This window comes from Pseudophryne corroboree, chromosome 7, assembly GCF_028390025.1.
Source record: "Pseudophryne corroboree isolate aPseCor3 chromosome 7, aPseCor3.hap2, whole genome shotgun sequence".
Classification (NCBI taxonomy): domain Eukaryota; kingdom Metazoa; phylum Chordata; class Amphibia; order Anura; family Myobatrachidae; genus Pseudophryne; species Pseudophryne corroboree.
This window is the reverse complement of record NC_086450.1, coordinates 441,098,705-441,242,883: the sequence shown is the minus strand read 5'-3', so window position 1 is coordinate 441,242,883 and position 144,179 is coordinate 441,098,705. Positions and strand designations below refer to the sequence as shown.

Sequence of the window (144,179 nt, the reverse complement as noted above, 5' to 3'; positions counted from 1 at the left end):
ACACACATTGCATGTTTTGCAGGTAACCCAGCAAGTGCACAGGTGTATTCATTATTCACTGACACATTTTAAAAGGTCCACAGGTGCAGCAAATTATTTCACTTGTGATTCTGTGAGATTACCTGCAAAACATGCACCGTGTGGGGTCCTGAGGACCGAGTTTGAGAACCTGTGCTATAGGCCATTCCCTGATTCAGATCTATACAGGAGAAAAGGAAAAGCGTGCAGTGATTGTTACCTGCTCCGATGGCTCACTGTGTAGAGGCTGCTCTGCAGCGGCAGCACCAGATACCGCCCAGGCAGTGGCATTGCCATGTGGCATAAGAAGCCCTTTGGCAGGTAAGTGACATTGCCAATGTGGCAAGATATTGGGACTTCAATCTGCGAACCTTGGGCCTGATTCAGACACGCTCGCTAATGCAATAGCAACTGCAATTTCATTACTCAGCTTATGTGTGAAGATATACCGCTGCTGCCGCTGTCTGGGAATGTATGGAGACCCCCACAGTAGGCTTAGTAAATATCAGCATCTGTGTACACACATTGAGCAGCGTTTACATATTCTCTTATAATTGATCTGCATTGTGCAGAAGAGCCACGGGAACTGAGATGCTGGCGCCATGTTTTTTGCCCGCATACGGGGGTCGCAGATGTTGGTTAAAAAACACCACCGAAAATTGTCGAGACTAGGCTGCGTCACAGATTGGTTGGTGGGCAAGCAGGGGTATGTGAGTGTCATAAATAGGAATTTATTCCTATCAAGTGGCAGAGTCTAATGGCTGAATTCAATTAGCCATGATAGCCTATTTCCATGGGTTAATGTAGTTCAACACGTCCGGGTGTGAATATTGGGGGGCATTCTGACCTGATCGCACGCAGTTGTTCGCAGCGCAGCGATCGGGTCGAAACTGCGCCGGCGCCGCAGGGCGGGAGGGGGCAGCACGGCGGCGTTTTTGACCCCCACTGGCCGTGCACATTCACCAACATTAACTCTCCATAGGAATTATAAGAATTAACACAGATTTTTGTTTGCACCCCCTGGGCATGTAGAAAGTTAGGGAAAATTCCTAATGTAAGGTGAAAATGTTGTGATTTGGTTCAGAAACCCCCTCCCCCCCAAAAAGAAACAATAAAAAGAAAACCCTAACTATCTACACATATAATAAATCTGTAAGGGTTCTGTCTGTAAGAGCAATATTTTAGAGAAATACACTACTAGGGACTGTTATGAAGTGTGGAGAAGACGGAAACATTTTTTTTAATGTCTGTCTGTTCATTCCGGCATCCTGAAAAAATACTAGATGCATTTGGATGGCGTTTTCATTATTGCATAGCTTAGTGACCTAGAAAGAAAATGAGGTATGTATGATCTCGATGTGACATCAGACAGAGGAGCAATAAAGGATAAAACAGCTGCTAGATTTCCAGCACACAGCATTACACTGACAATTGGTCTTCCGGTCATGTTTCTTGATGAACCTGACTGCGCTCTTCGTTTTTTATTTTTAATAAATTAGCAAAATCTCAAAAAAAAACTTTTTTCACATTGTCATTATGGGATATTGGCCCTCATTCCGAGTTGATCGATCGCTAGCTGCTTTTAGCAGCAGTGCACACGCTAGGCCGCCGCCCTCTGGGAGTGTATCTTAGCTTAGCAGAAGTGCGAACGAAAGATTAGCAGAACTGCTAGAAAATCTTTTCATGCAGTTTCTGAGTAGCTCCAGACCTACTCCTATCTTGCCATCAGCTCAGTCAGTTTAGTTCCAGCTATGACGTCACAAACACGCCCTGCATTCGGCCAGCCACTCCCCCGTTTCCCCAGGCACGCCTGTGTTTTTACCTGACACGCCTGTGTTTTTTAGCACACTCCCGGAAAACGCCAAGTTACCACCCAGAAACACCCCTTTCCTGTCACTCACTCACCGATCAGCAATGCGACTGAAAAGCGTCGCTCGGCCTTGTGTAAAACTGCATAGTTTTATGTGAAAGTACGTCACGTGCGTACTGCGGCCCGTACGCATGCGCAGAAATGCCGCTTTTTCACCTAATCGCCGCGCTGCGACCGAAAGCAGCTAGCGATCAACTCGGAATGAGGGCCATTGTGTGTAGAATTATGAGGGGGAAAAAATGAATTTATTCCGTTTTGGAATAAGGCTGTAACATAACAAAATGTGGAAAAAGTGAAGCGCTGTGAATACGGAAAGTATGCACTGTATGCAACGGAACACAGTAACTGCTCTGCAGGAGACCCTAATTGAGGCAGAGATCATAATGGTATCTGGTGGAGGTGATACTGTGTTTTATACTATGTCACAGGGGCAAATGCTCAGGGCTGCAGGCGTACAGCTCAGGACCAGCTGCTTCATCCACGAGCAGCTTTACGTGGCTTGCAGGAAAAACTGCAAATATTGTTTACAAATACATTTTGGGATCAGTGTGTACAATATACAATATACATCACAATGGCCCTCATTCCGAGTTGTTCGCTCGCAAGCTGCTTTTAGCAGCTTTGCACACGCTAAGCCGCCGCCTACTGGGAGTGACTCTTAGCATAGTAAAATTGCGAACGAAAGATTAGCAGAATTGCGAATAGACACTTCTTAGCAGTTTCTGAGTAGCTCCAGACTTACTCGGCATCTGCGATCAGTTCAGTCAGTTTCGTTCCTGGTTTGACGTCACAAACACTCCCAGCGTTCGCCCAGACACTCCCCCGTTTTTTCAGCCACTCCCGCATTTTTCCCAGAAACGGCAGCGTTTTTTCACACACACCCATAAAACGGCCTGTTTCCGCCCAGAAACACCCACTTCCTGTCAATCACATTACGATCACCAGAACGAAGAAAAAAACTCGTAATGCCGTGAGTAAAATTCCTAACTGCATAGCAAATTTACTTGGCGCAGTCGCAGTGCGAACATTGCGCATGCGCAATTAGTGGAAAATCGCTGCGATGCGAAGAAAATTACCGAGCGAACAACTCGGAATGACCACCCATATTAGATGGCACTACTGTCTTTGTAAAATGAGTTCCGCTGAGCAATAACAGACATCCATGTGAGCGAAGCCGCGGGCAAACGCTACTGAGTAATAAGGTACATAGGGTTCTAGTTACTAAGCCTTGGATGGGGATAAAGTACCAGCCAATCGACTCCTAACTGTCATGTCACAGGCTGGGTTTGAAAAATGACAGGAGCCGATTGGCTGGTACTTTATCTTCATCGGATTTATCTCCATCCAAGGCTTAGTAAATAGACCCCTTATTAGGTAATTTGTGAGAGAAAAAATAAGCACTTCCCAGCAATGACAGACTGGTTCCCCTTTCTGCTGTCGTCTCATATGCAAATGAATGCAGTGAATGAGGCGATGAGAGTTCGGGTAACATCTGATGCCGGGATGGAAGAAAGAAGTGCGAGTTGCTTCTGCTGTCCCGAAAGGAACCCCTACTTCCCTGTTATGCTTATTTTTTCTCTCACAAATTACCTACATGATTTAGCAGCTCACTGCATTGTAACAAGGTACACCACATTATGATACATTGTTGTCATCGTCAGACACAATATATATATTTTTTCGTTTCATGCAAAATACTGCTACATGTGGGTTCTAAATATGAGACAGCTATCGGCCTGATGGTCCTCCCCTATATATAATGTTACAATGGTAGATGAAATGGTTATGGGATTGTGACCTTGAAATTTAATTAAGTAATTTACATGTGCATGTCATCATGGGATACTATTGCATTTTATGAATTTCATGTCTCTGTCTTCTGCTATGTCAATTGTCGGTTGCCTGAAAAGGAACATGTTTATGAATATGAGCTGCTATTTTTCATGAAGGGGAAAGGCCAATGTTGTTGTTTTTCCACTGATGAACGTCTGATACATTAGGTGCGACTTATCAGACTATCCAACCAATCAGGATACGGATCGTTATTTGAGTATCCACTGACTATCTTTTGATGCACTAGATGTGATTCTAAATGCTACAGGATTTTGAAGTGTGTACCTATACCATTCCTGCCATTTTGGAGGACTATTATCTCCTCCCACTAAAGGGGATATACGACAGTAGATTTAACAGTTACCGCTTATCGGGTATATGCTTTCAGAGTGAGATTCCATTATTCATTGAGAGAAATCTCCAGACACATTATGGCTACCCGTACTAATTATCAAATCAATATTTTCACTTTTTGTTTCATATCTCTCTAATCATTGCATGCCAGAAGTAACCTTGGATGGGTTGCTCCTGCTAGTCAATGATAATTTGTCTATGTTATGAAATTATCCCAAGAAATCTTTGATTTGATTTTATTTTTGTCACATTAGCAGATACGTGGCTATGTTATGAATCTATCTACCGTAAGACCGCATTTACTTACATGATATGATGAATACGTACCGCGTTAAAGCCATGTTATGACTCAGTGTCACATAAAGTTAATTTTGACTGACCTGTTTTGTTTGTATATTTATTTGACCCCTTATCTTAAATAAACACAATAAATGCTAAGTTTTAATCTCATAATACAGGTTGAGTATCCCTTATCCAAAATGTTTGGGACCAGAAGTATTTTGGATATGGGATTTTTACGTATTTTGGAATAATTGCATACCATAATGAGATATCATGGTGATGGGACCCAAGTCTAAGCACAGAATGCATTTATGTTTCATATACACCTTATACACACAGCCTGAAGGTAATTTTAGCCAATAGTTTTTATAACTTTGTGCATTAAACAAAGTGTGTCTACATTCACACAGTTCATTTATGTTTCATATACACCTTATACACACAGCCTGAAGGTCATTTAATACAATATTTTTAATAACTTTGAGTATTAAACAAAGTTTGTGTACATTGAGCCATCAAAAAACAATGGTTTCACTATGTCACTCTCACTCAAAAAAGTCCGTATTTCGGAATATTCCATATTTCGGAATATTTGGATATGGGATACTCAACCTGTATTTCAAATTCATATACAAAAAAGAGTGCGCCACCAAGTAAAACTTTATCAATTTTACCAATAGTGACATGTCATTTTTAGGTGATATTCTCCAAAATGCTGAAAAATGGGTTAAATGGTGTGGGACAGGTATATCGGGGTGTTGTATGGATTTAACACATGTTTTTGAGTGCACAGTTGGGAGTGTTTTTAACACATTTTTCAAAGCGGGTTAAAATTGCTAAATAACACTGGGGGTTATTCCGACCCGTTCGCACGCAGCGGTTTATCGCTGCGGTGCGAATGGGTACGGAATGCGCATGTGCGGCGGCCGCAGTGCACGTGCGCAATGTTGCCCGGCGACAGGGGTCACCGGGTTACTTCGCGTCTACCGAAGGAAGCGGTCGCAGAGCTGACCGCAAAGAAGATTGACAGGAAGAAGGCGTTCCAGGGCAGATCCGGACTGTTGGCTGCCATTTTCGGGGAGTGGATTGGAAAACGCAGGTGTGCCCAGAAGAACGGTGGGCGGATGTCTTACGCCAGAGGCAGCTTCAGCATCGCAAGGATCGTCGCACAGGGTAAGTAGCTGGTCAACTTCTGCTTGAAAATTTTTTAGCTTAGCAGGGCTGCACAAGCGATCGCAGCCCTGCTAAGCTAAAATACACTCCCCCATAGGCGCGGACTAGTTGCTGGCTGCGATCAACTTGGAATGACCACCTCTGTTCGTAAAAAAAAAATTGTGAAAATCAGCCACTTGACACCTTTTAAAAGCCCTGAATACTTTGCTTATCATAGCCTTTTATCTAGTAATCCAATGTAATTTGCCACTCTTATGGGGGGGGTGCAGAGTGATATTCCATGTTATAACCAGTAGTGATGTGCACCGGAAATTTTTCGGGTTTTGGTTTTGGGTTCGGTTCCGCGGCCGTGTTTTGGGTTCGACCGCGTTTTGGCAAAACCTAACCGAATTTTTTTTGTCGGATTCGGGTGTGTTTTGGATTCGGGTGTTTTTTTCAAAAAACCCTAAAAAACAGCTTAAATCATAGAATTTGGGGGTCATTTTGATCCCAAAGTATTATTAACCTCAAAAACCATAATTTACACTCATTTTCAGTCTATTCTGAATACCTCACACCTCACAATATTATTTTTAGTCCTAAAATTTGCACCTAGGTCGCTGGATGACTAAGCTAAGCGACCCTAGTGGCCGACACAAACACCGGGCCCATCTAGGAGTGGCACTGCAGTGTCACGCAGGATGTCCCTTCCAAAAAACCCTCCCCAAACAGCACATGACGCAAAGAAAAAAAGAGGTGCAATGAGGTAGCTGTGTGAGTAAGATAAGCGACCCTAGTGGCCGACACAAACACCGGGCCCATCTAGGAGTGGCACTGCAGTGTCACGCAGGATGTCCCTTCCAAAAAACCCTCCCCAAACAGCACATGACGCAAAGAAAAAAAGAGGCGCAATGAGGTAGCTGTGTGAGTAAGATAAGCGACCCTAGTGGCCGACACAAACACCGGGCCCATCTAGGAGTGGCACTGCAGTGTCACGCAGGATGTCCCTTCCAAAAAACCCTCCCCAAACAGCACATGACGCAAAGAAAAAAAGAGGCGCAATGAGGTAGCTGTGTGAGTAAGATAAGCGACCCTAGTGGCCGACACAAACACCGGGCCCATCTAGGAGTGGCACTGCAGTGTCACGCAGGATGGCCCTTCCAAAAAACATTCCACAAACAGCACATGACGCAAAGAAAAATTAAAGAAAAAAGAGGTGCAAGATGGAATTGTCCTTGGGCCCTCCCACCCACCCTTATGTTGTATAAACAGGACATGCACACTTTAACCAACCCATCATTTCAGTGAGAGGGTCTGCCACACGACTGTGACTGAAATGACGGGTTGGTTTGGACCCCCACCAAAAAAGAAGCAATTAATCTCTCCTTGCACAAACTGGCTCTACAGAGGCAAGATGTCCACCTCATCATCATCCTCCGATATATCACCGTGTACATCCCCCTCCTCACAGATTATCAATTCGTCCCCACTGGAATCCACCATCTCAGCTCCCTGTGTACTTTGTGGAGGCAATTGCTGCTGGTCAATGTCTCCACGGAGGAATTGATTATAATTCATTTTAATGAACATCATCTTCTCCACATTTTCTGGATGTAACCTCGTACGCCGATTGCTGACAAGGTGAGCGGCGGCACTAAACACTCTTTCGGAGTACACACTTGTGGGAGGGCAACTTAGGTAGAATAAAGCCAGTTTGTGCAAGGGCCTCCAAATTGCCTCTTTTTCCTGCCAGTATAAGTACGGACTGTGTGACGTGCCTACTTGGATGCGGTCACTCATATAATCCTCCACCATTCTTTCAATGGTGAGAGAATCATATGCAGTGACAGTAGACGACATGTCCGTAATCGTTGTCAGGTCCTTCAGTCCGGACCAGATGTCAGCATCAGCAGTCGCTCCAGACTGCCCTGCATCACCGCCAGCGGGTGGGCTCGGAATTCTGAGCCTTTTCCTCGCACCCCCAGTTGCGGGAGAATGTGAAGGAGGAGATGTTGACAGGTCGCGTTCCGCTTGACTTGACAATTTTCTCACCAGCAGGTCTTTCAACCCCAGCAGACTTGTGTCTGCCGGAAAGAGAGATCCAAGGTAGGCTTTAAATCTAGGATCGAGCACGGTGGCCAAAATGTAGTGCTCTGATTTCAACAGATTGACCACCCGTGAATCCTTGTTAAGCGAATTAAGGGCTCCATCCACAAGTCCCACATGCCTAGCGGAATCGCTCCGTGTTAGCTCCTCCTTCAATGTCTCCAGCTTCTTCTGCAAAAGCCTGATGAGGGGAATGACCTGACTCAGGCTGGCAGTGTCTGAACTGACTTCACGTGTGGCAAGTTCAAAGGGCATCAGAACCTTGCACAACGTTGAAATCATTCTCCACTGCACTTGAGACAGGTGCATTCCACCTCCTATATCGTGCTCAATTGTATAGGCTTGAATGGCCTTTTGCTGCTCCTCCAACCTCTGAAGCATATAGAGGGTTGAATTCCACCTCGTTACCACTTCTTGCTTCAGATGATGGCAGGGCAGGTTCAGTAGTTTTTGGTGGTGCTCCAGTCTTCTGTACGTGGTGCCTGTACGCCGAAAGTGTCCCGCAATTCTTCTGGCCACCGACAGCATCTCTTGCACGCCCCTGTCGTTTTTTAAAAAATTCTGCACCACCAAATTCAAGGTATGTGCAAAACATGGGACGTGCTGGAATTTGCCCATATTTAATGCACACACAATATTGCTGGCGTTGTCCGATGCCACAAATCCACAGGAGAGTCCAATTGGGGTAAGCCATTCCGCGATGATCTTCCTCAGTTGCCGTAAGAGGTTTTCAGCTGTGTGCGTATTCTGGAAAGCGGTGATACAAAGCGTAGCCTGCCTAGGAAAGAGTTGGCGTTTGCGAGATGCTGCTACTGGTGCCGCCGCTGCTGTTCTTGCGGCGGGAGTCCATACATCTACCCAGTGGGCTGTCACAGTCATATAGTCCTGACCCTGCCCTGCTCCACTTGTCCACATGTCCGTGGTTAAGTGGACATTGGGTACAGCTGCATTTTTTAGGACACTGGTGAGTCTTTTTCTGAGGTCTGTGTACATTTTCGGTATCGCCTGCCTAGAGAAGTGGAACCTAGATGGTATTTGGTAACGGGGGCACACTACCTCAAGAAATTGTCTAGTTCCCTGTGAACTAACGGCGGATACCGGACGCACGTCTAACACCAACATAGTTGTCAAGGCCTCAGTTATCCGCTTTGCAGCAGGATGACTGCTGTGATATTTCATCTTCCTCGCAAAGGACTGTTGGACAGTCAATTGCTTACTGGAAGTAGTACAAGTGGTCTTCCGACTTCCCCTCTGGGATGACCATCGACTCCCAGCAGCAACAACAGCAGCGCCAGCAGCAGTAGGCGTTACACGCAAGGATGCATCGGAGGAATCCCAGGCAGGAGAGGACTCGTCAGAATTGCCAGTGACATGGCCTGCAGGACTATTGGCATTCCTGGGGAAGGAGGAAATTGACACTGAGGGAGTTGGTGGGGTGGTTTGCGTGAGCTTGGTTACAAGAGGAAGGGATTTACTGGTCAGTGGACTGCTTCCGCTGTCACCCAAAGTTTTTGAACTTGTCACTGACTTATTATGAATGCGCTGCAGGTGACGTATAAGGGAGGATGTTCCGAGGTGGTTAACGTCCTTACCCCTACTTATTACAGCTTGACAAAGGCAACACACGGCTTGACACCTGTTGTCCGCATTTCTGTTGAAATACCTCCACACTGAAGAGCTGATTTTTTTGGTATTTTCACCAGGCATGTCAACGGCCATATTCCTCCCACGGACAACAGGTGTCTCCCCGGGTGCCTGACTTAAACAAACCACCTCACCATCAGAATCCTCCTGGTCAATTTCCTCCCCAGCGCCAGCAACACCCATATCCTCCTCATCCTGGTGTACTTCAACACTGACATCTTCAATCTGACTATCAGGAACTGGACTGCGGGTGCTCCTTCCAGCACTTGCAGGGGGCGTGCAAATGGTGGAAGGCGCATGCTCTTCACGTCCAGTGTTGGGAAGGTCAGGCATCGCAACCGACACAATTGGACTCTCCTTGTGGATTTGGGATTTCGAAGAACGCACAGTTCTTTGCGGTGCTTTTGCCAGCTTGAGTCTTTTCAGTTTTCTAGCGAGAGGCTGAGTGCTTCCATCCTCATGTGAAGCTGAACCACTAGCCATGAACATAGGCCAGGGCCTCAGCCGTTCCTTGCCACTCCGTGTGGTAAATGGCATATTGGCAAGTTTACGCTTCTCCTCCGACAATTTTATTTTAGGTTTTGGAGTCCTTTTTTTACTGATATTTGGTGTTTTGGATTTGACATGCTCTGTACTATGACATTGGGCATCGGCCTTGGCAGACGACGTTGCTGGCATTTCATCGTCTCGGCCATGACTAGTGGCAGCAGCTTCAGCACGAGGTGGAAGTGGATCTTGATCTTTCCCTAATTTTGGAACCTCAACATTTTTGTTCTCCATATTTTAATAGGCACAACTAAAAGGCACCTCAGGTAAACAATGGAGATGGATGGATACTAGTATACTTATGGATGGACTGCCGAGTGCCGACACAGAGGTAGCTACAGCCGTGGACTACCGTACTGTGTCTGCTGCTAATATAGACTGGATGATAATGAGATGAAATCAATATATATATGTATGTATATATAATATCACTAGTACTGCAGCCGGACAGGTAGATAATATATTTATTAGGTAATGATGACTGATGACAGACCTGCTGGACACTGTCAGCTCAGCAGCACCGCAGACTGCTACAGTAAGCTACTATACTATAGTAGTATGTACAAAGAAGAAAGAAAAAAAAAACCACGGGTAGGTGGTATACAATTATGGATGGACTGCCGAGTGCCGACACAGAGGTAGCTACAGCCGTGGACTACCGTACTGTGTCTGCTGCTAATATAGACTGGATGATAATGAGATGAAATCAATATATATATGTATGTATATATAATATCACTAGTACTGCAGCCGGACAGGTAGATAATATATTTATTAGGTAATGATGACTGATGACGGACCTGCTGGACACTGTCAGCTCAGCAGCACCGCAGACTGCTACAGTAAGCTACTATACTATAGTAGTATGTACAAAGAAGAAAGAAAAAAAAAAACCACGGGTAGGTGGTATACAATTATGGATGGACTGCCGAGTGCCGACACAGAGGTAGCTACAGCCGTGGACTACCGTACTGTGTCTGCTGCTAATATAGACTGGATGATAATGAGATGAAATCAATATATATATGTATGTATATATAATATCACTAGTACTGCAGCCGGACAGGTAGATAATATATTTATTAGGTAATGATGACTGATGACGGACCTGCTGGACACTGTCAGCTCAGCAGCACCGCAGACTGCTACAGTAAGCTACTATACTATAGTAGTATGTACAAAGAAGAAAGAAAAAAAAAAACCACGGGTAGGTGGTATACAATTATGGATGGACTGCCGAGTGCCGACACAGAGGTAGCTACAGCCGTGGACTACCGTACTGTGTCTGCTGCTAATATAGACTGGATGATAATGAGATGAAATCAATATATATATGTATGTATATATAATATCACTAGTACTGCAGCCGGACAGGTAGATAATATATTTATTAGGTAATGATGACTGATGACGGACCTGCTGGACACTGTCAGCTCAGCAGCACCGCAGACTGCTACAGTAAGCTACTATACTATAGTAGTATGTACAAAGAAGAAAAGAAAAAAAAACACGGGTAGGTGGTATACAATTATGGATGGACTGCCGAGTGCCGACACAGAGGTAGCTACAGCCGTGGACTACCGTACTGTGTCTGCTGCTAATATAGACTGGATGATAATGAGATGAAATCAATATATATATGTATATATAATATCACTAGTACTGCAGCCGGACAGGTAGATCATATATTTATTAGGTAATGATGACTGATGACGGACCTGCTGGACACTGTCAGCTCAGCAGCACCGCAGACTGCTACAGTAAGCTACTATACTATAGTAGTATGTACAAAGAAGAAAGAAAAAAAAAAAACACGGGTAGGTGGTATACAATTATGGATGGACTGCCGAGTGCCGACACAGAGGTAGCTACAGCCGTGGACTAACGTACTGTGTCTGCTGCTAATATAGACTGGATGATTGATAATGAGATGAAATCAATATATATATGTATGTATATATAATATCACTAGTACTGCAGCCGGACAGGTAGATAATATATTTATTAGGTAATGATGACTGATGACGGACCTGCTGGACACTGTCAGCTCAGCAGCACCGCAGACTGCTACAGTAAGCTACTATACTATAGTAGTATGTACAAAGAAGAAAGAAAAAAAAAAACCACGGGTAGGTGGTATACAATTATGGATGGACTGCCGAGTGCCGACACAGAGGTAGCTACAGCCGTGGACTACCGTACTGTGTCTGCTGCTAATATAGACTGGATGATAATGAGATGAAATCAATATATATATGTATGTATATATAATATCACTAGTACTGCAGCCGGACAGGTAGATAATATATTTATTAGGTAATGATGACTGATGACGGACCTGCTGGACACTGTCAGCTCAGCAGCACCGCAGACTGCTACAGTAAGCTACTATACTATAGTAGTATGTACAAAGAAGAAAGAAAAAAAAAAACCACGGGTAGGTGGTATACAATTATGGATGGACTGCCGAGTGCCGACACAGAGGTAGCTACAGCCGTGGACTACCGTACTGTGTCTGCTGCTAATATAGACTGGATGATAATGAGATGAAATCAATATATATATGTATGTATATATAATATCACTAGTACTGCAGCCGGACAGGTAGATAATATATTTATTAGGTAATGATGACTGATGACGGACCTGCTGGACACTGTCAGCTCAGCAGCACCGCAGACTGCTACAGTAAGCTACTATACTATAGTAGTATGTACAAAGAAGAAAAAAAAAAAAAAACACGGGTAGGTGGTATACAATTATGGATGGACTGCCGAGTGCCGACACAGAGGTAGCTACAGCCGTGGACTACCGTACTGTGTCTGCTGCTAATATAAACTGGATGATAATGAGATGAAATCAATATATATATGTATGTATATATAATATCACTAGTACTGCAGCCGGACAGGTAGATCATATATTTATTAGGTAATGATGACTGATGACGGACCTGCTGGACACTGTCAGCTCAGCAGCACCGCAGACTGCTACAGTAAGCTACTATACTATAGTAGTATGTACAAAGAAGAAAGAAAAAAAAAAAACCACGGGTAGGTGGTATACAATTATGGATGGACTGCCGAGTGCCGACACAGAGGTAGCTACAGCCGTGGACTAACGTACTGTGTCTGCTGCTAATATAGACTGGATGATTGATAATGAGATGAAATCAATATATATATATGTATGTATATATAATATCACTAGTACTGCAGCCGGACAGGTAGATAATATATTTATTAGGTAATGATGACTGATGACGGACCTGCTGGACACTGTCAGCTCAGCAGCACCGCAGACTGCTACAGTAAGCTACTATACTATAGTAGTATGTACAAAGAAGAAAGAAAAAAAAAAACCACGGGTAGGTGGTATACAATTATGGATGGACTGCCGAGTGCCGACACAGAGGTAGCTACAGCCGTGGACTAACGTACTGTGTCTGCTGCTAATATAGACTGGATGATTGATAATGAGATGAAATCAATATATATATGTATGTATATATAATATCACTAGTACTGCAGCCGGACAGGTAGATAATATATTTATTAGGTAATGATGACTGATGACGGACCTGCTGGACACTGTCAGCTCAGCAGCACCGCAGACTGCTACAGTAAGCTACTATACTATAGTAGTATGTACAAAGAAGAAAGAAAAAAAAAAAAACAGGGGTAGGTGGTATACAATTATGGATGGACTGCCGAGTGCCGACACAGAGGTAGCTACAGCCGTGGACTACCGTACTGTGTCTGCTGCTAATATAGACTGGATGATAATGAGATGAAATCAATATATATATGTATGTATATATAATATCACTAGTACTGCAGCCGGACAGGTAGATAATATATTTATTAGGTAATGATGACTGATGACGGACCTGCTGGACACTGTCAGCTCAGCAGCACCGCAGACTGCTACAGTAAGCTACTATACTATAGTAGTATGTACAAAGAAGAAAGAAAAAAAAAAACCACGGGTAGGTGGTATACAATTATGGATGGACTGCCGAGTGCCGACACAGAGGTAGCTACAGCCGTGGACTACCGTACTGTGTCTGCTGCTAATATAGACTGGATGATAATGAGATGAAATCAATATATATATGTATGTATATATAATATCACTAGTACTGCAGCCGGACAGGTAGATAATATATTTATTAGGTAATGATGACTGATGACGGACCTGCTGGACACTGTCAGCTCAGCAGCACCGCAGACTGCTACAGTAAGCTACTATACTATAGTAGTATGTACAAAGAAGAAAGAAAAAAAAAACCACGGGTAGGTGGTATACAATTATGGATGGACTGCCGAGTGCCGACACAGAGGTAGCTACAGCCGTGGACTACCGTACTGTGTCTGCTGCTAATATAGACTGGATGATAATGAGATGAAATCAATATATATATGTATGTATATATAATATCACTAGTACTGCAGCCGGACAGGTAGATAATATATTTATTAGGTAATGATGACTGATGACGGACCTGCTGGACACTGTCAGCTCAGCAGCACCGCAGACTGCTACAGTAAGCTACTATACTATAGTAGTATGTACAAAGAAGAAAGAAAAAAAAAAACACGGGTAGGTGGTATACAATTATGGATGGACTGCCGAGTGCCGACACAGAGGTAGCTACAGCCGTGGACTACCGTACTGTGTCTGCTGCTAATATAGACTGGATGATAATGAGATGAAATCAATATATATATGTATGTATATATAATATCACTAGTACTGCAGCCGGACAGGTAGATCATATATTTATTAGGTAATGATGACTGATGACGGACCTGCTGGACACTGTCAGCTCAGCAGCACCGCAGACTGCTACAGTAAGCTACTATACTATAGTAGTATGTACAAAGAAGAAAGAAAAAAGAACCACAGGTAGGTGGTATACAATTATGGATGGACTGCCGAGTGCCGACACAGAGGTAGCTACAGCCGTGGACTAACGTACTGTGTCTGCTGCTAATATAGACTGGATGATTGATAATGAGATGAAATCAATATATATATGTATGTATATATAATATCACTAGTACTGCAGCCGGACAGGTAGATAATATATTTATTAGGTAATGATGACTGATGACGGACCTGCTGGACACTGTCAGCTCAGCAGCACCGCAGACTGCTACAGTAAGCTACTATACTATAGTAGTATGTACAAAGAAGAAAGAAAAAAAAAAAACCACGGGTAGGTGGTATACAATTATGGATGGACTGCCGAGTGCCGACACAGAGGTAGCTACAGCCGTGGACTAACGTACTGTGTCTGCTGCTAATATAGACTGGATGATTGATAATGAGATGAAATCAATATATATATGTATGTATATATAATATCACTAGTACTGCAGCCGGACAGGTAGATAATATATTTATTAGGTAATGATGACTGATGACGGACCTGCTGGACACTGTCAGCTCAGCAGCACCGCAGACTGCTACAGTAAGCTACTATACTATAGTAGTATGTACAAAGAAGAAAGAAAAAAAAAACCACGGGTAGGTGGTATACAATTATGGATGGACTGCCGAGTGCCGACACAGAGGTAGCTACAGCCGTGGACTAACGTACTGTGTCTGCTGCTAATATAGACTGGATGATTGATAATGAGATGAAATCAATATATATATGTATGTATATATAATATCACTAGTACTGCAGCCGGACAGGTAGATAATATATTTATTAGGTAATGATGACTGATGACGGACCTGCTGGACACTGTCAGCTCAGCAGCACCGCAGACTGCTACAGTAAGCTACTATACTATAGTAGTATGTACAAAGAAGAAAGAAAAAAAAAAAACAGGGGTAGGTGGTATACAATTATGGATGGACTGCCGAGTGCCGACACAAAGGTAGCTACAGCCGTGGACTAACGTACTGTGTCTGCTGCTAATATAGAGTCTAGACTGGATGATAAATTATTGATAATGAGATGAAATCAATATAATATCACTAGTACTGCAGCCGGACAGGTACTATATATATTTATTATGTAATGACTGATGACGGACCTGCTGGACACTGTCAGGTCAGCAGCACCGCAGACTGCTACAGTAAGCTACTATAGTAGTATGTATAAAGAAGAATGAAAAAAAAAAAAACCACGGGTAGGTGGTATACAATATTATATATATATATATTATATACAATTATATATATATATATATATATATATATATATATATTAAACTGGTGGTGATTGATTATTAAACTGGTGGTCAGGTCACGTTGCAACTTGCAACTAGTACTCCGAGTCCTAAGCAGACAATCACAAAATATATTATTATACTGGTGGTCAGTGTGGTCACAACAATGGCAGTATGGCACTGACTCTGGCAGCAAAAGTGTGCACTGTACGTTATATGTACTCCTGAGTCCTGCTCTCAGACTCTAACTGCTCCCCACTGTCAGTGTCTCCCCCACAAGTCAGATAATTAATACAATACACAGTCACACTATCTAATCTATATCACTTCAGCAAGTAGTATAGTAGTATAGTAGTACTCCTCCTAATAGTAATAATGCTCCCCAAAATACTGTGTCTCTCTCGTCTCTACTGTGTCTCTCTCTTCTCTAAACGGAGAGGACGCCAGCCACGTCCTCTCCCTATGACTCTCAATGCACGTGTGAAAATGGCGGCGACGCGCGTCTCCTTATATAGAATCCGAGTCTCGCGAGAATCCGACAGCGGGATGATGACGTTCGGGCGCGCTCGGGTTAACCGAGCAAGGCGGGAAGATCCGAGTCGCTCGGACCCGTGAAGAAAAAACTGAAGTTCGGGCGGGTTCGGATTCAGAGGAACCGAACCCGCTTATCACTAATAACCAGACAGAAAGACTGAACTGGGCCTAACCATCAAGATGAACAGGGAACTGTGGGGGCAGAGCACCAGGACCAGGATCAGCAGGGACATCCCCATTGCGTCTGAGTATGCCCCCCCTCATTCTCCTACCCACCCGAACTAAGATCTGATCAAAATGTTATCCCACTCCTACTTCTGCCACTAGTTACCTGCTATTATGTTTTTTTTTTTTTTTTTCTTTCCATTGCTCGCTTCACCCCACCATGTGTTTTTCCTGTAATGTTTACCTCCACTGATTGCACACTTTGCCATTGTGCCCTACATGCAGGGTACATCATACTACTACATAAGCATCAGTTTTCCCATATATGAACTTGGCCCTTGTATGGCTCACCTCCCACAGTGTAACCTTCAAAGTGCGCCCAACATGGCTGCCCCATATGGTACACTTGTGGATGGGATGAAAAATACATGGACCTTGTGGTTTTGTTGGAACCCTACTCTAAACTGTAGGACTCTGAAATCACCCCCATTTTGTGTCATCTCTTCTAGGGGTGGACTATTCCACCCTGGGTAATCCTACGCTTAGCGCCCAAGACGGCTGCTGCACTTGGTACCTATAAGGGTGGAATACACAACCCTTGGAAGTTATTACCCAAAATGCCTGCACCAATCCTGCGTTATGCTTTCTGTGGGCTTAAGGTTTTCTTTTATGTCTGTGTTGCTTGTCTATTGTTGTATTACTCAAATCCTCTGTATTATGTGCATTGGTTTTGATGTCTGTAAAGCGCCTTGAGTCCTGTTGGAGAAAGAGCGCTATATAAATAAAAATTATTATTATTATAATAGTGCCACTAGCAGGAGTGATAAGCGCGTTAGGTTTTACCGTGGCTGAGTGAATTCGGCCCTAAGTGTGACAGAGCCGAGTGGATGCCACAGTGGAACCTGCTGCCCTTGATCCTCCACATTGGATGATAGTGGGGAGCAGAGAGTGCCCCCTGTAGGTGCTGTTCACAGAGATTCCTGCTGTCCTCTCATGTCATTTAGCCATTGCTGTGTGTTTATATACTGACGTACACTTGTGTGTAATACACATGACTAATGTGTCTTCAGACATCCGCTGTGTCAGTGCTGAAGTGTAACCCGTGCCTGTATGATAGGTCATTACAAGTGGTGTAATGTAATGTTCAGTCCTTTGGTCCTCATTCCGAGTTGATCGCTCGCTAGCTATTTTTTGCAGCGCTGCGGTCAGATAGTCGCTGCCTATGGGGGAGTGTATTTTCGCTTTGCAAGTGTGCGATCTCATGTGCAGCCGAGCGGGACGAAAAAGTTTTTTGCAGTTTTTGAGTAGGTCTGAACTTACTCAGCCGCTGCAATCACTTCAGCCTGTCCGGGACCGGAATTGACGTCACGCACCCGCCCTGCAAACGCTTAGACACGCCTGCGTTTTCCCAAACACTCCCAGAAAACGGTCAGTTGCCACCCACAAACGCCCTCTTCCTGTCAATCACCTTGCGATCGGCTGTGCGAATGGATTCTTCGTTACAGTAAATCCATCGCCCAGCTACGATCCGCCAGGGCCGTAACTACGTGTGTGCCAAGTGGGCTTGGCACACAGCGCAGTTGCCCTGAGGGCGCACGGCCAGCGGCATGTAATGAGTCAAATTGACTCATTACATGCCGCCTCTAAGTCTCTGCGCCGTGCGCCGCGCTGTGAAGATAGAAGACATCAGTGCCGGGCAGCGGAGAAGGAGGAGGGAGGGGGAGCAGGGAGCCGCAGCAGCGCTATGTTATTGGTAGTAAGCGCCGCTGCAGCATCCCCCTCTCCTTCCGTATTGGATGCCGGGCAGCCAATACGGAAGGAGAGGGGGATGCTGCAGCGGCGCTTACTACCAATAACATAGCGCTGCTGCGGCTCCCTGCTCCCCCTCCCTCCTCCTTCTTCTCACCTCACTGCCTGCACCGAGGGAGCTGCACGAGGAGCCTGTCAGCGGGGAGAAAGGTAAGTATATCCCCCCCCCCCCCCTCTCTCTCTCTCTCTCTCTCTCTCTCTCGGACACCGCCTGCCGCAATGTGTAAAAAATGGGACTGGCTGCTGCAATGTGTAAAATGGGACTGGCTGCCGCAATGTGTAAAAAATGGGACTGGCTGCCGCAATGTGTAAAAAATGGGACTGGCTGCCGCAATGTATAAAATGGGACTGGCTGCCGCAATGTGTAAAAAATGGGACTGGCTGCCGCAATGTGTAAAAAATGGGACTGGCTGCCGCAATGTGTAAAAAATGGGACTGGCTGCCGCAATGTGTAAAAAATGGGACTGGCTGCCGCAATGTGTAAAATGGGACTGGCTGCCGCAATGTGTAAAAAATGGGACTGGCTGCCGCAATGTGTAAAATGGGACTGGCTGCCGCAATGTGTAAAATGGGACTGGTTGCCGCAATGTGTAAAAAATGGGACTGGCTGCCGCAATGTGTAAAATGGGACTGGCTGCCGCAATGTGTAAAATGGGACTGGCTGCCGCAATGTGTAAAAAATGGGACTGGCTGCTGCAATGCGTAAGAAATGGGACTGGCTGCCGCAATGTGTAAAATGGGACTGGCTGCCGCAATGTGTAAAATGGGACTGGTTGCCGCAATGTGTAAAAAATGGGACTGGCTGCCGCAATGTGTAAAATGGGACTGGCTGCCGCAATGTGTAAAATGGGACTGGCTGCCGCAATGTGTAAAAAATGGGACTGGCTGCTGCAATGCGTAAGAAATGGGACTGGCTGCTGCAATGTGTAAAAAGGGGGACTGGCTGCCGCAATGTGTAAAAAGGGGTCCTGGCTGCTGTAATGTGTAAAAAGGGGGACTGGCTGCCGCAATGTGTAAAAAGGGTCTATCTGCCGCAATGTGTAAAAAGGGGGCCTGGCTGCCGCAATGTGTAAGAAGGGGTCCTGGCTGCCACAATGTGTAAAAAGGGAGACTGGCTGCCGCAATGTGTAAGAAGGGGGCCTGGCTGCCACAATGTGTAAAAAGGGGGACTGGCTGCCGCAATGTGTAAGAAGGGGTCCTGGCTGCCACAATGTGTAAAAAGGGAGACTGGCTGCCGCAATGTGTAAGAAGGGGGCCTGGCTGCCACAATGTGTAAAAAGGGGGACTGGCTGCCGCAATGTGTAAGAAGGGGTCCTGGCTGCCACAATGTGTAAAAAGGGGGCCTGGCTGCCACAATGTGTAAAAAGGGGGACTGGCTGCCGCAATGTGTAAGAAGGGGGCCTGGCTGCCGCAATGTGTAAGAAGGGAGACTGGCTGCCGCAGTGTGTAAAAAGGGGGACGCTGTCTGCTGTAATGTATAAAAGGGGCTCTACCTGGTGTAGTGGCGCTACTGTGCACCGTAGTATGAATTGCTATTATTTTGTGACCACGCCCCTTCCCCGTGAAGCCACGCCTCTAGAAATTTTTTGCGCGCCGCAGGCGCGCACTGCCCCAATCTTACATGGGGGGGGCGCCACTGTCGTTTCTTGCACACAGCGCTAAAATGCCTAGTTACGGCACAGCGATCCGCTTTGTACCCGTACGACGCGCCTGCGCATTGCGGTGCATACGCATGTGCAGTAGTGACTTGATCGCTGCTCTGTGAAAATCGGCAGCGAGCGATCAACTCGGAATGACCCCCTTTGTGTGATCCTGTGCACCTGTGCTTGTGTCCCTACTGTATCTTACATACTCTGTTCTCTTCCTTATACTACTATAATAGAGCACAGGGCAGTGTACTATATGTGTGCTGTAATATGTATGTTGCCTGCAGCTAGATCAGCGGTGGGGAACCTTCGGCCCGCGGGCCATATAAGGCCCGCAAAGCCGTTTGGTCCGGCCCACCCGCTCCTCTCAGTGAGACACGCCACCGCACAGTCCGGCGGCAGCGTGTCTCAGCTGTCACCACACGGAGGAGAGCGCGGCTATTGTCGGGCGGCGGCAGCGTGTCTCAGCTGTCACCACACGGAGGAGAGCGCGGCTATTGTCGGGCGGCGGCAGCGGCGTGTAGGACTTGAAATCAGCTGCCGGTTCGTGAGCCAATCAGAGCTCGCGGACCGGCAGCCAATCAGGAGCCGCGGCTGCCGGTCCAACATAGCCGCGCTCTCCTCCGTGTCCCTGCCGAAAGGAGCGGTAAGCGTGATGGGGGGACGGGGATGGAGGGGCATCTGTATACCTGGCACTGTGGGGAGGCATCTGTATACCTGGCACTGTGAGGGGCATTTGTATACCTGGCACTGTGGGGGCATCTGTATACCTGGCACTGTGGGGGCATCTGTATACCTGGCACTGTGGGGGCATTTGTATACCTGGCACTGTGGGGGCATCTGTATACCTGGCACTGTGGGGACATCTGTATACCTGGCACTGTGGGGACATCTGTATACCTGGCACTGTGAGGGGCATTTGTATACCTGGCACTGTGGGGACATCTGTATACCTGGCACTGTGAGGGGCATTTGTATACCTGGCACTGTGGGGGCAATTGTGGATCTGGCACTGCACTAATGGGGGCATATGTGTATCACGTCCCATTTTAACTGGCCACACCCATTTTTTTGGCGCGCGCGGGGGCAGACTTGTATGGCCCCCGAAGGATTTTATAAATATACAAATGGCCCTCGGTAGAAAAAAGGTTCCCCACCCCTGAGCTAGATGAAGTCATTCATGAGTGTGGGCAGAGTGAGATTGTGGTGTCCTCTCCCACACGTCTGCTGCACTGTCTGAGGTGTCTGCTTGCAGCTGGGGAGGCCCTTTCAATCAGTGCCCCAGCATAAGGACATGGAGAGGGGTGTGGTATGGTATGCCGGCGGCCGGGCTCCCGACGACCAGCATACCGGTGCCCGAAGCCCGACCGCCGGCATACCAACAGCATGGCGAGCGCAGATGAGCCCCTTGCGGGCTCGCTGCGCTCACCACGCTGCGGGCACGGTGGCGCGCTACTATTTATTCTCCCTCCAGGGGGGTCGTGTACCCCCACGAGGGAGAAAAACTGTTGGTATGCCGGCTGTCGGGATTACGGTGCCGGTATACTGTGCTCCGGGATCCCGACAGTCGGCAACCTGAAGACCACCCCATGGGGAGAAGGCTGAGATGCTGTCCTTGCTCGTTGTGCGGACTGCAGGGACTGTGAGGAAGTACGCTGCTCTGTAATGCAGGCCAGTGCGGAATCTTGTGTGCGCATCACTGCTGTAGGGGGTGGGAGAATGAGACGCAATCCACGCCGTCTGCTGGCTGACCACAAACCCTCCACAGGCTGGTTATGCCCACTTCGCTTTGTGCCAGGTGGATGTATGCATATAGTTTGCCTAATGGTAGCGTAGAGATGTGGCTTAAGGGGTGGTTGAAGAGCGGAGCGTGCCAGTGTGCAGTATCCATGTGGGCTCTTTCCCCTCTCTCCTTGGCACATGCGCTGATTAGGCTCTGGGACTGTGCGCAGAACTTCAGGTTTCGCAGTGGCTTTCTCTACTGCGCGTGCACAGCCAATCAGGAGCAGCAATCTTGAGGTACGCCTTCTAAGAGGGATATTTTTCTATGTCTAATTATGTCACACTTGCACCTACTTATATGACACTTATCTGGAGACTGGATTGGAAGGTGAGGGGGCAGATCAAGGTTGGTATTGTGGGAGAACTGTCTATAATGTGCAGGTTGTTTCTGTGTAGCGATAGTGGAGGCGTCTAAAGTACATGTATAATTCCTAACACAGGCGTAAGCTGGAGCCGGACCCTAACACTGACAGCCTGCCAGGAGTATCCAGCCAGCCCAGCTCTCTGACAATTTCAGTGGAGTTTGCGGTCCACTAGAAATGCCCTTTCTACAGCCTTGGGACTAGCAGGGCCCCCTGGGACTCACAGGGCCCTAAGCAGCCTTTTTGGTTGCCTTGTGGTAAATCCTCTACTGGCTTCCCCTCACCGCCATTAAACTGCGCCTCATATCAGTCATACTGTCCCAACATCAGGTGTAAGATGGCGGGGCTGGCGGAACCATGGTCACACATTGAGGTGCGCAGTGTGATCAGATATCTGCATTTAAGGGCACATCGGCAGCTGACTTTCATCGCTAACTTGGCGAGGTGTACGGTGATAACGCCATGTCACAGAGACAGGTTTGGGTTTGGTGCACTGCATTTGATAGCAGCAGGACAGACATGCAAGATGAGCAGATGTCGCATTGAAGGCCTGATTCAGGAGCAGCATTATCACTGACTGGAATGTGTCTGTCCTCCTGAACCAGACCTTCAGTGCGGCACAAATTGTCATCTGTGTTGGATGTTTTTGCCTGGCTGGATCACTGCTCATCTTGAGAGTTTGAGAACCACTGAATTATACTATAGTGAAGTTGATAAACAGATACTGTTTCACAGCTATTATTCATCAGAGAACAATGATTATTAAATAAAAATATAATCATCCTGACAACAATTGAGTTAGGGATCTCTGAAGCAAAATTCTACTTTGAACATCTAAATAAAAATAAAACGGGAAGTAAAAGCATTGATAGTATAATCAGTTATTGTCACATGTATCTGAAAGAGGAACTGAAAAGATAAACAATAGGAATCAGTATTCAGTATGTGATTCCAGCACTGCAGGTGGGGCAGATGTAACATGTGCAGAGAGAGTTAGATTTGGGTGGGGTGTGTTCAAGCTGTAATCTAATTTGCAGTGTAAAAATAAAGCAGCCAGTATTTACCCTACACAGAAACAAAATAGCCCACCCAAATCTAACTCTCTCTGCACATGTTATATCTGCCCCACCTGCAGTGCACATGGTTTTGCCCATCTGCAAACAAATTTGCTGCTGCAATCAGGTCTGAATTAGGCCAATTGACCAGAATAGAGAAGACAGCAGAGCTTATGGGGTTTCTTGAAGTATGTGGCCAATGGAAGCGCTTGCAGATTTGTCAGAAGAAACAGGGAAGGGGTGTTGCAGGGATGAAACTACTAGAGGGCAAGAAAATGACAGTACAATTCAACCTCTCTGCTACTGCCAGTATATCTATCTGTCCGGTGGCGTAACTAGAAATTTTTCTCCTCCAAGCCAAAAAATTCTCTGCAGCCCCCCCCCCACCCAATATTTGGCACTAGTAAAGAGATGAATCTGCGCGCGCCTTCGGCGCGCATCGCAAAAGGGGTGTGGCCTGGCTGAAATGGGTGTGGCTTTGCATAAAGGGGCGTGGTATTGCAGGAAAAGACTACCTTATACCCCAGTTTTGCAACCTGCACGCCCAGACATTGGCCACCACAGGAAAAAAAATAATCCTGATTCATGCCCCTTACATTATTTGTCATTTTTCATCCATATAGTAATGCCCAGTATACATTATGCCACATACTGCAATGGCCCTTAGACATTATGCCACACACAATAATGCCCATGACACAATATGCCACACACAATAATGCCCATGACACAATATGCCACACACCGTAATGCCTGTGACACATTATGACAGGAATCGCAATGCCCGTTATACATTATGCTACACACTGCAATGCCCCTGATACATTATAGCACATACAATGCCTGTGACACATTATGACACACACCGCAATGTCCGTGATACATTATGCCACACACTGCAATGACCCTGAGACATTATACCACATACCACAATGCCCGTTATATAGTATACCACACACTGTAATGCCTGTGACACATACCGCAATGCCTGTTATACCTTATGCCACACACCGCAATGCCCGTTATACATTATGCCACACACTGCAATGACCCTGAGACATTATACCACATACCACAATGCCCGTTATATAGTATACCACACACTGTAATGCCTGTGACACATACCGCAATGCCTGTTATACCTTATGCCACACACCGCAATGCCCATTATACATTATACCACACACTGCAATGCCCCTGAGACATTATACCACAATGCCCGTGATATAGTATGCCACATACCATAATGCCTGTGACACATTATGACACACACCGCAATGTCCGTGATATATTATGCCACACTTCGCAATGCCCATTACACATTAAGTCCTACAGTAAGGCTTCTAATTACTTTTCTCATACGTCCTAGAGGATGCTGGGGTCACATTTAGAACCATGGGGTATAGACGGGATCCGCAGGAGACATGGGCACTTTAAGACTTTCAAAGGGTGTGAACTGGCTCCTCCCTCTATGCCCCTCCTCCAGACCTCAGTTATAGGAACTGTGCCCAGGCAGACTGGATGCACACTGAGGAGCTCTACTGAGTTTCTCTGAAAAGACTTATGTTAGGTTTTTTATGTTCAGGGAGGCTGCTGGCAACAGTCTCCCTGCTTCGTGGGTCTTAGGGGAGAGAAGTATGACCAACTTCTAGTGAGTTCAATGGCTCTGCTTCTGGCTGAGGGTGCTGATCGCTGGGTACGTCTAGATGCTCACTCCCGCAGCCTGCCGTCACCCCCTTACAGAGCCAGAAGTCAGAAGACAGGTGAGTAGCAGAAGAACAGAAGACTTCTTCTCCAGTGACTGCTTTCCTGCTTTCTGAGGTACCGCGCAGCGAACAGAACACTGCACGCCATGCTCCCACACACATAACAGGCACTGCAGGGCGCGGGGGGTGGGGGGGGGTTGCCCTGGGCAGCATAAAATCCTCTTTTAACACTGGCACATAAGGGCATATAGGGGGTAATTCCAAGTTGATCGCAGCAGGAAATTTTTTAGCAGTTGGGCAAAACCATGTGCACTGCAGGGGGGGCAGATATAACATGTGCAGAGAGAGTTAGATTTGGGTGTGGTGAATTCAATCTGCAATCTAATTTGCAGTGTAAAAATAAAGCAGCCAGTATTTACCCTGCACGGAAATAAAATAACCCACCCAAATCTAACTCTCTCTGCAAATGTTACATCTGCCCCCCCTGCAGTGCACATGGTTTTGCCCAACTGCTAAAAATATTCCTGCTGCGATCAACTTGGAATTACCCCCATAGTGCGGTGGCACTGTCCTAGCCTCTGCCAGTATAAATATTTAGTAATCCGCACTGAGGAGAAGCGCGCCATTGCGGGGGCGGGACTTCTTCCTCAGTCAGCCAGCGCACTACTCCATACCTCCCAACTTTTGGTTTGTCGATAGCGGGACTCTGGCGCGGCAAAGCCGCGCGTCGGTTCAAAAAGGAGTGTGACCTCGACCGTGATGGGCGGGGCCTCGCTCGAGTGGGCGTGGCCTCGCCAAACGGTTTGGCGTTTTTTTTTCCTTTTGGGGGCTTGCCCAGCGCTCTCCCAGCAGCTGGGCAGCTCCCCTCCTAGCTCTGAATACATGCCGTGCGCGTGCGCACAGCATGTATTCAGTGATCACCGGCTGCTTTGCAGAGCAGAGCAGCGGGTGATCAAAGCCTCCCCTAACTGCCCCCCCACCCGCGGGACACTGCTGCTCGCGGGTGGGACAGCGGGACAGGATCCGAATAGCGGGACTGTCCCGCTGAAAGCGGGACAGTTGGGAGGTATGCTACTCGGCTCCATTTTTCCCTCCTTCCATGCAAGGACGCTGATCCTTCCTTCACCACTATATCAGGGTACAAAACAGGGGGTGCGAAATTAAATCAGTGCTGTGTATATTTATGTATATACTGATATATGAATAAAAGGGCGCTGCAGGTCTGTGGGCAAACTTGTTGCACAGTTTTCTGCTGCTGACGCTGGGTTGTGAGCTGACAAAATCCTGTGTCCCTTGACAGATTTTACAGATCTGTCCCCTATAAGCCCCGGAGTGTCTGTGGGGTGTTTGCACACGTGTGTAGCATGTCTGACAGGGTGGTCTTTCCCTGAGGAAATTTTAGTAGGGGCACAGATGTGTGTGTGTATATATATATATATATATATATATATATATATATGTATGCAGAGGCGGAACTACCGCCAGTGCAACCAGTGCGCCACTGTCTAGGGGCCCAAAGCAGCACGGCATGTAATGAGTCAAACTGACTCATTACATGCCGCTGTGTGCTGTGGGCAACCGCTGCCCGCAGCACACAGCCGTCGCCGAGGACAGGAGAGGAGCAGCGGCTACGGGGGTGAAGGAGGAGAAGGGAGGTGGAGGAGGGAGCGGCGGAGGACAGCCAATGGGGAAGGAAAGGGATAGCAGCAGCAGCGCCTCCACCAATAACACAGCGCTGCTGCGGCTCCCTCCTCCACCTTCTCTCCTGCCCGGGATCATCATCTGCCAGAAGCTGCACGAGGAGCCTGAGCCAGCGGAGACTGTAAGTATAATTCTCTTTCTTTCTTTCTTTCTTTCTTTCTTTCTTTCTTTCTTTTCTGTCTGCCGTAATGTGTAAAAAGGGGACGCTGTCTTCCGTACTGTGTAAAAAGGGGGTCACTGTCTGCCGTTATGTGTAAAAAAAGGGACGCTGTCTGCCGTACTGTGTAAAAAGAGGACGCTCTCTGCCGTAATGTGTAAAAAAAGGGACGCTGTCTGCCGTAATGTGTAAAAAAGGGGACGCTGTCTTCCGTAATGTGTAAAAAGGGGACGCTGTCTTCCGTAATGTGTAGAAAGGGGACGCTGTCTGCCGTACTGTGTAAAAATCGGGACACTGTCTGCCGTACTGTGTAAAAAATGGGACGCTGTCTTCCGTAATGTGTAAAAAGGGGACGCTGTCTGCCGTACTGTGTAAAAAACGGGACACTGTCTTCCGTAATGTGTAAAAAGGGGACGCTGTCTGCCGTACTGTGTAAAAAACGGGACACTGTCTGCCGTACTGTGTAAAAAGCGGGACACTGTCTGCCGTACTTTGTAAATAGAGGACGCTCTCTGCCGGAATGCGTAAAAAATGGGACGCTGTCTGCCGTACTGTGTAAAAAGGGGACGCTGTCTTCCGTAATGTGTAAAAAATGGAACGCTGTCTGCCGTAATGTGTAAAAAAATGGGACGCTGTCTCCCATAATGTGTAAAAAGGGGACGCTGTCTTCCGTAATGTGTAAAAAATGGGACGCTGTCTGCCGTAATGTGTAAAAAGGGGACACTGTGGTACTATTTTGTGGCCACACCCCTTCCCCACAAAGCCATGCCCCTATATTTTTTTGCACGCCTACGCCGCGCACTGCCCCTGTTTTACCTGGAGGGGGAGACTCCGATGCCGTTTCTTGCACACAGTGACGGCACTGTTGCTAGATATCCATTTCTCTGGCCCTGAGCAGGTCCCCCTCACTAGATCCTCTCCAGGGGTGAGGGGGTGGACTTGGATGGGATGGGGATGCCCAAGGCATTTTGACGCACCTGGGCCCACCGCTCGCTAGTTCCGCCACTGTATGGATGTGTGTATATATATATATATATATATATATGTGTGTATATATATATATATATGTATATATATGTATATATATATATATATTTATATATGTAATGTGGTGGTCCTTCCGGCACCACTAAAAACGTGTATGGGTGAAAAAAAAAATTGTGTGATAATATAAGCATATGTCTGAGTCTCAGGCACAGCCCCGGAGACAGTCTGTGGAAGAGGTGTTTTTCCAAAGTTCTGTGTTTTCATCCTCACCAGGCCCCTCGGGGTCTCCTAACATTCTCTATGTAATGCACACTGATACCGACACGGACTCTGAATACTAGTTTTCCAGAATGATTCCGAAATTAACTTGGAATATTCAGTACATCGTTGTTGCTATAAGGGTTGTCTTAGACATTACGGAGTACCCTTCTGTACCAACAGAAGAAGGTTTACCTATATAAAGAAAGAAAAGAAGGAAACTTTTTCCTTCCTCTCGTGATTCCCAAGGGAATTCAGGTTACCTAGCCATTCCCGGCAGTTGACAGGGGGAGTCACCTCCCGTTTTAAGAAGCTCTGCCTGCTTCTGGGACATCTGTCCTTAAGGAGCCGGCAGCCCGCACGTTGCAGTATACATTAATATTTAATTATACAACCCATGAGACATTTCTCAGGACTACATTGCATGTGCGTGGGTGAGTGGTGCTGTTGAATAGTGGTCTGATAAATTTATCATCAAGTATTGACACTAGCTATGGATGAGATTCTCCTGACGTTAGATCATATACAGTATGCTACGGCATCCATGCGTGGAGCCGGGACAGAGAATTCACCAGTGAAAGGCACATCCTACTTCCAAAATAGATTATGGAGTCTCTCCTGTAATCAAGGGGAGACCTTGTTTGGTAGTGACCTGGATGATTTGGTGGGCAGCTACCGCAGGTAAGTCGTTTTTCTGCCGTGTGTCCCTCCACAGACAAAAAAGTTGCATCGCTCCAAGTTGCGGTCCTTTCGGCCCATGAGGTACGAACGAAAAAAAAAAGTTTCCCTTTCTTTGCATATAGAGGTAGGGGAAGATAAAGTGGTCCGCCTCTTCGGGATCACAGGAGCAGAAATCATCTCCTGCTTCTGCCAAATCTACTGCATGACTCTGAGACTCCCTTGCGAGAGTCCGCCCCAGTGGGGGCGTGCCTGACACTTTTCAGTCAGTTCTGGGTTCATTCTGGCCTGGACCCGGGGTTTTTACAAATAGTGTCCCACGGATGCGAACTGGAGTTCAAGGCGGTTCCCCACACCGATTTCAAATCGGCCTTACCAGTTCTCTCCCTGACAGGGAGGTAGTGAGCACAGCCATTCAAAATTGAGTCAGGATCAGGTCATTACCCTGATTCCCCTGTTCCAACAAGGAGGGTTTTTTTTTTTATTAAAGCCTCTTTGTGGCTCCAAAGCCGGACGGCTCAGTCAAACCGATCCTAAATCAGTAATATTTCAAATTCTACCTGAAGTAATTCATATTCAGGATGGAATCTCTCAGGGCAGTAATCTCCAGTCTGGAGGAAGGAGATTTCATGGTTTCAGTAGACATAATGGATGCCTACAAACATGTTCCCATTTATCCTCCACGTCAGTATTGCCTGAGATTTACAATTCAGGATTGTCATTACCAATTTCAGACGTTGCCGTTTGGTCTATCCACGGCTCCAAGGATTCTCACCAAGGTAATGGCGAAAATGATGGTTCTCCTTCACAGGCGAGGAGTCACTAGTATCCCGTACTTGGAAGATCTCCTAATAAAGAAGTGTTTCAAGGCCAGGTTGGTGCAGAACATTGCACTATTCCTGACAGTTCTTCAACAACAGGGTTGGGTCATCAACTTCCCAAAGTCATACTTGATACCGACTACAAGATTGCCATTTCTGAAAATGATACTGGACACATAACTACAGAGTTTTTCTTCAAGTGGAAAGGGCTCTGGAGATCCAGAGACTAGTCCAATAAATTCGGAAACCAGCAAGTGTGTCTATCCATCTATGCATACGGTTGCTGGGGATGATGGTTGTGGCCTACGAGGTCATACAGTTTGGCAGGTTACAGGCCAGAGTATTCCAGTGGGACCTGTTAGAGTCCGGATCCCACCTACACATGCTCCGGAGGATAATCCTGTCTTCCAAGACCAGAATCTCACTCCTGTGGTGGCTGCACAACTCTCCCCTCCTAGTGAGGCGCAGGTTCGGGATCCAGGACTGGACCCTAGTGACCACGGATGCAAGCCTCCGAGGCTGGAGAGCAGACACACAGGGGGGGAAACTTCCAAGGAAAGGTCAAGTCAGGAAACTTGTCTCCACATAAACATTCTGGAGTTAAGAGCCATTTACAACGGGCTTCTACAAGCGGAACATCTTCTTCAAGATCTACCCGTACTGATCCAGTCGGACGATGTAACAGCAGTAGCGTGTAGTAACCGTCAGGACGGAACGAATCGCAGAGCGGCGGTGGCAGAAGCCACACAGATTCTCCGCTGGGAGGAAAAGCATACAGGCGCTCTGTCAGCGATCTTCTTTCCAGGAGTAGACATCTGGGAAGCAGATTTCCTCAGCAAACACGATCTCCATCCAGGAGAGTGGGGCCTCCACCAAGAAGTCTTCACAGAGGTGACAAGTCGTTGGGGAGTTCCTCAAGTAGACATGATGGCATCTCGTCTCAACAAGAAGTTTCGGGGATATTTTTCCAGGTCGAGGGACCTTCATGAAATAGCAGTAGATGCGCTGGTGACACCGTGGGTGTTTCGGTCGGTATATGTATTCCCTTCATTCCCTCTCATTCCAAAAGTTCTAAAGATCATAAGAAGAACAAGGATTTGAGTGACCCTCGTTGTCCCAGACTGGCCAAGGAGGGCTTGATACACTCATAGGTGTTCCCTGGCCTATTCCCCTGCGTGATGACAATGCTAAATTCCTTGTCGTATAAACAACCCTTTATGAAGCTAAGAACACTGTACGCTGTTTACTTAAGAAGTACCGTAATGGTACGCTATTGGCGTAGCGATCGCTCAGCCGTAGGCGAGACGCTCAAGCGTCACGTTCGCTCACGGCCCAGTGATCACAGGACACGTTATTGGCTATGTCTAGGGGAATGATTCGCTATGGCGTAGCATACGCTCGAGACCACGAGGAGGTCACCAGCGGTGCAGACGCTCACAACACTATACCTTTATGTTAAAACCTTATACCATTGAAATACACTGAATACCTTAATGTGAGTACAGGGTGTAAGTGCAACCTTGTGTAACCTGGCTAACTACAAAGCTGCTTGAGCGTCACCGACGCTCAAGTGAACACTTAACACTATAGAAAATACACAGATACCGGTTTAGGTTCCAAAGCCTATTAACTGTATTATATCTAATATACTTGTAAAAGGGGATAACAGTACAAATGATACACTACAATATAACAGAGACTTCCTAACCACAGAACTAAACAATAAATACAAAAAGACAATACTACACTGACCTAAATGCAATACAGTACAATACTATAATACTATGAGAGATATAAGAGAAAAGAGGAGAGAGAGAGAGAGAGAGAGAGAGAGAGAGAGATGGAGAGAAATTGGCTCACAGAAAGACAATGATTACGGAGAGAAACTTACGCACAAAGGGTATGATCGCCTGCGCCTCGATATCCAGCTCCCGGCTATCAGCAGATAACCGTTGATGAGAGAGTGAGAGCTGGATGTGGTCGGCCTGCCTATTTATGCCCCACACACAATGCAATCTCCTGGTCCTACAATCCCATTGTCCATTGGCCGAAGGAATTCGGCCCTGCATCATAACAAAAGGTCATAGGGTGATTCATACAGGTGGGCTGTGACGATTTCCAACAGCTCAGGTGGGTGGGAAACTGGGTTTCCCGCCGCATACCTGAGTATGGGTAAATAATAGAAATGGACATAAACTTCTTATGTCCATAACTATTCGCACGAGCGATTAATACGCTCCAAACCAACACCGGAATATTGCTAATTAAATACTCTTCCGATGGGTACCAAACACTGCTGTATGATTCCTGTTAGACCCTTCGTACGATATAAAGAGGGATTCCTCAGCTCTGGGACATTGTATTTTAACCAAACTTTCAGAATCTATCAAAGGGACCATGATCTATAAACTACATTAATTGTGAAAATATGTAACGAATGAGTCGCACGCTACGACCACATAAACTCTACCGTAAATACGCATACCGCGCCTGCGTGTGCACGCTATTGCGGGTATGCGCTTCCACGGGAGAGCGTACGCACGCGCAGCGCGGACCAGTGTGCGGTGCAAATATGGCAACGTGCATTGAGACATTTTTCTGACTTTGACAGTCCACCCTTTGGCAGTCAATAATAACTGCCACAAAACATTTAAGGAGAAAAATGTAAGTCAGGGGTTAATTGATTTCCATGGTTGGGTAGGGGAGAAGAGTGGAGTAGGTGTGAAGAGGGTATGACCTAGTGAGAAAGTAGAAGCATGTGTGTATGAGTCCATGTTTGGAGGGTCATGTATCATCGTGCCGTACGTGTGGTAAATCAAGCTTCGAGGTATTGCGAAGTATACATTTGAATTCCTTCTTGTCCTGTGGTACAGGTCTGTGGATGGGCTGTCAAACTCTACCGAGCTCATTTCGGCTGTGGTTGTAACAAAATGGGGATGCACATTTTAGTTGATGATACATGAATGGGGGAGGTATGTGGTTGCTGCTATCTGTGCCTGTATTCCCTATCGTCTATGTGTGTCGTTACCTGGGGGTTGCAGAGATGAAGATAAAGAACACTTACGAAAAATGCAATGATATTCTATGTCAGGGAAATGTACATCTGTCGTCGAAGTTGTTTTCGGTATCTGTTGAGAGTCGTCTTCTTTGCGCTGTATTGCTCCTTGGGCATGAGCAAATAGCTTTGTCTGAGCCATCAGATTTACAAAAAATGTTGGGCTAGCGTGAGTTTTAAAAGTACTAGGGAAACTGGGGATCCATGGCAAAGTTCATCAAGTGTCCATATTTAAAGTTGTCAAATCTTCTTCTTTGGTGCTTGTCTGTTGTCTGTATACATCTCGTCTCGTCAGCTTCCTCGTCCAAGGGGGTCTTTGTATCTTGGAGAAAAGCAGAAAAACAGGTGAAAGAAACGGACCGTATAATCGCATTTTCATCACATTCTGGTTTCTATCATTGGGTCATAAATCAAATCCAGGTTAATTACGGTTTCCTCACTCCTCAAGCTCATCACTTTTGTACTTTGTTTGCACCTCATTAAAGCCTGCCCGCATCTAAATATCAATCCAATCGATATAACGACACCCAAGATACATAGTAGAAACTTTCCAACATCCATTATGACTCCTTGAGCCCAGTCTCCTAAACCGGAGAACCAATTTCGCGGGTTCAACCATGACACCCAACTAGTCAGCTCATTACCTACAGCAGCAAGGGTGAGATTGTGTTTTCGACGAAATTCCCACTTTAATTGCAGAATATCGTCCATCTTTTGGTCTATGACCTCTACCGGATCCTCGGTGCTATTTGTGATATACGTGCAACACTTTATGCCGTACTGTGTTGCCAATGTAACACAATATCCGCCTGTTACTGCTGTAAGATAATTAAGAACCATCCTATGCTGAACTAGTTCTGTTTTGTAAGCTTGAAGTTCTCTTCCAGTGTATCTAAACGTGTCATCATACATTTCAGTGATATTATCTAACAAATTGGCGAGTGCGGAAATGTATCTATAATTCATCACACCTCGAGCGGTGCGAGTGAAATCTAACGCTACCAGAACCTGAATCCCGGTGGATTCATGGATAAGATCAGAGGCCGGATGCTCTAACCTTTCTGACAGTTGTCTTTTAACTCGGTGCTCGTAATGAGTGTGAGTATAAGGAGCTTGGGCACCACGGTGTATGTCCTTCATTTTGTCATGTGTAACAGTCATCACTTCAGGCAATACTTTTCCAATATAACACAATCCTTCAGAGTTTGGGGCAAGCCACTTGTACGCCTTTCTCCCGCATATGAAATATGCATCATCGGGGAGAACATATGGGACGGAGAAGGACATGACCATGTTACAAACCTTCCAGGTGAAATCTCCTGACCCTAATTCTTCCATCTGCCTAATGCACGTATCGGTTTGTACGATATGTGCACAGTATCCTGGTGATACCTCTCCAACTCTAGTAATCCTATTTCCTAAGGTATATCGATACCGAAAAGATTTTCCTCTACTGGCTATGTGGCGTACGAGCTCTGTATCTGTAGGCATTCTATCTGCTCTATGTGAAAAGGTCATGGTAAGGTTGCTCCATGACACTTCCCAATTTCCCGGTTTTCTGGGATTGGAGATGTTAAAACATATGAGGGACCTATCCACATGGTATTGGTGGAGCTTCAAACTAGGAGGGCTGGAGATGTTAAACCTCCGGTCCACCGGTCTCCCACCACTTAGCTCAAGTACCTCCCCTAACGTTAAAGGAAATGGTACTAGCCCTGATTTACTGTGACCCTGAGGTACTTGAGAGCATACCCAACAATCTGTTTGGTTTAACACGTTACCCACTAGAGAGTGATAGTCACTCAATGGATGCCGGTCCATATGGATATTAAAACTAGATTGGCATTTCTTTATGCATCCATCTTCAACCAGATTATCACAGAGCCTACAGATACAATTTTCTTCAGCTAACAATCCATCACAATTTCTTCTATCGGATCGTTTTCTGATACTCGCCTTTGCTTGTTGGTTTGGTTGATCTTGGAAAACTACGCCTCCATCATCATAATCGGAACCCATTCCAGAACCTCTCTCGACCTCTATGGTACTCTCGCCGGAACAGACTGCTCTGGTCAACATCATGGTTAACATCAAAATCCGGATCACAGTCTCTTGGGGCAAGTCCATCTTTGAGGAGGAAATAGAGAAGAATGAGAAGGGGGAAAAAGAAATTTTTTTAAGGAAGAGGGGCTGGGAAGTGGAGAAAAACAATAAAAGGGAGAGGGGAGTCGACAGCTGCTTTCGATCTTCAAGGCTCAGGTGCCGCCTCAGTCCTCCTGGAACAGACACTCTAGTGATACAACCTCTACCGTCTGTTCCTTATCACGGGACTTCTCTGGATCAGCAACCTTTTTGCAGTGGGATGAATGGACCCAAGTCTCTCTCTCAGCAACCTTCAATGCTGTGGTGCTGGTCAATAAGACCTGGTATGGTCCTTCCCATCTATCAATAAGACAACCTGAGCGTAGAAAATTTCGTATCATTACATAATCCCCAGGTTCAATGTCATGACAATTACTATCTGGTAAATCAGGAATCACCAACTTCAGATTATCATTTTGATTCCTCAACTGTTTACTCATGTTAATCAAGTACTTTACAGTTACTTCATTGTTACATTTCAAATCATCCTGAGGGTTAATCATGACATGCGGTTGTCGACCAAACAAGATTTCAAAAGGAGACAGATTAAGAGGGGACCTGGGAGTGGTTCTGATGCTATACAAAACAATGGGTAAAGCTTCTGGCCACGTCAATCCTGTCTCTGCCATTACTTTACTCAATTTATTTTTAATAGTGCTGTTCACTCTTTCGACCTTCGCACTCGCCTGTGGACGGTACGGAGTGTGCAGCTTGCTATCAATTCCCATCAACTTACACATTCCTTGAAAGACATCACCTGTAAAATGGGTACCCCTATCACTTTCAATGATTCTAGGGATACCATATCTACATACAAATTCCTGCACAATTTTCTTAGCTGTAAACATAGCGGTATTTGTAGCTGCTGGAAAAGCTTCGACCCAATTCGAGAAAACATCTATACAAACGAGTACATACTTCAAATTTCTACATGGGGGTAATTAAATGAAGTCAATTTGTATTACTTGGAAAGGGCCGCCGGCAGGTGGGATATGGGATGGTTCTGTAGGTATTGCCTTTCCAATATTCTTTCTCAGACAGGTAAGGCATGACATTGCTCTTTTACCCGCATGAGAGGAGAATCCTGGGGCGCACCAGTATGCTCTTACCAATTTGCACATCCCCTCCTTGCCTAGATGAGTCAGCCCGTGAGCTGCTTCAGCCAGACATGGAAGGTATGCCCTGGGGGCCACCGGTTTACCATGTCCATCCGTCCAGAGCCCTGAGGACTCCTGGCCATATCCCTTTGCCTTCCAGACTGCTCTTTCCTGTGTGGAACACAAATTCTGCATCTCACACAACTTCTGTGTGTTGATGGTATTAAATACCATCAACTGTGTGGTGTCTGTCCGTGTGGGGGTAGCAGCTGCAAGCTTTGCGGCTTCGTCTGCTCGGCTGTTACCAAGGGATACTGGGTCTTGACTATATGTATGTGCTTTACATTTGATAACAGCCACTCTGTCGGGTTCCTGTATCGCTGTTAGAAGCCTTTTTATGTGAGCTGCATGCGCTATCGGTGTACCAGCCGCCGTCATGAAATTTCTGAGCCGCCATAGGGCTCCGAAATCATGTACTACCCCGAACGCGTATCTAGAATCGGTGTAGATATTGGCAGACTTACCCTTAGCCAATTCACATGCTCTGGTTAGGGCGACCAGTTCAGCAACCTGGGCTGAGTGAGGTGGGCCTAGCGGTTCCGCTTCTATGGTGTCTTGGTCATCTACGACTGCGTATCCAGTACACAAGTCTCCCGAGTCTGACTGTCTGTGACAACTACCGTCCGTGTAGAACGTGAGTTCTGCATCTTCTAGTGGATTGTCACTGATGTCAGGCCTTGCGGTAAAATTTTGGGTCAAATATTCCATACAATCATGTGCATCTTCCTTTGCATTAAATCCTCCTTCCCCATCACTCTCACCTCCCACCCTTTGTGCCTGACCAGGCACAACTGGGAGAAATGTCGCAGGGTTTAATGCACTGCATCTCCTTATGGTGATGTTTACGGGGGCCATTAATGCCAATTCCCATCTTGTAAACCTTGCTGATGAGACGTGTCTGGTTTGGGCAGAATTCAATAAGGCAGATACCGCATGCGGTGTATGGATTGTGAGGTTGTGGCCTAGCACGACATCTTCGCTTTTCGTCACTAGCAATGCTATCGCCGCAACGCTACGCAAGCATGTGGGGAGGGATCGCGCTACCGTGTCTAGCTGAGCGCTGTAGTATGCAATTGGCCTGCTGGCATCACCGTTTTTTTGTGTTAGTACACCTGCTGCGCACCCAGCACTTTCTGTTCCGTATAGTTCAAAGGGTTTCCCATAGTCTGGCATACCTAGTGCTGGTGCCTGCGTTAGGCACTGTTTGAGTCTCTCAAATGCTGTTTCAGATTCGTCTGTATGCGAAATCCGATCAGGTTTGTTTGAAGAGACCATTTCCTGCAAAGGTAGCGCCAATATGGAAAACCCTGGGATCCAATTACGGCAATACCCACACATTCCTAAAAACGTCCTGATCTGTTGCTGGGTTTGTGGCAGTGTCATGTCTCTAATGGCTTGGATTCTATCAGCGGTCAGGTGTCTCAGTCCTTGTGTTAGACAGTGTCCCAAGTATTTTACCTTAGCTTGGCATAATTGCAACTTGTCTTTGGAGACCTTGTGACCTGTGTCTGAAAGATGAAACAGGAGCTGTTTCGTATCCTTCAGGGATGCCTCCAATGAATCAGAACACAGTAGTAGATCATCCACGTACTGTATCAACACTGATCCACTTTCCGGTTGGAAAGACTGTAAACAATCATGCAAAGCCTGAGAAAATATACTTGGACTATCTATGAAACCTTGGGGTAACCGAGTCCACGTGTATTGGACTCCTCTGTATGTGAATGCAAACAAATATTGGCTGTCAGGGTGCAGAGGTACCGAAAAGAAAGCGGAGCAGAGGTCAATAACAGTGAAAAATTTGGCAGTGGGAGGAATTTGCATTAGGATGACAGCTGGATTAGGCACTACGGGGAACTGACTCTCAACTATTTTGTTAATCCCCCTTAGATCCTGCACTAGCCTGTAACCCCTCCCCCCACTCTTTTTAACAGGGAAGATGGGACTATTTGCTGTGCTGGACGTTCTTACTAGAATGCCCTGTTGTAGCAAGCGCTCTATTACGGGAAAAACTCCTAACTCCACCTCTGGCTTCAGAGGATACTGTGGGATTTTTGGAGCTATCCTACCATCTTTTACTTGCACAACTACTGGAGCTACATTTGCCATTAATCCAGTGTCCTGTCCATCTTTTGTCCAAAGCGACTCTGGTATCTGAGATGTCATCTCTTCTACTTGGGATGGATTCCTATTTGTCATAATGGAATGTGACATTAATTTTGATGGGGAGTCTAACATGTCTCGTACTTCCTGAGCGTGATTCTCAGGGATGTCCAAGAATACACCTTCAGGAGTACAATAAATGACGCAACCCATTTTACATAGTAAGTCTCTACCCAGGAGATTAGTTGGTGCAGATGCAGCCAGCAAAAAGGAATGCTTGGTATGCAAAGGCCCTATTGTAATCTCGGCTGGTTTGCTAACAGGGTAGTGCTGGACTACTCCTGTTACTCCCATGGCTGGAATTGTCCTACCAGTGGTTCTCATGCCCACTGTCGAATTTATCACTGACTTGGCCGCCCCTGTGTCTACAAGAAAGTTTAAAGTTTTACCAGCTACATTGATTGCAATCTCTGGTTCGCTTCCAAGACTGGCAATCAACTTAACTGGCTGCAGATTACAGGTATGGCCACACCCCTATTGGGTATGCTGACCTCCCTGAATCCCATTGGCAGCAACTACTTGTGGGGGAGTTAGCTGGGAACTACCAGAGGCATGCCAATCTCTGTTCGGGGGGTATCTTTTTGTTTCCCCTGTATGTGGCTCAAAACTCCGCCTCTGTGGACCCTGCTCCCAATGTCGTGTGTTGTGTTGTTGTCTAGGGGGTTGAAAAGATCTTTGTACATTCTTTGTTCTACATTCTCGTGCATAGTGTCCCGGTCTGTTACAAGAAAAACATGTTATTACACTTGCCTTACCCACAGGATTCGGTGGTACATACGCAGGCTGCCTTGTGGTCAGCGCCTGTATACTTACGGACATCAACTTATCACTTTGCGACTCCCTGTGCCTAGTGATATTTCTGTCGTGATCAATAGCAGCCTCTCTCAAGGTGGACACTGACAGACCTCGCCAACATGGCTGCGTGGTCTGTACCCTAGCTTTTAATGTTTCTTTCAAACCATCCATCAGTACAGATACTGCTACTTCTCGATGGTTTGGGTTGGTCTTAATGTCTTCTATACCAGTGTACTTTGCCATTTCTAATAGTGCCCGGTGAAAATATTCTATTGCCGTTTCGGACTCCTTTTGCTTAATGGAAAATATTTTATTCCATTTAACAACGGCTGGGAAATACTCTTTTAGCTGTAAATTTATCCTTTTTACATTATCCTTGTTGTACACGTCTGTAAGCGGTACATCTTTATCCAATGCACAATCAGCTAAAAACTGAGTTGCATCAACATTGGAAGGTAAACAAGCTCTTAGCAGTATCTGCCAATCCTTGTTGTTGGGTTCTACCGTGTTACCTAAATCCCTGATGTATTTTTGGCTAGCAACTAAATCCTTCCTGGGGTCAGGAAATTCGGACACTATTGTTCTTAATTCCATTCTGGAAAATGGAGTGTACATGGCAATGTTCCTTATGGGAGTGGCTCCAGACACATCTGTTTTTCCATTGGGAACTGCTATTACCCTTACAGGAGCAATTCTAACAGCCTCTTCCTGTGTAGATTCTACTGCTTGTTGTGGTACAATTGTTTCAGTGTAGTGCATGGTGCCGTACTTACCCGTTGACACGACCTCACCTATCCCTCCGCTAGGGGCTTTCACTAATCTCGTGGGTGTCGCTGTGCCTACTGTGGTCTCTGCTATGGTGGCCGCAAGAGAGAGAGCTGAAATTGTTGCTGAATCGTCTTCTTGATCACACTCCTGAGGAAGGTTCACAACAGGGTACAACTTGCACGGGTTAATACTTGCATGAGTTATTTGGTTAACATCATTAACATTTACAGTGTTACTAAGAGTTTGTGTTTTACAACCCAGTGCGTTTCTCTCCGCAATCAACTTCTCTCCTGCAATGTATGGTGGGGGAGGAGCTGTGGCAATCAACTTCCTGACTGCCCCAGATCCTGCCGCCAGAGCCAACCCTCTCTGTATCTCACCTTCCTGGTGCCATAACTGTAAATAATCATGATGCTGAATTCGTCTCTTTGCTGATTTTACGAGACATATCCTCCTCCTTAAATTTTGTAACACTTCTGGACTGAAGCTACCTATTCTTGGGAATTTGTCCCTGTCTTGTACTGTCATTCTCTCCCATTCATCACATAAAACCTCTGTGTGACTACCGTATTTTTCACACATTACATATCGTGCCGACCCAACTGGTCGGTTCTCTGAATCAACCCGAACCGAGGTTGATCGCCCCCTACCGGAACAAATGGCCCCCATAATCTGCAGGCGTTGCTTATTCCTCCTTGGATCTTTATCTCAAGGTTTTCAGCGAACCCTTACAAACAAACCAAGATGTCCTTGGGCAGGCCGGCGGTGGTGGTTTATCAAGTACCCCACTTACTTCTCGCCCACGTTGGCCAGTACTGCAATCACTGTAACCAGAGCTGCGGTACCCAACCCAGGGCCCCTGTGAACCTTTATTTACTGGGGCGCGTTCCCCAGCAAGTATCGGTTGTTGGATAGTTCCTGAGTGACCAGCGAACTTCCCTTCCAAAAATAAAAAATTACACAAATCACGTCAGAATGTACAAATAGCGTTTGTGACCACTTTACTCTAATGGTATTAGGTCAGATTACTAACTACTGCACACAATTACGTGCGGTCCAATCGTTCAGTACACGAGCACTACTTGTCATGTACTGAAAGACCAATGGAATCGATGTTTCCGGCCGCGATTCCTTCAGCAAGAGCTTATGGCCTATATGGGTTCTGCACCAACACCCCAGGCGTTGTGCCACTGGACTTTTATAGCGGACCTTTTACCTTACGACCTCCTGGTCTTGTTCCTTATGACCTCCTGGTCTTGTTACCTTATGACCTCCTGGTCTTGTTACCTTATGGTCCGCTATACTCTAATGCTCAAATATTATTTAACCAGGGATGCCTCCCTAGCCACCGTATATGTCACTTACACGTATGTCCCTTGACGAGTACCCGGCTTTCCTTTTGGTTCCACCTTAAAGTTATATAAACTTTTGTATACAAAACACACTCACTCAACACATGTACACTTTGTTTCTATATCTATTTCTGCGCAGAAATTGTCTTTAGGCCAAAAGTGTTACCAATTAGGAGCAGGATCTGTTAAACTAAATTTCAGATTTTTCCAAAAATAGATTTGCGTTATTTACCGCGTCGCGTTATCTACCGCTGTGCGTTAATTATCGCCTTTGCGTTACTTCACTTTATCACAACTTGAGCTACGTGGGCGTAACCGGACGCTACGTTGCGTAATGTACGCTGCGTGCGTCTGCCTTTGGATTGCGTACGCTAGTCTTTGTTAGCGACACGTGTACGCAATGCAAAGATCCACCGTAACACAATATATTTTTATCAATGTAAATGATCCCTGATCATCTACAGCAATCCACACTGACTGCCTTGTATCTCAGACAAACCGTGTGTTTGTTCTATATTTTAACTATTACCTCTACTATGAAATAACAGCAAATCTCTTTTTAGCACTTTCTATCAACTATAAAATTGGCAAACAGGAATAGTGATATACGAAAATGAAACAGAAATGCAGATATATGCGTGCGTACGCAAGACAAAAGAAAAATAAACAGTTTTAAAAAGACACAAGCGTTTTGTTCTTACTTCCGGTTACCGGGTTCCTTCAGCACTCTTTATCTAAGCGAAGCAGACGCTTATCCCGTCAGCAACTGCGAGACAACCTCCCACCCTTTGCTGGGGGATAATGTCTGCTGATCTACCTAGTGCAGATGTGAGAAGTATAGGACGAGTCCCCAATTGACAATGCTAAATTCCTTGTCGTATAAACAACCCTTTATGAAGCTAAGAACACTGTACGCTGTTTACTTAAGAAGTACCGTAATGGTACGCTATTGGCGTAGCGATCGCTCAGCCGTAGGCGAGACGCTCAAGCGTCACGTTCGCTCACGGCCCAGTGATCACAGGACACGTTATTGGCTATGTCTAGGGGAATGATTCGCTATGGCGTAGCATACGCTCGAGACCACGAGGAGGTCACCAGCGGTGCAGACGCTCACAACACTATACCTTTATGTTAAAACCTTATACCATTGAAATACACTGAATACCTTAATGTGAGTACAGGGTGTAAGTGCAACCTTGTGTAACCTGGCTAACTACAAAGCTGCTTGAGCGTCACCGACGCTCAAGTGAACACTTAACACTATAGAAAATACACAGATACCGGTTTAGGTTCCAAAGCCTATTAACTGTATTATATCTAATATACTTGTAAAAGGGGATAACAGTACAAATGATACACTACAATTTAACAGAGACTTCCTAACCACAGAACTAAACAATAAATACAAAAAGACAATACTACACTGACCTAAATGCAATACAGTACAATACTATAATACTATGAGAGATATAAGAGAAAAGAGGAGAGAGAGAGAGAGAGAGAGAGAGAGAGAGAGATGGAGAGAAATTGGCTCACAGAAAGACAATGATTACGGAGAGAAACTTACGCACAAAGGGTATGATCGCCTGCGCCTCGATATCCAGCTCCCGGCTATCAGCAGATAACCGTTGATGAGAGAGTGAGAGCTGGATGTGGTCGGCCTGCCTATTTATGCCCCACACACAATGCAATCTCCTGGTCCTACAATCCCATTGTCCATTGGCCGAAGGAATTCGGCCCTGCATCATAACAAAAGGTCATAGGGTGATTCATACAGGTGGGCTGTGACGATTTCCAACAGCTCAGGTGGGTGGGAAACTGGGTTTCCCGCCGCATACCTGAGTATGGGTAAATAATAGAAATGGACATAAACTTCTTATGTCCATAACTATTCGCACGAGCGATTAATACGCTCCAAACCAACACCGGAATATTGCTAATTAAATACTCTTCCGATGGGTACCAAACACTGCTGTATGATTCCTGTTAGACCCTTCGTACGATATAAAGAGGGATTCCTCAGCTCTGGGACATTGTATTTTAACCAAACTTTCAGAATCTATCAAAGGGACCATGATCTATAAACTACATTAATTGTGAAAATATGTAACGAATGAGTCGCACGCTACGACCACATAAACTCTACCGTAAATACGCATACCGCGCCTGCGTGTGCACGCTATTGCGGGTATGCGCTTCCACGGGAGAGCGTACGCACGCGCAGCGCGGACCAGTGTGCGGTGCAAATATGGCAACGTGCATTGAGACATTTTTCTGACTTTGACAGTGAGGACCTGTTACAGCAGAAGCCGTACGTATATCAATCCTTACCGCGGATCCGTTTGATGGCATGACGGTTGAACGCCTAATCCTAGCCGTAAGGGTATTTCCAGTGAAGTCATTCCCACACTTTTTCTGGCCAGAAAAAGGGTAATGTCTAAACATTACCACCGTATTTGGAGAAAATATGTTTCTTGATGTGAATCCATGAAGGCTCCTGCGGAAGGTTTTCAGCTAGTACGTTTTCTCCATTTTCAATAAGCAGGTGTGGATGCGGGTCTAAAATTGGGCTCAATTAAGGTACAGTTTCAGCCTTAGCAGTTTTCTTTCAGAAACAATTGGCCTCCATTCCAGAAGTTCAGACTTTCGTGGAAGGCGTGTTGCCCATCCAACCTCCATTGTGCCTCCAGTGGCACCATGGGATCTTAATGTGGTGTTGCAGTTCATTCAATCACATTGATTTGAACCTTTTCATAAGCTGGAGTTGTAGTTCCTCACTTGGAAAGTGGTCATCCTGTTGGCCTTGGCATCTGCAAGGCGGAGGTCTGAGTTAGCGGCCTTGTCTCACAAGAGCCCTTGCTTGTTCATCCATGAAGATAGTGCAGAATTGAGAACAAGTCAACATTTTCTGCCGAAGGGGTTTCCTCTTTCCACATAAACCAACCTATTGTGGTGCTTGTGGCCACTGACGCCTTCGTTGGATGTGGTCAGAACTTTGAAGTTTTATGTCGCCTGAACGGCTCCGATTGGGAAAACAGAGACTCTGTTTGTTCTGTATGCTCCCAACAAGTTGGGTGGCCTGCTTCCAAGCAGACCATTGCGCGCTGGATCTGTGGTACGATTCAGCATGCTCATTACACGGCAGGATTGTCGTTACTGAAATCGGTGAAGGCCCATTCTACTAGAAAGGTGGGCTCGTCCTGGGCGGCTGCCCGGGGGGTCTCGGCATTGCAACTTTGCCGAGCAGCTACTTGGCAAACACTTTTGCTAAGTTTTACAAGTTTGATACCTTGGCCGATGACCTCAAGTTTGGTCATTCGGTGCTGCAGAGTCGTCCGCACTCTCCCGCCCGTTCTAAAGCTTTGGTATAACCCCATGGTTCTAAATGTGACCCCAGCATCCTCTAGGACGTATGAGAAAATAGGGTTTTAATACCTACCGGTAAATCCTTTTCTCTTAGTCCGTAGAGGATGCTGAGTGCTCGTCCCAGTGTGTACTGTATCTGCAGCATAAATTGTGGTTACACACATGTTGTGTTACGGTTCTTGTCAGCATGTTGCTGCAATTGTTCATGCCGTTGGCTTGTGTTCTGTTGAATGCCACGTTCTGCGGCATGCTTAAGGTGTGAGCTGGTAAGATGCTCACCTTGGTTTAACAATAAATAATTTCCTCGAAATGTCCGTCTCCCTGGGCACAGTTCCTATAACTGGAGTCTGGAGGAGGGGCATAGAGGGAGGAGCCAGTTCACACCCTTTGAAAGTCTTAAAGTGCCCATGTCTCCTGCGGATCCCGTCTATACCCCATGGTTCTAAATGTGACCCCAGCATCCTCTACGGACTAAGAGAAAAGGATTTACCGGTAGGCATTAAAATCCTATTTTAAATTACCTGCTCGTTGCCAGGGGTTTCATGCTCTTGGTTCCATGCACGGTGCCAGGGGTTTTCATGCTCAGGGTGTCATGCTCATTGCCAGGGGTTTCATGCGGTAGGTGTTATGCTTGTTGCCAGAGGTATCATGTGCTGGGTTTCAAGCTTGTTGCCAGGGGGTAATATTCGTTGCCAGGGGTTTCATGCACTGGGTGTCATGCTCGTTGCTAGGGGGTAATGCTTGTTGCCAGGGATTTCATGAGCTGGGTGTTGTGCTTGTAACCAGGGGGTAATGCTTGTTGCTAGGGCTGTGCTCCCAGTGCCACATATGTCCCCAGTGCCAGATATTCCCCCCCAGTGCCAGGTACACATATACCCCCCAGTGCCAAACATGCTTCCCCGGTGCCAGTTATGCCCCCTCAGTGCCAAATATGCCCTTCCCCAGTGCCAAATATGCCCCTCCCCCAGTGCTAAATATGCTCCCCCAGTGCCAGGTACACCCCCCCCCCCTTCCTCCCGGGCTCCCCCACTGCTGTGCGATTCTAGAAGGAGGGCACAGCGCGCGCCTCTCCTGTGTGTCCCTCCTGCGTCTCCGGCGGCAGCAGCGTGTCTGTTTAAGTGCCTGGCACTTCATTTAACAGCCACGCCGCTGCCATCGGAGCCCCAGGAGGGACACACAGGAGAGGCGCTCGCTGTGCCCTTCGTGTCCCTCCTTCCCAGTAAAAAGCGCTGCGGGCCCCTTGTTACGCCACTTTATCTGTCTCTCAATCAGATCTGATCCTGTATATAAGCACCTCCTCTGCATATAAACACTAGCGTCTTTCCTGCACAAAAAATAATATCATTCTTGCATAAAATACTACCACTGTGCAGAAATTTGACAGCTGTATATAAGCTACTGACACTGCATATATAAATATATAAATCAGTCCCCTATATATTAATACTGTGCGCATATTATAAAACCCCTTACAAATTGAAACTCCTAAATGGAGCATCATGACCCCCCCCCCCCCCCTTCCACATGCAGCCAGTATTTACCCCCTCCCAATGTGTCGTGAGAGAGTTGGTGGGGATGGAACGCAGGGACGTGCGGTGAGCTAAATGGCTCAGGAGGCACTGGCTAACCCCAGAGCCAGATTTACATGCAATATATGAGCCAAAGCGTACATCTGGGCATTATACACAGGTGCAGCAGTATAAACTCCTGGAAATCTGGTGAGTTTTGATCAGAGATGTGTGGAAAGGATACACAGGTGAGGCACTGCCTCACCTGCCATAGACTTTTTACTCCAGAGTTTGGGCCATAAAAATTATTAGAATAATGCAAAGAAGATATTTCAAACAAATTATCAGTATTTTTTCATATATTTTATTCAGTCAAAACTCTGGTTTAAACGTAAGTATGACAGGAAAGGCTCTGCCTCACCTGCCTCACCCCACCACATGTCACTGGACCGTCATGGAAGGGACAGGTGGTAGTGTACTTGTGTAGGCCACAATCAGAGGAGAGAGCGGAACATGAATGCATACCGTGCAGACTCTGCCAGGAGGGGTGTAACTTGCGGATGCTCAACTCCTTTGGCATAAAAACGCACTGATGATGACAGTGATGATGATGATATTGACAGCTGCTTCTGATTGGCTGAGTGCATCTTGATCCCTCCCTCTAATACTATAAGGGGTAATAGGCGCTACACACTGGGCGATAATACTGAAAGATATGAACGATCTCGTTCATTAATGAACAAAATCCCATTCATATCTTTCAGTGTGGCGTCACCAGCGATGAACGATGCGCGGCCCCACGCTCGTTCATCGCTGGTGCCCCGTCGCCTGTGCATGCAGGCCAATATGGACGATCTCGTCCATATTTGCCTGCACTTCTATGGAGCCGGGTGACGGGGGGAGTGAAAAAACTTCACTCCCCCCTGTCGCTGCCCCCCGCCGCCGGGTCGCCTGTTGGCCGTATCCGCCGTCAGGCAGCTCGGCGGCGGGTCGCTCAATGTGTAGGGCCCTTAAATTTACTAAGATGGGAGTTCTATTTAAGATGGGATATTACAACCAATCAGATTCCAGGTATTATCTTCTAGAGGGTGCCAGATAAATGAGAAGTAGAATCTGATTGGTTGCTATGGGCAACATCCCATCTTAAATAGAACTCCCATCTTAGTAAATTTACCCCTTAGTGTTGTAGTCTATTTGCTTTATGTTATTGATGTTTGCATTCAGTCCGCAGCTGGAGAGAAGATCTATGTTAGTTATTTCAAGGGAATGACAACGCATGTTTGTATTTATTTAAAATTAATTAGTGCTACGGTAATGCAATTTTATTAATTATTAATAACACTGTCCTGTCACAAACAGACTTATGTATATGACACTTTGGGGGTAACTCAGACCTGATCGCTGCTGTACGTTTTCGCACAGCAGTCGATCAGATCCAAACTGCGCATGCGTATGCACCGCAATGCGTAGGCGCGACGGACGGCTGCAAAGCGAATCACCGGTCAGCGATGGGTTTGTGCGAAGGATCTATTCGCACGAGCGTTCGCAAGGAGATTGACAGGAAGAAGGCATTTGTGGGTGGCAACTGACCGTTTTCAGGGAGTGGTTGGAAAAACGCAGGCGTGTCCAAGCGTTTGCAGGGAGGGTTCCTGACGTCAGTTCCGGTCCCGGACAGGCTGATGTGTTCGCAGCGGCGGAGTAAGTCCTGGGCTGCTCAGAGACTGCACAAGATCAGTTTGTACAGCTCTGCTACACATGCGAACGTACACCTGCACAACTGTAGGCGGCGACTATCTGATTGCAGGGCTGCAAAAATCGCTGCCTAGCGATCAGGTTTGAATTACCCCCTTTATTACATTCTTTACAAACTAGGTACTGTAACTTAAGCATTTACTATTAACATTTTCAAGATACATCTCCTGGCTTTAACCCGGTGCATATGGCGCTGTATTATCCTTGAGTCAACCTGGTGCATATACCAATATTTTCTACAGGTTCTCCATAAACCAGGTACAAGTGCTCAGGGACAGACTGGGGCTGTATAACAGTCCTGGAATTTTATTGTGCACGTGCACATGAAAAAGGGGGAGTGGTCATGACTCATGGGGGAGTGTCACAAGTCACGGGGGCCTGGCCTCACAGCACGCCCCTGTCTCTCTCTGCTGGGAGGCCGAGCAGAGCGTCAGGAGGTGGAGCTGCTCGGCCAACACCAACCTCTCTGTGTGGCCAGATCAGCCCATTGGCCCTTCTGGTATTTGTGGATGGGGAAGGGGCTTGATGGAGCAATTCGCTATGAAATCGCATCACCGCTGCCCAGCCCTGAGTCATAATGCTGCAAATGTCACGAGGGATGGGCCCGTGATTACTCGAGCCACAGTGTCCCGCCCCTCCCAACTGGACCACTTCCTCGATGGTTCTCCCAAAGGTCTTGCCAGCAAAGGCTGGCAAGCATAGGGATGGCATTTGATGAGTCTACCATCGATGATAGTGCCATCCGTGGTTTACATCGATCTCAGGAAGCCATTAATGGGAAACAGCATCCATCAGTACAGTGGCTTTAACTGAATGGACGGCGGACCAATCAGGGAAGGGGGCGTGGCTATACCGGATATAAAATAGCAAAAAGTCACAAGCGACATCCCCTCGCTACGCAATAAGTGAAACACAGGCCCTCATTCCGAGTTGTTCGCTCGCAAGCTGCTTTTAGCAGCTTTGCACACGCTAAGCCGCCGCCTACTGGGAGTGAATCTTAGCTTATCAAAATTGCGAACGAAAGATTAGCAAAATTGCGAATAGACACTTCTTAGCAGTTTCTGAGTAGCTCCAGACTTACTCGGCAACTGCGATCAGTTCAGTCAGTTTCGTTCCTGGTTTGACGTCACAAACACACCCAGCGTTCGGCCAGACACACCTCCGTTTCTCCAGCCACTCCCGCGTTTTCCCCAGAAACGGTAGCGTTTTTTCGCACACACCCATAAAACGGCCAGTTTCCGCCCAGAAACACCCACTTCCTGTCAATCACATTACGATCACCAGAACGAAGAAAAAACCTTGTAATGCCGTGAGTAAAATACCTAACTGCATAGCAAATTTACTTGGCGCAGTCGCACTGTTGACATTGCGCATGCGCATTAGCGACTAATCGCTCCGTTGCGAGAAAAATATAACGAGCGAACTACTCGGAATGACCCCCACTGCGAGGCAGATGTATTAAGCCTGGTGAAGTGATAAAGCAGTAATAAGTGCAAGGTGATGACGCACCAGCCAATCATTACGGGTTTGAAAAATGACAGTTAGGAGCTGATTGGCTGGTGCATTATCACCTTGCACTTATCACTGCTTTATCGCTCCTCCAGGCTTAATACATCTGCCCGTTACAGTTCCTACTGTAGTTTACAATCCCGTTGTGATTTTATTCACATGCCTCTTACATAGCGCATTTATAATACTTCATGATGTAGAGCAATGTGGAGTGCTTCATATGACAAGCCATAAACAAATGTTAATTACACCAGTGATGTCTGAATTTAGCAGAGAAATATAACTATGCCATTAATAACTTGTAAGACGTCAAGTTCATTGATCTCTCGGGATCTGGTGGTGATGGAGAGGCGGATTATGCAGCAGAAGATCACCGGAGAGTCTTCCCCTGGCCGGAGAGGTGAGTCAGCGCAGTTTGAGGATGATGAACTCCACTTTTGGGTAATGCTGTTACACATTACGCCGACTTCCAGACAGTATATCACGCTGGTCTAATGCCCCGTGTGACACAAAGCAGATGCCTCTAGTTCTACTTTCAGTATCTCTCTCCATGAGACTGCAATCCATATTATGCTAATCTGAACTTCTGTTCTGCCTGCACAAGTCCTGAGGGCCCCCAAGTGTGCCATTTCCCAGAACAGCCCTGTTTTAATTGCACTGGGAAATATTTTAAGGCTGTAGAATCTACCTATGGGGTGGCAATGAAATGGTTAAAGCTGAATGATAGCAATGGACGCTGTTTCTTGTAATATTTTTTCTTACGTCCTAGTGGATACTGGGGTCTTGTACTTTAGTTCCATGGGGTATAAATCGGGTCCACTGGAGCCTGGCATTTTAAAAATCTTTAGTGTGTGTATGTGTGTGCAGGCTCCACCCCTCTATGCCCCTCCTACCAGACTCACTTTAGAAAAATGTGCCCAAGGAGCCGGGTGCATTTCTCTTGAGCTCCAGAGTTTCCTTTGTTTTTATTTTAGTTTATTATTTTCATGTAGCTCTGGTTGGCAACCAGACTACCTGCTTCGTGGGAGTTAGAGGGGGGGACCGAACCAACCTCCTGAGGGTTAATGGTTCGTAATCCCAGCTGACAGGACACTGAGCTCCTGAGGTACTGATCACACATCGTTAGTATGTGTGCCCACGCCAGCAGCTAGCCGCTACCCTCTAACAGGTGCGGTGAGTGTTAACACCTGGGTCCCGGTCAGCGTTCCCCGGTGCAGTTTTGGCGGCAAGTCACGCGGCAGACACGGGCCAAAGCTGCAGGGCCCAGAGCTGCGGTGCCCACCGTGGACAAACTGGCTAAGGGCTGTTGCCCCGCAGTGCTCACTGTCTCAAGGCTTTGTGTGTACTTTACAATGCATATTCTACTAAGAAGTGGCCAGTATAATCTATGGTAGGGACCGCGCGCCATTACAAGGGGCAGGGCTTCCCGGAGCGGGACCAGTGGCGGGAAGGCGCCATTTCCTGCTGCTGCAGATCTCCAAGGCTGCATTCACGCTGTTCCTCCAGGACCCACGCTGCTACAGACTGAAAAACTGGTACCAGGGGGTCATAGAAAGGGGGGAGCATGCCAGCGGTAGCGCCGCTGCACTAATATCAGGTCATACACATATTTCTGCACATTGTGCTGCTGTGTTCTGTGTGCTGGTGTCCGCTCCTCAGTGTCACTCCAGGGGCTCTCCAGGGTCTGTCTAGAGGTGTTGGTCAGTGAGTTGCGTGGTATTACTATTGTGTAAGATGTTTGTTGACATGATTATGTCAACAGTGCTGCTTGTAGTTCTACCCCGTTCTCAGCGGGGTCACTCATGTGTGAGCAATGTTCCTTATCTCCACAGGGACCAAGTTCACAGTCACCTGAATGGCTAAATAGCTTTAAGAGCATGATTCAGAATGTAAATTCAGAATTAGCTGCAGCTAGAAGAGAGAGACAGGCATTAAAATACTCTATTGATTGTGTGGTTAAAGCAGCAGATACCAGGAAGGCTTCTCAGCCCCCTCTAGTGGTTTTACTTAAACGCTCACTGCCACAGGTGCTCCAGTCTGATTCTGATTCTGATCAGCCTGATGTGGAATGACGAGGATATGGATGAGGACAGTTCTCTGTCCCCTGGGGTGGAGGCTCTCATTTTTGCTGTAAGAGAGGTCCTTCATATACCGGATCAGAAGGCAGAACCAGAGGAGGAGTTATACTTTAATGTTAGACTCAAGACCTCAGCAACTTTTCCTGTGTCTAAGTAATTAAACTCCCTGGCCAGGAAGGCTTGGTTGAACCCTGATAAAAAATGTAAAATTCCTCAGAGGTTTTTCTCTGCTTTTCCTCTCCCACCTGAGGACAGGAAGGTATGGGAAAAACCCCTATCAGTCGATACGTCAGTATCCAGACTGTGTAAGAAAGTGCTGCCAGTACCAGGGGCTATATCCCTGAAAGAGCCAGCGGACCGTAAAATTGAGACCACTCTCAAGGCAATTTATACGGCAGCAGGCGAAGCACAACGCTCCACAATAGTTTGTAGGTGAATTTCCAGGGCAATAGTTAAGTGGTCTGATAATGTTATTGACAGTTTAGACTCTCTGCCCTGGGATTAGGTCATTACTCTGCTCCAACATATACAGGATGCTGCAAATTTTATGAGTGAGGCTATCAAAGAGTTGTGTAAGGTAAATGGCCGCATCACTGCTATGGCTGTTTCGGCGCGCAGAGCTCTGTGGTTACTGTACGTCAATGGTCGGCAGACACTGATTCCAAAAAGGGTGTTGAAAATCTTCCCTTTACAGGTGATGCGTTGTTTGGAGACAAATTAAATAAATGGCAGGTAAATCTACCCACTGTATCTGCCGTTGGCTGCGCCACTTGCTAGACGTTCCTACACCGGACCCTCCTTGCAGTCCTTTCGTGTGGAGAGGTTCAGAGACAGGGGCCGAGGGGTCTCCACCACTTCCAGAGGATCTCGTGGTAAATCCCGTAAACCTGCATGTGCTGTCTCCCTGGACCAGACCACTGGATCCCCTGCCGCTAAGCCTTCCACGTGACGGTTGGCCCCAGCAGCAAGGCGGCTTTCAGGTACAGATGGAGCCATCTTCATCTTGGCCTTTAATAGGATTAATTGAGCCAGGGCAGTCGGATTTAATCCCCTGCTATATTGACTTAATCCCCTGATGTATTGTTCTCTCTGTATTGTATTGCAGCTGAGAACAATAGATGAAGGGCTTATGCTAATAAACCATGGTGTGCCTAGGCACAGCAGAGAAGCAAAGATGAGCATTCCTTCAACTGTAGGTGCTCACCCTCAACATTTCGCCCACGTGTGGGCGGAATACTGCCGGCATCCTTGGGTGAGGGACCTAATTTCCCAAGGATAACGTCTGGAATTTCAAGCACTCCCTCCCCACAGATTTTTCAAATCGGGCTTGCCAGCTTTGCCCACAGCAAAAGTTACCTTACAAGAGGCTATTCAAAAACTTTTGTAGACGGGGGTGGTGGTTCCAGTACCTTCTTCGTTACACAACAGTGGGTTTTACTCAAGTCTTTTTGTCGTTCCCAAACCAGACGGTTTGGTGTGCCCCATCTTGAACCTGAAGTCTCTAAACCCGTATCTGCGGGTGTTCAAATTCAAGATGGAATCCCTGCGGGCAGTGGTGTCTGGTTTGGAGGAGGGGGAATTCCTGGTGTCTCTGGATGTCAAGGATGCTTACCTACACATTCCCATGTGGCTCCTGCATCAGGCTTACCTCAGGTTCGCCATATTGGATGAACATTTCCAGATTCAGGCCTTACCCTTTGGATTATCCAAGCGCCGAGGTGTCTTCACCAAGGTCATGGCGGAGATGATGCTGCAACTGCGCATGATGGGAATAAACATAGTCCCCTACTTGGACGATCTCCCCATAAAGTCTGTGTCCAATGAGCGTCTGCTGCACAGCATCGATCTGATGACTCGCCTACTTACGGATCATTGGTGGATCCTAAATTTTCTGAAATCTCACCTGGAACTGACCCAACATCTTCAGTTCCTGGGAATGATATTGGATACAGTGTCTCAAAGGGTGTTTCTCCCGATGGACAAGGCCTTGACTATCCAGGCTATGGTTTGCTCGGTGTTCAGTCCTCGCAAGGTATCCATACATCTTTGCATCCGATTGCTGGGCAAGATGGTGGCTGCTTATGAGGCAATCCAGTATGGCAGATTTCATGCCCGGCCATTTCAGCTGGATCTGCTGGACAAATGGTCGGGGTCTCACCTTCATATGCATCAGGAAGTGACCTTATCTCCGAAAGCCCGGATTTCTCTGTTATGGGGGCTACAGGTTCCTCACCTGGTAGAGGGCAGGAGTTTCGATATCAACTCGTGGATCCTACTGACAACGGATGCCAGCCTCCGGGGTTGGGGGGCTGTGACCCAAGGAGCCCAGTTCCCGTAGATATGGTCGAGGCAGGAATCTGTTCTGCCGATAAACATCCTGGAACTCAGAGCAATTTACAATGCTCTTCTGCAGGCTTCTCATCTCCTGAAGGATCAGGCGATCCAGGTTCAGTCAGACAACGCCACAGCGGTGGCGTACATAAACCGACAAGGGGGAACAAGAAGCAGAACGCGCAATGCGAGAGGTGTCAAAAATCCTCCTCTGGGCAGAGGCCAATGCAAGGGCCATCTCAGCCATATTCATTCCAGGAGTGGACAACTGAGAAGCAGACTTCCTCAGCAGGCTCGACCTCCATCCGGGGGAATGGGGCCTACATCCCCAGGTGTTTCAACAGTTAATTCACCTGTAAGGCTGTCCGCAGATAGATCTGATGGATTCTCGTCTCAACAAGAAGCTATGCCGTTACTGGTCTAGAACGAGGGATCCACAGGCTGTAGCAGTGGACGCGCTGACAATGCCTTGGATGTACCAGTTTGTGTACCTGTTTCCTCCTCTTCTGCTAATCCCAAGGGCTCTCAAAAGACTAAGTAGAGAAAGAGTTCAGGCAATTCTAATTGCCGCATATTAGCCTCGACGGTCGTGGTACTCGGACCTCCTAACCATGGCTCTGGAGGATCCCTGGCCTCTACCGCTCCGAGAAGATCTTCTTCAGCAAGGTCCGTTCGTCTATCCAGACTTACAGTGGCTACATTTGACGGCTTGGAAGTTGAGAGGGAAATTCTAGCTAGGAAAAGGTTTTCCCTCCAGGGTCATTTCCACCATGGTCCAGGCCAGGAAGATGGTTACGTTGAAACATTACCATCGTATCTGGAAGAAGTATGTTTCCCAGTGTGAGGGTAGAAAGGTTTCTCCCATGGAATTTAGAATTGGTCATTTTCTACTTTTCCTGAGAGCAGGAGTGGATATGGGCCTACGGTTAGGCTCCATCAAAGTCCAGATTTCATCGCTCTCTATTTTCTTCCAGAAACAACTTGCCGTGTTGCCTGAAGTACAAACTTTCCTGAAGGGAGTTCTTCATTACAACCGCCCTTTGTACCTCCCGCGGCTCCGTGGGACCACTGGGTGGTTCCGTCCTTTCTCCAATCGGACTGGTTTGAACCCTTACATGGGGTGGAGATAAAATTTCTCACCTGGAAGACGGTGATGTTATTGGCATTTGCGTCTGCCAGATGTGTGTCTGAATTGGGAGCCTTACCCTGTAAGAGCCCTTATTTGATTTTTCATGAAGACAGAGCGGAACTTAGGACCCGTCCTCAGTTCTTGCCAAAAGTGGTGTCAGCCTTTCATGTGAATCAACCTATTGTGGTTCCAGTGTTGTCTGACGCTTCTGTTGGTCCTGAGTCTTTGGATGTTGTCAGGGCCCTGAAGATTTATGTCAAAAGGACGTCCCGTCATCAGAAGTCTGACTCGCTGTTTGTCCTTTATGATGCTGTTACTTATGGCCATAACTATGTGAAGAACTTCGCTCAAATTGCTAAATTTTATTGCAATGATTATTATTAAGTTGGTAGTGTTTGAATTGTGCACCTACAACCCTTTTTTTTGTATGCAATACTACTGAAAGATCTCCGCAGGGTCGCACCTCTCAAAACCGGTGTGCACCCCAGAACCCCTACCCTGTATACCTTTATGATGCCTCCAAGGTTGGTCTGCCGGTTTCTAAGCAATCTATTGCTCGCTGGCTCCGGTTGACCATTCAACAGGCATATACTTCAGCGGCTCTGCATTTGCCGACGTCTATTCAGGCCCACTCGACGAGGGCGGCTGCTCGGGGAGTATCGGCCCTACAGTTGTGCCGAGCTGCTACTTGGTCTGGTTTGAAAAAGTGTATACATGGTCAACCTAGTAAGCCTTTCCTTGTAATCTAGTCCCTCTAGCCCTTTAACCAATTTAGTAGCTCGCCTTTGAACCCTTTCGAGTTCACCAATATCTTTCTTATACCGTGGTTCCCAAAACTGGACACAATATTCCAGGTGCGGACGTACCAATGATTTGTACAGCGGCAGAATTACATCCTCGTCCCTTGTCTCAATTCCCCGTTTTATGCATGCTAACACCTTACTTGCCTTCTTTACTGCGCTTTGACATTGTATATGGTTTATTTAGTTTATAATCAATGAGTACCCGCAAATCCTTTTCCAAAACTGTTACCCCTAGACTTTCCCCGTTTAATATGTAGGATGCAAGTTTGTTTTTAGTCCCAACATGCATAACCTTGCATTTTTCTATATTGAACCTCATTCTCCATTTAGATGCCCAGATTTCATGTTGAGATAAGTCATTCTGCAGAGACTCTACATCTATTTCTGAAGCTTGAGGACTTCCCGTTGACCACTACTCGCTGTACCCTGTTGTCCAGCCAGTTACTTATCCATGTGCAAACAGTTTTTCCTAGGCCAAGCTCTTTTAATTTGATGATTAATCTCCTGGGAGCCACCGTATCGAAGGTTTTTGCAAAATCTAAGTAGACCACATCCATTGCTTTTCCTTGGTCAAGATTGTCGCTCACTTCCTCATAGAAGTTAACTAAGTTAGTTTGACATGATCTGTCCCTCACAAACCCATGCTGGTTCTTGCTAATAATCTTAGTGCTCTGCAGATACTCCTGTATGCTATCCCTTAGAATTCCTTCCAATATTTCTCTTACGTCCTGGAGGATGCTGGGGTCCACATTAGTACCATGGGGTATAGACGGGTCCACTAGGAGCCATTGTCACTTTAAGAGTTTAACAGTGTGGGCTGGCTCCTCCCTCTATGCCCCTCCTACCAGACTCAGTTTAGAAAATTTGCCCGGAGGAGCCGTCATAGCTAGGGGAGCTCCATAGGAGTTCTTTTAGTTTTATTATTTTGAATAGAGTTTAGGCACAGGGAGGCTGCTGGCAACAGCCTCCCTGCTTCGTGGGACTAAGGGGGGGAGTAGTGTCTGCCCTGAGGGGTCTGAGCCACTATCTCTGCTGACAGGACACTGAGCTCCTGAGGGGATCGAACGTTCGCCACCACAGGGGATCGCTCACCCCAGCAGCATGCCGCCACCCCCTTACAGAGCCAGAAGACTTCAGTGGCAAGTTAGTCACGGCCCCCCTTGGCAGGCGGGGAGCCGGTGTGAAGATGGCGGCAACAGGGTAGGGTAGGTAGTACTAACTGCGCTCTGGGGCTCAGCGGTACATGATGAGGCGCTGTGAGGGGCGCCCTGAGCCCGCACCTACACCCTACACTGTCCAGCAAGCCTGTCAGGGTCCCAGGATCGCTGCCAGCACAATTCCTCAGGCCAATATATACTACAGGAGAGCGGGAAGCAGCGACCTGAAAGGGGGCGGAGCTTCTCAGAGCGGACCCAGCAGCGTTCAGCGCCATCTTCCTGCCTGCAGAAGCGCTGACAGGGAGAGCTGTCCCTCCAAGTCAACTCCAGCTATCTTGTACGGTACCAGGGGGTTGTAGAAGGGAGGGGGAGGCTGTGTAAAGTCTGTGTACACAGACAGCGCTGGTAGTTTCATTAGTTCTACCTTAAAAAGCGCTGTGTGTGGGTTGGCTCCAATCTCTGTATCTCTCTGTGGCATACTTGGGGGGAAACTGTGTCTGACATTTCCGTGTGTGTGTGTGTGTGTGTGTGTGTGTGTTTACTATCTCACATAGCCAGGTCTAGGGACTCTGTCATATGCTGCAGAAGAGATTTCCTCTCAGGAGGGATACATTCCATGTACACTGGATTGTAATGCTTTGCCTATTCCTGCAAAACCCCCTAGCATGTTCCTACAGAAATGTGCACTTGCCCAAATTATGAAAGATGACACGGATACCGATTCTGATACTTGAGACGGTCATAGGGACGTGCTCAGGGGAGCGGCATCCCTTGCAAAGGGGGTGCAGCTCGTGATTGAGGCCATTAGAGATGTGTTAAACATTAATGACACTACACCTGAGCGGGCTGAGGAGTCTTACTTCACTGATAATAAGAAAGCCTCGCTAACCTTTCCCGCGTCTAAAGAATTAAACGCTATATTTTAAAAATCCTGGGAAAACCCGGAGAAAAAATTCCAGATCCCAAAAAGAGTCCTGGTTGCTTTTCCGTTCCCTGAGGAAGATAGGAAAAAATGGGAAAAAACACCAATTGTTGACGCTTCTATCTCCAGACTGTCTAAAAAGGTGGTTTTACCTGTCCCTGGTTCTGCCGTGTTGAAAGAACCGACTGCTTCAGGAGTGGCCTTAAGGCCCACTATTGCCTGTGCATGGATTTCTAAAGCCATAGTAAAGTGGTCAGGCACATTACTAGAGGATTTGGATGCAATGGATAGAAGTGACATTGAATTGTTTTTACGTCACATACAGGATTCTGCGAGGTTCATGGTGGAAACCATGATAGACCTGGGTACGCTGACTGCAATGGTCTGCAGACGCAGAATCCAGGAGAAGTGTGAAGAACCTACCCTACACAGGTCAGGCTCTATATGGGGAAGCGTTGGATGCGTGGATTTCCACGGCAACCGCGGGTAAGTCACCTTTCCTTCCCTCTGCTAGAAACCGTTTCTTCAGCTGTGCAGCAGTCCATTCGGACCGCTAAGACAAAAAAGCCCAAGCCTTTTACCACTTTCTTTAGACGTGGTCGGGCAAAATCCAAAAGCCTGCACCCGCAGGCTCCTAGGACCAGAGACCTGCTTCTGGTTCCCCAAAATCCTCAGCATGACGGTGGACCTCAAAGCCTGGAGGTCGGGCTGGTGTGTGCGAGACTCAGACGTTTCAGCCACGTCTGGGTGTCATCCGGCCTGGATCCCTGTTTACAGGATATTGCGTCCCAGGGGTACAGACTGGAGTTTCAAGAACTCCAGCCTCACCAATTCTTCAAATCAGGCTTGCCAGCTTTGCTGACAGACAGGGCTTACCTACAGGAAGCCGTCCTAAAATTGGGAAAATCACAGGTCATTGTCCCAGTTACACCTCATATGCAAAACAAGGGTTATTATTCAAACCTTTTCGTGGTACCGAAACCGGATGGTTCGGTCAGACCAATTTTGAAATTCAAAATGGAGTCTCTCAGAGCAGTGATTTCATGTCTGGAGGAGGGAGAGTTTCTGATATCCCTGGATATCAAGGATGCCTATCTCCACATTCCGATTTGGGGCACTACCATTCGGCCTCTCCACAGCACCGAGGGTGTTCACCAAGGTGATGGCAGAGATGACGGTTCTCCTCCGCATACAGGGGGAGAACATAATCCTATATCTGGCCGATCTGCTGATAAAGGCAGCGTCCAGGGAGAGGCTGTTGCAGTCCATTGTTCTCACTACTCATATGCTCAGGGAACACGGTTGGATCCTGATTTTTCCAAAATCACATTTGGAGCCGACCAGGAGGTTGTCTTCTGGGAATGATCCTTGACACAGAAGTGCAGAGGGTGTGTCTTCCGGGGAAAAAGCATTGGTGATACAAACAATGGTCCGGGATGTCCTGAAGCCAGCCCGGGTTTCGGTTCATCAGTGCATTCGCCTTCTGGGGAAGATGGTGGCCTCTTACGAGGCTCTACAGTACGGAAGGTTTCATGTTGGGCCCTTCCAACTGGATCTCCTGGATAAGTGGTCGGGATCTCATTTACACATGCACCAGAGAATACGTCAGTCGCCAAAAGCCAGGATTTCACTTCTCTGGTGGCTACAACTACCTCACCTTCTGGAGGGCTGCAGGTTCGGGATTCAGGACTGGATCCTTCTAACCACGGATGCAAGTCTCCAGGGCTGGGGCGCAGTCACTCAGGGGGAAACCTTCCAAGGAAGGTGGTCAACTCTGGAATCCAGCCTACCAATAAACATTCTGGAACTAAGAGCCGTCTACAACGGTCTTCTCCAAGCGGCCCATCTTCTGCGAGGTCGAGCCATTCAAGTGCAGTCGGACAATGTAACGACAGTGGCTTACATAAACCGACAGGGTGGAACGTAGAGCAGAGCTGCAATGTCAGAGGTAATGAGAATCATCCTCTGGGCAGAAAAACAAGCATTGCCGCTGTCGGGAATCTTCATTCCGAGAATAGACAACTGGGAAGCGGACTTCCTCAGCAGACACTATCTCCATCCAGGAGAGTGGGGACTCCATCCGGAGGTGTTCGCGAAGGTAACAGATCATGGGGGTGTACCTCAAATAGACATGATAGCCTCTCATCTCAACAAGAAGCTTTGGCGGTATTGTTCCATGTCGAGGGACCCGCAAGCCGTGGCGGTGGACGCCCTAGTGACTCCGTGGGTGTTCCAGTTGTTGTACGTGTTTCCTCCACTTCCACTCTTTCCAAGAGTTCTAAAACTCATAAGGAGAACAAGAGTTCAGGCGATCCTCATTGCTGCGGACTGGCCAAGAAGGGATTGGTACGCAGATCTTCTGGATCTACTGCTAGAAGAGCCGAGCCCTTCGGGAGGACCTGCTGCAGCAGGGGCTGTTCGCTTATCAAGACTTACCATGGCTACGTTTGACGGCATGGAGATTGAACGCCAGATATTAGCTCAGAGGGGCATTCCGAACAAGGTTATTCCTACCCTGATACAGGCTAGGAAAGGAGTAACGTCTAAACATTACCATCGTATTTGGAAAAAATATTTATCTTGGTGTGAGTCCAAGAAGTTTCCTATGGTGTAGTTTCAACTGGGACGGTTTCTCCTCTTCCTGCAAGCAGGTGTGGATATGGGCCTGAGGTTGGGATCCGTAAAGGTCCAGATTTCGGCCCTATCCATTTACTTCCAGAAACAGTTGGCTTCCCTCCCTGGGGTTCAGACCTTTTTGAAAGGGGTTCTGCACATCCAGCCTCCCTTTGTGCCGACTACAGCGCCCTGGGATACAGTTCCTCCAATCGGATTGGTTCGAGCCTCTACAGGAGGTTGAAGTCAAGTTTCTCACGTGGAAGGCTGTCACTTTGTTGGCCTTAGCTTCTGCTCGACGTGTGTCGGAGATGGGGGCTTTGTCCTGTAAAAGCCCCTATTTGATCTCCCATGAAGATAGAGCTGAGCTCCAGACACGTCAGCAGTTCCTTCCAAAGGTTGTGTTGGCTTTTCATATCAACCAATCTATTGTGGTGCCAGTTGCTACTGACTCCTCAATTCCGTCAATGCCCTTGGATGTTGGACTGCTCGTCACAGAAAATCTGACTCTCTGTTTGTCCTGTATAATCCCAAGAAACTTGGGGGTCCTGCTTCTAAGCAGACGATCTCTCGCTGGATCAGGTTCACTATCCAGCATGCGTATTCTACGGCAGGATTTCCGTGTCCTACGTCTGTTAGGGCCCACTCTACTTGTAAGGTGGGTTCTTCCTGGGCGGCTGCCCGGGGTGTCTCGGCTTTACAGTTCTCTGCCCTGACATAAGTATTTTCCCTTACGCTACGTGCATCTTTTTCTATATGCTGTAATGATGACACATAGATGTTGTTAGTTAATGTTTTTGCAATACATTTGCTAATACCCTTTTTAGAACCCATGCTAATACCCTTGCCCTTGCCGGCTGCTCCCCCCACCCCACTGCCCTTCTCCACCCCCATTTAGATCACTACTACCATCTTTACTTTTCTCGCTGTATGACCTGTAGTTTCTAACTAAACCCTCCCCCCAGGCTCCTTGTTTAAAAGCTCCTCCAACCTACTAACCATCCTTCCCCCCAGCACCACAGCCCCTTCCTCATTCAGGTGCAATCCATCGTGACAAAAAAAGATGGCGCCTGACTGAGAAGTCCACCCAGTGTTCCAGGAACACAAACCCCTCCTTCCTACACCAGTCTCTAAGCCACACATATACCTCCCTAATCTCCCTCTGCCTCCCTGGGCTAGCGCGTGGCATCGGTAATATCCCTATAATCTTTCTTAAGGACATCCCACCTACCACTAACTTTGTTATTGGTGCCAACATGCACCAAGACCGCCGGGTCTTTCCCAGCCCCTCCCAACAATCTGTCTACCCGTGATGTGTCGTACCCGAGCACCCGGGAGACAACACAACAGACCATACGGCGATCACAAGCCCGGTAGCAGATTGCCCTATCTGCCTTCCTGATGATAGAGTCCCCTACCACTATCATCTGCCTGGGTGCCTCACTATCTTTCATCCCAATTGAGCCAGAGGAACCACTCCTCTGGTTGCTAGAGGGAGCAGTCTCCGCCGACTCTGTCATTTCCTCGCTATCATCCACCGAATCTTCGTCCAATCGGGCAAATTTGTTCGAGTGTGATAGTTCAGAGATGTCGTGCCTCCCCCTCTTTTTCTTCCTTCTAACCGTGACCCAGCTGGCTACATGATTTTCCTCATCTACCGGTGACCCCTCCCGCAACTCCTCCACCGTTCTATCTAAACCTTGTTCGAGATTATGAATATTTCTCAGTCGCGTAACGGTTTGCTCTAGATCCGTTACCTGGGCTTCCAGGGCAACCGTACGCACACATCTCGCGCATATGTATTTGCACTGGGACGGCTGCTCCAGGTGCGCATACATCTTGCACGACACGCACTGAGTGAGATTCTCAATCACGGCCCCTCCCATTGTTTGAGAACTCAACTCCCTATTACCTTCAAAAGAACAATGCAAACAATACAGAACTATGCAATATGATATTGACTATGACCTACCTTGTGAAGAGAATCAATATTCACAACACAGCAGAAACAGTCAATTCAATCACATACACAATAAAGTAGATAATCAATACTTCTGAGTGGGCCCTCTCCTGCGTCACCGATACTCCTCCTCGCAGATGCTCCAGCTCTCCGCACCTCCTCGCTTACTGCCGTGCACCCGGCACCTGTTTCGTCCACAGTTCGCAGTCCACACTCACGCAGGCTGTGGCTGCCGCAGCACACACTCACACCCAGCAGTAGCCCTTACACCCTTTCTCCCCCCTAACAACAAACTCTCACTCACTCTCACCCTGCAACAGCACTCACACTCTCTCACCCCTCAGCAGTGCCCACTCACTCAGCAGCCCTCTCCCTTCCTTCTTTTACACACTTATTCACACACTGAACGTGGCCCTCACACACTTCACTGGCTGCGTGTCACAACCTGAGGGCTGGTGCTGACCAGGGGGAGCCTCAGTTGTAGGAGCTGAGGTATATGTGTACCTGGGAGGCAGTACAGGGTTCTTAGACAAGCAGGGAACCTTTAGAACAAATGCCCGAAGGCGTGACCAAGACAACGAAGGAAAGTTCAAAGGTTTATTAAACACAGTTCAGAGGAATACGGATGACTTGGTACAGGTAACAGGAATCACAGTTCAGAGAAATACTTGGGATCGATGACGGAACACCGATGGTGACTTGGGATCGATGGCGGAGCACCGATGGAGACTTGGGATCGATGGCGGAGCACCGATGGAGACTTGGGATCGATGGCGGAGCACCGATGGAGACTTGGGATCGATGGCGGAGCACCGATGGAGACTTGGGATCGATGGCGGAGCACCGATGGAGATTTGGGATCGATGGCGGAACACCGATGGAGACTGGGGATCGATGGCGGAACACCGATGGTGACTGGGGATCGATGGCGGAACACCGATGGTTACTGGGGATCGATGGCGGAACACCGATGGTTACTGGCAGGGCAGAGCACCGCTGGAAGCTAGAAGCTGGAAGCCGGTCTCAGGTAACTGCCAGTCACAGGGAGCAATGTAGACACTGCAGAGTCAGGCTGTACAGCAGAGAAAGTCCATGGAAGAACTGCACACTGGAATCACTGAAGACAATTGAAGCACTGACATCTTTCCACCCCAGGAACAAGATATTTATACCAGCTGTGAAACAGGGATTGGCTGGCTGATTAACCAGAGACCAGAGTGCAGCTGCTGGGTAATCAGGCTGAGAGCAGAGTGCAGCTGATAGGCTGAAAGGTATCATGTGATGAAAACAAACATGGCTGCGCCCATGTTTGAATTTGGAGGGAAAGACTGTTTGTAACTTGCATGTGAAACTTAACCCTGATGCTGCCAGAATCACAGTAAGGAGATTAGAGACAATGAGATGCAGCGTCCTGCACACAGACAGTGCAGATGGAATCCAGGCTTGGAACGCTGGGACAGTCTCAGGAGGCATTTGGAAGGTAAATACTGATAAGGAATTACCTGGATCGTGACAGCACCCCCTCCTTTAGGAGTGGCCCCAGGACACTTCTTATAAATTCTTTACCTGAACAAACGGAAGAATCTAGATTGAATCCTGATGAACTTGAACTGGCTGGAACCAGATGAGACTGTACTGGACCTATGGACGAGACAAGATTGAGTCCAGACAAACTTGAACCGGCTGAGACCGGCGGAGACTTTGGGCCGACGGATAGGACAGGATTGAGTTTGGAGACTGTTGAATCAGCTGGAACTGAAGTAGTCTTTGGACCTACGGATGGAACCGGATTGGGTCCAGAAAAGCTTGAACCGGCTGGGACCGGAGGAGTCTTTGGATTGACATTCGAATCAGCTGGAACTGAAGGAGTCTGAATCCGGTTAGAACCGGAATGAGTGGTATCTGAGTGTTCAGTTAGACCATCCTGGACATGGTCCATGCTGGATGCCAACAGGGTGGTGCTCTCTGAAGACGGCAAACAGGAGTTCATAACTGCATCTGTAGCACAAAAATTTCCATCTGGGAACTTGGCTCTGGATACTTCCCTTGGGGCTGAAACTTTGGTGACCCCTCCTAGGGTTGACGAATCAGACACCTCTCTCAGGGTTGTTTTCTCCAGCACCCCTCCTGGGGTTGACAGATCAGAAACTCCTTTTTGAGAAGACTCATATGCCCCTACTAGAGCTTGAACATTGGATACCCCTCCTGGGGTTGTAGACACAGACGCCCCTTCTTGGGCTGTAGACACAGACGCCCCTTCTTGGGCTGTAGACACAGACGCCCCTTCTTGGGCTGTAGACACAGACGCCCCTTCTTGGGCTGTAGACACAGACGCCCCTTCTTGGGCTATAGACACAGACGCCCCTTCTTGGGCTATAGACACAGACGCCCCTTCTTGGGCTGTAGACACAGACGCCCCATCTTGGGCTGTAGACACAGACGCCCCATCTTGGGCTGAGTAAAGAGCGTCATCATTCCAGGAAAGTTCAGACGCTAGGATCTGGTACTGTACCAGATATTTACCGACTGTTCGTGTCCCCTGACGTAGCCTGAGGATATCAGAGGAGGCAGAGGTCACACGACCTGGTTCGTCAAAGATGCACCTGAAGGTTGCCACGAAGTCTGCATATGAAGAGAGCAGGGCATCAGACTTCTCCCATAGAGGTGATACCCAATCGAGGGCGGAGCCACTGAGGAGGGAGATGATGTAAGCAACCTTGGTGCGGTCAGTTGGGAAACTGCCAGGTTGTAACTCGAAATATATCTCACACTGCTTTAGGAAACCCCGACAGGCTTTTGGGGAACCATCAAACTTGGCAGGTGTCGGTAAATGGAGACAAGGAGCAGAAACAGGAATGGTGGGTGGGGATACCACCAAAGGTACTGCAGTCGGCACACTGGACGCCCCTGAACCACGGAGGGTTACTTGTATTCCATCCAGCCGAGAGGAGAGGTCCTGGAGACAGTGGATCACATGGCCCTGTGCAGTCTCCTGACGTTCAAGGCAGGCTGCAAGTTCTTGCATCGGCCTGGTCGCTTGGAACTGGTCTCCGTCCGGATCCATTTGGTCAGTGCTTACTGTCACAACCTGAGGGCTGGTGCTGACCAGGGGGAGCCTCAGTTGTAGGGGCTGAGGTATATGTGTACCTGGGAGGCAGTACAGGGTTCTTAGACAAGCAGGGAACCTTTAGAACAAATGCCCGAAGGCGTGACCAAGACAACGAAGGAAAGTTCAAAGGTTTATTAAACACAGTTCAGAGGAATACGGATGACTTGGTACAGGTAACAGGAATCACAGTTCAGAGAAATACTTGGGATCGATGACGGAACACCGATGGTGACTTGGGATCGATGGCGGAGCACCGATGGAGACTTGGGATCGATGGCGGAGCACCGATGGAGACTTGGGATCGATGGCGGAGCACCGATGGAGACTTGGGATCGATGGCGGAGCACCGATGGAGACTTGGGATCGATGGCGGAGCACCGATGGAGACTTGGGATCGATGGCGGAGCACCGATGGAGACTTGGGATCGATGGCGGAGCACCGATGGAGACTTGGGATCGATGGCGGAGCACCGATGGAGACTTGGGATCGATGGCGGAGCACCGATGGAGACTTGGGATCGATGGTGGAACACCTATGGAGACTGGGGATCGATGGCGGAACACCGATGGTGACTGGGGATCGATGGCGGAACACCGATGGTTACTGGGGATCGATGGCGGAACACCGATGGTTACTGGCAGGGCAGAGCACCGCTGGAAGCTAGAAGCTGGAAGCTGGTCTCAGGTAACTGCCAGTCACAGGGAGCAATGTAGACACTGCAGAGTCAGGCTGTACAGCAGAGAAAGTCCATGGAAGAACTGCACACTGGAATCACTGAAGACAATTGAAGCACTGACATCTTTCCACCCCAGGAACAAGATATTTATACCAGCTGGGAAACAGGGATTGGCTGGCTGATTAACCAGAGACCAGAGTGCAGCTGCTGGGTAATCAGGCTGAGAGCAGAGTGCAGCTGATAGGCTGAAAGGTATCATGTGATGAAAACAAACATGGCTGCGCCCATGTTTGAATTTGGAGGGAAAGACTGTTTGTAACTTGCATGTGAAACTTAACCCTGATGCTGCCAGAATCACAGTAAGGAGATTAGAGACAATGAGATGCAGCGTCCTGCACACAGACAGTGCAGATGGAATCCAGGCTTGGAACGCTGGGACAGTCTCAGGAGGCATTTGGAAGGTAAATACTGATAAGGAATTACCTGGATCGTGACACTGCTCTAGCAGCAACGGCCCGGTTGTGGTAGGTCCCTCACTCTTATACACTCTCCCTCACTCACAGCAGCGTCAGCACACTCACAACAGTGTCAGCACACACACAGCACACAACCAGTAGTGGACTCACACACTCACAGCAGCGGCCACACACACACTTCACACATACTTCAGCAGCGGTGGCAGCAGCAGTGATCCTGCTCCGCTCTACTCAGCCCTCAGCCTTCTTCCCGGCACCCGGCCTCCTCCTCCGCACACGTGCGCGCTTGTCTTCGGCCTGTCACTTCTGCCAGCAGCTTGTCCTCTCCGCGTCACTTCCGCCAGAGACATGCAATGTATGCAAAGTTTGCAAACTTATCATATCTTCTGGGTGGCTTGCCAGTGTTTGATCTATGATCTAGCAGATGATCTTTGTTGTGTTCGAACTTCCACTCTGGTAGTTTCTGGTTCAGGATTATCTCCTGATGCAGACATGTCTAATGATACATATTTGCTGTGCATGTCAAAATCCAGCTTTTCTGCAACTTGTGTTGTCTATTTAAATAAAGTCCCTTGCCTTGATAAGTTTTTTTTGTAATTGGTTTCCAGAATCTGTAGCCTTTACTTTCATGACAATATACAAACATTATGCAGGAGCCAATTAAATGGGTAGCCAATTAAAAATAAACATAACATACCCCTCCTGTGGTTCTGCTGCATCTCTCCACATGCTTCCATACAGTGAATGACTGCCAGCACTCTTGATTGGTGGATATTTCCAGGCATCCACCAATCATCATACTGACAGCCATTCACTGTCTGGCTGCAGGCTGGGAGGCAGTAGAGAATGCTGCCTCGCCTCTCTGATTTTCTGACCACCCTTCACCCCTGCTCGAAGGCCCCTAGAATTGTGGGGCCCTGGGGAGCTCCCCAGTCTGCCTATATGTTAAGATGGCCCTGCAGTTAACATCATCTGAAAATGTCATTAGCCACTGTAGCCTATGGGCTACATTCCGCAAAACTTAATGGGAGAGGGATCCCCTGAAACCCTCCCCGGCAATAGCGGCCACACAATAGTGCGCAGTGGCACTGCGGGGGTCCTGATAGAGGAGTAAAGTGACCTAACACATTGCAGGGATGTGTCCCTGCATGTGTATACTGAATTATTATAGTGTTTTTGGCTATAAGAAATTACAATGATCAGGTCTAAAACGTGATCATTGATAAATATGCCCCTTGAAGACAGTTGTGGTCTTCATTGCAGCTCCAACCACTTGTATAGGACACTGGTGACTCCCACTTATTTAGTGCAGTGCAGCACAGTAAGATCTGTAGGTAAGGGCAGATTGGAAGAGCCCATTGGCAGCGCGATATATACTGTATTGTGGTGGTCATTCCGAGTTGTTCGCTAGCTGTTTTCGTTCGCAGCGCAGCATTTAGGCAAAAAAGCGGCACTTCTGCGTATACGGCTCAATGCGCATTCGCGACGTACTTTCACAACAGCCGCAGTAATTTTACACAAGGTCTAGCGAAGCTTTTCAGTCACACTGCTGGCCGCAGAGTGATTGACAGGAAGTGGGCATTTCTGGGAGGTAACTGACCGTTTTCTGGGAGTGTGTGGAAAAACGCAGGCGTGTCAGATACAAACGCAGGCGTGCCTGGGGAAACACAGGCGTGGCTGGACGAACGCAGGGCGTGTTCGTGACGTCAAAACAGGAACTGAATAGTCTGAAGTGATCGCAAGCGCTGAGTAGGTCTGGAGCTGCTCAGAAACTGCACAATCCTTTTATGTAGCAGCGCTGCGAGGCTTTCGTTCGCACTTCTGCTGAGCTAAAATACACTCCCAGAGGGCGGCGGCTTAGCGTTGGCACGGCTGCTAAAAGCAGCTAGCGAGCGAACAACTCGGAATGAGGGCCCGTATCCCTGCAGTCACGATAAAACCGGGACTATCCCACCAGAATTAGCACAGGTGCTCTCTCAAACCCATGTTGCAGCGTTCACTACCTGCTGCTAGTGCTGGTGTCTTAAACTCTGTTCCGGATTCACAGGAGCCTGAAAGGTTAGTACCCTGTTTGTCCTCATATTACATTCCTACCATCCTCACAAATCACAAATTATGCTCCATACCAATGGCCTAGCGCACAATTGGGCTAATTCAGACATGTGGTGGGACGCCCAGCACAGGGCTAGTCCGCCCGCTTGTCAGTCCCTGCCCCGTCGCACAAGTACAAAAGCATCGCACAGCGTTGATGCTTTTGTACTTGAAGAGTAGCTCCCAGCCAGCGCAGCTCCTGCGTGCTGGCAGGGAGTCAGTCGTCGCTGCCCAGGTCGCAGCGGCTGCATGTGACATCACGCAGCCGACGTAGCCTGCCCCCCAACGGTCCGGGCACGACTGCATTGCCTGGACCGCGCCCCCTAAACGGCGGCCAAACGCCGCCGGCCCACCCAGCGACTGCCTCTGCCTGTCAATCAGGCAGAGGCGATCGCAGGGCTAAGACAGCCGTCAGCTGTCTGGCATGCGCAGGTGCACTGCGGCACCAGCACATGTGCAGTTCAGACCTGATGGCTGCTGTGTGAAAACGCAGAGCAGCGATCAGGTCTGAATTAGTCCCATTGAGCAGAAATACTGAAGCAGGATGCTGATTCCTAATATACTCTAAGCAGATCTGTATTCACCACTCCAGGGCCGGCCCCTGTAAGCCCAGGCTTGCAGGACCAGTACACGGGGCCACTTCCCTTCATGAGAGCATAACTGTGGGTCCCAAAGACTCATAGACCCACGTGCACTGTGTGCCTTATACCCAGACTTAGGGGCTTCCGATCACAGATTCAGTAAAAATAAAAATAAAAACAATACGATTGTTACAAAAATAAGAATAAAACCAAAATCGGTAATTGAAACATCAATTTAAAAAAAATGCTTCATTCAGTAAACGATAGTATTTTTGCCTTTACCCCCTTCCCACCCCCATCACCATCCTGCACCACCATGGGCTTTCTTACGCAATAGCAACCACCAGCTGTGCGGCTTGGGAGAGGCTTTGCTCCTGCTGAAAGGTGCCTAGTATAGACTGGCAGGCATTATATAGCCACCATTATGTTGTTGCATGTCGACAGAAAAATGCAGACATGTCCAGAATGTCGACAACCACATGTCAATGCTTGTCGCGTTTTTTTAGAAAGTCATCAGTCAAAACGCTGACAAGTACATAATGTCCACAACGTAACACCCATTGTTAAGACCCTTACCCCAACCCTAAGCCCAGCCCTAACACTAGGGTATCGACATTTGATATATCAGTATTTTAACAATGTCAGAATTTCATGTGTCGCCATTTTGTACTAGTCCACATTTTGTGACATGCTGGGGGTCCACATTTTAACAATTTTGACAATATGAGATTTGACATTGTGTCAACATTTTGACGACATCACAATTGTTGGCAACGTGACTACAACCCATTAATAGGACTCCATTAAGTGTGCACCCTCTGATACAGCTACATCATTTGTAACACACAGAAAGACCTCTGGTACCCATAGTATCCACACTGGGGAGGGGATCGGGGCGTAGTGTATATTTACAATGCATCAGATATATATATATATATATATATATATATACAGTAGATATATACACAGTAGATATATACACAGTAGATATATATAAATATATATATATATATATATACAGTATATATATATTTGCCCAGTCATTAATACAAGTTCTTTGCCTCCTACACCTCTGCTAGTGTCTGGTGACTAGCAGTGTCTGAGAGAAAGGGGAAGATTCAGGGAAAGCATCACTAGGACAGGAGGGAGGGGGTTAGAGGGTGTGTGAAGAAGAAGATTACAGGAGACAGAGGAACTGAGGAGGGTGATAAGGAAGCAGCAGAGGAGAGGAGGAGGGTGAGAGAGAGAGAGTGAGGGAGGAGCTGCTGATAGGAGGCTGTAATGCTCACACAGTACCACAGACAGTGGATAATAGGGAGAAACTGGGTGCTAAGGCGGGCAAGGTAGGGGCTGCAGCTGACAGTGGGAGAGAGGAGGGGAGGGTGAAGGACAGACAGGCAGCAGATAGCAGCAAGGGCAGCAGGTGGAGTGTATCCCTGTGGAAGGCATTGAGGGGGTGCTAGGTAAGAAGGGAGCAGGTAAGCACAGGAGGGTCTCCAGTGACATTGCAGAAATGGAAGCAGCCTCTTTTGGTGCTGGTCGGGCAGGAGGGGGATTTGACCCTATGGAATTCCTGAAACAGCCACAGACCATCCTGCGGATAGTGTCCTGGGTAAGTGATCACCATCACTATGCATGCAGAGACAATGCGCACTGATAATAATAATTCAGCTCACATAGCTGTTACTGTAGGATGTGGCTGCTATATCAGTCATGCCACATAGCCATGTCTAGAGGATGTGGCTGTACTGCTGGCACTGCCCGCACACCTGTACTCCGATGTGCCATGGTGGCAGCCTATCTCTGCCTGCCACTGCCACCCTGTACATCCAAGGTTTAAATGTCCTCACACCATGACGGTCTCAGGTGCTGGCTGCTGGGGGCAGGAGAGCTCCAAACCCACCATTCTCCTGGCACATATTATGGCAGTACTGAGAACACCAGCTGGGGAAACCAATCTGCCTTTGAAAGGACAATGAAATAAAACAATGAATGATATCCTAGCATAATGCATGGAATAAAGATGGGGTAGAATAATGGCCATTTAATCTCCCCATTGTATCAGCTGTGGAGGCACTAGGACTCCGATGGTTTGGGAGGAGACCCATATCTCTCAGTATGCATAGGTCGTACTGTGTGCTGGGTGTATAGTGTGTGTAGTGCTACGTGTTATAACCATGCTGGTGTTCCCAGGCATCCAGATCCCTGCTGTACATTAGAATATTGCACAGTGCTTTGTACTTCCACTACTGTGTCATTAACCAGTGCACTGCCGGCTGGCGTGGGCAATGTACAGAAGCTGCAACATACAGTATAGTCTCTGATGAAACCACTGGCATTCCTTTTCTCCTCAGGGTTAAAATCGTTTTATCGCATGAGCTTTCAGTTTTGCATGGAGGCTACACTAGGTCCTGAATTAGACCGCCATCTATATCCGCATGTTGCTTCTGTATTTCATTACCAATATGACGGATTGCTTGGTGGGTAGTAAAATAATCTGTAGGGTTTTCAGTGAGGACCTATAGTTCTCCTTCCAGTTATATTGTGTTGTGGGGCAGGTTTAATGCATATGACCAGGGATATTCAGCAAAGATCTATACTATATATACTAGGGGAGATTATCCAAGCATCATGGAAAATCCCCTGTCACTTAAAAACTAATAGTATCTATCTGTCTATCTATCTATCTATCTATCTATCTATCTATCTATCTATCTATCTATCTATCTATCTATCTATCTATCTGTCTGTCTGTCTGTCTGTCTGTCTGTCTGTCTGTCTGTCTGTCTATCTATCTATCTACAGTATCTATTCAAACATTATCTATTAAATGTATCACTTAAACCCCTTTCACGCCGCACAAATAACCCTGTATCAACCCGGTATATCGCCAGGTCGACACGGGTCGCTGTACGGTGTGAAAGGGCCCATGGCAAATTCCCGGGTCACATGACCCGGTAATTCAGCCCGGGAATAAAGCAGTGTTATTCCCGGGTTGAATACCGGGTCTGGGGCAGTGTGAACGGGTTGCCGGGTCGATGCGACCCGGGACCCATTCACTACAGAGGGAGGCTCCGCCCCCCGTCGCTATTGCAACCCGACCAGGCATATTGCCAGGTCACGGAACCAGTTGTTAGGGTCCAATGCTGGATCCCACCCGGGAAGGACCCGTTTCCAATTCCCGGGTGGGACCCGGCCTTTGCGATGTGAAAGGGGTATGACTGATCTGTTTTGAACCCCTGGGTTATGAATATCCGATAGGTGCATGAGGAGACAAGAGGGCCCTTTTCAAAAACATTGCTGTACCATTGTGTTAGCCTACTTTTTGAACAACCTGGGTGCCTTGTGAATTATTCTTTCTTTAAATGGCATTAAATGTAATTGGAAGCAACAGGCGCCAGTCAAGGTAGAGAAAAGAAAGGTTGGCTGCCAATAATAAAGAACATAAACTGGCTGGTACAGCAAAATGCACAACACAACATCTATACACCCACTAAACATTTGTTATCAGGAAATACTCATAATGAATGTTGGACTAGCGTCTGTATTCCGGAAATACCACATCTTCTTGTTTATAGACATAGGAAATTAATTAACATGCACAGTGCCAAACACCACGGAACCTTAACTATTAAACCCAGGGCTGGTACAATTATACATTTAGGATGGAAAGGGGAAATGTTGGATTGGATGCTAGTCCTGACAGTAAAGTAGGGACAATTTGGAAGAAAAAGGGACATGGGAATTTGGAGAAGTAGTTCTCCGGGGACCATGTGTCTGAGACTTCTTGGAGACCTGGATGGGATCCCAGGGTCATCTTAACTGGCTGTTACATTATTTATGTCTGGGGACCCATTATAAGGTTTTCAGTGCAGAGACCTCTGTGTCCAAGCTATCTCAGCCTATGGGGCCCATTTATCAAACATTCTATCCTAGGTGCTAATATCGCGCCCAGATCGCAATGAATATGCCGTTAATGATAAATGGGCCCCTATGTCACTTACATAATGGATAAGACCTATACTGCTAGTATAACTACTACTAGTCATAGTAATAATAATGCTAAAACATTAAAATGACTGTGACTCTACAATAAAGTCTGGTAATTGCCCCCGTTAGAACCAGAGGCTACCCGCTGACCCTATCTAACTGCAGTCATCTTTGTGTTTATTTCAGTGTTAGTTGTCCTGAGGGCCGAGTTACAGAAGGACGCACTGATTATGGCTAAATTTGCTTAAGTGGAGGTTTACAAAAGAGATGTTGCCCGTAGTAAGCAGTCAGCTGACATTTTGTAAGCTGGACCAAATAGAAGATAACCTTTTCTGACCCATAATATTAAATTTACCCCTTTTTGTCGGAAGGTTTTTAGGGGCAAATCAGTTATCAGGTGTAATTTCTTACCATCTACTGACCACTCATGTGCCGTCTACTGACCCGCATGTGCCGTCTACTGACCACGCATGTGCCGTCTACGAACCACGCATGTGCCATCTACTGACCATGCATGTGCCATCTACTGGCCACACATGTGCCGTCTACTGACCACTCATGTGCTGTTTACTGACCCGCATGTGCCGTCTAATAACCATGCATGTGCCGTCTACTGACCACGCATGTGCCGTCTACTGACCACGCAAGTGCTGTCTTCTGACCACTCATGTGCCGTCTACTGACCCGCATGTGCCGTCTACTGACCACGCATGTGCCGTCTACTGACCCGCATGTGCCGTCTACTGACCACGCAAGTGCTGTCTACTGACCACTCGTGCCGTCTACTGACCACTCATGTGCCGTCTACTGACCCGCATGTGCCGTCTAATAACCACGCATGTGCCGTCTACTGACCACGCAAGTGCTGTCTACTGACCACACATGTGCCGTGTACTGACCAAGCATGTGCCGTCTACTGACCATGTATGTGCATCTAATAACTGCGCATGTGCCATCTACTGACCACCCACGTGCCGTCTGCTGTCCACACATGTGCTATCCACGAACCACGCATATGCATCTAATGTCCGCGCATGTGCCATCTAATGACCACACATATGCTGTCTACTGACCATGCATGTGCCATCTAATGACCACACATATGCTGTCTACTGACCATGCATGTGCCATCTAATGACCACACATATGCTGTCTACTGACCATGCATGTGCCATCTAATGACCACACATATGCTGTCTACTGACCATGCATGTGCCATCTAATGACCACACATATGCTGTCTACTGACCATGCATGTGCCATCTAATGACTACGCATGTGCTGTCTACTGACCACGCATGTGCCGTCTGCTGACGACGCATGCAGGGTCGGACTGGCTCACGGGTACCAGGGAAACCACCGGTAGGCCCCACTGCCTGAGTGCCCACTCCTTCCTCTAGGGATCAGGTTCCAGACTGTGCACTTGTATTATACATGGTAGATATGTTGCTTTACACTGTTACACCCCCTTTGTAGGCTGGCCACACCCTTAAGTATGGGCCCATATTATTGCATTCACCCGGTGGGCCCTTCATGCCCCAGTCCAACACTGGACGCATGTACCGTGTACTGACCACACATGTGCCGTCTACTGACCACGCATGTGCGGTGGCCATTGCTAGGGAAGGTTTTCCAGATGTTGATAGCTGTTTTGCATTCCAGAGCTTGGTAAATCTCACAGCCCCCGTAGAAACCTATGGGGTCTGGGTCTGTGGCTGCTGTCAGAATCTCCCATATTTGCTGCGGCCCCTCCTTCATGCATTTGAGTCATACTTAATATTTGCTGATATCCCAGTGCGATGGACGTGATTTGCCATTCCAGAATTGTGTACATCTACTTTGCAAGTTTGGTCTCACACCCCATAGAGGTGTGCAGGAAAACTTGTGAGAAGGCATAAGGAAGTGATAAACCAGTTATATGTGCAAGGTGATCAAGGCACCAGCCAATCAGCTCCAATATGTAAATTAACAGTTAGGATCTGATTGGCTGGTGCCTTTATCACCTTGCACATATCACTGGTTTATCACTTCCTTATGCCTTCTCCAGGTTAATACATCTGCCCCATTCTCTCTCTCCAAGCTTTGATAAATCTCCCCATTAGCAATAGCTAAAAAGGGGAATTAATACATGGGGGCTGGTTCCCAGTTGTAGGCAAGTCCGTTTTGCAGATGGATGTATAGATAAAGTACGGACGCATAGATTCTCAATACCGGCACGTTTTGTTTGTTGAACATGCATTGCAGCCTCATGGTGTTATTACAGGAAGACAGAGGCGCAATTTGTATAGTGACATGAAGAGGTAATGATGTTATATCAGTGAATAGCTTCTCTTCCTGGAAACAGTATGGATACAAGCTGCTGATCTAGTGACATTCCGTACAGAGAATATAGCTGCACTCTCATTGGTGGAAGGTTCCTAGTAAAAAGCCATGCTAGAATACAGCTGGCCGGGCAGAGTGGTGGGCCTGAGGATCTAATGACAATGCATCTGCCTCAGTGCCAGATAACGCAGGGACCGTGCTTTTCACAATCGCTATCAAACATCCACCTTTGTGCATACTGAATTTTAATAAAGCCAAACGTTTTCACAAGCAGCGTTAACTTAAAAGGATATATGCCCAGGCTGGGGAGATGGATGGAAATAGGTTTAACTGTCCTGATTGAGGACTGTGGCTTCTGTTGCCAGGTGAGCCATTTATATCATGTGCAATACACCTGCTGCCCAGCGATTAGCTCGGAAGCAGCGAGTCATCATAACTGTGTTACAATGACTGCGCGTGTGTTACAGATTCATATAGTTCATTCTGCAGCCGTCCTGCTGTTATACCACACACTGTAGGATACCAGGAGATTGTGGCTGATATTGTCACGCCGGCGCAAACTAATTATCGAATGGTGGTGTTTGTGGGCAAGATTTTCCCGATTTATCGGTGTAACGATTGTTCGTCTACACTGAACGAGGAATCAGGCCGATGGCCCGATTATTGGGATATAGGTAAAATTATTGTATGGTGTGTACCTAGCATTATTCTCTGCTTTGTGAGCTTCGCCCATGGCTCAGTGGGATGGCGGTCATTAGGTCGACATGAGTTTTTCACAATTTGTTTAATTTTTCCCCCATCTTTTTCATACTTAACGATCCACGTGGACTACAATTGGGAACGGGAACCTGTGCTGAGCGAAGCGGTAATGGAGTGCACCGTCGCTCGCCATGCGAGGGGACAGGGTGCACTAATTGGGGTTCCCCGTCACTTTATGAAGAAAACGACAACAAAAAAAGTGAAAAAACTTATGTCGACCTTTTTCCATGTCGACCTAGCACATGTCGACCTAATGATCATGTCGACCTAATGCATGCTGACCAAACGTGGTCGACCCAATGTATGTCGACGACCTAACTCACGTCGACCTAATGAGCCACACCCGGTCCAGTGCTGGTGTCATACTGGGTGGGGTGGCAAGATTCTGGGGTGCTTTGGGAAACCTTTTAGTAAACTTGCCTTCCTTCTGTCAATCTTCTTGCGATTGCGGCAGTGATTGCTTTCTTCGTTCTTCTTGTCGTTGCCCAGCGACGGCTGTCGCTGGGCAACGACACGCCTGTGCATGGCGGCCGGCGCGCAAGCGCAGAACCGACCCGTTCGCACCGCTGCGAAAAACAGCAGCGTGCCAACGGGTCAGAATGACCCCCAAAGTTCCTTTTGTGCAGGGGCGTAGCCAGAATTTTGTCGGCCCCCGTCCCAATGCTTCTAGAGAGACACTTCTGCAGTAGTTGTTAATTTTATGCTCTATAATAGTGCCCTAGTTCATTTTCGGAACCATAGTAGAGACTTATTTAATGTTATGCCCCATAGTAGTGCCCTAGTTTCTTTTGTGAATCGTAGTAGTGCTTAAGTTCACCCAATGTCACATTTCAGAATTGCCAGTACACATTATGCCGCACAGTACCACCAATTCATAATATCATATATATATATATATATATATATACAGAAGCAGGAATCAGCGGCACTCAGCAGGCTAGATATTGGATTAAATAATCTTTAATTCGGTCCTACGCCGTTTCGGGGACGACACCCCGTCTTCAGGGACAAATCATACATCGTGTATGATTTGTCCCTGAAGACGGGGTGTCGTCCCCGAAACGGCGTAGGACCGAATTAAAGATTATTTAATCCAATATCTAGCCTGCTGAGTGCCGCTGATTCCTGCTTCTGTACATTGGATCTTGCTTTTGATCGCAGAAGGCACCGCAGCAAGTAATCTTCTATACCCTTCTGAGTGCCGAACCTTTCCGATACCTATATATATATATATATATATATATATAGAATTGTTGGAAGAAGGCGGCACTCAAACAGGCTTTTGATGAAAAGTTTAGGTCATTTATTTAGACCAGATAGGCCTATCTGGTCTAAATAAATGACCTAAACTTTTCATCAAAAGCCTGTTTGAGTGCCGCCTTCTTCCAACAATTCTACATAGTGGCTACTGTCATCAGGAGGGCACCGCAGCAATTTCAATATTAAGGTACAAGGGAGTGCCGGGCCTACTTGCTATTCATCTATATATATATATATATATATATATATATATATATATACAGGGGTCAATTTACTAAGATGGGAGTTCTATTTAAGATGGGAAGTTGCCCATAGCAACCGATCAGATTCCAGGTATTATCCATACCTCCCAACTGTCCCGATTTTCGCGGGACAGTCCCGTTTTTTGGGGGACTGTCCCGCTGTCCTACCCGCGGGCCGCAGTGGCCCCGGGTGGGGCAGTTGGGAAGCTCATGCCCTCGCTGCCCTGCTTAGCAGAGCAGCGGCGAATAGACGCTGTGCGCATGCACACAGCGTCTATTCACTGGAGTCAGAGGGAGAGGGGGCATGCCAGCGGCTCACAGAGAGCTGGGCATGCCCCCGCAGTGATGAAAATGGGGGCGTGGCTCGCGATCGCGGGTCCTCCACGAAGCCACGCCCCCTTTTATTAAGTCACACTCCTTTTCGGAGTGCTACAAAAGAATAGTTGGGAGGTATGTATTATCTTCTAGAAGGTGCTAGATAAATGAGAAGTAAAATCTGATTGGTTGCTATGGGCAACATCCAATCTTAAATAGAACTCCCATCTTAGTAAATATACCCCATATTGCTCACATACATATTGTGCCTCATTACAGTGCCCCTGTTCATATTATATAACATTAAAATGCCCTCCAGATCATTTTATACCACACTACAATGAGCAGGTCCAGGGGCCTATATAAATATATATTGCAGGCCCCAAGGAAAAAGTTTGAAAGGACCCCTATGTACTACCCAATGGCGAAAAATGTATATAACACATGTAACTGTGACAGGGAAGGTGGCCCCTCTCAACTCTGGGCCCCATAGCAGCTGCACTGCCTGCACCTATGGTAGTTATGCCCTTGCTTTTGTGTATACCTATGACCTGCTTGTAAACACCTCAGGGTAGATAAACACTACTCCAGGGGACTGTGCGGCATATACCTCCCCCAGCACAGCAGTATTTTTCCATCCACACCCGTAATAGCAGCAGACCCAGAAAATTACATGCTGTATACGCCTAAGCCAAATCATTATTTTGTTTAACTTGTTGTACTTGATGGTTTTTAAAACAACTTTGTCACAGTTCCACAACTTAACTTGCTTGTTTCTGGGTTACTGATAACCAAACAGACGCTTTCTTGTACTAGATCTATAAAAGCTAATTGTTCATTGGTTGTTATGGTTTACTGTCCTTTTCTTCCTGGTTGGTAAGTGTTTCATAATGTCCACTTAGGGGAAATAAACAGTATTTATAAATAGGACATATGTTGCCCTTAAACTTATATTCAGCATAGGAAAAATGCTTATTTGTTAGTTATATACCATTGCAGATGGGTGTGATATGGAAGGTAGATAGTAACTAGGTCGACAGTGTCTAGATCGACCACTATTGTTTGACAGTAACTAGGTCGACAGGGATGCTAAGTCGACAGGTCAAAAAGGTTGACATGAGTTTTTTATGGGGGGTTTTTGTGTTGTTTTCTCCGTACAGTGACCGGGAACCCCAATTAGTGCACCGCGTCCCCTCGCTTTGCTCGCCATGCTTTGGGAAAGGCACAGGTTACTATTCCCAATCGTTGTCCGCGTGAATCGTTAAATATGATAAAGTAAAAAAAAAAAAAAATTGTGAAAAGCTCTTGTCGACCTTTTGACCTGTCGACCTAGAACATGTCGACCTAGAGACCCTGTCGACCTGGAAACCCTGTTGATCTAGATACTGTCGACCAATAGTGGTCGACCTAGATAGTGTCGACCTAGTTACTGTCGACCTAGAGACCGGATCCCATTGCAGATCAACAACACAGGAATTCAAAGGTGCCTCCTGCCGGCATTGCAGATCTGAGGGCTGCGTCCAAAAATGAGGCCGGTACCGCCCCCAAATGGCCGCAGCCTGTCAATCAGGGAGCAGTGCGTGCAACGATGCAGGCAGGGTCATCTTAATGTACAGGCTCACTAGGCAGCTGCTCAGGCCCCACAATTCTAGGAGGGGCATGTTATGCTTTTTTTTAATTGGTTCCTGTGATTGGGTGTTAGGGGCCCCCAGTAGGGCCTACAATGCAGTTAAGATGGCCCTGGATGCACAGAACGGATCTTGCGTGTGTGACCCACCATTGGAGATCAGATGTATGCATCGGGCTTCTTTACCATCTCTGAATTAGGCTTATGATGATTTTTTACCATTTTTCTTATTTTCTTATTTATTTTTTTTAAACAAGGGGAATACGTCTCAGGGCTTCATAATACCCAGCATGGGCTGCAACAAGGATTAATCAGCAGTTGACAAGTCAGCCACTGTTAGATCTAGATTACACTGAATATATTCATGCTGAGTGACAGCGGAGATCTGAGATAGTGACATCACTAGATTTCCTTTCATCACTGCGGAATCCCAGGCTGTGACTATAAGAAGACTCACACTTGCAGTGACTATTTACTTTGTCTAGGGTCAGATCACCTCTCTATATCCGGCCTTTGCCTTCTGTTTGCCTGTCATTTGCCCAGTTATGAATTATACAGGGACAGAACAAATTCTACCTGGTTAGATGATTACAGCGCTCGCTGCAGCACAGAGTATTTTAGGGATTGCACCTGCTGAGCTTGTTGGATGCATGACCTGTCCACTTACATGATTTTTTTGGACAGGGCTACATACGACAGGGTATTGTCATTATGTGGGAAGGATACAGGAGGTAGCTGGAATCCACAGACAGAGTTATATAGTGGAAGGAGCAGGGTCCCCAGCAGCACAGAGTATATCAGGAGATGAGTGATGTGTCAGTGAGGACAGGGCTGCATGTGACAGGGGCAGTGACATGATGTGACGAGGGGGAGAATGGAGGCAGCAGGAATCCAGTTATATAGTGGGAGGAGCAGCGTCCCCCAGCAGCACAGAGAGTATCAGGAGATGATTGATGGCATAGGACCTCATTCGGGTTGGATCGCAAATCGCGATCCAACTGGAATTTCTGCACTCGCCTGACGGGCGCATGTGCAGGTCACCTCCTGCGCCTGTGCCCACATTTACTGATTGACAGGCAGGGGCGGGAGGGGGCGTCAATGCTGTTTCTTAGGCGGTGAGTGTTGTGGGGGCGGCAGCATGGAAATGGGGGCGTTATTGCAGCGGCTGCATGATGTCAGACGCAGCCGTTCTGATCAAAAAGATGGTGGCGGGCTTCCTGCATGTGACAGGGGCAGTGACATAATGTGAGGAGGGGAATGGATGCAGCAGGAAACCACAGACTGAGAGTTATATAGTGGGAGGAGCAGAATCCCCAGCAGCACAGAGTATATCAGGAGATGAGTGAGGTGTCAGTGAGGACAGGGCTGCATGTGACAGGGGCAGTGACATGATATGAGGAGGGGAATGGAGGCAGCAGGAACCCACAGACTGAGAGCTGTATAGTGGGAGGAGCAGGGTCCCCAGCAGCACATAGTATATCAGGAGATGAGTGATGTGTCAGTGAGGACAGTGCTGCATGTGACAGGGGCAGTGACATAATGTGAGGAGGGGAATGGAGGCAGCAGGAAGCCACAGACTGAGAGTTATATAGTGGAAGGAGCAGAGTCCCCAGCAGCACAGAGTATATCAGGAGATGAGTGATGTGACAGTGAGGACAGGGCTGCATGTGACAGGGGCAGTGACATGATGTGAGGAGGGGAATGGAGGCAGCAGGAAGCCACAGACTGAGAGTTATATAGTGGGAGGAGCAGGCCCCCCGGCAGCACAGAGTATATCAGGAGATGAGTGATGTGTCAGTGAGGACAGTGCTGCATGTGACAGGGGCAGTGACATGATGTGAGAAGGAGAATGGAGGCAGCAGGAAGCCACAGACTGAGAGTTATATAGTGGGAGGGGCAGGGTCCCCAGCAGCACAGAGTATATCAGGAGATGAGTGATGTGTCAGTGAGGACAGTGCTGCATGTGACAGGGGCAGTGACATGATGTGAGGAGGGGAATGGAGGCAGCAGGAAGCCACAGACTGAGAGTTATATAGTGGGAAGAGCAGGGTCCCCAGCAGCACAGAGTATATCAGGAGATGAGTGAGGTGTCAGTGAGGACAGGGCTGCATGTGACAGGAGCAGTGACATGATGTGAGGAGGGGAATGGAGGCAGCAGGAAGCCACAGGCTGAGAGTTGTATAGTGGGAGGAGCAGGTTTCCCCAGCAGCACAGAGTATATCAGGAGATGAGTGATGTGACAGTGAGGACAGGGCTGCATGTGACAGTGACATGATGTGAGGAGGGGAATGGAGGCAGCAGGGAGCCACAGATTGAGAGTTATATAGTGGAAGGAGCAGAGTCCCCAGCAGCACAGAGTATGTCAGGAGATGAGTGATGTGACAGTGAGGACAGGGCTGCATGTGACAGGGGCAGCGACATGATGTGAGGAGGGGAATGGAGGCAGCAGGAAGCCACAGGCTGAGAGTTGTATAGTGGGAGGAGCAGGTTTCCCCAGCAGCACAGAGTATATCAGGAGATGAGTGATGTGACAGTGAGGACAGGGCTGCATGTGACAGGGGCAGCGACATGATGTGAGGAGGGGAATGGAGGCATCAGGAAATCACAGACTAATGAGTTATATAGTGGAAGGAGCAGAGTCCCCAGCAGCACAGAGTATATCAGGAGATGAGTGATGTGACAGTGAGGACAGGGCTGCATGTGGCTGTTCTCTTACTCTCTGCCCCCAGGATTCTGCACGCAAAGTGCACTGTGTAAACTTTACATGAAATGTCCGACCTTTTACTCTATCACTACCACGTGTTTCAATTAATTAAATTTTGGCCCATGAAATACTGATCAGTTTAGCCTTATATGTGGCTCGTTCTTTCCTGCTCTTACAAAATGATTGGGAAACACCAGAATTTCGGGGAGCTCTACCAGATTCCGAACAGTGTCGGCCATCCTTGTGGATCCTGCCCACCTCTCTAGTGATATGGGTGTTTCAGGGGCTTGAAGATGTTATTCTGCCATCAGTTGGGGCAATTTGGTGTTTGTAAAAGATTGTCCCAATAAATTGGCAATGTATGGGGTTCACTGATTATGATCAAAAAGAGATTGGAGTTGCAAAATCTGGTTTTTCAACTTGTTGAATTTCAGTGATGTAGATTGCTAGTGTACGGAAACAATTAGCAGACCGCCTCCAGTAAATGACGAGCCTTTCAATATTGGCAGATCTGCATTTGCTGAGAATGATCTGCAAATCATTGAAAAATATCTGTAATGTATGGGCGCAGGTTGGTGGTTTGGGGAATCTTTATATTTGAGAAAAATTCACAGAATCTGTGATTATTATTTTTTTAATGATTGCTGATGTATGGGTCTTTATACTGTTTTTTTATGTATAATTTTATGTAACTTTGCTTTAAGGGGTTTTTCCAGATCAACATTTAAATGTAGAAGCCAGAGTGACTATAACATATAAACACACAGCTCAGCAGATTCAGTGGTAATCCCCTTTAGTTTTACAATCTCTTTTTAATGTAAGAATTTCCCTGTTATGGTCAGCAACCGCAGAATATGTGTTTTAACTTGTATAAAGCAGAAATCCCATAAACAAATTAAGACTTTTGGGGGATGATTCAGTTGTTGCACCCCCATCATCCCCACCCCGAGCTTCTATACCAACGGGCATCTATCCGAGATATTCAATTGTTGCTACAATCAGATGCCCATTAGCATTTTACACAGCTGACAGCTCCTGGTTTAGCTGCGCAAAGCGGATAAACCCATCTAAGGTTCCCGTTTGGGCGTCTAAAAGTCTGGGATCCCAAACTACGGACTTTAAACATATTTTATTCCTACCTCTGGAGGCTGCAAGAAAATATATGTGTGCCACGGGTAATGGGCGTCTGATTGGAGCAACAATTCAATAGCTCCTGTAAACACCCATTACTGTAGACGACCAGCAGGGGGCACAGGAAACATTTTAATCGCCCCCTTGTAATTTTGCATTTTTTTTCTTCATCCTTTTGATGATTTGTTGCTTTGTTCAGTGTAATTGACTACCATGGCAACCACAGACACAGCACATAATGTAGAGATGAGAGAGGCTTTGGACCCTTTGACAGCCATATTTGTTTGCCATCCATAGAGGCGCTGAAAAGGAGATCATGATCTGTTATATAACATTGACGGTCAAATGCATGCCTAAAACCAGATGGAGTGTTGTTTTAATATTTTAAATAAACTAGAAATAAACTTCATTAATTTCCATCTGAGAATTAATTGCATACATTGGCCAAATAAGTTTATTTTTGTGGAATAATTTGGGTGCATCTTCTGTGCCGCTGTCCAACTTTACAGAGTGGAGTTGTCATTGAAAAAGTGTTGTAAAATGTCCATAAATGAACACACTGTTAATTAGAAGGGTAAATTAAATGCTTTTATGACAACTTTAGTTTTTGGGATTTTTTTTCTATAGCGAGTAGGTGAATATGGATAGCGCTAATCTATTTATAAATATCTAGCTATAATTAAATGAATACATCTATAACAGCAACCATTAGTTAGATATCCTAAAGTGTTAAAAATAATAATAAGATTTAAAAAATTATATATATATATATATATATATATATATATATATATGAAAACCAGGAACACCCTTATCCTGCGCTGTAAAATTGCTGCCTTCTGAAACGGTCCTGCTGTTTGCCAGGACCCAACCAAACTACCTCCAAAACAATGTATCAGATGGCGCTAATAATCACTTCTTTGCTTGACCAGCTAAACAATTGACCACATCAATGAATAAATAATAACAATTTATTAAAAGCACATATTGCTAAAAGAGATGACCCTTTCACAAACACATAACATTGATGAGTGTCAGATGATAAAATGAAGGGTATATATTCTCTCTTCCACCCTGACGCGTTTCGTCCTTAGCGGAATTCTTCAGAGGGGTGACCAATACAGCTGGTAAAAGACATATATATATCAATCAATGCAATAAATATATATATATATATATATATATATATATATATATATATATATATATATAATCATTTTAAAATGCCCCCCAAAATTATTATATTATTATACTGTGTAATTGTAATAATCATGTACTGGAAAGATATGCAGTACTAGCCATTCCATGTGCGCATTGACTTGGTGTAACGGTTTGCTCATGCACAAACAAAATGAAAGTGGAGTTTAATGAAACAAAAAATAATTTATTACAAAAAGTTAAAGAAATATTTCTCTGAAGACTATCAAATAAAAAAACAAAAATGCTTTATTATCGGAACAAAGTATTTTCTACATGATTTAAATCTGTTTTCACCATCAAGAGATAACTATGATTTCACTGTCAGCAATGCTTTACGTATATTGGGTAAAATGCAGCAGAGAGCCCTGTCGCTGGCTGAAACAACATCCATTATCACGCGTGAGTGGGTTCTTCCTGTGTTGATAAATATGTCCCTTCAGATAAGTAACATAGAAACATAGAATTTGACGGCAGATAAGAACCACTTGGCCCATCTAGTCTGCCCCTTTTTTATTTTATCCTTTAGGCAATCTCAACCCTTTTTTAACCTTGATTCTTTGTAAGGATATTCATATGCCTGTCCAAAGCATGTTTAAATTGCCCTACAGTCTTAGCCTCTACCACCTCTGATGGGAGGCTATTCCACTTATCCACTACCCTTTCTGTGAAGTAATTTTTCCTTAAATTTCCCCTGAACCTCCCCCCCTCCAGTCTCAATGTATGCCCTCGAGTTCTAATACTTATTTTCCTTTGAAGAATGTTTCCCTCCTGAACTTTGTTAAGACCCTTTATATATTTGAAAGTTTCTATCATGTCTCCCCTTTCCCTTCTCTCCTCCAAACTATACAGGTTAAGATCTTTTAGCCTTTCCGGGTAAGTTTTGTGATGTAGGCCATGCACCATTTTAGTTGCCCTTCTTTGTACACTCTCTAATGTATTTATATCCTTCTGGAGATAGGGTCTCCAGAACTGGACACAGTATTCCAGATGGGGCCGTACCAATGACCTATAGAGTGGCATTATCACTTCTTTTTTCCTGCTACTGATTCCTCTCCCTATGCAACCAAGCATCTGACTTGCCTTTCTCATTGCTTTGTTGCATTGCTTTCCTGCCTTCAAGTCACTTGAAATAGTGACTCCTAAATCTCTTTCCTCCTCAGTAGTTTCCATTATAGTACCCTTGATACTATACTTAGCCTTTGGGTTTTTGAGACCCAAATGCATGATTTTGCATTTTTTAGCATTAAACTGTAGTTGCCACGTTCTTGACCATTTCTCAAGCCTACCTAGGTCATTAATCATTTGTTTGACCCCTCCCGGTGTGTCTACCCTGTTGCATATCTTTGTATCATCTGCAAAAAGGCATATCTTCCCTTCAATACCATCTGCAATGTCACCAACAAAGATATTAAAGAGAACTGGACCAAGTACAGATCCTTGGGGTACTCCACTGGTAACATTTCCCTCCATAGATTGCACTCCATTAACTACGACTGTCTGTTTCCTATCCTGCAACCAGGTTCTTATCCATTTAACTGATTTATAATCCACCCCCAGGCTTTCAAGTTTATTTAGCAGTCTGCGATGTGGGACAGTGTCAAATGCCTTACTAAAGTCTAGATATGCTACATCTACAGCTCCCCCTTGATCTATTATTTTCATCACAGAGTCAAAAAAGTCAATAAGATTTGTTTGGCATGATCTCCCACCAGTAAATCCATGCTGTTTTGGATCCTGTAAGTTGTTTGATTTAAGATATTCCACTACTCTTTCTTTTAATAGTTTTTCCATTACTTTCCCTACTACTGATGTAAGGCTTACTGGTCTGTAGTTACTTGCTTCTTCCTTGCTTCCACTTTTGTGCAGTGGAACTACATTTGCTCTTTTCCAGTCCTCTGGAATAGCACCTGTATTTAGTGACTGGTTAAATAAATCTGTTAAAGGTGTAACCAGCACATCTTTTAGCTCTTTGAGTATCCTTGGGTGTATCCCATCTGGTCCCATTGATTTATCCACTTTTAGTTTTGAAAGTTCTGTTAGGACCTTTTCCTCTGTAAATGTATTTTCATCTACCTTATTTTTATGAATGTCCTTGCAATTTAACTGTGGCCCCATCCCTTCTTCTGTAGTAAATACTGAGCAAAAATAATTATTTAGGTGATCTGCTATTGCCTTGTCTCCCTCCACCAAATGCCCACTCTCTGTCTTAAGTCTTATTATTCCTCCATTTGATTTTCTCCTTTCACTTATATACTTAAAAAAAGTATTGCCCCCTTTATCTACTGACTGGGCCATTTTCTCCTCAGCTTCTGTCTTTGCACGTCTGATCACTTTCTTAGCATCCTTCCGTCTGTCCAGATACACCTCTTTGTCGTTATTATTTTGAGTCTGTTTGTATTTCCTAAAAGCCATCTTTTTTGCTTTCACGCTAGTTGATACTACTTTTGTGAACCACACTGGCTTCCTTTTCCTGGTGCTTTTCCTAACCATTTTGATACAAAGGTCTGTTGCACTTAGTAATGCACTTTTCATTTTTTTCCACCTCTCCTGCACTCCTTCCAAGTTCCTCCAGTCTGCCAATGAATCACTTAAACATCTCCCCATTTTTGCAAAGTCTGCATTTCTAAAATCCAACACCTTTGTTTTTGTGTGAGAGGAGTTGGATCCTGTCTTTATACTAAACCATACTGCTTGATGATCACTGGATCCCAGGTGCTCACCCACATATATATCAGATATCCTATCACCATTTGTAAGAATTAGATCTAATATTGAGCCTTTGCGAGTGGGCTCCCTCACCAATTGCTTGAGAGATGCTCCCTGTAAGGAATGTAGAAATTTGCCACTTGTAGCTGAACTTGCAAAAGACCCCTCCCAATTTACATCAGGTAAATTAAAGTCTCCCATGATTATGACTTCTCCCTTAAAAGCCATTTTAGAGATGTCCAACAATAGGTTCCTGTCCAAATCCTGCCCCTGGCCTGGTGGTCTATAGATCACCCCAATGCGAATAATGTCCTTCTTCCCAGTTTCTATGGTGACCCAAAGGGCCTCAGTTTTGGCTTCAATATTTTGTATTAAAGTAGCATTTATGCTTTTTTCACATACATTGCTACCCCTCCTCCTATTCTTCCTATTCTATCTTTCCTAAATAAATTGTATCCTGGTATAGCTAAGTCCCAGTCATGATTCTCATTGCACCAAGACTCTGTAATTGCCACAAAATCCAGGTTATCCCTTGTCATTATCGCAATTAGCTCTGGAATTTTGTCTCCTAAGCTCCTAGCATTTGCAGACATAGCTTTAAGATTTTTTTCTGTGCATTTGTTAGTAGTAGCCATGTCCAGAGCGTACAAAATAAATGACAAGTTTAAAGTTGAAATTACCTGTTTGGGGATGTTGCTCAGTATTTGTTTTCTTTTACTAAGCAGTAATCATACTCTGTCCTTTACACCATGACTATACCTTACTAAATATAAAGACATAGTACACCTGACCACAATGGGTAAATGTTCAAAGGAGGTAATCACCAGTCAGTATGCAATAATAAACTGTTTCACTGAGCTACTTCCCCACACATGCAATGCCATTTACAAGAAATCATTACATAAAGAAACATACATAAGTTTGCATAAGAGAGAACTGTAGTGAGCAGATTGGGGATGCCTTTTCATAGGTTTTTTAAAAACAGATGATATGCATAAGATGAATTACATACTTTTGAGGCATTAAGGCAGTCCTTTTGTGGTAGTGTTGGTGTGTTGATGTTTTTCTTCTGGTTTCCTTCGGTTTAACGCAGGTATAACGCTATTTTTATAATAACACTTTTATGTCAGCACTTCTATGGAAGCACATCCAGCCGATGGCTATCCAGCCGTATACTAGACTTCAAATAGGAACAATATCCATGTGAATGCAATGATTGCAAACTCCACCCAAAACCATCCCCCTTTAAACTAAGGCCATAAATTAGCTTAGAAAAACAGACATTACATACCAATAAGGCAGCCAACTATATCTCTACAAAGAGAAAAACCCAGAAACATTTGGTGCTTATTACAGGTACGTCACCCATGTGTAACAAGAGCAGAACATCGGAACATTTTCTCATTGAATAAAATTATTGAGCAGCACGTTAGGGATTGGCCGGATCCTTACCTCCTTACCGTGTCACCATGGCTCAGTGCGAACTTGTGTATAGTATCTGAAGGGCTGGTGCAGGTAAATACTCCTGAAAATCAGTGAGGGACATGAGGGTGAATGAGAATTGTCGGCCTTTAATGTGATTCATTTGCAGCAGCTTATAATGTGATTTATTGGGGTTGCTATGGGTGACATTCCTGTGCCCATCAGTGGTACATATAGAACATGTTTCAGCAAGCTATCTACTCCAAGGGGGAATGTAATAGCCTGTGACCTGCAGACATTGGCGAGTTCCCGGTCAGTCTGCCTGATGTTTTAAAGTGGCAATCATTAAGCCAGATTGATTTTGCCTTTTACAATGATGATCACTTTAAAACGTTGGCTGCAAGTAGTAGGCTCTTACAATTCCCCCCAGTCCCAGCTGTTTGCTAGAAGTCGTGGATCACAGTCCCAGGCTAAATAGCGCTGATGTGATGCGTGTGGTTTGAACCTGAGACCTTGTGCCCTGGGAGCTGGTGTTCCTGCTGGTTGAGCCATCTCCTGTTTTTGTCCTGCGTAAACCTTGTTCTCCTCCCACTGTATATCCACAGCGAATCCCCTGAAGCCTATGGGTATATAAGGCAGGAAGTCCAGCCATGCAGTGCAGTGTCCTGGTGGTGATGTATTCTGCTTCCTGGAAGAGACTTGCCCTGCTCACCTCACTTCTCTCATGATACATATTGTTGACCCAGACTGTTCACCACATTTAATTGCCTGTTTCTCTTAGCTCTCAGCCTGTTTACCGGATACTTGCCTGCTGCCTGTCCAGAACTGGGCCTGTTTACTATTACTCTCCTTGCCACCAGCCCTGACTTGCCTGTCCCCGGATTTTGCTTCCTCAGTCCTTATCTGTTACTTTGCGCCTTTTGACTCTAGTTCACTTGCCAGTGTCCTTCCCAAATCTAACCAGTCACGCATAGTTCTTACCAGGGCTGGGGCTATGACTTGTGTGAGGTCAGCAATAATGCCCAAACTTCTTTGTGGGGTGGACCCTGCCACAGCCTCTGGTGTCCGTGGCATGGGGCGCACTACTCAGTCAGGAAAAGGTTTGTGTGTTTTGGGGCAGTTGCCCCTTCCTAGATCTGCCTCATTAGACTCGGCACCCCTGGGATAGGTAGTGTCAAACTGGGCTGGCTCATTACCTGGAGAGTTTTAGTGATGGCTTTTTAATGGTTAACCATTGAATGGTCCCCATCAATGGTGCCATTGGTGCTTTTCAACAATGGTAAGAAGCCATAGATGATGAAACATCAGTGCTTTAGATCATTGGTGGTCAGCACTGTTTGGAGGCCAGGCTGGTGATAGGCCAATCAGAGAACAGGGGGTGGTGGCTAAGTGGCACATGGGGGTGGGGGGGTGGACGGATCTGGAGTTGTGCTTCATAAAGGGTGATCAAATAAAAACCATTGCAGCGCTCTCTGAAATGAATGTTGGAGAACCTTTGGCATTTCACCATAGATGGTGAAGCTATTAATCATCAGTGGCAATCCATTGATAGATTCTAGCCATCACTGGCCATCCCTAGTGAGTTTACTAACACTGTTGTTAAAGTTCAAGTACAGTAGATCACCTCAGGTAGGGGTCTACAGCAGTGATGTGGAACCAGGACCTGTACCATCGGGAGCATAGTACCATGGAGCCTACCCAGGATGCCTTCTGGTGATGGGGTCTATTTACTAAGCCTTGGACAGAGATAAAGTCTCAGCCAATCAGCTCCTAACTGTCATGTTACAGGCTGTGCTTGAAAAATGACAGTTAGGAGCTGGTTGGCTGGTACTTTAACTCCATACACTTTATCTCCGTCCAAGGCTTAGTAAATAGACCCCACATTCTCTATGCTCATTTAAGAACTGAACGTTGCCAGATCTTAAAAAGCTGATTGGGAGAGAGAGCCAAGATATCTTTACGAGAGCCATTCACTAAGATACGGTGTGGAGGAAATGGAGATTGATTGAACTTTCTGCTTTGGACCCTTTCAAGAAGGGGAGCATCATTGTTATAATAGGATTTTAATACCTACCGGTAAATCCTTTTCTCTTAGTCCGTAGAGGATGCTGGGGACTCTGTAAGGCCCATGGGGTATAGACGGGATCCGCAGGAGACATGGGCACACTATAAAACTTTGAATGGGTGTGAACTGGCTCCTCCCTCTATGACCCTCCTCCAGACCTCAGTTAGAAAACTGTGCCCAGGGAGACGGACATTTTGAGGAAAGAATTTATTGTTCAAACACGGTGAGTGTCATACCAGCTCACACCACGAACATACCGCAGAACGTGGCATTCTATAGAACACCAGCCAACGGCATGAAAAAATACTCAGCCACTTGCTGATAAAATATGTAACACAACCTGTGTGTCCACCCAATCAATAATAAGATACCGCATGCCATGGCATGAACAACGTCAGCAACAGCCTGACAGAAAAGAAACACCACAAAGGTGTAACCATAACCAATAACTGCAGACACAGTACGCACTAAGACGGGCGCCCAGCATCCTCTACGGACTAAGAGAAAAGGATTTACCGGTAGGTATTAAAATGCTATTTTCTCATACGTCCTAGAGGATGCTGGGGACTCCGTAAGGACCATGGGGTTTATACCAAAGCTCCAAACCGGGCGGGAGAGTGCAGACTACTCTGCAGCACCGATTGAGCAAACAAGAGGTCCCCATCAGCCAGGGTATCAAACTTGTAGAGCTTAGCAAAAGTGTTTGAACCCAACCAAGTAACCGCTCGGCAAAGTTGAACCGCCGAGGCTCCTCGGGCCTCGCACAAGAAGAGCCCACCTGCCTAGTAGAATGGGATTCCACCGACTTCGGTAACGGCAATCCAGCCGTAGAACGAGCAAGCCGAATCGGATCATAGATCCAGCGTGTAACAGACTGCATAGCCGCAGTCGCCCCAAACATGCTGGGAGCATACCGGACAAACAGAACCTCTGTTTCCCCAATCAGAGCCAAATTGGCGACCTAAATATTCAAAGCCCTGACTTCATCGAGAGACTTTGAATCAGCCAATGCTTAAGTAACCACAGACATCAACATAGGCTGGTTTCTGCGAAACACAGAAAACCACTTTTGGCAGAACTATTATCCGAGTTCTCAATTCCGCTCTATCCACATGGAAGATCAAACAGGGGCTCTTGTGAGACAAAGCCGCTACTTCCGACACCCGCCTTGCGGACGCCAAGTTCAACAGCATGACCACTCTAAGAGAGAAATTTTAACACAACCTTTCATAAAGGTTCCCCACGGTGCCAATGGGGCACAATTGGAGGTTGGATGTGCAGTACTCCTTTCACAAATATCTGAACTTCTGGAAAGGTGGCCAAATGTTTTTTTTTTTTTTTAATTTATAAGGCCAAAACTGCACTGAAATGGAGCCTAACTTTAGGTCTGCCTCCACACCTGTTTGCCAAGAATGGAGAAGAATGACCTAGCTGAAAGTCTTCCGTAGGAACTATCTTGGATGTACACCAAGACACACACTTATGCCAAATACATTGGTAAGGCCTTTGCCGTTACTTCTTTTCTACCCTGAAGAAGTGTGGAAAACAACTTCATAGGGAATACCCTTTCGGGCTAGGATATGGCGTTCAACCGCCACACCGTCAAACGCAGCCGCGGTAAGTCTTGACACACGTCCGGATCTTGCTGTAACAGTTCCTCACGTAGAGGGAGAGGCCAGGGATCTTCTATGAGTAAATCTTGAAGAACTGGATACCAAGCCCTCCTTGGCTAGACCGGAACAATGAGGATCGCCTGAACCTTTGTTCTTCTTACATTTATCACCTTCAGAAGGAGTGAAAGCGAAGAGGACAGATAACCAACTGAAAACACAGAAGGTGTCACGAGGGCGTCCACTGCCTTAGCTTGAGTGTCCCCCGACCTGGAACAATATCCTTGAGGTCTCTCGTTGAGGCGAGACGCCAACATGTCCAATTGAGGCACTCCTCAAGTCTTGTCCCTTCTATGAAAACTTCTCGAAAACGACTGTATTTCTCCCGGATGGAGATCGCGTCTGCAGAGGAAATTCCTTTCTCCGTCGTCTACATCCGGGACGAAGACTGCTACTATAGCGTTTACCTGTCTTTCCGCCCAGCGGAAAACTTTTTCGGCTTCTGCCATTGCCGCTTTGCTCCTTGTTCCGCCCTAGCGGCTTACTTACGCCACTGCTGTCAAGTCGTCCGACAGAAGTAACACGGCCAGAACACGAAGAATATGTTCGTTGAAACTAGCTCTTAATTCAAGAAAACTTATTGCAGACAAGCTTCCGATCTTAACCTTTTCCTCTGGAAATACTTCCCTTGGAAATACTGCTCCCCAGCCTCGGAGATCTGCACGCATGGACACCAGGATCTAATCCCGGATCCCGAACCTTTGTCTAGGAAGTTAGACTGTGCAGACACCACAGGAGCGATATCCTGGCCATTAGGATTATATTCTGGAGCATTTGCAGGCGAGACCCAGGCCAAATTTTCAACTGGTCCCGTGAAAATCACTCTGGCATTTGACCTGCTCACCGAACAGATCTCTTAGGCCGCACCCATCTTCTTAATCAACGGAACATATTGATGGATTTTCACTGCAAATCTGATCTGACTCTGGATCCTCAGACCTCTTTCCACAGGAAAACCCAGAATCTCAACCGTTCAGTATCTACACCGATACCCACCTCCGACCTACGCGTCGTTGGGAACAACAGCCATTCCCTGTGTTGAAGAACAGTCAGAGAGAAGCAACGATTTGAACCACTTGTTTCTTGACCTCGCCGTAATCAGGAGAGCGTCTCAGTACAAAATAACAATGGCTATTACTATTGAAAGAAAACCATCATACTGCCAACACTCCGGTGAAATGGTGAGGGAACCTAACTCACGAAGGTAGACTTACCAGTGGTATCCGCCATCCCCAAACAGCGGTACACCGTCACAGGGAAAAAACTCCAGTATCTCTCGGAGTCAGCCTCAGCATTCCCCCGGCCACACCTCCTGTATACGCACGGCAGCCTGCCGCAATGCTATAGAGAAGAACCAACATAAGAAACATACCCTCTAGGGTAATTCTATCGGATGCCTTTCCGAATACAAGAACTCCCCCATGCGCATGTAATGCAAATAACTTCAAAGCATATAAATAAAATATCACTTAGCTTCCTGTATACGATCCTTTGTGACAGGGCCCCGTGCCGACCAGGAGTTGACTTTCACAGTATTCTATCCTCGGCGGGAAAAGAATAAACACTCGGACTCCTCGTGAGGATCTGAGACCAACTCGTCACGGCCGACTTAGAGCTTTATCAACAGAGCGACCAGCACATGAGAAGGAATACTTTTACTTCAGCATTCATTAGAAATCATAATATGAATATACATATTGTAATACACATATACACACGTATCCTATAAATATATATATATATATATATATATGTAATACATATAAGCAGATTGTCCGGAACCGTCGGGTCCCTATTAATGTGTTCTGAATGTGTATGACCATGTACTGAATGCCCAAGTTGTGGATCTAACCAGGAAACCTTATGGTCGACAGAAAAACCTAGTATTTGTCGACAGCAGGGAGTAATAACCAGGCAAAATAACATTCTTGCGACCACGAGAGGTCCGAGGGAAGTATACATATATAATTTTAATCTCACTTCCACACAAATACTACCATGTCCGTGTTCGAGCTACAGGTTCATGGAACAGTACCAAACATATACATATAAAAATCTATATATACAGGTTAGTTACAGCATGTTAATTTACACCCAGTAATAACAGTTGGTGCCGACAGGGTCACCCACATACTACTGGGTCTCCCCTACAGTGTTTACTTTTTAAAAAGCATACAATTACTGCATCTGCTGAATCAAGTATCAACAGGAGTCGGCGATGCCGACAGAGAGATTCCCATAGCTGTTTGCGACATAGCACTCACACATGTCGACATATGTGCACTAAAAAGCTATAGTGGGTATATCTGACAGGGAAAACACAGACATATATGCACAACTCATTGATTACATGCCCATAATCTAAGATAGTGCTATATTTCATACTATATTGCACTAAACACTGTGCCCCCCCTTAGTTTACACTGTACACACTGTTTTGGCAGGGACCGTGGAGAAAATGGCGCTGTATCATGTTGTGAGGGCTAAGCCACGCCCCTTCTCGACGTGCTTCAGCCCCGCTATTATTTTAGCTTTTTTATGCTGGCAGGGGTCCGTATACAGTGCCTATGCACTGTATACGTGTTTAGCCAGGCTTAATGGAGAGGTATATTACTGCCCAGGGCGCGCCCCCCCCCTGCGCCCTGCGGTTCCGGTATGAATGGTCGACCATGTTATGGTCGACAGTCATTAGGTCGGCCACTATCGGTCGACATTGACATGGTCGACATGGACACATGGTCGACACGTGAAAATGGTCGACACATGAAATGTCAACACATGAAAAGGTCGACATGAGGTTTTTTTTACTTTTTTTGGTGTCGTTTTTTGCGTAAAGTGACTGGGAACCCCAATTAGTGCACCGTGTCCCCTCGCATGGCTCGCTTCGCTCGCCATGCTTCGGGCATGGTGCCTTCGCTCGGCACAGATTACCGTTCCAATCGTAGTCCACGTGGATCGTAAAGTATGGAAAAGTTCCCCAAAAGAAAAAAAAGTAAAAAATATCATGTCGACCTTTTCATGTGTCGACCTTTCATGTGTCGACCATTTTCATGTGTCGACCATGTGTCCATGTCAATGTCGACCAATAGTGGTCGACCTAATGACTGTCGACCATAACATGGTCGACCATGTGAACGGATACCGCGCCCTGCACCCTTGTAAAGGCATTGGGGTGTGGGAGCAATGGCGCGCAGCACGACCGCTGCTTTATACTGGCGGGGGTATCGTACACAGTGCCCGGGCACCGAATATGCATCTCTTGCCAGTGAAAAGACCCTCAGTAACTTGCTGCCCAGAGCGCTCCCCCCCAACGCCCTGCACCCTGTGAGTGCCGTTGGTGGGTGTGTGGGAGCATGGAGCGCAGCGCGACCGCTGCGCTGTACCTCCGTTACTGAAGTCTTCTGCTGTCACTGAAGTCTTTTGTTCTTCCAATACTCACCCGGCTTCTTACTTCTGGCTTCTGTGAGGGGGGTGACGGCGCGGCTCCGGGAACAAGCAGCTAAGCGCACCAAGTGACCGAACCCTCTGGAGCTAAAGGTGTCCAGTAGCCTAAGAAGCAGAGCCCTTAACTCACAAGAAGTAGGTCTGACTTCTCTCCCCTCAGTCCCACGAAGCAGGGAGCCTGTAGCCAGCAGGTCTCCCTGAAAATAAAAAAGCCTAACATAAAGTCTTTCCAGAGAAACTCAGTAGAGCTCCCCTAGTGTGCGTCCAGTCTCTCCTGGGCACAGAATCTGAGGTCTGGAGGAGGGGCATAGAGGGAGGAGCCAGTTCACACCCATTCAAAGTTTTATAGTGTGCCCATGTCTCCTGCGGGTCCCGTCTATACCCCATGGTCCTTAAGGAGTCCCCAGCATCCTCTAGGACGTATGAGAAAAGGGACGTATCATTTATTGACTTTTATTTGGTAGCGCCGGTAAAGGGAACTCACCTTTTTCAAATGTTTATCCATGTATATGGGAGTTGCGGATTATCCCTTTCCTTTCTGGCAGCTTCAGGTTGCGCAATTGACTATACCCATGTACTATTGTTATTTCACCGCATTATAGAAATACCCAGGGCTGCATGAGTAATTGGCTGAACACATTTGAAGTGAAAGCTCTATAAAGCAAGATATCCACATATAAAATCTTCTGCTCCTTCAAATTATTGCAATATCATATAAGGGGCCGCTGTAATAATGGCTGCCTGTTATGATTTGTTGGGTAAAGCTGCCTCCCCCTGATTCTCTGATGTGCAGCAGTCAGTAAGTCTCAGACTGACAATTGCTAATATCCAATGTGTGAGTGCAGAGTGCTGCAGGCCATCTTCCCTTCCCAAACACTTAGACATCTGCATAAAGATTAAATATGCTAATGGTAGAACTCGCTGATTTCCAGCAGTGTCCGAACATGCAGAACATGACTAATTCTTAACCAGCTCACTGCCAGGAAAGGATGGAACCGCAAACTCCTTCTCTTGTATACATCTGTGCAGCCCAATGTGCACAGTGGGTGATTCAGACCTGATCGCTGGGCTGCTAACTTTGCTGTCCTGCGTTCAGATAGTCGCTGCGCCCAGGGAGAGTGTAAATTCGCTGTGTAAATGTGTGATCCCATGTGTACGCCGAGCTGCAAAAATCCACTGTGTGCACAGGACTTACTCGTACAGTGCGATCAGAAGAGGCTGATCGGGGCCGGAGCTGACGTCAGACACCCTCCCTGAAAACACTAAGGAACGCTTGCTCAACTATGCGAACTTTGGCGTGTCTCATATGTTTTTTCTTCAGAAATTCTGGTTACCCTCCCCCCCCCCCCCCCTGCAATGCATTGTTACAATGCAACATTGTAAATTGTGGGGGCGGGGGGGGGGCACAATGATGCTTCATTAAGCCATCAGGATCGCCGGGGCACTTTGGATACAGAATGAGTAGAATGGGTGTTTTGGTGAGCATTAAAAACATTTCTTCTTATGCCCAGAGCTGACCCTAGGCATAGGCAGTATTGGCAAATGTCTAGAGGCATCTGGGCAGATTAGACATCTAAAGGGCCGTATTCACAGCGCGATGTGTGCTGGGGGAGGCGGGGGGAGGGGCACTCATTTCACCCAGCGGGTGAAGCGAGCGACCTAGATTGGCAGGCCAATCTAGCACCAGCGATTGCTATCGCTGTGAGGGGTAAACACGGAGTGATCGCTGCTTAAATTCTAAGCAATCTAGTCAGATTGCTTAGATTTTAAGCAGCGATCGCTCTGTGAGTACCCCCCTTAAGCTCTCCAGCTCCAGATTTCAGAAGTCCCAGCTGACAGTGGCTGTCATATTATATGACGGACAGCAGCAGAAAGCCTGTACATCCCAGCACCAATACAGCTTCTGCAGCTTCCATCATTGTGACACTGGCGTAGCCTAAGGTCACGTCGGCATTATTCACAGCGGAGAGTGCATCGCAGAGGAGAGAAGCTTAGGGAGGATAGCAAAGGAAAGTAAATTATGAGAGCTTGTTAAAGAGATAAATTGGGTAGTGGATTGTTGGAGACACACAAGGGGGAAGAGTCTTGATGGCTGGAGACACAAGGTGGGGGAGCGACTGGATAGCTGGAGACACTGACACTCTCCGCCTCCCCAAACACCCATGAGGCCATGCCCCCTTCTCGGGTGTGCGCGCAAAGGGTCCCATATTGAAGGGGTGCGGTGGGTTGGCGAGTCTTGCTTAGGGCATCAAATTTGCCAGGGACGGCCCTGCTTATACTGACTGTGTCATATAAAGGCCAATCAAGTGCATCTTGTAATATTAAATAAGTCTCTAAGGGGGATATTTAATACAGGTTGAGTCTCCCTTATCCAAAATGCTTGGGACCAGAGGTATTTTGGATATGGGATTTTTCCGTATTTTGGAATAATTGCATACCATAATGAGATATCATGGTGATGGGACCTAAATATAAGCACAGAATGCATTTATGTTACATATATACCTTATACACACAGCCTGAAGGTAATTTTAGCCAATATTTTTAATAACTTTGTGCATTACACAAAGTGTGTGTACATTCACACAATTCATTTATGTTTCATATACACCTTAAACACACAGCCTGAAGGTCATTTAATACAATATTTTTAATAGCTTTGTGTATTAAACAAAGTTTGTGTACATTGAGCCATCAGAAAACAAAGTTTTCACTATCTCACTCTCACTCAAAAAAGTCCGTATTTCGGAATATTCCGTATTTCGGAATATTTGGATATGGGATACTCAACCTGTAAAACATAATTGTCTCATAAAAGCTGGAAAATGTGATATTTATGTTCTCTGGAGAAGGAGATAACTCGCCAGTGGCAGTTGCAGCGCAGTCCACAATTCAAATAGGGGAGCCACACCAACTGCCACCCCAAACACTGCCAGACATTGCTGTTAGGGACTCACTGGCAGTTTATACGGCTCCCTGTTGAATTTTGGACTGTGCTGCAACTGTCACTGGAGAGGAGATAGCTATCTTCTTCTCCAGAGAACATACTATAAATATCACATTTTCCAGCTTTTATGAGGTCATTATGTTTTATTAAATATCCCCCTAACTCTTTTTGACCCATATCTGCACCAGTCATAGAAAGATGGACACTATGACCGTACAGTGAGCGGCGCTGTTAGAACCTGTTTGAAACACTTAGATGTTCCTAAGATGAAGCATCAGATCTATTTCTGGTCTGTGAAAGAAGTGGGAAAGTGCAGAGGTGGCGGCTGTGCATAGTTTACGTTTGTTAAAGACATGACAGGAGCTAGGCTTTCATTATCACCAGGGTGTAAAATCTGACGCCAGATAGATACACAGGCTGGGGGGAGGGCTACTTCTTAGACTTCATTCATACTGTAATATCGGTACATTGTACCAGGATCTCACTACAGCTGCACCATACAAGCTACGGTATTTTGAAGAGTTGCCTTTCTGTTCCTTTCTAAATAGCAGAGAGAACAGAATTCCTACCTCTGGCCGGGATTAATCAAAATAAAAGGCTGGTTCTTGCTGTTCATATGGAATAGGTACAGTGCCTGGGCTTTCTTTGTAAGGTACGAATTAGGCTCACTGAAGCACCTAGAATGATGGAGCCATCCTGAAACGAGATTTCATTCTGCAGAGCAAGATTATTAAAATGAGATAAAAATGATGGAAAGGTGTGGACTGGCCAAAGGGCTCACCAGGAAGATTCCTGGTAGGCTGTCGTGTCTGTGGGGCCTATTTTGTATGTTGTTATGTGGCCCCACCCCGTACTTACCTAATCTCCCGGAAGTTGCGGGATGCTCCTGATGTTTGGGGTAGCCCCCCGCACCCCCAGAAGAGCAGGCAGTTCTCCCACATCCTGCCGGCACCCTAGTGATGCTGGTAGGATGAAGAGATACTCACACTGGCATATTCGCGCTTTGCGGATCCGTGTGCTGGGGGAGGGGCTAAAATGACACAAATCACATAATTTTAGCACCGCCCCTTCCCGCAGACCCGCAAATGGTGGCATTTTCCCAATGTGGGGGCGTGGCTTGATGATCCCTGTCATCCCTGGTGGTCCGGAGGAGAGGGTGTTCAGGGGCATCCGGGGGTCTCCGTCACCTCTCAACACCGGGAGGTGATGTGTGCTGGGAGTCACTGGGCTCCTCCTCCCTGCAGTTGGGAGGACAAATGGCTGTGTTGCGGGGGAGGAGGAGGTGGGGGATCGTGGAGCTGAAGAAGCAGGCTGCCAGGACACAGGAGAGGGGCGGTTGGCAGGTGCGGCGGGTTGTGTAAAGAAGCCCATAGGCTTCTATAGGGTATCGCCATAAAAAGATGGTGACACCCTCCGCGTCGAAAAGCGGGCGGCCGGGTCTATGTACATATGAAAATGTGGTAAAACCACCAAAAACGGGTGTTTTACCGCATTTTTCCTTTAGTACATCCTGCTATATGAGAGGCCCATTATTTCCAGTGGAATCCTATGTGCTAATTCCAAAAATTGTTACAGCTTTCATACTGTATGATTTACGGCTGAGAAAACCTGCATTCAAAAGTACCAGCATCAACAACACATCAGTCAGCGCACTTAGGAATATAATCATTACACCATAGCTATGAGAACTGGGAAATATAAGGGTGTTAGTAATCACTAATATTTCGGTGGGTCTTGTACACAAGGCGTCATGTTAAAGCATTTAATCGTAAACATCCTCAAAGCCTAGTTAATCCAGTTTTGGAGCTGATAGTTAAGAGAAATGTTAGCAAATAGTCGTACAAACAAAAAACAATTGAACCCTATGACGGTTTTTAGGGCATGGATGCATCGTTTTAATTCTCTGCCCCCTTTCCTTCCCTCCACGCACACCCACCACGTGGTGACCCTCCGTACACACACACACACTTTATGACAAGTGTCCACTTAGCTTTGCTCTACTGTATGTCAGTTTCAATGTTGCTGACAGCATTCAGAAGCGTTAATGCCCTTTATAAATAAAACTGAATTCTATGGGAGCCCTCATTAAGCACAAGGCGCATTATGCTGCAACAAACCGCTGAATTGCATTAATTAGCACGCTTCAAATGCTCTATTAAATGCAAGGACAAACTCCCAAGGTTTTATCCTTGACAACTGGTATTGTGTTTCAACACCCATATGTCCTCCAAGGCTTTAAAATACATTCAGTAAAAAATACACCCACACCCTGATACGTATACACAGCCACAGAGTGACAATTACATAGAATGACATTGACACAGGCCGACATTGACAAAATGACTGGTTTACATTGACACACTCAGATATCCAGCACTAACTACAGTTTCAGCAATCAGGGAGATTAACTATAAGCCAATTAGAACATATCCATATCATAGCGGTATAAAGAAAGTTTAAAGAACTTTTGTGGCGCCAATTACGATTGAAAGCAGCTACCCCCTTTGCACCAATGGTATTTCCCTATACCAAAGTGTAAATGTGGATGGAATATGTACAATAGGGTGCGCTAAATCTGTTTCCTTGCATATGGAACCGATTCAAGAATGTATGCATATATGAAGTATTAGTGGAAGTATTGTTTTCAACCTCTTTTTCACGTTGAAGGGTTTAAACGTGCATCATTTGATATCCACCGATTTAGCGCACCCTATTGTACCTATTCCATACACATCCACATATCCATATCATAGCCAAATATTCTGTAGGACTAGTAACGGGACACAGTATATGTTGGGACACTTCAATCCGCCCCACTTTCCCCAGCCACAACTGTCTTCTATGTGTCCTCCTGGCGGTAGCAGGTGGGATGCACACCCTCATTCAGAATGCGCATGTCTACCTCAGAATAGGAATAAGAATAAGATTTATTTTTGTATGTTCATGTTGTTGTGGTAAATTGGATTATCACAGACTTTAATGTTACCTTTTGCTGGTGTGTCCAAATTTTCCTCTACAGTGGCTTTCTCTTTTCTCTCCACTTTTGCACCACACAACAGAAAGGCAAGGTTTTCACCCCAAACAGACACAAAGTAATCACACACTAGTCAGACTGCCAAAAAGTACAATTTATTACAAAAGCCTCCACCAATAAGACTATGACGGCGCATGTGACTTGCAAGATTTCATAGGTCAAGGTAAATTGGATTGGCATAAAACAATAATAAACACAGACGATCAACTGTCTTGTTCACAATACTGGCACACAGCTCACAACTTCTCCATAATACAACTACTGCATAGTTTGTTTCACTGTAAGGTTCTATATACAGTATTACAGGTAACACTACACGATAACTCAACGCAATTAACCAAGCCTATGTAGTGCATTCTAAATCCTATGAACTTATCCATATATCAGTTGTTATTCTAACATCACACTTGCTTCAGCTTTATCCCACTACGTTATCAGCCGGCACGGTTTATACATCTCCACCAACTATAATTAGAACAATATACTGTATCTATATTATCCAGCATGCTATTAACAAGATGGTCTGACTTAGAGGTCTTGAATATTGGCGTACCCAGGTTGCATTTGGGTCTTTGTAGGCACAAGCTGGAGCCCTTACTCTATATGTTGCAGTGCTGTTAAAATCGACAGTAAATTTCGATGTTCCAGACCAGGGGCGGGATGTAATGGAGTCTTAGTTCGCCCGACGTGTGGGATGCCAGCCAAAGTGACTGCAATTTTGATAACCGAGTCACCAGCATACTCTATAATGTAGGGTCCCCTCAGGCCATGTCGGCAGCCAGGTGCGGGCACAGCCTAGTGAGAGTGTGACTACTTGAACCCCCCAAACCGTACGGCTAGCGGAATGATATATTGTCCATATCGTCTTGTGTGTTCTCTCAATTGAGCAATCATGTGCTGCACATAAGATGGGCCAACACCGCTGACGCCAGCATGCAGCTGAATGCGGGACGGACAGACATATTGCACGGTCATACACCGGATTGTGCAGTGTGTATGGCCGCCTGATATATCCCTCTGGGCATCCTGTAGGCTGGGATACGCATTGTTCTGATGTGTACGTACGCGCACCATAAGGCTCCTATGCGTCCATCTTTGGAAAAGCAGTCTAGGAGGGGTGTGGTATATTTTGTTGACATTTATCATGTTGACATTCATCAAGAGGACACTGATGAAATGTTGACATGATCAGATTTCCAGATGTGCGGGTTCGGTTTTACCTGGATTTACTAAGATCTACCCGGATCTCAAAATGGCATCTTATTGGCTCTCGGATGTCACGTGTTTTGAATGGCAAATAAGAATAATCCTGATAATTACGAACTAGCATTAATTCTGGCGTTAAGAATCGAGTCGATCCGAACTCGCACATCTCTAATTAGAATGTCAACAATCGAACCTCGTGGCCTAGGGGTGACTTACCTTATATGTCAGGCACCGGCGGCTCCAGCGGTGTCAGATAATGGGGACTTCTGGCGGGTCCAACGATGCTGTGTGACTAATCCTAACCCCTTAAACCCCCCACTAGTTTCTAACCCTAACATCCCCTCCTGCAGCCTAACCATAACCCTCCGGCCCGTGCAGTATTCAGATGTCACCGTCGTGAGCATGCCAACATTCTGCACATACTGACATGACTGACGACATTATAACCAGGGCCGGCGGCACCACTAGGCAGCTTTAGGCAACTGCCTATGGGCGCCGGCACTTGGAGGGCGGCGCTGAGTGAAGCAACAAAATCAATGATGTCACAGACTCACAGGATCTGCACTGCGCTCACCGCGAGGGATGTATGGCGCCTGCTCACCCGTTGTCATGTTTTTTTGTGTGGAGGAGCTGAAGCTGCTACAGTGAAAGCTGTGTAACGCTGCAGCTTTCAAACACGGAGGAGGGGAGGGGAGGACATATCCTGGCCCCACCTGCTCTGCCCAGGCTGGATCGGGGACATTGCTATCAGTAGCAGGCGTGCCGGGCACCCATAGGAGCATATATATATATATATAAATATATCTCTTACCCAGCAAACTGTAAGTGTACATTATACTATATGTACTGTGTGTATTATGTGGTGTATACATATCACACACTGTACTATATATGGTATGTGTGTGCCATATACTGTGTATACTGTACTGTGCAATACCATTGGCGGAAGCTCTTCTGGTTCTCTGCCATAGATGGCAAAAATATTCAACATCAAGGATAAATCATCGATGATTCAGAATAATCGATGGTCGATGGCCATCCCTACTGTGTTGTGCTGTACTCAGGTAGTGTACTGTATCTCCTGCTGTCTCTCTCTCTCTCTCTCTCTCTCTGTCTTTCCCTGACACTCTCTCTCTTGCTCCTCTCTGCCTGTTTTCTCTAGCTCCCTAACTTTGTCTCACTGCCCCCCCCCCCCCCCCCCACTCTCTTCCTGACACTGGGGGTCATTCCGAGTTGATCGCTCGCTAGCAGTTTTTAGCAGCCGTGCAAACGCTATGCCGCCGCCCACTGGGAGTGTATTTTAGCTTAGCAGAAGTGCGAACGAAAGGATCGCCAAGCGCCTGCAAAAAAAAATATTGTGCATTTTCTGAGTAGCTTCAGACCTACTCAGTGCTTGCGATCACTTCAGACCATTCAGTTCCGGATTTGACGTCACAAACACGCCCTGCGTTCGCCCAGCCACGCCTGTGTTTTTCCTGGCACGCCTGCGTTTTTCCAAACACTCCCTGAAAACGGTCAGTTGCCACCCAGAAACGCCCTCTTCCTGTTAGAAGTGCCGGTTTTTCACTTAATCGCTGCGCTGCGAACATTTTTATCTAGTGATCAACTCGGAATGACCCCCTCTGTCTCCATGACACTCTATCTCACTCTGTGACACTGTCTCTCCCTCCCTGCCTGAAACTGTCACTCTCTCCCTGACACTGGCTCTCTCTCTCCCTCTCTCCCTGACACTGTCGCTTTCTCCCTGACTCTCTATGTCTGGGGCCCGTCTCTGCCTCCCCCTCATGAGGGGAGGGGGGGGGGGCCCTGAAGATTTGCCTAGGGTGCTGAGAAACCTTGCACCGGATTATAACCACATCCTGCGTAGAGGAAGTGTGACAACGTGGGCAGGTATGCACCTGTTGGTCGCTGCATCCAGCCAGTGCTTTCCTGTATAAGTGTTGCCTTGTTTTCCCGCTGGGTCTGTTCCTATGGTTATCTACTGTACATTAGGGGTCATTCAGATCCGATCGCTGCTCTACATTTTCACTCAACAGCGATCGTGTATGAACTACGCATGCGTATGCACCGCAATGCGCTGGCGCAAGGTCCCCCCAGCGAAGGGGAGCGCAGGACAGCGCCGGGATGGCCGAAGAAAGTGATCGCAATGGCGATCGCAAGAAGATTGACAGGAAGAGGCCATTTGTGGGTGTCAACTGAACGTTTCCCAGGAGTGTCCGGAGAAACGCAGGCGTTACCAGACGTTGGAAGGGAGGCTTCCTGATGTCAGCTCCTGGCCGGATCACTGCACTGGAAGAGTAAGTCCTGGGCTGTGCAGAGACTGCACAAACAAAAGATGCGATCGCACCCCTGCACAGCGATTACCCCCTCCCCCTGTAGACAGCGATTACCTGGTCGCAGCAGTGCAAAAAACACACCCTAGCAATCACGTCTGAATTAGGCCCTTTGGGGGTCATTCCAAGTTGATCGTAGCTGTGCTAAATTTAGCACAGCTACGGTTATTCACACTGACATGCGGGGGGGACGCCCAGCACAGGGCTAGTCCGCCCCGCATGTCAGTGCCGGTCCGCCCCCTGCAGAAGTGCAAAGGCATCGCACAGCGGCGAAGCCTTTGCACTTCAAGAGTAGCTCCCGACCAGCGCAGCTTTAGCGTGCTGGCCGGGAGCTACTCATCGCGGCCCGCCCCCCCAACGGTCCGTCCACGCCTGCGTTGGCCGGACCGCTCCCCCTTAACGGCGGCTTAATGCCGCCGTCCAGACCCCTCCCGCCCAGCGACCGCCTCTGCCTCAGAGGCGACCGCTAGTCAACGACGGCTGCCATATGCCGGTGCACTGCTGCGCCAGCGCATGCACAGTTCCGACCCGATCGCTGCGCTGCGACAAACTGCAGCGAGCGATCGGGTCGGAATGACCCCCCTTTGTCTGTTGTTCTCCAGTGGATCAGTGGTCTTTCATTTGCGGTGCTGAAATTTCCTGTGGAAATGATTCCAGTACTGCAGTTTTCATTGGTATGAAAAATAAATGATGGACAAAGGTAAATGAAGGTAAAACTTTTACTAACTTTAGAAATTCTTATGAAAACGTTCCTAAAGTTTTGCAGTTGTAAACAGCAGAGATAAGATTCTATCATGCAGGTGTGACAATCAGTTACTTATTAACAGCTGCTGATAATGCTGTTTTCTCTCTCTCACCACTTATCACAGTGACAGGAAATCCCCTCTCGCCATAGACTATAAATACAATCTCTCCGGGAGGATCAGCTGCCTCAGCAGTATGGCCCAGAGTGGTAAGGGTTAACTAGTGCGATAAGCGCAACGACTTGTGATTGGACCTGCATTCACATACGTGCCCTTCCCTACTGGCTTCAGCCTGGGCTCTGGCGTGGGCAAGGTTTTGTTGTAGTGAAATATTTACCAGGGTGGCTAGTGCAGCATTAAGTGTTCCGCCAGCTGCAATTTGATCCATCTCAAATATCTAAAAATCTACTGATTGATAGCATCTTACTTCCTTGTTAGGATCTGACATCCGCCCTTTGTCCGGCCATCTCCAGTGGTTGCGGCCTGCGGTGTCTCACCATGAGATTGGTGTTATAGGCTGGCTTGTCTCTACCGAATGCTGTCAGGAAATAGCCATTGATGATGGAAGTTTCCCTTGTACGTCATTTGTTAACAAACACATATGTATCGTTAGCTAAGTCTTCAGCTCATTGTAGCTGGTTGAGCGCCGGCATCCTGTTTCAGATCAGACAGTAGACGAGATAAGAATATTTACACATCTATAATACTGAGTGACTGCGGAGGTGAGAAGCCTCTGTGATAAATATAGATCGCGGCATAGACACATTCACAAGTACTCAGCCATCTGTGAAATGGAGACTTTGAAGCATTCAAAGGTAAAATAAATAAAGAAATTATAATTCTGCCTGGCTAAGGCACACATTAAAGGGTATTCATGAACCACACAAAAGTGCAGAACCGCTGGATTAATGTTCTTTGGTGACGTCATGCGCCCACTGCTGCACAGTTGTGCACCAAGTCTACTGCCAGTACGCATGGATCTGCGGGGCCATGGGGGCATGCTGGTGGGAAGAGTGTTGGGTGGATCGAAGGCAGTTCTTGCTCAGTGTGTATTGGGCACAAGATTTACAGCGGGATGTACTAATATGCATCGGGGGCCATCACAGTGATGCTAATCGCATATGTACTAACATATGTGATTAGTATCACAATGCAGTGACAGAGGCCCCCGGCGGTACCTGCTGGTCCGGAGGAGAGGGTGTGCAATGGTCTCCGGGGGTCTCTGTCACCTCCCAGCCCCGGGAGGTGACATTGGCAGTCAGTCCCGGGCTCCTCCTCTTCCTGTCTGCGGCAGGAAGAAGTGATGTCTGTGTTGCTAAGGGAGGAGAAGGCAGTGACCCGGGACCGCGATGGGGGAAGGGGGGGGGGGGGGGGTTGGCGTGAGCGGCGCTGGGCAGCTTGACGCAGTACGAAGACTTCTATAGGGTATCGCCATAAAAAGATGGCGACACCCTCCGCTTCGAAAAGTGGACGGACCGGGGTTAGTACATATGAAAAGGTGGTAAAAACCCTAAAAACGGGTTTTTTACCAAATGTTTCCATTAGTACATCCCGCTGTAAATTTTATGAAACTGGATTGTTTAAATGAGAAGTGTAGAGGTGTCGTTGCCTGGGGAACCTTTCCCCAGAGCCGGATTAATAGTCACCTAAAACCTCCTCCACCTCAGAGGTTCTGCAGCTGGTGCAGGGGCGGTTGGGATGGAAAACCAGCCCGTGGAATTTATGGAAGCAGTCCTAATGGGGGCGGGGTCTGTTGTGGGGGTGAAGTCTGTTGAGGGAGCGGGATTCCTCATCATATGGTCTGATTCTGAGTTGGGCATAGTTGCAGCCTTCCTTGCATCTTTTGCAGTTGCATCTGTGGCTTTATGCTAGTGACGCTACAATGCCCTTCCCTGGTGTGCATGAGGCATTGAATGGGAGCAGCATTTGGAAGGCATGCTGTTCCTTGTAGTGCCAATGGGAGATCCTGGGGGTGGCTCCTGGGTAAGTTAGCTCTCTGTTTGGAAGTGTTTTAGTAAAAGCCTTTATCATGAGGCGTACTGTGACAAATTACATGGCCCTATGTGGGCACTGCTATTATGTAGGTTAGGACTGCTGTATCAGAGAAGCCGTGAAGTGGCCAGCAGCTAAACATGTGTTTGCAAACATTTGTGACGAATTCTCTGAATTTTATTACCAGATAGATTCAGGGATTGTTACAGGTAATTTTCAGTGTGCGGAAGGGAATTTGGGGGTTGGGGATTTGCACCCCCCTTCCTCTTTGTCTGTTGTGCATCCAAGTATGCAAGGACAGCGACGCCCACTTTCAGTACCTCAATCAGTCGCAACATTGTAACGTTCAACAGCCCTTTGCTGAGTGCAGATCATCTGTCAGAGTACGGCCTTCAATGTGAGCAATTCAATTTCTCTATACGTTGCCACTTTCAGCAACACTCCCGCACTACGTTATATCTGCGTCTGATTAGCCAACCCCCTGTAACCACACAGGAATGCCCAACACATTTCTAATACACTTCTGACTCTGTACTGCAACTCTGTATGAACACCATTGCGGTTCATGCATGCGCTGTGCAACTCAGATGCAAGCGCAGATGAAAAACATTGCACAAGAAAAAATTCAAACATCTTAGCCCCCCCCCAATAGGAAAAAAAAAACACATACATTGGCCCCCCACGGAAAAAATAAAACATTGTCCCCCGCAGGGGGATAAAAAAGAATAACATAGCTTTTGGTATTACAATTTGTTTCAAATTTCCACTGCTGTTTGAAAAGCCCAGTGACACCAAGAAGTTTTATAATTATTGGCAGTAGCATCTATATATTCATTTATTTATTAACATTTATGCAGTGCTAGCATATTCCATTGCACTTTTTTCAAAGTCGGGCGGGGGCGGATTAGGAACTGAAAGTGGCCCTGAAAAATTTGTAGAAATGGCCTCACATGGTCAGCACCAGAGGTATACCGTGTAACCATTGCGGCAGCACCGCCCCTCTCATGTAAACAAACAAAACAAGCCCCACATGTACATTGGCCCACCAGGATCCTTCCCTGTGAGTCCTATAACCAATCCACCTCTGAGCTGGTATCTCATTCATCTACCTATAATGGAACTTACCTTATACCTTTCTGCTGCAGTATAAAAGGAGAGGAGTCTCAACTGTTGCTTGGAAGGGTTAATGAAAAAGTTCCAAAAATGAGAAATGTGAAAAACTCATGTCGACCTTTTCATGTGTCAACTTTTGCCATGTTGACCTAAAGACCATGTCAACCTGATGCATGTCGACCAGTAGTGGTCGACCTAATGAGTGTTGACCTAAGTGCTGTCGACAATCTCGTCCATATTAGCTTGCACTGCAATGGAGCCGGGTGATGGGGGGAGTGAAGAAACTTCACTCCCCCCACCACCTCTCCCCGCTGCCGGGTCTGCCGTATTGGCCGTCGGGCAGCTCGGCGGCGGGTCGCCGAATGTGTAGGGCCCATTAGTCTTACACTGCAGTTTAGATTTCAGTTTGAACACACCCACCCAAATCTAATTCTCTGCACATGTTACATCTGCCCCACCTGCAGTGCAGTATGAGTTTTGCCATTTTTGACATATTTCTTTTCTATATACTTTGTTCCCAACTCAGAATTAGGCCAATACCTCCATCATCTGTTGTAGTTGTTACCAGGCCGAAGTTCTCCCCTCTCTTCAATAGAAAACATTTCAGTCTACCACTGCACTTCCTCCTGTCTGCAAAGTGGGAACTGTTATTTGGCTTTTGTCCATGCAATACGCACTTCCTTTTCAGTTCCTACAGTCACTCGCTGGAGTTCATGTTTCTCCAAACTTTCTGCAGAACAGCATTTGCAGGCGGACCTTCCCTCTAATAATCAGCTACACCACTGTACCGGTCAGGAGCGTTAAGGGTTAATGTAAATGAATGAAAGTGGAATTGAACTCCCTGAAACGTACTTTGGGAATTTTTTTTCCCATCTCACATTTAGTAATAAGATAACGATTGCCCTGTAAATTATATTGTGAATGCTAAGCAGCTGCAACTCTGCGGTTGATCACACCTTTGCTTGTACCCAATTACGTCACTTCTTCTATAAAACAAAAATCCCCTATGCTTTCCGTGGGTTGTAAATGCTACTTCTTACTAATAGGCAGGCATGGTACACTATGTGGGGACATGTACTAAGCAGTGATAAAAGTGAAGAAGTTGCCCATGGCAACTAATCAGCTGCTCTGTATACATTGATAGTATGCAAATTATAAATGTTATGTCAATGCTGATTGGCTACCATGGGCAACTTCTCCACTGACTCACTTCTACACTTTTATCACTGCTTAGTACATGTCCCCCTATGTTGCTAAAAGTGATTGAACACTGACAGCAGATAGATCACTGAGATTTTATTGACGTCAGTACTTTGTAGGTCCACCACGTGCAGTGATTACTGCAGACACCCTTCTTGGCAAACTGTCCACAAGTTCCTGGACCACAGCAGGCGGTATGTTTTGCCATTCCTCCTTAAGTACAGTGACCAACTGTGACACTGAAGAAGGTTGAGTCGGCCTAGAACGCACCCGTCGCTCCAATTTGTCCTAGAGGTTCTTAATGGGGTAAAGATCTGGACTTTGAGCTGGCCAGTCTATCCACGTTACCGAATTTTCTGTATACCAGTCCATCGTCGCCCTGGAAACATGACAGGTGGCATTATCATCTTGATAAAAACACTAATCGTTTCTGTAGTACTTCCACAATGTAGGGAGCACAGAGTTATCGAGAACATCTCTAGATAGTGCCATGCCAAACCAGCTGAAACAGCCCCACAGCATAACGCCATCACCTCCATGCTTTACTGTAGGTACTGTACACTCTGGCATCCAACGTTCTCCTGGCAATCGCCAAACTCAAATATGTCCTTCTGATCTGAAAAGTGTAAACCGTGATTCATCCCTCCATAACACTCACCGCCATTGTTCCACTGTCCAGTTTTTGCGCTCTTTACACCGTCATAAAGGCTGAGCTGCATTCTTCTTTGTGATTAGGGGCTTATGAGCAGCTGCTCGTCCCAAGTCCATGGACCTCCCTACGACGTGTTCTTGTCGAAGCTACGAAGTTTTGTTGAAGCCGGCACATTAGTGGCCATTTGGAACTAGTGTGCTATGGTTTGCATGGAACGACCCTGTTCTTTCACTGCTCCCTGTTTAGCATTTCCCTGGGTTGCAGTTTCGGGGTCTTCCAGGGCAAGGTGTATTCCTGCAATGACCGGTCTTCTTCCACGCATTAATGACAAAAGACATAGTGGATGTAGGAACCTTCCTAACATCCACAATGCTTCTAACACTCATACCTCTGATTGTGCAGTCTACGATGATCCCCTTTTCAAACTTGGCTACCTCCTTCCGGTAAGCAATTTTGTTTGCAAATTATCTAATCAGTGCCTCTCTACCCGTTTTATACCTTCGCTACCACGTGTCTGCAGGAGCACACCATTTCGCTCCTGCAGGGGTGTCCAATCACTTTTGTCTACATAGTGTAAAACAGAATTCTGCGTATTTAGCATAATGCTACTGCTGATAGGGATCAAAATTCTAAACCCTTGAATTGCAATGAATAACTAAAGCGACTCAGTATTTGTAAGCTAAATGCAGGGCAGGCCAGGTGCCATCTGCCTTTAGGGTCGATTGAATTCTGTTTTTGGACCAAAGGCAACTTGTGTCTCCGCTGTGCATTGAAAACAAGTCGGATTGAGGTGAGAAGACAAGCAGTGCTGCGGGCGGCTGGGGAAGCTGAGATTGACGGCCGGCGGGAGGAGCTGGCTGTGGGGGAACATGTCTGCAGCGGCGGGGGGAGGCGCTGCAGGGAGAGAGGTGCCTGGCCGTTCCCCCACAGCCAGCTCCTCCCGCCTCCCGCAGGCACCTCTCTCCCTGCAGTCAGCTTCTCCTGCTGCTGTCGATCTCTGCTCCCCCCCACCGCCCAGCTTACCCCCACCACCATCCCGCTCTCGCCCGCCTCCATCTGCGCACCTGGCCGCTGCTGTCAGCACAACTGCAGCCGCTGACAGCAGCGGCAGGATGGGTCCCTGTGTACGGCCAAATCCGACAGTCGGATTTGGCTGTCCATTGAATAGGGGTTGTCGGATCCATTCCGACAACGGCATATCGGAATGTATCCGACTCTTATTGAATATACCCCTAAGGGGCAGATGAATTAATCCTGGAGAAGTGATAAAGCGCTGATAAGTGCAAGGTGATAACGCACCAATCAATCATTACGGATTTGAAAAGTGACAGTTCGGAGCTGATTGGCTGGTGCGTTATCACCTTCCACTTATCACTTCTTTATCACTTCTCCAGGCTTACTACATCTGCCCCTAAGGGGCAGTGTAGCAACCTTCTAAACAGGACATGTTCAGGTCTTGCCCATAGCAACTAATCAGATTATCTCTCTTTTATCCAGTACAGTCTATAAAATGATAGCTAGAATCTGGTGGCCTGACCTCTTTAGAAGTTTGATAAATCTCCCCTTAGTGGAGAAATGACTCGCTGTCTGGGCAGAACAAGCCGCACATTCTCTTGTGTGTCTCTGACACTTATCCCGGCACTGGAAGCATCATTAGGTTCTTAAATGACAGCCGGCTGTGTAAAGCTGAATTCAGTTTGTTTATCATAAAATCAGGTTACAGTGGTACATAATGAGGTAGGAGGTTTCCACCTCACAGTAATAGGGAAATACTTACTTTATTTTTGTAGGATTGTTAATTTCATATCCCCAACTGATTTAAAAAAAAATAATCTGATTTTGATAAACTCTTCTGTTAAAAAATAAGTAGATATTGTATTTTCTAGCCTATTTACTTGTGAGATATGGAGATTTCAAACTGAAGTTAAAACATGTGGCTTTGAGGAGGAATTGCAGCCAGGAAAAAAGTGGGCTCATCCCAAGGACGAAACCTCACGGATTTAGTGAACAGAGCAGTTTAAGTGAACTTTTCCCCCAGTAGATAGGGATGTATTTGTAGTGTAATGGAAGTGACACTTTGGGGGAGGGCTTAGGTTCGGAATGATGAAGAAAGCAGCTATGGCAAACATGGCATCATTTCCTAACCCGGCTTTCTTTCTCCTTTCAGGTGTTCTCCATTGTGGTCTTTGGCTCCATAGTGAATGAAGGTTACATCAACATCGATAGCCCACAGCTGCACTGTGTGTATAACAGAAACGAGAGCGCTTGTAACTATGCCATCTCAATAGGGCTCATCGCCTTCTTCGCCTGCGTCTTCTTCATTGCCTTAGACATGAAGTTCCCTCAGATCAGCAGCGTGAAGGACAGGAAAAAAGCGGTCCTGCTAGACATGGGCTTCTCAGGTGAGTGACCCCTATCAGTGCCTAGGTACAGGTCATGTACTCCTAGCCCCGACTGTGGTCACTCTCTGGGTGGCAGGAGCCATGGCTGTATGCATTTGGCGGGGCTGTGCCCAGTCACTACTAACTAAGGGCCTGATTTACTGTTGATCACATCTCCGTTTTACTGATGAATCTTGTAATCATTCACTCTACACACGGGTCAGAATGAGAATGTAAAATAGTTTTATACATACTGGGGGTCATTCAGGTGCAGTTGGAGGTACTAGTGCTGTATATAGGTGTCTGCACACACCTCCTGCAGCACTGGTGATCTGACCTGCATCCTAGGACACACACAATATCGGGCAACTTGCAGCACCCATAATGCCGTGCAAGCCGCCCGTCACAGAGGCCAGGAAATCTCTGTCCTAAGACGGAGATCCCTGGACTCTTCCCGTCCCCCAATTGGTGACGACATGCCCCTGTTTTTCCAAACTTATCACATCGCTGCCCCCCAAAAAGCAGCAGACTTTCAATCAATGACAGTCTAATGCCGGTCTGCGTCCTATGCCGCAGGACCCGTTCACGCACACGCAGAATGGGTTCTGCGCATGCGCAAAGTATCGAATTTCTGTACTGTGGGGGTAATTCAGACCGTATCGCTGGAGTGCGCACACGGAGCGGCCGCACTGCGCGTGTGCACCCCGGGAGCCCAGTGAGATGCTATCAGCATCTCACTGGCTGCGATCGCCCCTGCCTGATTGACAGGCAGTGGTGGGAGGGGGACAGGAGGGGGCGAGCCAATGGCGTTAGAACGCCTTTGGCAGGGCGCGGTCCGGACAACGGATGCGGGTAGCTCACTGCCAGCGCGCAGGTAGGGAGCTACTTGCCAGGTACGAAGGCTGCCACGCGATGCTTTTGTACCTGTGCGGGGGAGGGGAGTAGGGCCTGACATACGGGGCGGACTAGCCCTGTGCTGGGCGTCCCCTCGCATCTCAGAGTAAATGATCGTAGGTGCGCTAAATTTAGCACATCTACTATCAACTCTGAATTACCCCCTTTGTTCCGATAGTCTGAAGTGCAACCGCACCTGGGAGGAACGGGCACAGCAAGGGCATCGTCATGCAATTTGGGAACACAAGCAGACTGGAAATGTGACGGAGCTGTGCCTGAGAAAGTCGCGTTACTTTTCATACGGTCAGGGACAGATACAAATATCGGATGAAGACAGTTGCCAGCGCTAGTGAAACGCTTGTGATTGGCTGTTTGCGAATGCTCTCCTAACACTGATTGGTGCGCTCTTTGGCACTGAAGCAAGATGGGAGTATTGATGTATCAGAGAAGTTTTAGCAGTTTAATTGACATATAATAAATACATTTATTGTATATATAAAACAAAAAAAAAATGAAAATCATGGGCTTAAGTGGTTTTACGTCTGTCTGGCGTATAGCGGACACATACATTACCTCCTACTGACCAAAACACACCTCATGCTTTGCATATGGGGGGAATACAGTCCTTTTTTTCGTGCACTTTCTTTAGTCGTAACTTACACCTATTTTACACCCTACTTTGCATTAGCCCCTCTGTGTAGATAATTACACATGAATGGTATTCCTGGATCGCTGCATTTGCATCAACTTTGCATCTTAATCTTACATTATTACCCCATCCTTCCCACCCACCCCCTCATATTGGCAGCAGACCAGCACAGACCGACCTGGAACCCTCAGTGTTTCTACTGGCTTCTCACCCAGCACAGGCTATAATTATATATTGTTATCCTAATAGCTTAACATAGGCCCGGAACCCCAGAGCTATAGCCGGCATTAGGTAGCATACGTTCTCTGCGGTGACATGTTTGGAACAGAGATTTATTGCTAATAATGCACTGTTCCAAATCTGGGCTGCACACTCCTTGGCAATCTGTATCATCATATTTACCCTTTTGCTGCAGACTGTTAAGGGTAGGTGCAGACCTGCCAACCTTTTTGATTTTTAAATCAGGACTTTTAAGTCATCCCCCCAAAATCCACTGAAAATCACGTCCCAGTATGCCACTATTCAGGGTCCAACCTTAAATCATGAAGCCTCACACCTTTTTGAATGTTGACGTTGGGACTGTTCACCAATACTGTGACCTTTCTCTATACCCATGGCCCTGAAGACTCAACTTTCTTAAAATTAGCAATTTACCAAGCAAATCCCAGCCAACATTCCCAGTATAATACTATATTAGGTCAATGATTCCAAAATGCTGCTAGAGAATGAATCTGGAGTAAGAACCTCACTGAGGTCATGTCTTCATGTACAGCTGTATTGCCAGTGACAGTGCTAGGTTCTCAGAAGACTTGGGGTCAGGCTTTTGCCTGAATGCGGTAATAAACCACCTAGGACCAAGCCACAGAGGGCTTCTGCTCATTTAATATATGTATGATTGCTTTTTATTTTATTCCCCTTAGCATAGTCACACTCATTATAAACAATTAACTGTGAGGTCAGTTATGGCAAAATTATTTAAATGGAAAGCAGCTGTCAGTAGTGTTGGGGATGGGTGGTGGCCTACCATAGAAGAAACCAACGAGAGTCGTCATAATCTTAAACAGTATCTTATATAGCGCAGTATATTCCATTGCGCTTTAGAATTAGAACAACAGTAATAGAACAAAACTGGGTAAAAACAGACATAGGGGTGTATTCAATAACTGTCGGAAGCTGCCGTCTTGTCGGAAAGATGGCAGCTTCTGACAGTTTTAGGTCAGAAGGGGTTCTGACCTATTCATTACGGCCCTGTTTTTTCCAACAAGTCGGGAAACCGAATGCTGTGGGAATGCACACTGATCGGCGAGGTCCCGGCCATAGCAGGAGGATGGGGCACCGTCGCCGCTGACAGCAGCGTTCACCCGGCTCCAGCAAGTGAGGTCCAACTTGTTGGAGCCGGGTGGACGCTGCCATGAGCCTCCAGTTACGCTGCTGCAGCCGCTGCTCACCCAGTTTCCTTCTCTCCTCCCCCCCATCTCCTCCTCTCTTCCGCTCCGTCTCCTCCTGCTCCACTGCTATCCCCGCTGCTCCCCCCACCGCCGCAGACATCTTCACACGGAAGCCGCTGACAGCTCCCCCTTCCCCTCAACCCCCGGCGCCGCTGACAGCTCCCCCCGCTGCCGCTGTCAGCGCACCCGGTAGCCACTGACAGCAGCAGCAGGACAGGACACCGGGAACGGCCAAATCCGACAGTCGGAATAGGGGTTGTTGGGTCCATTCCGACAACTGCATGTCGGAACGGACCCGACTCTTGAATATACCCCATAGAGGTAGGAAGGCCCTGCTAGCAAGCTTACAATCTATAGGGAAATGATACAGCTTTTACAAACCGCGACATTCTCTGATCAAACACCCTTACATCACAAGCCTTCACACCTTTGGGCAATTTTAAGATACAACCTTTGCTTCATCTAGTTCCAAACTCTAGTCCTCAAGAACCCTCAAAAGACCATATTTTCATAATTCCTGTCTGTAGAAGCAGGTAGGATAATTACTGATCCAGCAAAATATATGAACTCACCTGTGCTTGATTAAAGAAATCCACAAAACCGGACTTGTTGGGGGTATTTGGGGACTGGAGTTGGGAACCACTGATACAGTAAATTGAGCCACGTGAAAAATCCTTTAAAAGCAGATAGCCCTGTGACCGTGGGGGACCTCCCATTATCAGCACCGTGGAGGCTTTTAGTATCTACAGGATCTTTGTCACCATAAATGATATTAGAAGGAAACTGTCAAACATCCCTTTCCCCTCTCTTCTTTATATTTCTTTATTCATAATAACTAGGAATGAAGTTCCAGGAATAGCAGAAAAGGTGAAAGAAGAGAGGTTGGATATAAATGTGTGGCCTCAGTGGTTTCTACTGGTGAAATTCTCTGTAAGAGATTGGTGAAATAGTGTAGGTTGGCCAGATACAGCACCATTTTGGTTTGACCAAATAGACCAACCATTGTACAATGGGTTTGACCAAATAGACCAGCCATTGTACCATGGGTGTTCTCCTCATACAAAATCCAGTCAGAGCGGATTAGGTTTGATTGTGTCCGGCAGTGCCACGATGAGCCAATTGCTGGGTGCGTGGATTATACTGTATACTGCAGGTCAAACACGACATGCAAGAGGTGCAGTCCGTTACCTGAACAAGCATTTTATTGTGATGTTTCACCATCCACGTTCACAACCAAATTAGTTACTGACTGATCCATGAATCTACAACACTCTGTAACGTTTTCATTATACCTTCACCCTGCAGCTTCAGATTATGAGATGGACGCAATACCAATGTTCATATAAATTGACGATTTTTAGTGCCCGCGTTGTTAATGCACAGCCACAGAACCTGTGTAATTCATGAGTGTCCTGGTTTAAAGGGATAGTACGGTAAACCTGTCTATACAAATGTAGCGGTACTCACCTACATACAGAACTTCTACTAGCTCCCATACTCTGGACAAGTCTTCACTTTACGGTCAATTAAGTTAGAAGTTTGTGGTGCAATGGCACATCAACTTGCCCCAGACTTGCAGGTTGTATTATGTAGCCAAGCAATAGTCCACAAGTTCAGCACTATCTTAAGTGGTAATTGAATAATTATTAATTCCTGAAATTATTTCACTGTTTTCTTTACAAGGTAATCCCTTAAAAAGGTACTGCTGATTGTCACCAAAAAAAGGCCATGTATATATTATAAAAAATCTATATTCACGGTCAAATCACATTGTCATGACCACCAGCTATAGCCAGAGTCGCCGCCGTGTGCAGCACGGACAGCAGCTGGACGGGCTGAACTGTTGTTTTAGACACACGTCTGGTAGCCCCCAGGCTCAGTTTGACGGTGAGCTGCTCCACTGTAGCGTCGTCGGCCCTCACGCACCTTCGTAGCCGACGTTCACCTCTCACATCAATGGCACGTGGTGCTCCGCAGTTTCCACATCAGATATTTGCAATGGTGCCATGTGTCCAGTCACGATACACCTTCATTACGGCAGCACGTGAACAGCTCACAACCTGCGCTGTTTCAGAAATACTGCCGCCCTTGGCCCAAAAAGCCAATAATCATCTCTTTTTGCAACTTTGATAAATCGCCCCTTTTACCCATGACAGGAACGAACCAGCGCACAACACGTGACGTCAAATGTAGGAAGTCGTCATAATAATGTGACGCGAGTGTGTATATGTAAATATATATATAGCAAACAAAAGAGGCGGCACTCGAAGTCAGCAAAAGACGTGAAATGTATTATCACAAGAGTGTTGACGTTTCGGGGACGTGCTCCCCTTCCTCAGAACAATTTAACAATGTGCAAAACCAACAATAAATACCCACTTACCCCGTGGACCTCCCACACCGTCGTGCGTCCCCAGTCACGATCTCCCGCACACTCCGGTGTACACTCACAGCTTCCGGCGGCGGGGCGGAAGTGACGTCGCCCGGCCCGGCATTGTGACCATGGCAACCTGTTGTCACGGCCCCCCGCAACAGGTTGCCATGGTCACCATGCCGGGCGACGTCACTTCCGCCCCGCCGCCGGAAGCTGTGAGTGTACACCGGAGTGTGCGGGAGATCGTGACTGGGGACGCACGACGGTGTGGGAGGTCCACGGGGTAAGTGGGTATTTATTGTTGGTTTTGCACATTGTTAAATTGTTCTGAGGAAGGGGAGCACGTCCCCGAAACGTCAACACTCTTGTGATAATACATTTCACGTCTTTTGCTGACTTCGAGTGCCGCCTCTTTTGTTTGCTACTATTCCGGGGTGACCCCCCTGTGGGAAGGCACAGGAGCAAGTATTCTTCCTTCTGCTATTTCAGTGGAGTGCCGGAGCGACTACAGCTGTAAATATATATATATATATATATATATATATATATATATATAATGAAACAAGCCCCTTGTGTGGCGTTTTTTGTCCTTGAAACTACCAGCTGTGAGTGCCGCCTCTCTGTGTATATGTGTATATATATATATATATATATATATATATATATATATATATATATATATAGTGATAGATGGCACCCATGTTTGGTACATGTACTGCGACTTTTGAATCACTATATATAACTTCTCTTTTGACAGTTACAAAGGAAATAGTGGCTATTAGCACATGATGGCATTTCCTCTTTTAATTATGTTGCGATACAATTTAAGTGAAATCTGCTGTTGTGAAATTGATCCTGGAACAATGTGTTTATTTGTCTACTTGTATAACTGGCCGGGTCCTCTTTGGAGCAGCAGTAAGCTGAGTATGAGCGATGAGGACCTAGCAGTAAATCAGACTTGTGTTGACTCTGTTTCCGTCTTTCTTTTGGCTCCAGGCTGCTGGTCCTTTATGTGGTTTGTGTGCTTCTGTTTTCTGGCTAACCAATGGCAACGGACAGAAAAGGCAAAGGAGGTGGACCAAGCCGCCGATGCTGCGAGGGCGGCCATTGCCTTCTCCTTCTTCTCTATCATCTCCTGGGTAAGCGGCTGGTCTCCAGCCTGGTTCCTGTGATAGGTTCCTCAAAGTTATGTAGGCCAGGCTTCACTGGAATATGAAATAACTACAGTGTCCATCTTCTAAAGCCCTGTCCACATCTGGTGTAAAAGCGAGGATAGCGGATAGAGAGTAAAGCAGATGATATTATGGAATGCATACCTGGTATAAATGTAGACTGTGGGGGAGATTTATCAAAGTTTGGAGAGAGATAAAGTGGATACAAAGAGCCAACCAATCAGCTACTAACTGCCATGTTACAGACTGTGTTTGAAAAATGACGAGAGCTGATTGGTTGGTACTTTTTCTCTCCCTAAGCTTTGATTAAAATGCCCCTTATATGTCCTAGTACAAGCATGGAACTTCTAGATAAGGAAGAGAAGAAGAACCAATGCTACTTTTAGCATTAGTCATGTATCCACCATGGCCCAAAATAATTGCATTATATAAATTCTGCCCCAACCTAGAATCCGCTGCAAGTCAAGTTGCCCGGTATATACACAGTGGTAAACACCATGGTGCTTGCCATTGTCTAGCCGCAGAATATGGCCACCACACTTCAGGATGTTACATTCTGTTTCCATAACAACCAGTTTCTAATAAAGAAAATAAACATTTGTGCTATTGTGTAATCATTCAGGGTGCTCTATGGCACGCGGGATATTTTTATTAAAGCACTGTATTATACAGATATTTTATTGACTTTTTATGACAAGGCTCAAAATCCAATAAATAATAAGAATGAGTTAATAATAAAGGTCAGTAATGGCCTTCTGTGTAACGTATGGTGCTCCTGCGGTTGCTAGGCTGGTGCTACGTCTTCTGTGACTAGTGTCGTCGGTGTCTCAGGTACATGGCGGGCGATAGGACAGAGAGCCACTGAGTGGGCTTACGGTCATTAGATCGACAGTCATTAGGTCGACCACTATTGGTCGACATTCACTAGGTCAACATGGTCATTAGGTCGACATGAACAAGGTCGACATGGAAAAAGGTTGACATGAGGTTTTCACTTTTTTTTCTTAATTTTTTTCATTTTTTCATACTTTACGATCCACGTGGACTAATATTAGAAACGGTAACCTGTGCCGAGAACAGCTGTAGCGGAGCGAGGCACCGTGCCCGAAGCATGGCGAGCAAAGCGAGCCATGCGAGAGGACGCGGTGCACTAATTGGGGTTCCCCGTCACTTTACGAAGAAAACGACACCAAAAAAGTTTTTTAAAAAAACATGTCGACCTTTTCCCACGTCGACCTTGTTCATGTCGACCTAATGACCAAGTTGACCTAGTCAACCTATCGACCTAGTGCATGTCGACCAATAGTGGTCGACCTAATGACTGTTGACCCAAGTCTTGTCGACCTAATGACCCGTACCCGCTGAGTGTTGGTGAAACGCAGTATGTAACCCTATATAATGCACCTTAATGATGTCAGAGGTTGACATAGGGTAAGTCTATCACACAGCTGTATATACGTGTACTTTAGAAGATTATGGGGAAGATAAGACATACAATGACTCCACAGTTAGTAAGCTCAGCAAGCTACGAGTACCATCCCAGAATCTGTGCAAAGTGCTATAGCGAGTCGCAGTGTAACATTGTACTGTGCACAGGGAACAGTGATTATTCCACAACAGCTGGAAAGCTGACTCTGCAGGAACAGGGGAGAGTATTAATATAAGATGGGCAAATAAGGCAGAGCATCATGAGAGTTACATATGAGGGGGACTTATTACGAGGGGGGCCATATGGAAAAAGTCAGTATGAGGGAGTGACATGAGTTTGGCAGAACCAATAGAGGAGTCGTCATTTTAGGATGATTAATATGGTGGCCATGATATGGGAGAGAATCAGTATGGGGAAACTTGTGATATGGGAAAAATGTCACAAGAGGTGGGGGTGGGGCGTCAGTGTCTGGCAACCACGCCGTGTTGTCATGGGAGCCAGCGTTTTTCAAAAAGAGGAGGCAGCTCACATCGCCATCAGTGCCTACTGTATGTATTTTCGCCATGTTATGTTTCCTATCCCACCACCACTACCTAACATCTCCCCCCCCCCCCCCCCCCCGCCCCGCCCTAGCCCAGCAGTGGGAGCAATTCCCGCTGCTGGGAACCGGTTGGTGCTGCCAGTGTGCCTGTCTCTCCTGTGACTTGAATTGGGGTGGCTGGCTCAGGCATCATCCTTACTGGTTTGATTCAGGGGTGTAGAGGATAGTCCAAAAACCAGAGCAGGGATCCGGCTCTTCGTGTCCGGTCTCATCATAGGTGGTGGTAGGGGTGCAGACAGGCATGGAGATACGCCACCAGTACTGGGGTGTTGGGGTCACAGTGATGCATGACTTGTTATTGTGCACCCCCCCCCCCATTTGTATAAGCCACCCATGTCCAGGTTTTGTATGTGTGTTTTTGAAGGGCTACTTCAAGATGTTGCTATAGGGCCCAAGGGAGGAAATCAATTTGCCATCTGTCGGGATCCCGGCGGTAAGGATTGCCGGCGGTAAGGATGCCGACGCCGGAATACCGATAGCCGACAATGCCGACAGCTGGGTTACCGGCTCACAGCGGCTATTCCCACTCGCAGGTGTCCACAACACCCGTAGAGTGGGAATCGATCCTGTGGAGAGCGCATTGAGACACCGAGACCGCAGCGTGGCCAGCGCAGTGAGCCCGCAAGGGGACGTGTAGCGCTCGTCCCATTGCCAGCATTCTAGTGGGCAGGATGCCGCTGTCGGGATACTAACAGCTGGCATCCCCTCCACTTGGAATACATATGTATTCCGGGCCCACAAGTTCTAATTATGCCCCTGCATTCATCTCTTATTTAATTAGGGCGCTTATTCTTATATACATTGTATCCGGAAAGTATTCACAGCGCTTCACTTTTTCCACACTTTGTTATGTTACAGCCTTATTCCAAGATGGAATAAATTCATTTTTTTCCCCTCAAAATTCTACACACAATACCCCATAATGACAACGTGAAAAAAGTTTTATTGAGAGTTTTGCTAATTTATTAAAGAAAAAAAACTAAGAAATCACATGTACATAAGTATTCACAGCCTTTGCCATGAATCTCAAAATTGAGCTCAGGTGCATCCTGTTTGATATTACTACAGCTTAATTGGATTCCACCTGTGGTAAATTCAGTTGATTGGACATAATTTGGAAAGGCACACACCTGTCTATATAAGGTCCGACACTTGATAGTGCATGTCTGAGTACAAACCAAGCATGAAGTCAAAAGAATTGTCTGTAGACCTCCGAGACAGGATTGTCTGGAGGCACAAATCTGGGAATGGGTACAGAAAAATATCTGCTGCTTTGAAGGTCCCAATGAGCACAGTGGCCTCCAGCATCCGTAAATGGAAGAAGTTCGGAACCACCAGGACTCTTCCTAGAGCTGGCCGGCTGTCTAAACTGAGCGATCGGGGGAGAAGGGCCCTAGTCAGGAAGGTGACCAAGAACCCGATGGTCACTCTGTCAGAGCTACAGCATTCCTTTGTGGTGAAAGGAGAACCTTCCAGAAGGACAACCATCTCTGAAGCAATCCAGCAATCAGGCCTGTATGGTAGAGTGGCCAGACGGAAGCCACTCCTTCGAAAAAAGCACATGGCAGCCCTCCTGGAGTTTGCCAAAATACACCTGAAGGACTCTCAGACCATGAGAAACAAAAGTCTTTGGTCTGATGAGAAAAAGTTTGAACTCTTTGGCGTGAATGCCAGGCGTCATGTTTGGAGGAAATGAGGCACCGCTCATCACCAGGCCAATACCATCCCTACAGTGAAGCATGGTGGTGGCAGCATCATGCTGTGGTGATGTTTTTCAGCGGCAGGAACTGGGAGACTGGTCAGGATAGAGGGAAAGATGAATGCAGCAATATACAGAGACATCCTGGATGAAAACCTGCTCCAGAGCGCTCTTGATCTCAGACTGGGGCGACGGTTCATCTTTCAGCAGGACAACGACCCTACGCACACAGCCAAAATATCAAAGGAGTGGCTTGAGGACAACTCTGTGAATGTCCTTGAGTGGCCCAGCCTGTGCCCAGACTTGAATCCGAATGAACATCTCTAGAGAGATCTGAAAATGGCTGTGCACCGACGCTTCCCCTCCAACCTGATGGAGCTTGAGAGGGATCCGGTCTCTAGGTCGACAGTAACTAGGTCGACCACTATTGGGCGACAGTAACTAGGTCGACAGGGTCACTAGGTCGACAGGTCAAAAGGTCGACATGAATTTTTCACATTTTTTTTCTTTTTTTTTAACCTTTTTCATACTTAACGATCCACCCGGACTACGATTTAGAATAGTAACCTGTGCCGAGCGCAGTGGTAGCGGAGTGAGGCACCTCGCTCGCCATGCAAAGGGGACACGGTGCACTAATTGGGGACACAAAAAAACCCATAAAAAAACTCATGTCGACCTTTTGACCTGTCGACCTACACTATGTCGACCTAGAGACTCTGGCAACCTAGTTACTGTCGACCAATAGTGGTCGACCTAGTTACTGTCGACCTTGCATACCACATCCGCTTGACAGGTGCTGCAAGAGGAATGGGCGAAACTGCCCAAAGATAGGTGTGCCAAGCTCGTGGCATCATATTCAAAAAGACTTGAGGGTGTAATTGCTGCCAAAGGTGCATCAACAAAGTATTGAGCAAAGGCTGTGAATACTTATGAACATGTGATTTCTAAGTTTTTTATTTTTAAGAAATTAGCAAAAATCTCCAAAAAACTTTTTTCACGTTGTCATTATGGGGTATTGTGTGTAGAATTTCGAGGGGAAAAAATTATTTATTCCATTGGAATAAGGCTGTAACATAACAAAATGTGGAACAAGTGAAGGGCTGTGAATACTTTCCGGATGCACTGTAAATAAGAGCTGCCCTATTTGTCCTGCTGCAGTAGAACGGAAGATACGCCCTCTGCTGTGGCGTTGGCGGGACACTTCAGCATTACCAACAATAATTTTTTGAAACACCGTTCTTAAACATAGGAGTATCCACGCTGAACTCAGAAGACATAATTTAAATTTAAAATGATTCCCTTTACAGTGTTCACCATTCATTAAGCATGGACTCCTCTGACACGTAGCAGTGTGACAGATATGTCCACTATCATGTTGTGTACTCATCTGCTGCAGACACAAAAATATAATGAGATATGACTTGAGCAAAGTAACAAATGCAGAGAGGAGCTTTGAAGGGAGATGGAGGCGAGAAGCAACGTAGGGGAAAAAAATAAAATAGCACCACCCAGTGGTCATGGTTGAATAAGTTCCAATTTCTGTTGTGTACTGTGCTTTATTTCCATGTAATGCATGCATGTCACCAGGTCCGTCTTAACAGCATTGGGGGCCCTGGACAAAGCAATGCACTGGGGCCCCTACTCACCCATTCACGGGGAACCAAAACACCACAAACATGCTTCCATGCAGTAAATGGCTGTCAGCACTGTGATTGGTAGATAGCTCCAGTCACCCACCAATCAGCATGCTGACAGCCATTCACTGTCTGGCTGCAGGCTGGAATGCCTGGCAGCTCTGATTGTATGACTACCCCTACTCAAATGCCCCAAGAATTGTGGGGCCCTGGGCAGCTGCCCACTGTGCCTATCCGTTAATATGGCCTTACGCATTGCTATTAGGAGCCATATTCCTGGGGCTCTCCCATTGCCGCTTGTCATGTCCCCACAGGCATGCCCCTCTAACCACAACGCAACATTAGGGAAATTGAAAAACATATTGAATAAAAGTGTAACATAAAAAAGCCTACAGTTACGAAACCCTAGAACATCTAAAGGTTATCTATTACGTGTGGGAATTAATAGATGTGTTTAATTGTGTTTATTAAACAACCATTAAAAAAAAAACAGCCACTTTGCCAAAATACCATCTCCTTGCTAATCATTGAGGAGCGTTGAGAAGGTCTGAAACGTACGAGAGGCTGATGCAGAATGAACGAAGATGAGGTTATTAGAGGCCTGACATACATAGAGGCTTACATTGTCAGAGGCCCTAACTCATTACTCCTTACCTCAGCAGCTCGACAAGTGGTGGCTCTAAAAATGCAGAAAAAACTGCAATAAAAGTCTTAAAGAATATTACGGAGGCTGTGAGGAAAATGTAACTTTCTTTACAGTAGATCATTCTTCTGTTAATATTTCCTGACATCTCCGCTTGAAAAGAAAATGTTTGCATTGCTAAAATTCCAATGTATATAAGGTTCACATGAACCCCCCAATATACATCTGTCGTGTATGATCCCCTATGTCTGAGTGTGTCTCCTGTTTTTTTTCAGGGGTACCTGTCACTCTGCTCCCTGGAGAAATTTAAACAGTTAGCCTTTGTCGAAGAAGAGTCAAAATCTCTCCCAAACCTCTGATAACCCAGCTACCCCTTTCTGGTGCTCCAATTAACTATGGCTCATCATATTAACATAAATTAATAAACTAAGTGCACGGTTATCATTAGGGCACATATTAATTGCTTTGCTCTTCTGCCACTTGAACATGTTGGCGGTTATGTAGAACCAACGCTGAAATGTCTGTGTTAACAATAAAATGACGGACGACTTATAGTAAAAAAATACACAGATTTGTTCATTTAAAAAAAGATATAAAGCCACAGTCCCAACTCCTAATTAATTACGTTCGTAAATCTCAGTACTCTCCACGCGGGCAGTCCGATATAAATTGTAGCAGTTCAGTAATAAGTAGCAGTAATGGTTACCAGAAAGGTGGAATGATGTGTTCATGCAGTCCTTTAGCAAATGTCCTTGCAGAAGATAGTGGTCTATCCACCAGGTACCAAATTAATTGCAGAGATCTGGTCCATTGGGGACACCAGCAGTGTGGCAGCTGGCTTAACACGTTTCGCTGGGTAATGGGTGGAGATAAGTCTGTAAATCTCAGAACCTCATATCCCTTTGCTGAGTCACCATTATCACTTATATATAGATGATCAGATTGCTAATTCGTCTGCAGGAGTGCTGTCCTAGCCATGGTGTGACGGATCCTTACTGATAAATCCTGCAGTGTATATCATACTATTTATATAATTACTTATATATGAGGACATTTATTAACTAGCTATTGACCTCAGCTTTGCTTAACCTGAGGTTATATTATCTGTTGCCTTCTCATCCTAGTGAATCAATAGACTCATTGCCAAATATTCCGACTGCCACCACTGCGAGTTAGATACTGTGAGTTAGATACACTATTGATAGTTACAGAGATGAGATCTGATAATTCAGCATCCAGTCCGTCACACCCATTCCGGATGTAGTTCTAAACCTATTAACCAATCATCTTCACTCTGAAGTGTTGTTAATGCTTTCTTTGAACACCCTGCTAACCCTTTATTAACCCTTTAACCTGACCTCTCACACAGGTTCTAATGACTTTGAAAGCCTTCCAGAGATTCCAACTAGGAACCGATATGTCTCTGTTTGCAACGGACCAGTTTGGCACTGGAGCCAATGCAGGATACCCGGGTCACCCCACAGGCAGTGGCATTGAAAGCACAGAAGCCTATCAAAGCCCTCCTTTCACTGAAAATGCAGACATCAGCCCCAAGGGGTACCAAGCACCTTCTTACTGATGGAGGAGAGGACCACGGATGGTTGTACGCAGACATAAAACGAGTGTACTGATGCAGGGCAGAGAATCCAATGACTACTGCAATCTGCTGTACATTCTAGATGTGATTACCAGTGCTGGAATTATACTTGTAGTTAGATGTACAGTGCACTATGTACTGTGATATTGAATGCTTGTGTGTGATCTCTTCAAAAAGGTTTTTTTTTTTTTTTTTTATTATTGTAAGTGTTCCCTCTAAGGTAGGGATGTCCCACTTCAAACCTCCAGCTATTCTTGGATTACAGTGACCCAAAAAGATGGTAGGGTCTGTAAATCTACCTTTTACATGTAGGGTTTATTGGATTGAAGTCTCTTAGCAAACCTACATAAATTGGTCAACAAGCAAAACATATTTTTTGGCAGTTTTAATAACCACAGCGGTATAGGTAATTTTCTGTTACTTTTATGCCATTTTATGTAATATGGATCTACATGATCTACAATGGGCCAAATAGACGCCAATTTTAGGATAGCTTTAGGCATTATGTTCACAATTCATGCACTCAGGCTTTTTGTGTGTTCCCTTGTCCAGTCAGATTAAAGTTCAACTATAACAAGGTTAAAGATGGAGAACGCAGCCGCAGCGGATGATATAGAATAGTCCACGAGGCAGCAGAAATTGGCGCTCCCGACGGGAACAATGGAGGGTTCAACAGCTAAAAGTGATTATTTTCCATAGTATGTAAGTACAGTTCACATGGCTGAAATACATTTTTTCAGAGACTAAATATAAAAATTCACTGATATTGTAACGTGTAAAAGGAAAGAAACATTTTCACAAAATAAATTAATGTCTTTGTTTGTCCGACAACAAGGATGATATATATTTATATCGCCAATCGGAACTGGAAGCCCAGATTTGTAGAAATAAAAAATCAAAATAAATACAAAATATTTAAAAAAGCTTAGACATTTAAAAAACAAAATGATTTCCATCTGTTATCGCCATCCTGGGAAGGCGATAACAAAACAGCTATTGCTGCGGTGGAATTATGGGTAAGCCATCAGTAATACTACTGGCCGTGGGAGGTGGTGGTGGTGGGGGGGGGGGGGGGGGGGTACTGTCCACAATAATAATCTTATTACTCCTTTGTTGTATAGGGTGAAGCCAGCAACAAAGTTTTTTTTTTTTATTTGAAATACTTAATTAGCTTCCTATAGATTTTACAAAGACACCTGAAATGTTTCTGAAGCCGTGGTGAGAGGTTTTTGGGAAATTACTGTATTCACGTATATTTCTTGAAATCATAAAGTTCCGAAGATGTCTGCTCGCTCTTTTATGCCAGTTGTGGTTTCTAGTTATAAATATTTCCAGCAATATAAGTCCTTTATTTTAAATATTTTAAATGAATGCCTCCTAGCCGATTTATTCAAAGAACAATAAATATAATGCAACTCTGCAAAGAGAAATAGCTGGTATAAAGCCATTTAAAAAATTAAATAATAATTTTAATAATAATAAAAAAAAATATACTAAAACATTAACTTAAGTGTAGGTATAATTGTGTGGCCTGAACGGAAGATCAACCTAGCAGGTTGTTAGGAATCACTGAGGTATGATGTCTACGTGGCCAGTGTGGTTAGGGTGTAACTGGGCGTGGTGTGGGTGGGTCAGGGGTGTGGCTTATTATGTCCCGATTTTTCTTTTGAAAATGTTGGGAGGTATGCAGCAGGATAGCATCTTCTAATAGCCCTGAATTAAACGTGTGATTCATTGTGAAGTTGATTAATAGAGCATGCAGCTCCCAACAGCTTGATTATAGCCAATCATATTTAGTGCACCCATCACCAAACCACAGTAGAGGCAGCCATTTTGTGCCTCCTTGACACGTCACTGAGGCACACAATTTATAGGATGTATTATCATGAGCGGTTGTCCAGCACACAACATGGCTGCCTCTTGCTAGTCACCAGGACCACTTTCACGACAGACTCATGTAGTGTTTTTTCAGAATCCATTCCTATATGTGATGGATAAAGACGTACAGGTCTAAAATACTTGGCACTAAACTACGACAGGGACAAGAAAATAATAATGCACTATCTTCCTAGTCCCAGGCAGCCTTCTAGTAACATGTAGCAAACCAGTTGTAGCTAGGAATACAGGGGCCAATTTTTCAATGAGTTTTATCATCCGCAATGAGTTTGTAAAACTCATTGGGGGATATTCAATTGTTTGAAAAGTCAGTTGGGTGTCTGTTTTTTCCTATCTAATAGCAAGAAAAAACAGACATCCAACCGACTTTTCAAACATTTGAATTCCCCCCATTGTGTATGATAAATCAGCTCCCAACTGTCATTTTTTTTCAAACACATGTCAGTTGGGCGGTGATTGGCTGGAGCACCATTTATCATATTTAAAACTCCTTGCGTATGATAAAACGCTTCATAAATCAGCCCCATACTATTTAATGTATATTTTGGGGTTCTTAGAGGGAACACTGGAAGGTTTTATGAGGTGGAATTTGATCTTCTGAAAAACGTTCTGTTGACATTCAGTTTATGTGCCTGTCAGATAATGTGTCGCCTTCTCTACCTAAATGTATAATTGTATCGCTGATGGTGTTTGTGGCTGCAGCGCCCCCTGATATGGTACCATGTGAATTTACAGAGCACAAATGGTCACATCCAAACATAGGGCCCGTTTAGCAACAAATTTTAGCGGTTTAAAACTTGTTGCGTATGATAAAAGGTGCTCCAGCCAATCAGCTCCTGCATGTATTTGAAAAATTACTGTTGTGAGCTGATTGGCTGGAACATCATTCATCATACGCAACACGTTTTAAATAGCTAAAACTCATTGCTAAATGGGCCCCATAGTACAAATTATACTATCCGCAACAAAGGAGATGAAAATAAAAGGCAACAAACACAATATACATGGGTGGTTCAATAAATAAGGTAATTGTGTTCATTTGTTCAACTCGTACATATACGTATACTCAATAGTCCCTATACTTGTCTAAGCATTTGTTCCAATGGCATAAAAGAAACCAGTGTCAAACGCCTGAAGCCAGGATATGACGGATTGCCGAACTTTACCGCCAGTTGTGAATCGCCTTCCCGCCACCTTACAGTTGATGTGGGGACAGTATGACTGATATGAGGTGCAGTCTAACGGCCGTGAGGGGAAGCCGAGGTCTATCTGCTCTGGCCTGGCGGTAAATTAGACTGACATAGAGAACATTACACACGTGAGAGGTCTCGTAACCTTACTTATTGATCCACCCTCTATATCTCTATCAGAACTTGAAATTATTCTCGAACATGTTTCACTAGTAATTTACTAGTTTGAAGAGAACAGACAATATCTTACCTATGTATCTTGTTGCATTACTTTACTCACCCTGAAAAACATTGTAAAAACATATGGTGACTATTTATTGCCAGAACAAGTGACAGAAACAATGTACATTATTATATCAGAAACCTTACACATACGTGTAAAGACATTTTATACCGTTTTCAAAAACTTACATTTTTAAACACTGTAAAGAAAAAAACGTTTGCACAGTGTGCACTTTATGATAACGTTTTTGCTTCTTAACTAATCATTCAGCCTCATACTCTTACGAAGGAGTAACATTACTTACTGGCGGAGGAACGAATCATACTATGGTGAACTAGACGGAAAGCATCCAAGGGTTTAGATCCTCCAACAGATTCATAGATTCCCTGCTATATCTTTCAGTAACCATCTAGTGTAAGCCACATCAGGAGGTAACCTACTTATGAATAGAAAGGAAGATAATTATGGTTTCAATTTTCTATCAATATGTAATATGCAACTTGCAAATACAGATGTGTCCTTATACATCTTGCCTCAATATGCCATGCAGCAGGAGATGCCTGGCGGTAGTGAGCTGACAGGTCCCGTGCAACTCCATTAGCGTCGGTCGTCTTTTTTTGCTATGTGCATAAAACGCACAAGCATCTTTTGCTGATTAAAATGATATGCAGCATGTCTATATTCTATGTGTGTCCACGCCTGTATCTGCATACAGAATGCCGCGCTACAGTGTTCTCTAGGAAAACACTGTAGCGTAGCATTTCGTATGCAGTTACAGGCGCGGTCACACACAGAATATAGGCATGCCACATATCATTTTAATCAGGGAAAGCTGCTGGTGTGTCCTACTGGCATCATTTTAATGGAAAAAAGTTGTATAAAAAGAACGCTACCAAGTCACAGCACAGCATGACATGCCTAGAAGGGCTGTTTAATGTGTAGGGAAACTAGATGTAAGTGGACAAATCTGTAATGTCCATTGTTTTGAAATAACAGTACAGTAATGGGGGATGACTAAATAGAAATAGTCCTCTTCTATGGCTATGACTAAATGAAGTAGAAACGAGAACACATACAGCGTTCTGTATAGAATCAGCACTTGTTCTGTACATGACAATACTTCACTTGCCACCGGGGGGAGCTATGCACCCTCAATTTGAACCTTGCTCGGAGTCACAGCTGCCAGAACTTTTGCTACACACTGAAGTGTTTGACGTAAAAATGCATTTTTATTAGCTTTAAATGGTAGCCTTAGGGAGAAATTGTACATTCCAACAAAGACACCAAGATAGGATTATGGAAATGTTAGCAAGGATGGTTAGAAGACACTCTCTATTGTCAAATGTTTTTTTTTACAAGACCATGTTTCATGCGTCAACCAAGAAAATGAAACTACTGAGTTGCACTAGTCCTGGCCAGGAATAGACCTTGTTAGGCAACTTGTATTGGGATGAGCAGCTATTCTATTCTAAATCTGGAGCCAGTCAATAATAGAGTCCAAAGGGCTAGAGCAACCTGCGGCCAATCAGAGCACTAGAACGTGCACAGACCAACCTGTAGCCAGATTAGAACATTCACCTACCTGCAGCCAGTAAGAGCCTTACGCAATTCACATGACTCGACCAACCTGCAACCAATCAGGGCATTAAATTGTGCACTGGGCTAGACTAAAATGCAGCTAGAACATTGAAAGGTGCACAGGGTTAGACCAAGCCAGAAGATTAGATCATTCACCTACCTGCAGCCAATGAGAGCCTTAGGCCATTCGCATGACCAGACCACCTTCAACCAATCAGAGCAGTAGAATGCATACAGGGATAGATTAAACTGCATCCAATCAGAGCATTAGAAGGTGTACATGACTAGATTACACTGCAACTAACCAGAGCTTCAGAAGGTGCAGGAGGTTAGACCAACCTGTAGCCAGGGTAAGTACACTTACATACCTGCAGCCAATGAAAGCCTTACAGCATTCACAGGGCCATACCCCCCTCAAATAATCAAGTATTAGAACATGTATAGGACTAGACCAACCTGCGACCAATCATAGTATTAGATAATCTACAACATGGCTTGCATGGAGCTGACTAGAAAGAGACAAACAACATGTGAGAAACCTTCCTCTGTGAGAAACAAAGTCCTTCTGGGGGAACACTTAGCTTTTCCTGAAAAGTTGGCCTTATAACTTTTTTTTCAAAACTTACTACTGTGCACCTATGTCATTATTGATAATAATGTTGCATTTTTAATGCACCAAAAATATTGTGCCATTATTCTAACGTTTCTGTAACAATATTATGCTGGCCCATTGGAAAGAATGGATTTCTCCTGTAGACGTGGAAGGCAGCGAGACAATGTCCCAAGTCGTCTTGTGCTCTCACGGTCCAAGACTGTGCACAGACGACGTAGAATGGTTGCAGCTTGCTCTTCCACTACAGAATGGAAATCTTGCAATATTCCACCAAACGGTTCAAGGGACTCAAGCTGTGGGCTCAGTTTACTTAGACAGTTGCGTCAGCCATGAACCAATATGGACGCCATAGCATTGTTATCATCGATAGGCTAATAATTAGCCCACAAAAAATGGCTGCCTCCGCCGTGTTCACAGTATGTGATCGCTACATTTTAAGCCATCAACAGCCCCTCTTCTGCTGGACACAACTTCCCAGCTAGATGTGCTCATCTATAGCAATTCTCAATAAATCACTCATTACCCAGGTACCCAGCCAATATATTTATCTTGCTGTGCTGCACATGACCTAGCGCCAATCAGCAGCCATGTCTTCACAGAGCCTCTCACGCCAGACTCCGAGGCCGCTCACAAATTGTCAGTTATACGGTGTGATGTGTGTCTGGACAAAAGTAATATGTTTACAATTATCTGTATATATTGTATCTCCTGAAAGAACAATCTGTGATTGTGCGTTTTCAGTAGCGTCTTGTGTCAAAACCGTATCTTGTTTTTCTGTACATTATGAAATAAAAAGTTAAATGGAACAAAACTGTGGATTGACTTTATCACCCAACTCCAAACCGAATGTCTGAAAGTAGGTGTTACCTAGCACTATATAGAGAACACTAGTCCCTAGCCCAGCAGAGCTTACCATCTAATGTGTTCTGTAAAGGCACACAAATACAATTTATTTAAAAGCTTACCAGTATGTCGGGAAGGAAAACTGCAAGACTACGGGAAGAACATACAAAGTCCATGCACTTGGTTGGAATACATAACTAAAGCCCAAGTGACTATGAAATTATTTATTTAGCACTTTCAGTACTTCTGTACAAAGGCAAAATATACACTGGGGCATATCCAATTAGGTGCGTGATTTTTTGGATTAACGCAGGTATGCGCACTCCTGATTCCCACACTATCCAATGGAAAAAAATAATCAGTCGTAACATTTTTCACAGCAAACACCCACTGAAAAAAAATTCTACAAAATTTGGAGAACATCCTGTATCCTTAAAACAATAAATATTGGGCAATACTATATTACTGTCCAAGAGAAAAATATTTTGCGCTTTTAAAATGCTTCAAATGGCTGATTTGTAATAAAAGTATAAAAAGCAAACTTTTTCATTTAAATAGAAACAAATAAAACAAACTGAACCAAGTCCTGACATTTTGTACTTTAAAATAGGGATTTTTACCAATTTTGAACCTGCTCTGAAGCTGCAAGAAAAAAAAGCAGTTGTAATTCCTATAAAAATTACATCTGAATTTCTTGCAGCCAACGGAATAGGAAAAGTCTTGCGTCGAGGGAAAAAAAGGGTAATGTTGCTTTCAACTGGATATGCCCCAAAGTGTTCCAATTGGAGCATACACTTTAAATCCCCCCCCCCCCCCTCTCTCTCTCTCACACACAGACACACACTACGGTCCATTTTAGGCAGAAGCCAATCAACCCACAAGAATCCCACGCAAATATAGGGAAAACGTGCAAACTCCACACATATTGAGCCTTGATGGAAATCGAACTCAGGAATCCAGAGGTGATACAACAATATTAATCACTGTGCTGCGGTGTATGGAAATAGGAAATCCTTTCTGTATGTATCAAGAGATTTAGATCGTTGAATCTTTACAGTATGCTTTTTTTGTTTTTGTTTTCATCAAAGCTGGTTTTCTAACTTTGGCCTCAATCACGCTGTCAGTAAAGACATAAGAAACATAGCTTTTGCAAACATACTAACTAAAGCCAACCAAAGACTTGCTTGTGTACCTTGGGGGTAATTCAGACCTGATCGCTCGCTAGCGATCAGGTCAGAACTGCGCATGCACTGCACAGGCACGTCGCACAGGTACAAAGCGGATCGTCGCTCAGTGATGGGTTTGTGCGAAGAATCCATTCACACGGGGCGATCGCATGGAGATTGACAGGAAGAAGGCGTTTGTGGGTGGCAACTGACCATTTTCTGGGAGTGGTTTGAAAAACGCAGGTGTGTCTATGCGTTTGCAGGGCGAGTGTCTGACGTCAACTCCGGTCCCGAACAAGCTGATGTGATCGCAGCGGCTGAGTAAGTCCTGGGCTACTCAGAGGCTGCACAAGATCTATTTTTACAGGTCTGCTACACATGCGTTCGCACACTTGCAAACCGAAAATACACTCCCCTATAGGCGGCGACTATCTGTTCGCAGCAGTGCAAAAAACCCCTAGCGAGCGATCAGGTCTGAATTAGGCCCCTTGTTCGCTTTGTGGTTCAACTTTATTAGTTGTCATTATGTCAATATCTAATTAACCTCATTCTCAGATATCTGAATGAAGGAACCGTTCTCTGGAATGTAGAGCCTTACTACTGATTAGAGTCCTAGGATTATTATTCTTCCCAGATCACTGGAACATACAGTATAGTTATGTCTAGTCACAGTGATCCCTTTGATTTCTGTCATCGTCAGGCAACTGTTGGCGCCACCCTGGTGGTTGGCTAGAACAGCGCTATCGCTCAAGAGAGAAGCTACCATGACTTTAGTAAAAATATTTCCCTAGATGCTGTTGTTAGGTTGAAAGGAAGAGCCCGAAGCTGAAAATATTGAGCACAGACACAAATCAGAGGAGACAACTGGAGACCCCCCCAAGATTGAACCTGTAAAATGTAAAATTCTCACATAGTGGTGTAAATACTGTAATTTTTAAAAATAGCACTCAATGATCGAGACAGAAAGGATCAGGGTCATTGACCATGAGTAGGAATGCACTGGAGACAGGGAAAGTGCAGGGAGAGAATCAAGAGGTTGAAGGGCCCTGCTTGTGAGATTTTATAGTCTAAGGGAGTGGGGGATATAAACTGGAGGTGGACTGGGAAGAGATGGACAAAGGACAAAGAATGTGAACTAAAAGTGTAAGGGGGATTTAACGTACAGGTGTGTTTTCAGAACACATTGTAAACCATACAGTCTGGTAGACAATCTGATGAGGGGAGTAAGTTCCAGAGGAGGGGAACAGACCAAGAAAAGTCTTGGAATGGAGGAGGTAATCAACACAGAATGAAAGCAACGAGCAGAGTGGATGGGGGGGGGGGGAGTGTAGACTGAAATGAGGTCAGAGATGTAGGGGGAGACACAACTGGGTATGCTGATTCGGAAGATGAGGAGTTTAAACTGGATTTCTGTAGGGTAAGGGGAGCCAGAGATGAAGAAGAGGATAGATACAGTGAGATTGAAGAGATAGGAAGATGAGTTGAGCAGCAGAGAGCATAGAGAGTATATTTAACAGGCAACATGCTGAAGAATGGAATACCAGAGAGTAAGAGGTTGCAGTAGTCCAGGTGGGAGATGACAAGGGCTGGGCATGAATGATTTGGTAATTTGCATGGCTATGGAGTGTCTAATCATAATTTTGTTGCAGAGGTAGAAGCAACAAGATTGGGAGATAGCATGAATTTGGGGGGGATGAGGGTGACACCCCAGCAGCAGACATGTGGGAGAGAGAATAGTGTTGGAAGCAGTAAGAGGGGTGTGAAGGAAAAAGGGTATGGGGGAGGGGGAGAAAAATAAGAATTTACTTACCGATAATTCTATTTCTCATAGTCCGTAGTGGATGCTGGGGACTCCGTAAGGACCATGGGGAATAGCGGCTCCGCAGGAGACTGGGCACATCTAAAGAAAGCTTTAGGACTAACTGGTGTGCACTGGCTCCTCCCCCTATGACCCTCCTCCAAGCCTCAGTTAGGATACTGTGCCCGGACGAGCGTACACAATAAGGAAGGATTTTGAATCCCGGGTAAGACTCATACCAGCCACACCAATCACACCGTATAACCTGTGATCTGAACCCAGTTAACAGCATGATAACAGAGGAGCCTCTGAAAGATGGCTCACAACAATAATAACCCGATTTTTGTAACAATAACTATGTACAAGTATTGCAGACAATCCGCACTTGGGATGGGCGCCCAGCATCCACTACGGACTATGAGAAATAGAATTATCGGTAAGTAAATTCTTATTTTCTCTAACGTCCTAAGTGGATGCTGGGGACTCCGTAAGGACCATGGGGATTATACCAAAGCTCCCAAACGGGCGGGAGAGTGCGGATGACTCTGCAGCACCAAATGAGAGAACTCCAGGTCCTCCTCAGCCAGGATATCAATTTTGTAGAATTTTACAAACGTATTTGCTCCTGACCAAGTAGCTGCTCGGCAAAGTTGTAAAGCCGAGACCCCTCGGGCAGCCGCCGCCTTGTGGAGTGGGCATTTACAGATTTTTGGCTGTGGCAGGCCTGCCACAGAATGTGCAAGCTGAATTGTACTACAAATCCAACGAGCAATAGTCTGCTTAGAAGCAGGAGCACCCAGCTTGTTGGGTGCACACAGGATAAACAGCGAGTCAGATTTCCTGACTCCAGCCGTCCTGGAAACATATATTTTCAGGGCACTGACAACGTCTAGCAACTTGGAGGCCTCCAAGTCCCTAGTAGCCGCAGGCACCACCAATAGGTTGGTTCAGGTGAGACGCTGAAACCACCTTAGGGAGAAACTGAGGACGAGTCCTCAATTCCGCCCTGTCCGAATGGAAAATCAGATAAGGGCTTTTTCAGGATAAAGCCGCCAATTCTGACACGCGCCTGGCCCAGGCCAGGGCCAACAGCATGACCACTTTCCATGTGAGATATTTTAACTCCACAGATTTAAGTGGTTCAAACCAATGTGACTTTTGGAACCAAAAACTACATTGAGATCCCAAGGTGCCACTGGAGGCACAAAAGGAGGCTGTATATGCAGTACCCCTTTTACAAACGTCTGAACTTCAGGGACTGAAGCTAGTTCTTTTTGGAAGAAAATTGACAGGGCCGAAATTTGAACCTTAATGGACCCCAATTTCAGGCCCATAGACACTCCTGTTTGCAGGAAATGTAGGAATCGACCCAGTTGAATTTCCTCCGTCGGGCCTTACTGGCCTCGCACCACGCAACATATTTTCGGCAATTGCGGTGATAATGTTTTTGCGGTTACATCCTTCCTGGCTTTGATCAGGATAGGGATGACTTCATCCGGAATGCCTTTTTTCCTTCAGGATCCGGCGTTCAACCGCCATGCCGTCAAACGCAGCCGCGGTAAGTCTTGGAACAGACAGGGTCCTTGCTGGAGCAGGTCCCTTCTTAGAGGTAGAGGCCACGGATCCTCCATGAGCATCTCTTGAAGTTCCGGTTACCAAGTCCTTCTTGGCCAATCCGGAGCCACGAATATAGTGCTTTCTCCTCTCCATCTTATCAATCTCAGTACCTTGGGTATGAGAGGCAGAGGAGGGAACACCTACACTGACTGGTACACCCACGGTGTTACCAGAGCGTCTACAACTATTGCCTGAGGGTCTCTTGACCTGGCGCAATACCTGTCGAGTTTTTTAATCATGTGGACGACTTCTGGGTGAAGTCCCCACTCTCCCGGGTGGAGGTCGTGCTGAGGAAGTCTGCTTCCCAGTTGTCCACTCCCGGAATGAATACTGTTGACAGTGCTATCACATGATTTTCCGCCCAGCGAAGAATCCCTGCAGCTTCTGCCATTGCCCTCCTGCTTCTTGTGCCACCCTGTCTGTTTACGTGGGTGACTGCCATGATGTTGTCCGACTGGATCAATACCGGCTGACCTTGAAGCAGAGGTCTTGCTAAGCTTAGAGCATTGTAAATGGCCCTTAGCTTCAGGATATTTATGTGAAGTGATGTATCCAGGCTTGACCCTAAGCCCTGGATATTCCTTCCCTGTGTGACTGCTCCCCAGCCTCGCAGGCTGGCATCCGTGGTCACCAGGACCCAGTCCTGAATGCCGAATCTGAGGCCCTCTAGAAGATGAGCACTCTGCAACCACCACAGGATGGATACCCTTGTCCTTGGTGACAGGGTTATCCGCTGATGCATCTGAAAATGCGACCCGGACCATTTGTCCAGTAGGTTCCACTGGAAAGTTCTTGCGTGGAATCTAACGAATGGGATTGCTTCGTAGGAAGCCACCATTTTTACCCAGAACCCTTGTGCATTGATGCACTGAGACTTGGTTCGATTTTAGGAGGTTCCTGACTAGCTCGGATAACTCCCTGGCTTTCTCTTCCGGGAGAAACACCTTTTTTCTGGACTGTGTCCAGGAACATCCCTAGGAAACAGAAGACAAGTCGTCGGAACCAGCTGCGATTTTGGAATATTGAGAATCCAATCGTGCTGCCTCAACACTACCTGAGATAGTGCTACACCGACTTCCAACTGTTCCCTGGATCTTACCCTTATCAGGGAATCGTCCAAGTAAGGGATAACTAAAATTCCCTTCCTTCGAAGGGATATCATTTCGGCCATTACCTTGGTAAAGACCCGGGGTGTCGTGGACCATCCCTACGGCAGCGTCTGAACTGATAGTGACAGTTCTGTACCATAACCTGAGGTACCCTTGGTGAGAAGGGTAAATTTTGACATGAAGGTAAGCATCCTTGATGTCCCGAGACATCATGTAGTCCCCTTCTTCCAGGTTCGCAATCACTGCTCTGAGTGACTCAATCTTGAATTTGAACCTCTGTATGTAAGTGTTCAAAGATTTTAGATTTTAGATTTAGAATCGGTCTCACCGAGCCGTCTGGCTTCGGTACCACAATAGTGTGGAATAATACCCCGTTCCCTGTTGCAGGAGGGCTACCTTGATTATCACCTGCTGGGAATACAGCTTGTGAATGGCTTCCAAAACTGCCTCCCTGTCAGAGGGAGACGTCGGTAAAGCCGACCTTTGGAAACGGCGAGGGGGAGACGTCTCGAATTTCAATATGTACCCTTGAGATATTACCTGAAGGATCCAGGGGTCTACTTGCGAGTGAGCCCACTGCGCACTGAAATTCATTGAGAATGGGCCCCCACCGTGCCTGAGCTTGTAAGGCCCTAGCGTCATACTGAGGGCTTTGCAGAGGCGGGAAAGGATTTCTGTTCCTGGGAACTGGGTAATCTCTTCAGCCTTTTTTCCTCTCCCTCTGTCACGAGCAGAAAAGAGGAACATTTTGTCCGCTTGCCAACAAAGGACTGTGCCTGATAATACGGCGTCTTATTTTGAGAGGCGACCTGGGGTACAACGTGGATTTCCCAGTTGTTGCCATGGCCACCAGGTCTAAAAGACTGACCCCAAATGTCCCCTTTCAAAGGCAATACTTCCAAATGCCGTTTGGAATCCGCATCACCTGACCATTTTACTGGTAGAATTGGACAACGCACTTATACTTGATGCCAGTCGGCAATTATTCCGCTGTGCATCCTGCATATATAGAAATGCATCTTTTAAATGCTCTATAGGCAATAATATACTATCCTTATCTAGGATATCAATATTTCCAGTCAGGGAATCCGACCATGCCAACCCAGCACTGCACCTCCAGGGTGAGGCGATTGCTGGTCGCAGTATAACACCAGTATGTGTGTGAATACATTTTTGGATACCCTCCTGCTTTCTATCAGCAGGATCCTTAAGGGCGGCCATCTCATGAGAGGGTAGAGCCCTTGTTCTTACAAGCGTGTGAGCGCCTTATCCCCCCTAGGGGGTGTTTCCCAACGCACCCTAACCTCTGGCGGGAAAGGGTATACAGCCAATACTTTTTAAGAAATTATCAATTGTTATCGGGGGGAAACCCACGCATCATCACACATTTTATTTCTCAGATTCAGGAAAACTACAGGTAGTTTTTCCCTCACCGAACATAATACCGCTTTTTGGTGGTACTCGTATTATCAGAAATGTATAAAACATTTTCCATTGTCTCAATCATGTAACGTGTGGCCCTACTGGAAATCACGGTTGTCTCTTCACCGTCGACACAGGAGTCAGTATCCGTGTCGGCGTCTGTATCTGCCATCTGAGGTAACGGGCGCTTTAAAGCCCCTGACGGCCTATGAGACGTCTGGACAGGCACAAGCTGAGTAGCCGGCTGTCTCATGTCAACCACTGTTTTTTTATACAGAGCTGACACTGTCACGTAATTTTCAACAGTACATCCACTCAGGTGTCGACCCCCTAGGTGGTGACATCACTGTTACAGACACTCTGCTCCGTCTCCACATCATTTTTCTCCTCATACATGTCGACACAAACGTACCGACACACAGCACACACACAGGGAATGCTCTGATAGAGGACAGGACCCCACTAGCCCTTTGGGGAGACAGAGGGAGAGTTTGCCAGCACACACCAGAGCGCTATATATATACAGGGATAACCTTATATAAGTGTTTTTCCCCTTATAGCTGCTGTATAGTTAATACTGCGCCTAATTAGTGCCCCCCTCTCTTTTTTAACCCTTTCTGTAGTGTAGTGACTGCAGGGGAGAGCCAGGGAGCTTCCCTCCAACGGAGCTGTGAGGGAAAATGGCGCTTGTGTGCTGAGGAGATAGGCTCCGCCCCCTTCACGGCGGCCTTTTCTCCCGCTTTTTTTAGGAAAACTGGCAGGGGTGAAATGCATCCATATAGCCCAGGAGCTATATGTGATGTATTTCTTTAGCCATATAAGGTTTAAACATGTTGTATTGCGTCTAAGGGCGCTCCCCCCCAGCGCCCTGCACCCTCAGTGACCGGAGTGTGAAGTGTGCTGAGAGCAATGGCGCACAGCTGCAGTGCTGTGCGCTACCTTATTGAAGACAGGAACGTCTTCTGCCGCCGATTTTTCCGGACCTCTTCGCTCTTCTGGCTCTGTAAGGGGGCCGGCGGCGCGGCTCCGGGACCCATCCAGGCTGAACCTGTGATCGTCCCTCTGGAGCTAATGTCCAGTAGCCAAGAAGCCCAATCCACTCTGCAGTCAGGTGAGTTCGCTTCTTCTCCCCTTAGTCCCACGATGCAGTGAGCCTGTTGCCAGCAGGTCTCACTGAAAATAACAAACCTAAACTAAAACTTTCACTAAGAAGCTCAGGAGAGCCCCTAGTGTGCACCCTTCTCGTCGGGCACAGAAATCTAACTGAGGCTTGGAGGAGGGTCATAGGGGGAGGAGCCAGTGCACACCAGTTAGTCCTAAAGCTTTCTTTAGATGTGCCCAGTCTCCTGCGGAGCCGCTATTCCCCATGGTCCTTACGGAGTCCCCAGCATCCACTTAGGACGTTAGAGAAATATATGTTAAGTGAGTGTAAGAAAGTTGCCAGCAAGAGATGGAAGAGAGACAGTTGCAGATGTAAGAGAGGATGGAGGGGGAGAGCTAAACTGATCTTCAGCATAAAAGAGCTGAGGCATTACCAAAGGAGGCGGTGTAGAGAGAAAAGGGGACCAAGGACAGAGCATTGGGAGAAACAAATAGGAAGAGGGGGAGGTAGAGTTGTAGTTGGAGACACAAAATTGACAGCAGTGTCAGTGGTCAGAGAACTGTCGAGGGAATTGGAGGTGCAGGGGGAAATCTAATTTCCATATACAACCATGGGGCACCCAGCAAGAGAGCATGGTTGCAGTGTTAATTTTTTTTAGCCACAATTTTGACTGAAAGTATTAGTTGACTACTGTCAGGAATCGGCGTTTAGCAGTATGTCACTTACCAGCGCACTGGTGCGCGGGCCTCCGGAGGTCGCTGTGATCCTGTCCTCTGCACTGCATGGGCGCCACCATGACATTGGCAGTCAGCTGATCCGATATCATCCAATCCTGCACTGTGTCTACACACATGGCTCACTCATCCAATGGCTGCTGACCAAGGGGTATATAGGCAGAGTTCCGGCTCAGTATCATTGCCTCGAACAACGCCTCACATCCTGTGAACAAGCGTCTCCTGGCTCCAGTCTCCTGGGGTTCTCCTGTGTCTTTGCTCTGTGGAACTACAGGCACCAGCCATCCAGTTTTGTTGTAGCTCCATCTGCATTCTGCTTCAACATCTACTAGCAGTTAGAGACTCTCTCCAGGTGCTGCATTACCATTCTCACCTGCTCGTTACCATTCTGCAGCAGTATTGTGCTCATTCACCTGCACCAAGAATCCTGCTCTAATTTACAGCCTGTCTCCTACTAAAGCCAAATCTGGTTCTGCTGTTGTTAAACACACCAACTGCTGGGGTTGTTCTGTTCCAAGCTCCTATCGGTTCCCAGGCCGATCATCGATTACTCCAGTTTACCATTGGTTCCCAAATCAAACAATTGCTAAGAGATTATCCATTCTAGAGACTCTATCAGCTTCCACGCTGAATTGTATATTATCTTCATTGCTCCAGTTGGCAATATTACCTGTGTGTATTTATAAAACATAATTTTCTCTAGCATCCATTCCTATTGGCGGAAACTAGTACGATGGGTATAGACGGGGTCCAAAGGAGCCAGTGCACTTTAAATTTCTTCACTGGGTGTGCTGGCTCCTCCCCTCTATGCCCCTCCCACAGGCAGTTTAGAAAAAAAGTGCCCTCAGGAGAGGATGCACATCTCTGCAGCTCCAGAGGGCTTTCTTCAATTTTCTATTAAACTTGTATAATTTTCATTATGCTGCCTGGGCAACAGCATACCTGCACCGTGGAAGTTAGGGGGGGATGGTCACCGGCCTCTCGAGGTGTAGAGCCGCTTCCCCGCTGCAGGACTATCATCCTGAGGGGCTGTTGTTCAGCGGTCACAGCCGCAGCACCCCGCACACCCCTAACGCTGCCTGAAGGTGACATTGTGGTGAGTACAAACCGGGGGCCCTGCTAGGGGGGTCCCCTGGTTCAAAGTG

General features: G+C 46.5%; 1 protein-coding gene and 1 long non-coding RNA gene across 3 annotated transcripts; one reads left to right on the top strand and one right to left on the bottom strand.

Moving 5' to 3' along the window:
* Window positions 1-70,333: 70,333 nt before the first annotated feature.
* Window positions 70,334-130,442, top strand: SYNGR3 (synaptogyrin 3). Of its 2 annotated transcripts, none has more exons than XM_063934919.1 (4): window positions 70,334-70,757; window positions 113,390-113,624; window positions 119,965-120,107; window positions 126,422-127,506. In XM_063934919.1, exons 1-4 carry the CDS (start codon window positions 70,659-70,661, stop codon window positions 126,503-126,505), a joined length of 561 nt encoding a protein of 186 aa, XP_063790989.1. In that variant the 5' UTR covers window positions 70,334-70,658; the 3' UTR covers window positions 126,506-127,506. The 2 variants fall into 2 exon arrangements, with proteins under 2 accessions (XP_063790989.1, XP_063790988.1); XM_063934918.1 differs by lacking the exon at window positions 126,422-127,506 and adding an exon at window positions 127,516-130,442 and having other exon boundaries at window positions 70,338-70,757.
* LOC134943843 (uncharacterized) lies at window positions 84,448-109,995 on the bottom strand. Its single transcript, XR_010181782.1, has 2 exons — window positions 109,911-109,995; window positions 84,448-84,619 (listed from the first exon to the last, which is right to left on the bottom strand). It is a non-coding gene; the product is annotated as an uncharacterized LOC134943843 (long non-coding RNA).
* Window positions 130,443-144,179: the final 13,737 nt, after the last annotated feature.

Coding starts and splice junctions, on each gene's coding strand:
- SYNGR3 (XM_063934918.1), top strand. CDS start 70,659: ATGGAAGCAGCCTCTTTTGGTGCTGGTCGGGCAGGAGGGGGATTTGAC. Junction 70,758..113,389: donor TCCTGCGGATAGTGTCCTGG/GTAAGTGATCAC, acceptor TTCTCCTTTCAG/GTGTTCTCCATTGTGGTCTT. Junction 113,625..119,964: donor GCTAGACATGGGCTTCTCAG/GTGAGTGACCCC, acceptor TTTTGGCTCCAG/GCTGCTGGTCCTTTATGTGG.